The following is a 131,997-nucleotide window of genomic DNA, read 5'->3' as shown; positions in this document are numbered from 1 at the left end:
CTTGTTATGCAGCTGAAGTCTGTCACGCCTCCAACACCTGCTCACTGATGCTTATTTCATTATGGCGTCTCTCCCAGGAGTCGAAGCACTTGTTTTTATCCTGTACTGGATGCTTAGCCTGACTGCCATTCTATCCCTCCTCTGGCCAACTCACAGGCTATTGTGGTCGTCATGCATTGCCGACATTAACTCAACTACAATCTCAACACTGGGGTTTATTTCGTTAAATGTACATATCTTCTCTGTTTTGCATGGGGGCGGGCAGGGAGGATGTGAGGTCCTGGAGGCAAAGCTAATTAAGAATAATCTCACCAATACCAGCTCAAGAAAAGTGGGTTATCGGCTGCTACAGAAATAAGTCCTTGATCATGCATAAATGTAATCGACCCTGCGCCCTCCATGGTTTATTATTTATTTTACATTTATTAATAATACTAATGCACGGCCCCTTCTCATTTCTGCGTTATGGGTGCATGTGTGGTCTATGTATGTCATTTGATTTCCATAGCCTAATAGCCTGACTGAAGGTGTGTTAAGACTCACACAACGGTCTTATTACATCGCCTAGTTAAATGTTACACAATTTACATCAATTCTAGCATATTCAGTTCAAAATTGACCGTGGTTGAGATGTCTGAAGACAATATTTATATCTGTTCTTGACACATTTAAATGTTTGGAGATTCTTTGCGGTATAGGCATATAGCTCGCGCTCGCTCCCTTCTCTCAGGAGCTATTTTCATGCAGAAATATGTTGCCAAGGTAACAGAGACGAGAGAGGCTGAGCAGGCGCCGAAAGCCCTCTGAATTCCATCACTGCCGCTGGAGAAGAACAATTTATGCTGTAAGCAGAGCAGTTTTTCAACCATGTAAAACACTCATTATCCTAAGGTGTCGTTCAATGGATACATGTCGTGCCAATTTTAGGTTGACGTGTCATATGCGATGTGCACTCAAATAGGCTCCATAAGGAATAATGCGGTCTCTTTCTTTTTGTTTGACTGTCTGTCTTTCTTTCGCATGAAGTCGTTGAAAACGCCGATCACAAATCGACCTTTATTTGATTAATGCGTCATTTTATTATCCCTATCACGTCCGTCCCTCCCTCGCTCCGCTCCGCGGTCACTAAAGGTGCCACGTGCGCTCTCATCAAAAGAGCAGCTATTGCATCTACATTTCAAATCATCAAGCGAAACGCTGCATAGCGATGTGATGGGCTTCAGAACATAGCAAGTTCATGGTCACGACGGCTAGATCAAAAGATCTTTAAAGCCTTGTTTATGAAGATACCTGACATTCTCAATTTCCACAGTGCCACTGCCTCTAGCAACCAAACCAAATGACAATTGATCAAACCATTAATGTGAGACTATTCTATCTACAACGCATGTATTTGTTATGCCCAATTAGTGTTCTTTTCAAGTTCAATGTGACACCATGGTTTGATATCTAAGCTTATTAAAAACACTTATAGAATGACTATAAGCAATATATATACCTATAGGTATAGGCCTACTACGCAAAATGTGTCGATTGAACAGTAGGCTATTCAACTCATAATCTTGGGTTGGATTAACTCAGGCAGAGAGTCTAGCCTGCACTAATCTGTTTACTGATGATTCAGCTGTGTGAGGGTGAGCAGTTTGTGGCTGAAAACTAGCCCCCAGAGCCATATATGTTGAGCAGTCAGGACAGTGGAGGTCTCTTAGATGTATGGTCATGGTCCACAACCTCCCAGTAGCTTCATATCCCTGTTACCAGCAGCCTGCAGTGATAACAAGATTAACACTAGAAAGGTGCGCTCAGTAAAACGAAATCTCCACCAGACAGCAGCCACCCACTTCTTATATCTCGCTCTCTCTCTCTCTCTCTCTCTCTCTCTCTCTCTCTCTCTCTCTCTCACACACAGTGCAAACACGTCTACAATATTTAACAAATGCAGACTATTACACACTGTTACACTATTACACCATTTCACTATTACACTATCACAGCAAATTACACTGTTGCACTATTACAGACTATTACATGGTAAGGCAAATATATTTGTCAAGTTTGGCGGAAATCGGACCAGGAGATACACTAATTTGAGTATTGGATATTTTGGCCTGATGGTGGCACTAGAGGAAAGGTCATGAGGTCACCAACATCAATATAATTCTTCCTCTTGAGGTCATGAATGTGCACCACAAATTTGAAAAGATTCAGATGAAAGCTGTTAGAGATACACTAATGTGAAAATGTAACATTTTGGCCTGATAATGGAGCCAGAGGAAAGGTGACCAGAATCAACAGAGTTCATCCTACAGCGGTCGTGAATGTGCACAACAAATATTAGACCAATTGGCTGTGTGATCTGTGAGATACAGCTGCTGATGGATAAGACACAGATGCAACCGATTGCATAATCTCCTGAGCTTCCGTCTGGTGGAGATAATGAAGTATTTTAAGTCACTGTGGATGGGCTTCTTAGGAATTAAGGCTCAACCATCCCCCCTTTGCCAGGGACTGATAGATAACTTTGAGTTGACAGACAGCCTATTGGCTTGCAGCACGCCCCCCACTCAAAGAGATCTCCAACACTGACAATCAATGAGAGATCCATGACTGGGGATGCTCAGTGCAGAAACAGAGCGAATCACCTCTGTAAGCGATAGCAGCTATCAGGCAAATGGGCAGAAAATGGCTCCTAATGGTGCCTGGCATGTCTGGTGTAAACTGCAGCCAGCCTCTCCATCGTCCATCACCCTGGAGCATATGTAACAGAGAGAGCGAAGACGACGGGAGAGGAAGAGGAGGGAGCATCTGTTCAACCAGCGTGGGAACCCCTAGGGGGGAGCGGAGAAACGGTCGGAGTTCACATCAAACCCAGTCTGGTGACTGTGGTGTGAAGTGTGGACCGTGTCACTCAGTTAGCCGGCGTGTCAAGCGGCGTGAGTCACTCATCAGCACCCCCCCCGCTGTCTGACCTTCGCTCAGCCAACTCCCAACTTCTAATGGCGGAGCTCAAACAACGCTCACTCATCTCCGTCCCGCTGCGTTTATCAAAATCGGTCTGTTTGGTAATTGGAGTATCGTTGACTCCGAAAGCAGGGATCATGAAAAATGAATGAGTCTCTTCCTTCGAAGCCCTGAGCTCACAAAGTGTCGGAAGAGCTGAAGTCAGAAGAGAGAGAGAGAGAGAGAGAGAGAGAGAGAGAGAGAGAGAGAGAGAGAGAGAGAGAGAGAGAGAGATAGAGAGAGAGAGGGAAATAACTCAGCGCTATGTGTGATTAACTTCACAACAACCCCCTCGGTAACATGAGTCATGAACTTGCCCCAAAGCCTGACAGTTAACAGTTGGCTTTGAGTAAACAGAGAAGTCTTTAGTTTTGATATGACCATTTCAATTACCCAACCCCTTGCCCAGACTGCTGTTTCTTCCCAGAAACAGTAATCACATTCACTATTAATGAGCAACATTCATCCTGGACCCATTTACTCTTCTCAATAATGCATACTCTCTGGAATTGCCCTGTGCATATTTTACACTGCACCATCTCCTCTTCCCCAGTGTACCCCCCCCCCCCCCTCCTGAGAGGGATATCAGTGGTGATATGCTCACGTTCGCTGTCTGTCTCCGGGCGCTTTCTGTTACTCTCAAGAAGAGGAAGAAGAAGAACACTGCACTGAGGAACAAGGCCTCGTCTATTATCTCACTTGGTCACATGCTGCTGCCTGCTGTGACGAGATAATGGCATGCTGAATGAGAGTTGAGGGTGAAAGGTGCTGCCATACTTGTTGAAGCGCCTCCGTCTCTCTGACTGGCATCCTAATAGCCCCTTCAGTGTGTTGAGACAAACTCTGTGACCCCCTCGGAATGAAGCAATTGACCACAAATTAGACACGTGCGCTTCTCCTTGTGTCACAGTTATCAGGGAAATGAGACAGCTGAGGCGTCAGCACCCGCGTTGGCTAAAGTGTTCCACAAATGAACTTGTCCTTAAAACCGACCCAAATGCACACAAAGGGCTGAAAACTCAATTACCACTGACAGTGGAAAATTAATTTAACAGGCAGAAATTGATTGGCCACTCAGGCTGCTATTGGGCACAGAACGACTATCCAAATTAGCCCTGACAATCACCCTTTCCCAATCGTGTTTGAATTTCACGTCACTCAGGTCACAGCCCCCTGCGTGTGGCGATTGGCCAGCCAAGCCAGCAACACGTGATTGACAGGTGATTCCTCCAGTGGACCAGCGGGTAGTTATCAGAGGGTTAAGACTTGAGGGCAGGATGTTCAGGAGTGTGGTGAGAGTGATGCAGTTCAGTGAAGAGATAAAGAGTGTGAAGTGGTCCAGGGAGCAGTGGAAGGAGAGACAGATGAGGGGAGCAGGGCGAAGGTCGCGGGGGGGGGGGAGGGGTGGAATAGGGAGGGAGGGGCATTGGAGGGCAGGATCACGCCGTGTGAGGGGGAGCTTGCTGTGCTGCCTTGGCTAACCGGCAGACTTCTAGCTGAGAACCATTCCACCCCTCACCCCATCACGACCCCCTTCTCGGCCCTTTGTAGAGGTGCACCGAATACCGAACAGCCACAAGGCTGCATGGCCATCTCCTTCACTTCCCTTTTCCCTCTTTCACTGTATCCTATCAATCCCTACTCTCTCTCACCGTCTCCTTCTCCCTGCCCTCTTTCTCTCCGCCCACCTCTCACTCCCTCTCAGTGCCCCCCCACCTCTCCCATCCTCCTTGCCATATTTGTTTCAAAACCGTCCATCTACTCTCTTTCCGTCCTCATCTCTCTCTCTCTCTCGCCCCGCTCCCTCTCCCCCAGAAACGCATCTATTATTAACACACACCTCTGCACCCACCAGAGACGGAACCAAGGTCCAGGCCAGGCTCCTCTGCATTTTAATCACCCGTAATGAGCCAGAAATAATGAATAAAAATTGTTCGACCCGGCCTGTTTGGGTGACAGTAATTAATTTATGTCAGACATATGTGCAGCACATCTTAACAAGACCTGCCCGTTTAATCCTATATTTTCGAGGGTTTTCGAGCCAGCGAGCAGAATTCCTCAAGGCCCATCTCTGGGTGAGACACACCGGTCCACATGTAGAAAAATCAATCAGGCAGCGGCATCCAACCAGCCGCGCACAGGCCCTGCTCACATTCCACAAGATAATACATATCAGATGATTTTATGACTGCACCCTGCTATCCGAGATATCACCGTGATTGCAGATTAGTGCTGTGTGGGTCCCCGCTGCGGAGGCTGGTATGTTTAACCTCTCCTGCGGCAGGCTTCTGCTGCGCCTGGCGTCCTTGGTGGGTGCGCAGTCTGAGGGCAGAGGCAGCGCTGTCAGACGTGCGTAGATGTGCAGGCGGGGAGAGTCCCCAGTGACTACCATGGCCTCTTTTCATCATCTGCTCCCCCCACCCCTTTGAACAAACACAGGAGCTGAGGGTAGGGATCTGTCAGAGGTCTGCAGCTCACAGAGTGGGGGGGATTATGCTGCTTTAAGATTACTGAAAGCCAAACAATCATTACTACTGCCACTGCTGGCAGAGCTCGTTGAACTAAGGGATACAGCGATTGTTTTGTTCACCGTGATGCGATTTCACCTCGAGATAGACATGGCCCAGATATGGGCTACTGTGCACAGATGAGTATGCGCTCCAGTACTAATGCTACAGGCTGGGACTCGGGGAAACCGACGGGGAAGCTGGCAAACGCAGCAGGCAGAGCGAAGGCTGCACTGAACTGATCTAATGTGAGGGGAGCCCGTATCATCACTGCATCACTTCAAACAACATCAATGCGTCCTTTTTATCACTGGTTTATTTATACTGGTAAACATCGAACAGAAACAACAGCAAAATCAAGAGCTGACTTCCTCCCATACTGACGAGGTTATCGTGCCTCTTATATCGACAGAGTTAATTTACAATGGTCGTCGTCGTCGGAGTGACATGTTAATGCTGTAACAGTAAAAAAAAGAAAGAAAAAAAAATTAAAATGAACAACATCCTCTTTCCTCCGGAGTCTGTCCACCTGGATTGTTGTCCCGCCGCCTGCACCTGCCGCGCTGTTGGTATTGGCTCAATTGTCACTCATATCAGTCATGACAGGAATCCTATTGGTGTGAGTCCTTATGTAATCATGTGATAAAAATCAAATGAAGAAATCGATTCGAACCGTAGGGCAGTATTAGGCTGAGTCGACTTTGTGCCATAAACACCGCATTGTGCTGTGGTAGAGAAAGATGCGTGTCATCCCCTTAGACATTTTGGTACATTCGGTTCCAACACCTCTGGGGTGTGTGGCACATTCGCAATTCTTCCAAACCACCACCAAGATTATTAATGTCACCATTTTGTCCGCGGAAATCAGAGACAAGCATTATGTCCGCCGTTTACACTTGAAGTAATAGGCAACGATAGAACAAGTATGATATCCCCCAACCGTCTGTTTCCCCTCTCTGTCACTGTTCAGCTCTGTCCCCAGACAAGTTTACTGCATGCCATGTGAACACTTTACGGGTGTCTCGAGCAGGGGACAACCAGGTATACTGTCCCGGGCCCAGGGCCAGGGTGGGCCCAGGAGGGCCCTCTGATGGGTCATACTCATAGAATCTTATGATTCGAGATGGTGACGGGGGCTCAGTGGAATAATTTTGTCCCAGGCACAGGCATTACACACGGCGGCCCGGGTCTCGAGTTATATGTTACATAACTTAAAGGCACAACGAGTACCATTTGTTTTTGAAGTAAATACAACATTCAAAGTTGGCTGTGGCATGCCTGGCTCGCTGAAATTCAGATCGAACTGTGAAACTAGACGTTGCAGATCAAATAGGAATTAAGATCCAGCAATATCCTATTTCTTGCCTAAAAGGTTGTCAGAAGCATATTTTAGTGAACCGTTTAGGTGGAAAAAGAGAACGTTTACGAGCGAGCCGCCGTGTTTTTGCCTGTTTGAAAAACTGAGACAAGTCAACCACCCATATGGCCCACCCAAACGCATTAACTACACATCCACTGCCCAAAGGTTGACACCTAGAAACGTCCTGAACACAGCAAAACAAAGAATCCAGGCAGAGGGAAGGCTCTCTGCAGATAAAGACACCGCCACACTTCTAGTGGGTCATAAGTGATGATTGAGAGGGTTTCTTTTTGTATGAGTCTATACATCGTTTTTTTTTTTAGGAAATTGCTACTCATTGTGCCTTTAACATCTTTGTACATGAAGTTGCTTTATACAATGTTGTGCCTTCCATCAAAAGTTCGATCCAAAGTCGCTATAAAGTAGACTTTGATAGGTTATAAGGTAGAAAACAAATGTGAAACATTTGCCCGTAAAACCCTGTATGCCTGCCTTGTCCCTAGATAAATGAGAGAAACTTACAGGCCCTTCAATAGAGAGCACAAAAACCCCAAACAAGGCATCAAATCACTGTCTGCTCCACAATGGGCCACAAATCCAATCCCAGAAAACAGGAGAGCCTATAGGTGATAAACTCCAAATCATAAAGTGCTCTCCAGAAGCCACTCAGACTTGGAGAGCTTGTCCCTGGCTCGGCGAATGTTTGTTGTGCTCTCGAGCTGGGGCAACTCTCCACTCACAGACAGGCTTCGCTTGGAGCGTAAACTGCCCCCGGGCTTGGGGTAGGCCACGTAGCAGTGCTCCTCGTACGAGTCCACATTGAGGGAGTGCCTGCGGTTAACCCTCACACCCCCTGCAGGCACAGTCATGTATTGCCTTGCGGCAAGGTGGGGTCGTGGGGTTCTGGGAGCGGGGGTCCATTTGGCACCGGGTACAGCCGAGGCGGCGGCCATTTTAACTTCAGAGGAGTTATTCCGGTTCATGTTCTCGAGCTCCACATCTGCCTTGGCTTCGGATCTGCGGGCCTCGGAGGACTTGGGCGCGGTAGAGGGACGGTCGGGCCGCATGGTGCCGGGCGAGGCCGGGTGCCAGCTGTGACTGACGGCAGAGGTAGAAACAGTGCAGTCTGGGATGGAGGGTTTAGTGGCGGCCACCACAACAGATGAGCGCTGCTTGACTGCCTCTGGGGGGGGCAGGGCCACTCTCAGGCAGTCCTTGTCACTCTTCTCGGGCCGCAGGACCTGCTTTGACAGGGACTTAGGGAGCCCACATCCCTGCAGCTGGCCGTCGCTGCTCAGTGATCGAATATCCCCCATCTCCAGCGCCTGTGGAGAGAGACGGAGGGCAAGACAAGACAACGGTGCGGGGAGAGAAAGCGTGCAATAAAGAGAGAGAGAGAGAGAGAGAGAGAGAGAGAGAGAGAGAGAGAGAGAGAGAGAGAGAGAGAGAGAGAGAGAGAGAGAGAGAGAGAGAGAGAGAGAGAGAGAGAGAGAGAGACAGAGACAAGGGACGGAGACACAGAGAGAGTCGGTGAGAGAAAATGATAAAGATGTGCCGATAAGCTTTTGTTAGACAGCCCAGTCAATGGCAACACCCATAACAAAAGAATAACACAGAGAGAAACCCGTGGCTATAACCTTATCTGTGTCTCCTTGGTGACAGACGCGGTAACGCACGATGAGGAAGATGATGAAGGCAAGCACCGAGGCCACGATGACCCCTCCTATGATCACTACAATAGTGCCGCCGAGGAACTGCGACTGCATGAAGTGGCAGCGTAGGTACTGGGCCTCCGTGGTGAAATGGGCACAGCCCACCACCCTGGTGGCCGTCAGCGAGGTCACCTGGTCGTCGTAGATGGCCAGTACACACAGGTCATACTGCGTACCGGCCGCCAGGTTGTTGACCAGGATGCTCTTGCTGGTCGGAGGAATCATCCTGCGGAAAAACAAAACAAAACCCACATGGCGATGCAGTGAAAACTCATATGGATGGGAAAGGGTTAAGTGACGGGAGACAAATCCGATTATCCAGCTTATTGTTTTGTGGAGATGAAATGACATGACAATCATCCGTCTCTCGGGAGGCTGTTTAAGATCTGTCAGAGGCGGAGTCTTTTGTGGCATTTGATTTATTTCCTCCCAACATCATCGGCAATAAAAGGTTTGGCTTCCAGTACTCTGGGAGGCAGGAGGCACATGCGTGGTTTACACCACCAGGATTAAGGTCCCTGATTTCAGTCCATGTTGAATGGCACATGTATTGTTGACTTGGAAGTCGCTTGGGATGAAAGTGTTGTGCTCGCTGATCCCATCATGGAGATAAGCACTAAATATGTTGTGAGCGATGAAAGAATAATACTGTGTACGCCAGCGTCTCAGACGGTGAGGGAGCCAACCCTCGTCGACTCGCCTTTCATCCTCCCATTAGTCTGCAGCTTAGCGCTGACATTTCGTTTCGATTTAGTTGATTAGGCATTATCAAGGTTTTGCACACTGTAAATGATACACTCTCAAAAAGGGGAATTATGAGTCACTGAATAAGGAGATTGTAACAGCACATTAGTCTATCTTCGCGATAAGGCACACAGACGCCATGGATAATCATGTTGACAGTCATGTGCAGATTTACCTTTATTTATTTTCCAGAGGCGCTTAAATGTAGAAAGTAGAATGAAGGTCACGAGAAGTTAAAAACAAGAGAAACTTGCACATGATGATCATTCATATTTCAGCTTCATCGCATGTTTAAAGTTTAAAGGCAGACGGTCAGATTTGCTGAGGAGCAACACCAAAGCCTCCCAAGGAACCGTGCTGTCACCTTTCTTGTTCCCCCTCCACACCTCCACACCTCTGACCTCCGCTTCAACTCAGGTATGTGCCACCAACAGAAGGTCTCTGATGACTCCTCCGTTGTCAGTTACATCACAGATGACAACGAGGAGAAGTACAGAGCACTCGCGGAGAGCTTCGTAGGGTGGTGCGACAACAGTCACAGCTCGACATTGGCAAAACCAAGGAGCCGGTGGTAGACACCTACAAGTTCCTGGGAGTACACTCAAACAATAAACAACACAGAGGCCTACAGAAAGGGTTAAAGCAGGTTGTTTTTCCTGAGGAGTCCTTCAACGTTTTACCAGCCTGTAGTAGCCAGTGTCCTCTTCTTCCAGATATGCTGGGGGGGGGGGGGGGGGGGGGGTCACAAACAAACTGCTGGTGAGGAAGGCTAGCTCAGTAGCTGGGGGTTGAACTGGACAGGAGAGGAAAATGAGAAGGAAGCTGGGCACTATCCTGGTGAATGTTGTGGCAATTTCCGTAGTAAAAGAACTACTCACAAACGAGAGTGTCTTTCCAAGGTTTTATTGTACACTTGCAAGCGAGAAAACAGTCAACCCAAACTTCACAGTCTTGGATTGAGTGAAGCGCACATCCTTTATTCTCAGCTCCCTTTTATACCATTTGTGGTCCCATATTTCAAAGACAAGGCAACAGAAACGGCTCCACACATATATGGTTATGAGAACATCAGATCAAGACAAGACAGGGTCGAACTGATAACAAGACTCTTGCTTCCTGTTTTACTGTAAGAGTATCTAGACAAAGATAAGTACAAGGCTCTGGCTATAGGAGCGCCTGTATTTAGGTCAGAGTAGGGCCAAGGGCTCACTGGTGTGTGCCGTGTTCTTAAGGGCTTTATTTGGGAGAAATCATGGTGATTGCATTCACATCGATTCCACAGACATCCTCGGAATTAAATAATTATGATAATAATAGATACGACAATCTTTGTCTCATTAAAAATTACATTTTACATTTACAGTCATGTCTCAACGAGGCATTGTGATGTCCGAAAATAAATAAATAAATAAAATAAAAGCACTACACCAAGCAAATGACAGTGAATAAATAAATAAATAAATGTATTAATAACACATGGACACATCTACATTCCATCACCACCGCGGTCATCTCCTGGCTGTTTTAGCGAACCTCTCCAGGCTGTTGGCGACCCTCTTTTGGCTGTCCAGCATCGCCTGGACCGCGTTGCCATGGGCACTGGATGCACGCGTGGCAGCGCTTGTGGATGGGGGGGCATCATCCTTCCTATGCTTCCTAACATGCTTCCCATGCTTCCTATAACTCTTCCTATACCTCCTAACATCCTTCCTATGCTTCCTATTACCGTCTAGCTTTAGCAGCATGCTAATTTTGATAACTATAATTGGAGAGCGTTCAGTGTGTCGGTCAGTGTGTTTGTCTGTGTGTTTGTGTATCCAGCGTACTGCGTAGTGGAGATTTGCGCTCTACTGAGCACACCTTCCTAGTTCATTCATATATATATATATATCATATTTGTTTATGTACATTTATATTTATTGATAAGACTGAGATCTGTTTAATCAGTTTATTTATACCATATAAGTACAGCATAGACTTAGGTTAGCTATACATACTTGTACCTGGGGTAGACTTATATAACGTTAGTCTGTATCCCAGGGGGGCTGTACATGCATTGTGACATTATTGATAGAGTATACATATGTTTCACCTGTTCACTCACCCAGAGATTAGATTCAAGACCCTTACATGTAGTGCAGATCAGATTGTCATTGCTGTTGCTGCGATGGCACCTGCATCTCCCCGTGGGGACGAATAAAGGATGCATCTGATCCTATGTTAAAGAGGAGCTGTAATTCCTGCCCACGTTCGAGCACTTCCGTTCAATCTAGTTGCATCGCCAGATCAATGTTTTCCCGGTCTGAGATCACTCTGCGTGGTCACGTGCTGCTAACCTGGTCTCAGATCAGTGCGGCATGAGTCACTCTGCGTGGTCACGTGCTGCTAACCTGGTCTGAGATCAGTGCGGCATGAGTCACTCTGCGTGGTCACGTGCTGCTAACCTGGTCTCAGATCAGTGCGGCATGAGTCACTCTGCGTGGTCATGTGCTGCTAACCTGCTCTGAGATCAGTGCGGCATGAGTCACTCTGCGTGGTCACGTGCTGCTAACCTGGTCTGAGATCAGTGCGGCATGAGTCACTCTGCATGGTCATGTGCTGCTAACCTGGTCTCAGATCAGTGCGGCATGAGTCACTCTGCGTGGTCATGTGCTGCTAACCTGGTCTCAGATCAGTGCGGCATGTGGTTCTGTGCCGCTCACCTGTACACCAATGAATCATCGTAGGTGCCGTTGTATTGGATCTGGAACATGCGGATCCCGGGAATACTCCGCTGGAAGTTGAACTTGACCAGGGCGGAGGTGGAAGTGGCTTCGGCGATCACCACTCTCTTTTCCTGGCCCGTCTTGGTGTTCCCCAGTGGCCCCGCTGCTGCCCCCTCTGGCCCCGCCCCTGGCCCCGTCTTGGTCACCGTGGCGATATCAGACGAGCCGGGGTCTGGCTCCTGCTCCACCGCGGTGCTGTTGGTGATGTGGGGGAGTTTGGCGATGAGCAGCTCCATCGTCTGCTGTGCCTCGCCGGCCGGGTTGGAGGCCACGCACGTGAAGGAGCCTGGGAACATGGACCAAGTTTCAAGTTTCTTTATTATTTGTCACAATAAAATACAGATATTTTACGATGAAATGCTTGGTTCTGTATGAGCCCCTGAGTGTGCTTCATACAGTAAAAAAGTAAGTAAGAGTAAGTAAAAAAGTAAGTAAAGAGGAATATTCAATATACATATATACAATATACAATACAGAGTAAAAGGAGTAACAGTGAGTGTAGATGACATAGTGTCATTGAGCATCCTGATGGCCTGAGGATAGAAGCTCCTTCTGAGTCTCTCTGTACTGGCCATGAGACTCCGGTAGCGTTTGCCTGACCGCAGCAGTTCAAACCAAGACCCTTATCATCCTCATTGATATCCAGGATGCATAACAATATTGTTAACAAAAAAAAGATTTTTCTTTTTATAAAGTCTTTATAATCGCACTGGCCTATAGTACACACACAGTCCAACCATTATCAACTGATGTAGGCAAACAGTTCAATCCTATAGGCCCCCATTAAATACAAAGAGTAAACAACTAATTTCACTCAGTCAACAGCACACAAGCGGCAGGTTGTTGGTTGTAAACACACCAGAGTCCTTGACGGTGCTGATGAGGATGTCCAGCGTGCCGTCGGCGTGCACCGCTGCGCGGGACGAGTTGGACATGAGGCGTCCATCCGGGGCGATCCAGTGGACGACGGGGTCGGGGTCGCCCACGGCCTTACAGCGCAGAGTCACGCTCTGGCCCTCCAACGCGCGCAGCTCCTGAGAGGGAGAGGAGGAGAGAGAGAGGACGGTGAATAATAGGGCTCCCTGCTCGATGAGGATCTCCGTGACGGGAGCAGAGCGGCGTGTGGTAAAGGTGGCCAACGTGCTCCTTGTTACAGCGGATTAATGAATGCATCCTACTTGTTCAGCTCCAGTTTTATGGGGAAAACGAGGGAGCAGGGGAAAACAACAGCAGTAGTAGCTGTTACTATCCTCCTCGTCGAGTTGAAACAAATCACCAGCTGCACTGGAAAGGATTGCATCCAATTAAATATATTAATTTGCAAGGAAGGAGACTTGCTGAATGCATACAGTCAAACCGGCTGAGTTAGGATGATTAAAGGCGTGCTTGATGATCGATACTTTGTAAATTGTTGTATTATAAAGCTTGAATATGTGTTGTGGGAACATAATCGGCGGATTTGTCATCGTCATGCCGGTTAATCAATACTATGGTATTCTTCGCTTTGTAAGAGTATATATGTGGGTCTTAGTGGAAACGAGTAGTTTCCGCCACTATCTGAGAGAAGTGAAGTGAATGTAAATTAGCCGATATAGATGTTATTATTTGGCGAGGATTTGGGATTAGATGATTTTATTTGAATGCCTCGAGGTGGGGGGGGGGGGGGGGGGGATCACTGAAGAGACATCATTAATCCACAAGTGAGACAGTTGTACTGACAAAAATACCAAATGAGCTCAAAATAAGAAAAGCAAGTCTGCATTTTCAATCAGCTTTTAAAATAAATCTAATAGGATATGTTATGCATGGAGTATGATAACAGATGTTATTACATTGCATCAACATATTTTACCCGAAGCGCTGTGTGGAGTGAATCCGTTTTTAGCATGGGTGGCACCAGTGGCAATTCAACCCATAACCCTGATGGTGTCAATACTTTGCTCTACCTACTGAGCCATAAAGGGCCACATAATATTGTGTCCACGTATCAAAACGTATGCAGATTTCTGCCCCAATGCTTCTAATGGAAGCTAGCTTTACATTTTTCACAGTGCGTGTTCAGCACCTTGTTCGTCTCACCTGGGAGTGTCTGGTGATTAGAGGAGGATCACAGAGGAACTCTTCCTCTGACACCGTCCAAAAGTAGCGCCCGGCCAGCTGTGGAGGCGTGGCGCACGTCTCCAGGTCGTCCTCCCTCCTCAGCCTCCGCAGCCAGAGCAGCTCACAGTTACACCTCAGCGGGTTCCCGCCAAAGCTCAGGGCGAACGACATGGGCCCCATGCTCCCCGACGTGGCCAGGACCCCCGCCCGCTGGAACACGGGGTCGGGGGGCAGCTTCTGGAGCTTGTTGGAGGTGACGTCCAGCCTCTTGAGCTTCTGCAGGCCGGAGAACGTGCCCTCGGGGATGTAGCTGAGCATGTTGTGGTCCAGGTTGAGGGTGTGGAGGCTTGCCATCCTCTGAATGGCCACCCAGGGGGCGCTCTCCAGGTTGTTGTAGGACAGGTCCAGCTCCTCCAGGGCCGTCAGGTCGTCGAACGCCCCCATGTGGATGTGCATGAGCTGGTTGTTGTTGAGGATGAGGTGGTGCAGCTTGGACATGCCGCTGAAGGTGTCGTTGGTGATGCGCGTCAGCCGGTTGCTGTCCAGGTGCAGCGCCCGCAGGTTCTCCAGGTCCTTGAAGGCGTGCGGTGAGATGGAACCGATGGTGTTCCGCGACAGGGTCAGGTCTACCAGCTTGGTCATGTTAGCGAAGTCTTTGCGCTTGACGCCGGTGACAAAGTTGTCACCCAGACGCATCTCTACCGTGTGCCTGTCAATGTTCGGGGGCACAAAGAGCAGGCCCTTCTTGTCACACAGGGTCGCCAGGTTGGGGTTGAGCATCTGGCAGACACACCGTTTGGGGCAGACCTGGACTTTGTGGGCCTCCACAGCCAACATGACTATCAGATAAACTAGCACAGACTCCATTGGTATTTCCAGTCGGGGTAAAACACCTGAATAGGACCAGAGGAGGGAAGAGGGAGGGAGAGGGAGAGAGAGAGAGAGAGAGAGAGAGAGAGTTTCAAGTTTCAAGTTTCTTTAATAGTTGTCATACAGAAGTACAGAATACTTTTGTACAAAATGCTTCTTACTGTTGCGCTCCAGAGACTGTGCATGACAAGATAAGTATGAAATAAAAACATAGTAAAAATTAGAAGAAAAAAAAAGAGGTCACAGTGTTCAGTTTAGACATATGTACAATGTTCGTAGACGTAGTTACCATACAATATACAATACTGTGCAGTGTACTAATATACAATACTATATAGTGCAAGGCATAAATGGACGAGGTGCAGTTTAGGTACAATTCACAGTAGGTGTACGAGTTGTAGTGCAAATCCTTTATCAATAAATATAAAGTGTAAGTGTGTTTGTGTGATCTAAAGTGTGGAGAGTGGGTGCTGCAGTGTGTTGTTTGTTTGAGTGAGTGTGTGTGTGCGTGTGGGTGTGTGTGCTGTGTGCATTTGATGGTTGTTGCATAGTGATTATTGTTCGTTTAGCGATTATTGTTCGTTTAGCAGCCTGATGGCCTGGGGATAGAAGCTCCTTCTGAGTCTTTCTGTGCTCGCCATAAGACTCCGGTATCGCTTGCCTGACGGCAGCAGTTCAAAGAGGCAGTTGTTCGGGTGGCTCGAGTCCTTAATAATTCTCTTAGCCTTCCCCTTGCACCGCTTGTTGTAAATGTTCTGGAGGGTGGGAAGCCCCCCTCTAATTGTGCGTTCGGCTGAACGTGTCACTCTTTGTAGTCTGCTACGGTCTTGTGCAGTGCTATTCCCAAACCAGGAGGTGATGTTGCCGGTCAGGATGCTCTCTATTGTACATGAGTAGAAGTTCCTAAGGATCTTCTGACTGACTTGGAACTTCCTTAGGCGCCTGAGGAAGTAGAGGCGTTGTCGTGCCTTCTTCACAACACTGTCAATGTGTGTGGTCCATGTCAAGTCCTCGGATATGTGGGCTCCGAGGTACTTGAAACTGTTCACTCTCTCAACTGGTGCCCCGTCGATGCTGAGGGGGCTGTAGTCCTTGACCCCCGACCTCCTGAAGTCCACAATCATCTCCTTTGTTTTGCTGACGTTCAGGGAGAGGCAGTTCTCCTGACACCACTGTGACAGGTTCTCTACCTCTTCCAGGTAGGCCCTTTCGTCGTTGGCAGAGATCAGGCCCACCACTACTGTGTCATCAGCAAATTTGATGATGGTGTTGTTGTTCCGCTGTGCTACGCAGTCATGTGTGTACAGGGAGTAGAGGAGGGGGCTCAGAACACAGCCCTGGGGGGCCCCTATGTTGAGCGTGATGGATGAGGAGGTGCAGTTGCCGGCTCTTACCACCTGGGGTCTGCCCGTCAGGAAGTCCAGGACCCACTGGCACAGGTCATAGTTCAAGCCCAGGTCCCTGAGCTTGGCTATGAGTTTGGAGGGGACTATGGTATTGAATGCTGAGCTGTAGTCGATGAACAGCATTCTCACATAGTTCCCCTTCCTCTTGTCCAGATGTGATGCTGCTGTGTGCAGCACATGGGCTATGGCGTCCTCCGTGGACCTGTTGGGGCGATATGCAAATTGCAGAGGGTCCAGGTTGATGGGGAGGGAGGAACAGATGTAGCCCTAGAGAGGCTTATTACAGTGCAAAAAGGTATATAATTGTGTACAGAGTAGACTATGTACAAACCTCTACCCAACTTGGAAGGGAGAGTTCCCTTCACACGTTAACGCTACTGGAAGATTCAGCGGAGTCAGGTTTTGTGATTGATGCGGTACACTGCCTCATTGACAACCTGAAGCAAAGGGAACCGGAACCCATCCTCTCAGCTGGGAGCTAAACCAGTCGATGCTTGAACAACCTAGGAAGGCTATTCAATTATTCGTAAAAAAAATAAAAAAATAAAACAACTATCCGACTGCAGATTTAGAAATAGGAAGACCTGGAGCAATGCAGTGTTTTTGGCAACAGTTGTACTTTTTAGCCCATGCTCCTCAACTGATCTCTTTCTTTTTTTTAATATATGATAATGCCAATCCTTTTATCTTTGTGTACAGAGGGATGAAAGTCTAGTTAGGCGGTCCAATCCCTAATCAGAATTAGGCTGGTTGTCTCCAAGGGATGAGTGGGCCCTCTGCCTCAGCGAGGATGTGCCGTGCCTCGCTATTGATTTCCTCTCAGCGCTTACTGCAGATACTCTTACTTATGACACAACCGAGATGGGGGGATAAGGAGGGATCCAACTGATGAATCCAGAGATCTTGTCAGGGATATAGCGTGCCATAAAACTAAGCAAGTGGAGATCCCTGCTGCGGGTGCCCTAATGGAACACTCCGGTGTTCGACATTGGTCCCCGGTAATATCGGGGGGGGGGGGGGATGGGATCCGCTTCGTTCGGGTGAACATGTCATAATGATCCCTCGGGGTGTCCTGTTCCTGTACACACAGGAAGTGAGACCGATCCAATCAAACACGGAAAACAAGACACCCAATCGCGCGACGAGTAATCCAAAATACAAATACGACGTCTAAGCTTTGAATACAGCACAGCAGCACACGGCGCGTTTTATGATGATAGGTTTCTGTGGTCGTGCTGGTAATGCCTCCGCTGTTTGGGTCCGGGAGAGAGCATGCATATTAGAGAGGTTGCCTCAGCAAAGAGGCAGCCAAGCGAGTAAACTCTCAAGAGCCCCCGCTGCACGGGAGCTTTGACACGGAACTCGTGGGGATAATAACCTTGACTGTCGGAGTATGAAGAATGTGTCAGGGAACGAGGAATACCTGAGACAGAGCGCGAACGACAGGCTGCCATGTGGGAGCACGCTTTTTAATGTTAAAAGGGAGTGTCATGAGGAGGCTCTGTGACATCCGCCAACAACACTTTCAGGTTTGACAAGCTGTATAACACGCACAGCAGCCCGGCAGGGAGGGAGGTCGCGTCACCACGGCCCCTAATAACAAGCAGCAGAGGTGTTATATCTCTTGAAGGAGCACACCGGGCCTGACATATTCATGAATACTACTGATCAAGCGATGCATCAATGTCTTCCCTGACCCATTTCTTTCTACAAGGGACATCTCTATCCCTTACAGAGTTACAGCAGGGGTGCTCCTGTTTCCACGCCAGCGTTGGTTCTTTCTTGTAGTGTGGAGGACCTTAGCCAAGTCAAATGTGAATCTGGTGAGAAATGGGACTGCGGTGTAATAGTTACAGTAAATGCAGTTTATGATACTCCTTAAGCACGGCAGAATGGCTCCAACACTGAGCATATTGAAAAGCCGGGTGGGCTTGGTGTGCGAGCATTTGATGTGTGCACATGCATGGAAGACTGAATAAGTGCTTGAGTGAGTGTCTCTCTGTGTGTGTGTGTGTGTGTGCATGTGTGTGTGTGTGTGTGTGTGTGTGTGTGTGTGTGCGTGCGTGCGTGCGTGCGTGCGTGCGTGTGTGTGTGTGTGTGTGTGTGTGTGTGCATGCAGTGTGCCTGTCAAGGAAAAAATGGTGGAATAAGAGTGAATGTGTGTGTTTGTGTGTTTGTGTGTGTGTGTGCAGTGTGTGTGTGTGCAGTGTGCCTGTCAAGGAAAAGAATTGTGGAATAAGAGTGAATGTGTGTGTGTGTGTGTGTGTGTGTGTGTGTGTGTGTTTGTGTGTGTCAGCCACCTTCTGCTTTTCACCGAACGGCACGGCCTCTGGAGGTGCAATGAGGGGCGGAGAGGACTTGCTACTTCCCGGCTCGAATGGCACTCTAGACGTGATATTGATTCACTCTGTGGAGATGGGCCTTTTTTTCCGCCAGTGAAAACTCAGCCAAACGTGAAGATAATGGTTGCAACGGTAATCCCTGAGAAATTCGTTTTTGCAAGTACAAAAGGGCAGCCCTGCGCCGAGACATGGCAGGAAATGTCTGTCGCTGTCTCCCTAATTTGCATTTAATTATGGGGTGTTCCACTGTGATTTGTATGCCAGGTCACACTCGTCAACTACATGAGCAAATAAGTAGATAATCAATCAATGAATTAATCAATCATACACTTCCTTTTTTAATGTCAGCCCCCCTGTCCCCCCCCCCCCCCCCATCCCCCCAACCTGGGAAAACGATTATCATCTTGTTCATCATGTAGAGTCAACATACGAGGGGCGAGGGCCACGCCAAATATAGCAAAATTGATAATCCACTGATACATCAATGATAATCTACCTCTCTTAGTCAATCAATTGTGCCTTTACTACCTCGAAGCAGGTCTTTTCTACCTCGGAGCACTGACTGACAGCACTCGCCCACACACACACGCCAGTGGGTGGAATGGGGCCTAATAGAGGCAGCTCGCTAGACAACAACCCCCAGCTATATAGAGTGAGACATTCATGCGCAGCAGCAGCATACTGTGTAGCGGGAGGATATCTATGCTCTCCCTGGGGCAGCATTCGCCAAGAAAGGCCTTGTGCAGCATGCCAATCGGCCGGTGAGGTCATGGGGGATATGTTTTCAGATGGTCCAGCTTATGTCGGGGCTCGTGCGAGAGAAAGCCTCTGCAAGCCGTGGATCGGGCAGGGAATTAAGGAGTGCTGCCCTGTGTGGGGAGGTAACGAGACGGGGCCCTCCTCGGTACGTCTGCGGCATAATGGCACATAGCATTGTCTCATCTGGGTTACTCGTATTTTGAAAAGCAGCTGGATATCTAATACTCCCCCGAAGAAAAAAGAAATGTATCTGGGGATGTAGCTGATGGAAAACATGATATTACAACGACAGATAAAGCGGTGGAATGGGTATTCAGACTGCCCACTTTACGGGACTAAATGGAGCTGGTGCATCTGCTAGCTACACGGATCAAATTGTGATTGAGCTGGTACCAAATCTATTTAGTCGAATAATCATCTCCGCAGCCAGGTGGTATGCCTGGGGAGATTATGCGTTTGGTCACGTGCGCATGTGTCTCTTGTGTGTATCTGTCTGTCTGGCGCAAACTACAGGGCCGATTTGGATCAAACGTCACACATACTGTACAGTAGGGGCTCACTGAGTCCTCCAATATTTTTCACATCGGGCAACAACAATTATTCTATTTCCATTCAAATATTACATTAACTATAAAGGTACACCTTTTGCACACCAAGAGGGTGATACATCACAGCTCTCTGTCACCTGTGGACAACATGCTATAATGAACCTATTGATATACCTATGCATTCAAAAAAGAATTCCTCAGCGAAAGAAATCACTATTGTGCTGTCACTATTGCCTATTAGGCCACCATCATCATCTTATCAACCAGGAAAGGCTCACGTGAAACCAAGTATGAAAGGGATCTATGCAGGAAAACGATTGTTTATTCAGTGAATCTCTTAGTTACAACAACATTATGTAAGCTAAGCAGGGTTGTGATTATATGTGAAGTATTTCCAATGTTCACTATTTGTACCAGACGGCTGCTCTGGACAGAAATCATCCCCTGCAGGGCTCCAGGAACATTGGTCTGGACAATGTTTTACCCGTGATCTCGAAAAATCGAATCATAGAAAGTTGTCTTACATGCACTAGTATAGTTAAGGCCTGATTGAGACCTTTCTATGTCTCATTGTGGCCTCAGTATTTCTGATAGCAAGCAGGCATTTTTAAAGGCAGTCATTTGCCAAATTATTTACGATGCAAACCAAAGTAGGCCAATCCCATAACCTATGGAACCAGAAATATTACAAAGACATATAGTGCCGTCTGGCGGAGATTTGTGCTCCACTGAGCGCACCTTTCTAGTTGTTCTTGTAGTTTGCACTCAAACGTCCTGACCAAACACGGACGCTTCTACAATCGTCCAACATTTACACATCTGTGTTTGTGATTGTGGTTATGTATTGTGACACCAGTTCCCAGTAGCCTGCCAAATTCTCAGCCAGTGAATCTGATAGCGTTTGGTTGACAGCCTCGATACCATGGCAACACAGGGGGGGGAAATCACTTTGGTGGTGAAAATTAACCTGTGGTTGATTTTCAGACAAGGATTCTCAAACAATGACTAACCTGCTGACTACCATAATAGCACTCTCTCTCGCGTGGTGACACCAAGCAGCGTGTCGCCAGCAGGCCTTCTCTATGTGGGAATACTGGGTAACTCCAGAGGTTTGGTTTAGAAGCCTGGATGTGCGCAGAGGCAATCCCTTTTCAATACACAACCACAGGACCCCCGCCACGCCGACGAGAAAAGGGGGTGGGATTTTTTTTTTGTATTCTACTCTAAATCAAGATGAGTGCATTAGAGGTTCGGAGTTACTTAACATCCTTGACGTCCCTCTAGTATAGCACAAAAAGAGGAAGAAAAGAACAGCAGCCAGATGGGGGATCTGTGATGGGGTTTAATTTATCTTCTGATTCCGTTGGATCCATGTGTGTGTGTGTTTAAGTGTGTGTACTTGCGTGCACATGCATAGTGTGTGTGTGTGTGTGTGTGTGTGTGTGTGTGTGTGTGTGTGTGTGTGTGTGTGTGTGTGTGCGCGTGCATGCACGCACACATTTGTTTCATGAATATGCAGCATGTTCATTGATGTGTGAGTTACTCGTTTGAATTAACAAAAATAAAGAAAAGCTTCTCTTGCAGTGGGTCTTGCATTAATTGGGTCAGTGAGTTGTATATAGGGTGTCAAAGCCTTTGTCTAAAAGGAATCATACATCACCTCTTTTATAGCATGGAGACGTCAGCATATAGGCCACATCATATAGTGTATTAAACATAGCAGTAAGAGCAAATAGAGGCAGTAAAATGAGGCGTGGGCCTGATTTCAGTGGTGTAGCAGTTACAACATTGCCCGCAGGCACTCATGAATAATAAGATAATGATAACCAACCAACAGCCGACATAAAAAACTAATCATTATACTTGATCGTTTATAAATCACCGGGGCAATATATTCACATGTCTACCTCGGTCTGTAACCTGCAGGACCATATATATGTTTACCTTCTCCAATAATTAATTTGCCTACTTAAGCCAATTTATACTTTTGCTTTCACGTTTCAAGAAGTGAATGACTGACATCTAATTTCCATTTCAATGGTGATTTAACCAGGGCACACCTCATTACCAGCCTATCGCTGATCCGTCTTTGCATGGGCATGATAAAGCTGATAGAAGAACATATGGCACATTTGAAATCAGTCCCAGCGTGGACAAGATAAATTGCCATAGACATGATTCGCGGTTTCACCTGTAGAAAAAGAAGAAAAAAACAGCAGGGAGGATTCTAAAAATAAATCTGACCGCATTCCTTGGCAATTGAAAAGATGTTTTTGACCTTGCGTGCAGGTCCAGCCCAGTGTACGCATAATAACCCGACTGTCTTAAATCTTTAGGGAGATTATTCACCTTTTTAGATGGGTCCTGTCCTGTGAGAACTACTGCGACCCTATCGTGTAGAAGGCTATTGCTTCTTGAAAGGCAGTCCCCCCAGACGAGTTCAGTGGATACATAGCCTACAGCTATAATTTTCCACCTTTGTATAGCAGCTTATGAAATATTGAATTTACCTCGCAGATGGGAGCATCGACCCAGTTCGATGAAGGGTGATATAAAGCCTGGTTTTCCTCCCGGCAGGCTACGAACGTCCAAGCATGTCCTGTCGATGATAGAGCCTTTCCATATAGGACTCCGATGATGGTCCCTTCGGATAATTCAGGTGTCCCGGGAAAAAACGCGCGCTGTTTCCTACAACAACAGCTTATTTGTAAAACGGCCTTCGAACCCACCGATGCCCTTCAAGGAATCCATAACAGTGACAGAGAAGGAAACATCCCAAAGCCGTCCAACCCGTATATGTGTCTCTTCACGATGTAACGGTTCTCACTCGCTGTTGCCGCTATCTGGAGAACGCGCAGACTGAGGGGGTCCCGCTAGATCGCTTGGAGGCTGCAGCTGCACAGGGCCGCCTCTGCTGCGCATTCGCCCGCATGCAGCTTTTAGAAGAGAAAACGCCTTTTGTGGCGACAGGCAGCTCCTGTATCTCTACAGCACTGAGCGACTGCTGTTGTGCTGGATTCGGATCGCGTCACGGCAGCCAGATGTTGGTATCGCTTTCACCTGATCATGCGAGTGCGACCGGGGCTCAAACGAGAGTTCATCCAGATCGACCGAGCGGCGGCTGCCACATCCGCACCTCTGCCCCCGGTCAGGGTGTCACACGTCGTGGACCACACTGTCAACCTCTCGCTGCCTGCCACCGACCCAGCTCCATTTCTCGGGTGACCAGAGGTGCTGCTGTGCTCAGAATGGTAATCGGCGCGCCTCGAGCACAGAGAGCATTTTGTGCATCCAGACAGAGGCAATGCCTCCCAGTCTATCTCTCACGCGCAGGAGTCATCATTTATTAATCTAGATTGAACTCAACTGCATGACAATGCAATAGCTATATTATAAGCACAACGACGTTCCAAGGAGGTTTGTCTATATCGGCCAACACTTAGAAATGTAAAATAAATAACCATTTACTGTCAACATCAGAGAATAAGTTAAGTAATACCCAGCAGCACTTAAATGAAATATTAGCCTATATGTGGGCCTACTGTGGAGGATTTTATGAATAAATTAGGATTTTATACATACTGAATAAAACCCTTATAATGTGACAAGAATGCAGTCTAAGAGTTACACTAGCCTATACCCCTTGTAATGCAATTACATCCCCCCTGTAGACTTGGGTGTCACCAGATGGCAATTTGTGCAAACATTACATACACTGCTGGCAAGAAAGTGTCCAAGTTGGCTTAACATAGGACTTGGCATAAAGTGGCTCTGGCTGGCACGTATGTTTGTCTGATGTACGAGGCCACATGGCCGTTGGTGCTGTTCACCATTTGGCAGAGCCTTTCTTGTGTATGTGTCAGAGGCATGGGCTTGGGAGAGGATACTCGCAGACTTAGAACAATGGCACCTCTCCTGGCCGTCTCAGCACTTCATAATATAGGTGTTCGTTTTCATCCTGAGAATTACCCTGAAGATCTCCACTCGGGATCAATATCTCTATTCAGCCAGTATGCACACTTCAAATCGATATCAACTGCCCTGCATGAGGGCTTTGAGCAGCCAGTCATCCAGAGTCGTAATGAAAAGAGAACTCACAGGGTTCTCATCTGTAAAATGTTTTCATTAGAATAAGCAAATATTGACTTCGCCATGTGCCTGCAACGTCGGAGTAAGATGCAGATAGGTGTCTCTGTGGGTATTGTTACAGATGACTGGTGTGTGGGCGTGTTTTCCACATATGCAGCGGTACAAGCCAACATAATGTGTATGCCATGTGATGTAGCCTGCACTTTCATCCAAAGTGCCTTACAATATCACGAGTGTGTGTACGTTATAGCATGCATGGCCCCAGTGGGAATTCAACTCCTGACGCTGACAGGTTTGAACTTGCAACCCATTGAGCATTAAACCGAATCACAGCCTCTGCGTGGGGGGAAGCCATTTTATTATATAATATGACAACTGTTAATTTTATCATTCAGCGACCACGACCTGACAGTCAGAGTAGTAATGATTTGATTTGACAGTGACATGTGTTCTCTCTCCTCGTCGTGAGTGGCAGCACAGGGTGGGCTTTCAGCGGCTCTCGTGGATAAACTGTCTATAGGTGAGATTGTCTGCCCATTCGCCGGTCCTCTGCGGTGTCCCGTGGAGGGTCGGCCACGCCGTGGCACCGCAGGGGCTCTGAAACCCCCAGGAGCACTCGAACATGTGCAGAGATGACCTGCAGAGGGCACACAGCAGGGGGGGGGGGGGGGGGTCCGAGTATGTGATCACAAGAGTAGTATGTCTACAAGATATGATTGATCTATCTGGTCTTTACTGACTATAATGTTTAGATCCATGTCCATGAAGCTGAGTGAATAATATGTGGGCTTGAAAGGACAGTCGACATATTTGAACGACCACATCAAACAAGAGGTGGACGCGGGAAAATACTGCGGCATTGGTCATGCTGGACCTACAAAAGGCCTTTGACACTGTCAATCACTCCATTCTGATTGACAAGCTAAAAGCAATTGGTTTTGATAGTCTATCAGTGAGCTGGATGCAATCCTACCTGGAGGGGAGAGAACAGATGGTGGAGGTAAACGCCTATCCCCCCCCCCCTCACAGTGAGCTGTGGTGTTCCACAAGGAAGCATACTAGGGCCGCTACTGTTCCTAATTTATGCAAATGACATGTCGTCAGCTTGTGACTGCAACTTGTTCTTGTTCGCGGACGACTCAGCCCTGCTGGTCTCTGACAAGAACAAGTTACAGGTTGAAAAAACCCTCAGCTCAGAACTCGGCAGAATCTGCACCTGGCTCGCTGATAACAAACTATCATTACACCTGGGTAAAACAGAGTCCATTCTCTTCGGATCAAATAACAAACTCAGCAAGACCGACGGCTTCTCAGTTACAGTGGGTGACAATATTGTCACAAGGAAAGATGAAATTACATACCTAGGTTCCATCCTAGAGGCAGATCTTTCCTGTGACAAAATGGCATCCAATGTAATCAAAAAAGTCAACCAACGAACTAGATTCTTGTACCGGATCTCCTCTCTGGTAAACAAGAATACCCTGAAGACTCTGGCAGGAGCACTCATTCAAGGGTACTACGACTATGCTTGCACCTCATGGTACCAAAGCACCTCAAAGGCGCTAAAAACAAGATTACAAACATCACAAAACAAACTGGTCAGACTACCACTTTACCTTACTCCTAGAACCCACCTCACCCCTGCCCACTTTGACTACCTAGGATGGCTTAGAGTAGACGACAGAGTACAGCAACTTGCAATGGGCCTGGTCTACAAGATACACTACACGACTAAGGTACCCATGTACATGTCAAAATGCTTCCCAAAGCTCAGTGAATACCACGACCACAACACCAGAGGGAGCTCCACAAATCATGTTAAACCCAGATTCGGCTCAAACAAGGGACTAAACACGTTTCGCAATTATGCCACATCAATGTGGAACGCCCTACCCAAAGCTGTAAAGGAATGTGAATCACTACCCACTTTCAAAACCACTCTCAAAGAGCACCTACGGGCAGTGGTGCAGTCGTAATATGGGAACTGCCCAAACGCCACGTGCACGCGCATACATGTTCCCTCGGTTGCGCACAGAACAGATGATTATTATGCATAACAATGTTTTAAATGTAATTGTAGTTACAATTTCTTTAATTGAATTAACTTAAACTAGAAAAGTAAATACAAACTAAATTAACAATGTAACTTAGAGTTAGTTTACAGAAGGACAGTTTCCTTCAGACTGAAGCACAACTTGTCTCATCCTTCCAGTCGGGACCACAGATCAAGCAACCCCCCACCAATTGGTACAGGGCTTGTATTTTGGTTTGGCTCTTCTCGTTGTTATGCTATCGGTAAGTATCCTATTATTATGCAAAGTCTAGGTGATAAGTGCCGGCCGGGTACTTGCAGCACGGCGCGACGAGTCCAGTGACAATTGTGAAAGCATTTTTGTGTGCGCGCGTTCACATCATTGCGCGCACTTTTGCCTCAGTGACCTACTACAACGGCGTGTAACCGCGTGTGTGCACGACTGCATCGCTGCCTACGGGAGACTGCAATTCAAAACTGGCCCCTGTAAATGTCCTAACTAACCCAACCCCCTCCAATGTACAGTAAATGTCCTAACCCAATAATACACAAGACCCTCTTCTTGGAACCAATTATGGTTTTGTCGATATTCCAATGTACAGTTTTGCTTGTACAGTTTCCCCCACCCCGCCTACCCAACCCCCCCCCCCCACCCCACCCACCCAACCACCTCCAATGTACAGTTCCCCCCCACCTACCCAACCCCCACCCCACCTACCCAACCTCCTCCAATGTACAGTTTCTACGTCAAATGTATATACTCTCTTTTTTAGACTCTCTCTTTTTGTATCACAGTACTGTATTTGCAAATCTGGTATGTCATAAATGTATAGATGTAGCAGTACTGTCTATCTGTATGTCGTGTATGTCATATTATATGTTATGATGAATTGAAAATGGGGGTAAACAAGATGAAAGTCTTTCTCTGGTCTGCATCCCCTTAACAATTGTGTGTATTGAGCTGTACTGTATTGTATTGTACCCATTCTGCAATCTGTTAATAAAGTTTTCAATCAATCAATCAGACAATTACAGTACAAGTGGTTCACACGCCGTGGCAGCGGGGGCAGTCTCTCGTTCCGGGGTTCCTCGGCAAAATGAAAATGAGTAGTTCAATTTTTATTTAATTTCATCAGCTTTCATTCCCTGGATCTCAGCCCAAATGAGAGAATGTGTAAGATTGACTATTCCGATAAATTTCACCCTCCCCATGTTATCTCCCCGAGCATACAGGCTATCTAATTCTGTATTACATTAGCCTATATTATTTAACGAAAATCTCTGATGGTGTTCCTAGGATACAAATCTTATGAAACAGGAGTCTGTGGCCTGAGTGGGCCGTGCCCTTGGGGTAAAGGTCCAGGGAGTACTGGTCTACATCATTAGCAATGAGTAACATTCAACCCCACACACCTCTTACACCTGGCCCGCGGGCCCCCTATGTGTGCCATGATTATGCATCACCTAACCTGATCGTATACCTGCTATTTCAGGACCATTATGAACATTGAATTTTACTATTTTTTCCCCGGACCATTGGAAATATTTATTTTGAGTTTAGGCCTAATTAGTCTCTCACCAAAACAACATGACCTTCTGGGTTTACTGTGACCTTTGAACACTGGCCTTTCTTGTATAGTGGAGGTGCGGTATGAGAAACAGCATTAAGATCATGCAACACTAAAGCTCTTCATTAAAATATAGCTAACACAAATTACAATAAAAAATTACGCATAATTATTTTCTTAACACCACACTGCAAGGCGGAAAACAAATGATTGCAACTGAGCTATTATCAAGGGAACAAAGTCAAAAGGTATATTGCTACTGTTATGTATACTAAGAGTGAAAAGGAGCACTCCTTGGAGTGTTTTGTGGTAGATCTTCTACGCCGTAAACTGATTTGAAATACAATGTCATGTTTTTCTACACCAAGGAGAGAGCAAGGGCTTTGAGGCAGTTTTTAGTTTTACAATATGTAATTTAGCTTACATCGGTGTGTGAATGGGTGAATGTGAGGAACAAAATTGTAAAGCTCTTTGGATAAAAGCGCTATATAAATGCACCATTTACCATAAGGGATAGAAGGGTTTGGATGGCTATAGTGTTATTTTGGTTCTAGGCCGGTACCTGTATCGTGACAACAAGGTAATTTCCTCACAAGTACATTAAAGTCTTATCTTAGTAGATTGCTGGTCCTGGGCTGTTTATACACTTCATATGAAGCATTAACACTTTCTGCGCCAATAACGTATATACTCATTATTGCCCGCCATCTCTTGAGCGCCCATAACGAGTATACTCGTTATTTGGTCCGTTTTTATTTTTTTCGACTTTAATATCCTATACCTTGGTGTTATCATTGGAACTCATTCTGAGACCCCGAGAGTGCAATGCCGGCCGAATCCTGCTAGGTGGCAGTATCGCCTACCCTTTGAAACCTTATTTCACACTGTGTGTTACATTATATATGGTCCGGGCGGATAATTTGGACTCAGGCAAGTGAAACCCTTCATCCGAGCACCTTGGAACGTGTTCAGCACACTTCATGCATATTTTGTGCCATTTCATGTCAGGGACCCGATGGACATCAATACTGGAAAATCGCCATCAGACAATTGGAATATTCTTTTTGGGATACCTCCTAGTAAAGGTAAGGTAAAGGACTATATGACATCAAGCCTACTTTGATCCAACAATGATTCCACATCGATCGCAACGATCAACATATGTAGTATTCAAAACGTATGCCGTTGCTGACGATCAGAGCATCAATAAACTACCCCCCCCCCCCCCTTTGATGCATTCATGATGAAACATAATACCTATTATATACCTTTGATTTGGAAATAGTAACGTGTCCAGGCGAGCAACGTGAACGCCTTTAGTAAAATTCACATAGCGCTCCATGACGAAGCTTCCAGGAATGAGCCCGGATCACTCTGAAACTATACAATATTCACCACGGGATAACACGTGAATGTATGTATACGTACATTTACAATTTTTTACATGCTGGACGAGAGATAGTATTGTCTCCATCGCTATAATATAGAATATAGATATAGCTCTGCAAACATCGTGACGCACAGTGATAATGCCTATATCTTTTAGCGTGGCCCATTGACTACAGGATGAGGATAATAGCTGGCGCTGAATGAGTTAAAGGAACACGCCAACATTATGTGAAATGCGCTTACTGTCTTCTCCAGAATCAGACAAAAATATGTGGTTGCAAGCTAGCCTAGCTTAGCACAAATTAATGGAAGCGAATACGGACCACTAGCATAGCTTAAAATTCTGGGAAAGGTGTTTTTGGCCAACAGCTAGGCTAGCTTGTCAGTATCTGCTTCCATTAATTTGTGCTAAACAAGGCTCGCTTGCAGCTAGATAGCTTTCTACTGAACACAAGGAGAGGAAATTGGTATCTATGTTCTTGCCTGAGAGAAGACGGTAAGTGCATTTCCCATAACGGTGGTGTCAGGTGTGTTCCTTTAACAGCCGGAGACCCTCATGGTATACAGGCCTAGTTCAAGGCTAGTACCCTATAGCAGGGTGCAGGATAGTGATTGAAAGCCATACAGAGTCAGACAGATTTAGCTTCTTACCTTCATGTCCTCAAAGTTTGTGATTCCTAATCTTGGCAAATAGGTGCAATTTACATAAATTAGCTTTCGACCAGTAATTAAGTTCTCGGTGAAACATGCCTAAATGGATATTGAGAGAAAGTTATGGTCACATAATTTGCAACAGAACATGACATGTTAGCAATTAAACGTATGTTCTTCAGGGGTTTGAATAGCCACCGTAACAGTTAAATGTACATGTAACTAGACCTACTTTATACTGTGGATATCCAATGGATTCGATCCATTTCGCAACATCCTCACAACTCCAGTCAATGAACTCCATTTTGCCTGTGTATCTGTTTCCATAGAAACGGCCACCTGTTGTCATGGTAGATACAATGCAGGAACATGCTGTAATTTTCACCTAAAAGTTGTTTATGAACGTAACCCTTACCTTAATCTCAGTAGAGACATTACTCGCACCGGTTTAACCTAAATAGAAGTGGAGGGGGGAAAGCCATAGTCGTTTTTAAAGAATCGATTTTCGTTTCTAAGGCATGGGGAAATGTTAATTGTTTTCCCCAGTGCATAACGTGTTAAGTTCTTTATTGTTTGATACAAATATAAAAAAAATTATAACGCTAGTTGTTATTTTATATAATCTGTTGTAGGTGTTGTATTGTGTTACTTTGCATAGAAAGAGGTGGGACTTATTGTAAATTCAACGGTGGTTGGGTATACTCAGGGTATACTGTCACCGACCAGCCAATTAGCTTCATACAATTTGGGGCGGTTTTCATTTGTTGTTAGTCGATTGGTTCTTGAATTCATTTTTGTCCCGCCCACTTTGGGAGGATATAAATCCATTGAGTGCCGCTTGCACTGATCAACAAAACATCTGCACTTTTGCCTTCCGCCACGAGACTGCACGTTATCACACTGTGCACGATTATAGATCGAGTAAAAGCTAAGCGCTTGCGCTGTCCTTCGTTTGCCATTTCTCGACTACAAGCCTAGTCTGTGTACTGTCGCTGCTCGCTAAAGTTCTGCTGGGTTCAGGTGGCTTTTAGGTCGGTGTGAGGAACAGATAGCACAGTCGTCTCAGTCATGGCAGGAATTCTTGTGAGATCTCTCTTGAACAATAAGGTAAAGGTAATTGTTGTGCTTATTTAGCAGAAACGCGGGTTTGCTTGACACTCATGATGCTCAGGCTAGCTGGCTAACATTAGCAAAGGATAAAGTCGTTGCGTTGCACTGTGACACGAGATGGTGACACATTATTGCTTTACTACACTGTGTCTACCTGACAAGTGACAACACAACACTGGTGTTTTGATTATTCCTGCCACGTGATACAGTGCTCCTGCTCTTAAAAATGGAAGTTCCAAACACTTGTGTAGGATATGAACTTAGCTCTCGTCAGTATATTTTGAAAAGCAAAGGAAACTCATGAATAATCAATGCATGCAGCACCTGTGTTGTCTTGACAAACAGTTGGTCTACAACAACACTGTATATGAAGAAGAGCGATGATCAAATGGATTTTCAAGAGAAAATCATCTATCGGGAGATGATATCTAAACAACAGATTGCATCTAATGTTACTTTACAAGGCGCCTTCAATCTGTTGACCTAAGATTTCTCTTAGGATTGATCCCCGACTGTATGGCCAGGGCAGGGGCATAATACAGCAGGGTCTACCGAACCTGTCTGTCCGGTTATTTGCAGAGAGGAGTATGGAAAGGTTATCTGTAGCCGGTGCTAGCAAGGTTATTTCTATATTTATCTACTTGGCTATAAACCGTGGTAGCTGAATAGACGTGGCTTCATTAGCATCACAATAACTGGATTGATGAGTTTGAGTTCATGATTGGAGTTTCTAATTAAAGATTGTCTTTTGCAGGCCCCTCTTCACTTGGGCCGCATGTGTTACTCGTCATCAGTGGTAAGATCGCCATCAATCATGACTGGCTGTTATTCAACATTGTTATAACATTGCATAAAGTTGTGAAATTATAGAGAAAATGTCATTCTGTTCTTTTGTAACCCTGCAGCCCACCACCAAACTGTTCATTGATGGCAAGTTTGTAGAGTCCAAATCATCTGAATGGCTTGATATTCACAACCCTGTAAGTATAATGTGTTATGATAACTTATGAACCAAACTTAATCCCCACAGCACCCACAGTAATATATGATATGTGACTTGGAATACTTGGAATCGCGATCAGATAATTGGAATATTCTTTTTGGGGTACATCCTAGTACTGAACGATAGATATCTATCTAGGTCGTCCTCGGACTGGCCCTCCATCGGTGCTTCCAGTCATCCCGATCCTCCATGCATCTGGCTAGCTCGCCGGTGCTTTCTGTTCCCGCATCTCTCCTGAGTACGTCCACGTAGGTTAACACTTTGAGAGCCAGCCATGTTTTCCTATTTACCCCCTTGAATGCCGCCACCCACTTCAATGATAGAGCTCTCATATTTGCGAACGCATAAACTACATCTTAAAATGTGTCTAATGTGGCTGTCGCTTATCAATGACTTGCTTGCAGTCAACATTGTCGAAACGGATTGTTTTTTAATCGGTTCATTTCCGTTTTATACCATTTTGAAAAACGCTTGTTTCTTGAAACTTCCAGAAGATTCTGTGATAAACGCCCTTTACTGTATACACAAAACGCGTTGTAATTTTTCGGCCTATTTATGAATCGTTTTCAAATAAACGCTAGATTATCGATAGTATATGTGTACTTATGCACGCTATAGAAGCGGGCTGAAAAATCGAATCTCTTATTTCCTGATCACACACACACACATACACACATATGGCACACGCTGATATATAGGTGAAAATAGCTTTGATTATCCCAAGACTGGTAAAATAGATTCCTTACCTCAGATCAGATGTTCTCCAAAAAGATTATTCCAATTCCTGATCGCCATTCCAAATATCGATCGTGTTTATTGATCCAACGCTGGGTGCTCGAACACATTATTCCACTCTGTTCTGCGGGACCACAGAGACTGCAATCGGCTCCGGTTACTTGCCTGAGAAGTAAAATGTGGATTCTGGACTGTTTTTTTCCCATGTGGTTCATTCAAACCATTCCAAAGGGGTGCAGTACCATCCGGGAGACGATAGGGGGTGGTATTTTCCCAATGGAGCTCAGAGAGAGTTTGCAGCACTAACGTGAGGCTAGATTGATGAAATATGAATGAAAATAGCTAATAAAAAAAAATAACGATTAAAAACGAGATCTCGTCGGCTGGCACTCAACGGTTGGCATGAACTAACGAGATATCTCGTCCGTGGCACTCAAAGTGTTAATGTGGGACGTCCTCGTGATCGATGCCCGTGTGTTGGCTCCAACAGCACAAGTTTGCTGGCTGGCAGCTCATGGTGTCTCTGGCAGTGACCTGCCAGCCTCATTTTCCTGACTGCCACTTTCTCACTCACCCTTAGCACCCCCCCATACAAGTTTGCATTAGTGACATGCTCATCCCTGTTGATGCACCACACACATCATTCTGGTGTAGCACCCATCCAGGGACTTCTGCAGGGTGGGCCTCAGGGTCCAGCATTCACTGCCATGCAAAAGGACAGACTCAACTGTTGCATGAAAGAAGTTGAGCTTTATTTGACTGGGGAGGTTGGATTTCCACACACTGGTCATGCCGTTCAGAGCCCTCCATGCAAGCACCTTCCTCACTTTAAGGTCTTGCTCGGACGAGTTGACCCACGAGCCCAGGTATTTGAAATCACAGACTTCCTTTAGAGCAGTGCCTCCTGTTGTCGTTAGAGGTGGATGATCCGGGAGGATGTTATACATTATGACCAGGGGAGGAAACTAACTTTTTGGCTTACCAGCCAACTGGCGAGTGTCTGATTTTTTTTACCAGCCAAACAGATTTTTTACCAGACAAAAAAAATCGCTAATTGTGATAATTACTTCTTTGTACGTCTTCGTCTAAATTGATTTTCAATCATAGTAAATTAATCACACTGTCTCTACTCTTCAAAAATATTACATCATTAAATCACATATTAACATGAAAGAGGGAACTATTCTGGACTGGGTTGGGCTGAACTGGGCAGTGAAAGATGTTGGGCTGGTCTAGGTTATACTGAATGATGAATTGAAAATGGGGGACCCTGATGTAAACAAGACGAAAGTCTTTCTCAGGTCTGCATCCCCTTAACAATTGCATGTATTGAGCCGTACTGTACTGTACCCATTCTGCAATCTGTTAAATAAAGTTTTCATTCATTCATTCATCACAGCTCAACTACTAGGAATGTGTGTCTGACTCTTAAGTGCAGGAAATATTCATCAGAAATGGGGGACATGATGGAGGGAATGGAAAGAGCAGGTTTGACAGGAGCAGGGTTGAAGGGCATATTGGAGTGTGGAGGAAGTGGACAAGGCATTAAGCAAACAGGACTGAAATGGGGGACCCTGATGTAAACAAGACGAACGTCCTTCTCTGGTCTGCATCCCCTTAACAATTGTGTGTATTGAGCCGTACTGTACTGTACCCATTCTGCAATCTGTTAAATAAAGTTTTCATTCATTCATCACAGCTCAACTACTAGGAATGTGTGTCTGACTCTTAAGTGCAGGAAATATTCATCAGAAATGGGGGACATGGTGGAGGGAATGGAAAGAGCAGGTTTGACAGGAGCAGGGTTGAAGGGCATATTGGAGTGTGGAGGAAGTGGACAAGGCATTAAGCAAACAGGACTGAAATGGGGGACCCTGATGTAAACAAGACGAAAGTCCTTCTCTGGTCTGCATCCCCTTAACAATTGTGTGTATTGAGCTGTACTGTATTGTACCCATTCTGCAACCAAGCATTTCACTGTAATGTAATAGCTAAATAAAACAACTTGAACTTGACTTGTTACATTTGCACTCTGGTTGTATGCCAAATGTATTCTGGTTGTACTGTACTTGTGCTGTAACTGTAAGATGACAATACATTGGAACCGAATCGACAACGCTAGGGGTTCAGCAGGTGTATTCTGAATGCCAAGTATGACAACATCACCGTTGTGAAGGGCATATGGGCGAGTGGTGATATGGGGGGAAACCCGGTAATAATAAAATGTCACTCGGCTGCATTTAAGCAAAGCCGCTCAGTATAGTCGTCCACTATGTTTAATGCGCGTTATGGTAGCTTGTTACATGCTAGGTAGCTAGCCGGCTAATGCTGGTTGACTTGTCATTCTCATCCGACTCGAAGGAGACGCGTCGCGTGCTGTTGTTCGCCCCCATGTCAGACCGCACTGATATCCGAAAGCGACGACTCTACATGCAATTATTTTCATCCACTGATGTGTTTTTGTAAGTTTGTCTACGTTGTCAAGCCGGCTGCCGGTGCCAGGAGTTTGTAGGTCTGCGCGCAGTGGTCTGTCCACTTCCCCTAGATGGGCGGCATCTTCTAGAAAATGAGTGTTCATTGGAGGAGCTTAGAGCGCATCTGTACAACGATGATGTTCATTGGTTATGGTCTGATTATTATGTGGCGCAAATGGGAGGAATCAAGGGGGGAGTCAGAGTTCGGTTTGTGCCAGTGAGCGAATCAGCAGATTGCAGAATGATTTTTTTGTTTTGTTTTGTAATTACTAGTACTCGCCAGACTGGCGAGTGCTCTTCATGAATTACTCGCCAAACGTAAAAAATACTCGCAATTGGCGAGTAAAGTGGCCTAATTTCCTCCCCTGATTATGACCTCGGTTTTCTTGGCATTTAGCCTAAGGCCAACCTTGGCGCACTCCGTCTCCACTCTGCACAGGAGTTCCTGTGCCTGCTCCACCTGGTCAGAGAGCAGGCTGATGTTGTCTGCTTAGTCTAGGTCTGTTAGGACTATGGCGGGGTGTCGTCTCGATCTCATTGGGGTTATTGTGAGACCAAGTTCCTGCTCCCGTCCATTGATGGCCTTCCTGAGCGCATAGATAGATAGATGGATAGATAGATAGTTGATGTCAAATGGGCCATAGTATTGTATCCATAGCTATAATATAGAATACAGTTATAGCTCTACAAACAAGGTGACGCACTCCTATCTTTTAAAGCGTGGCATTGCTATGACATGCCCCGTCTAATAGCTGGCAGTCAATGAGTTAATAAAGTTTTCAATCAATGTCAACTTGCATACAGTAACATGTGTAACGAAACACACAGACCCACCCCACACACATTGAATGATATTATGTTCAACATGCACGCACTTCTTTTTCCAGTATAAACACTCAACATCTGTTTATAGAGGGTAGTAAGTACAGGCTAGTCTGGCAGATAACCTACCCACAGGCTGGCAGTGATCCCACAGTAAATTGCTCTGATATGAGATGGGCATATTTTAGCTGCTTATCTCTGCACATTTTTAGATAATTAAAAACAACCTATTAATTTAAATTTCAAATCGACACACTGTGACTATTGAGCCATATGTCTGAAGTCTTTGTTAGTCTATTCTCATGCTTTTAATCCTGTCGTCCCTTTTGTGACGGCAATGCAATAGCCCAATGAATAATTAGCCAAAAATGTATTTAATTGCCTACTTTATGAGGGGAAACGAATTAGATAAACTATTTTTTTTTTAAACTAAATTGAGTGCATTAGCCATTTTGAAGTTGTAGGAGGGATGTGAGCATTTTATTTTATGTCCGACCTTGTTACCACAGGTTCTGATTTGATTGGTCATCTCGTTCATCCGGTCCCGTCTCTTTGACCATCTGTGGAGCTCTGGTGTTGAATGTGCAGCTACACTTACAGGCCCCCTTTCTGTCTCCATTCCTCTGTCCTCACGCGCATAATGTCTTTCCATTGGCTGAAGTGTCTCAGCCACCGCATCGCTGAGCAGTGGTCGATCTGTCCTCTGCGGCGTCCTCATCGTCTTCAGCATCTGTGGTCTGAGGGACGGTATTGATGTCGAGGCTGTCTCACTCTGAATCTGAGTCAAATTGTGGGCCAACTTCAACCGGTGCCTTCAAAAAGTGTTTTCTGATCACTAAAGCCCATCAGGGGCTGCTGCCCCTCTCATTATATTAGTGTTCAACAGTCTTACTTATTTCTTGTTCATGTGAATCCATCAATCGCATTGATTAGGCTAACTCATTTCTAAGCCAGTATGTAGAGGACGAGGATTGTATTCATTTCTCAGATCAGCTGTGAGGGAAACCCTCACAGAATTAGGTGCGTGTGTTCTTGTTCCTGTGGTTAACATTATTGGGCAAAGATGTACATGCACATTTTCAGCCTACTGTAATGACCCTGCTTTCATTCATTATTTTGGGGGCATGTTTCCGGCACACCTGTAGTAAAGGGTAGGGGCGGAGAAGGGGAGAAACGGCCCAGTGCAGTGTTCCTCCGTCCGCTTGTCATCATGCCTTTACAAGCTTCAACGTTTTATTTATCATCTGAATTTGCAGACAAGAGTTTAAAAGACTGAAAGCCAAGGCTTTATTTATTTGAAATCAGAAGAAAACCCATCCCTGCCTTGTTACTATAAGCCTTCCATTCATCATTTCAGAGAGACATGGAGTGTCCAGAGTGCGGTGGATAATTGTTCGCTGCTAGCTTGTCATCATGCCTTTACTAGCTTAAACATTTTTATTTATCGCCAAGACTTTGTTTATTTAAAATCGAAACAAAACCCCAAAACGACCAATAATCAAGTGTTGGACATAAATCCATGTTTGTCTAGAAACAAGCCGCCGAGACATCCAACTGATTTTGACAGAGCAGCCACATGTGCGCTGTGTGTGTTCTCATAGAGAAGTCGAACACAAACAAGTAAGTTAGGTTGGTGGGGGGGGGGGGGGGGCGCGACAGTGGCTCAGAGCAGTCGTCTGGTAATCCAGAGGTTCCCGGTTTGATTCCTGGGCATTCGCAATGTCCTTGAGAAAACTAACTCCTAATTGCACTCAATTAGCAGGTTGGCACCTTGCATGCTCTCCTCTGCCATCGGTGTGTGAGTGAATGGGTAGTAATGTGAGGGACATATTGTAAAGCGTGTTGGATAGAAGCGCTATATAAATGCACCATTTACTATTTATTTATTTGGAAGACAGTGGAACATTTGAGTGGAAACCTGAACCCATTCCATACATCCAGTCAAATTGAACCATGATAAGTTCTCCATAAGTCTGGCTCTGCTGTCTGTCTGTGCTGCAGCTCGTGGTGCTGTTGCCCTCTAGCAGGACGCCATCAATATGCAGATATAGAATGGGGGGGGGAAACAGCCATTCATTCACATTCCAATATAATCTCATAACTGCAAATCATTCCGACATGAATATGGATTGACTGATGTACAACAGTAATAACCAATTCCCTCCCCTGCCCCTTTAGCTAAATGTAATGCAGTCTGACTGGTATTCGTCTGTCTCCTGTCCCCCAGGCTACTAATGAGGTGGTGGGACGGGTGCCCAAAGCCACCCAAGAGGAAATGCTGGCAGCGGTGGACTCGTGCTCCAGGGCCTTCCACTCCTGGTCCGAGACCTCCATCCTCACCAGACAGCAGGTCTTCCTCCGCTACCAGCAGCTCATCAAGGATAACATTGTAAGGAAATGCCCTGGTTCCATATGGGGCCTCTGTTGGGAGAATAGTCAATTGTTCAGGAAATGGTCGGTGGAGTCTCACCGTTGTTGCGGGTGGACTACAAAGTGGGGGTATAATAATAATATAATTATTATGTCTGTGTGAGATGAAACTTAAACTTAGTTTTTCCTTTTTGATATTTCAGAAAGAGTTGGCTCAGCTGATCACTTTGGAGCAGGGCAAGACTCTGGCGGACGCAGAGGGGGACGTCTACAGGGGACTGCGTGAGTAAAATACCACCCTGGGTCTCTTCCTGTCCATGCCAATGGTGTTTTGCAAAAACGCTCATGAATTGACCAGGTGGCAGGGATCTCTCCATGGTCCTGATTGCAGAGAAAATGCTAAAGAAAATGTATACGTGTGGACAGGGGCATTGGTCATGATGTTAATGTTTTGATGTCCACACATTAGTATTACAAAGCTCAGTCTTCAGTTACCTAAACGTGTCTTCATGTGGACGGAAGGTCAAAACGCAGAGAAAATACTAAGTTTTCTAAAACATCCATATACATGTGCACAAGGCCTCAGGTATCAACCCCCTTTCAAACGGGTCCCTCACTATGGCCTTCTCATCTCTTTGACAAGTTTCCCATTCATCAGTCTTTTTATACTGTGCAGCCAGCTGCTAGCTCATACACCACATACTGTACTTCTTTGGGTTCTGGGTGCTTTATCTAGGGCGTACAGTACTGCAGGGTTGATCACAATACAGTCATAATCTGATTTTTATGAATGGATGTTCTGATTTTTTTTGACAGATTAACATTACGCATTACAGTGCATAGGCACGACCTGCAACCTTACTATCATACAACCAGGGGCTCTGTGTTGATTTTAGCAATAAACTTCACAATGAAGTTCGACAGCCCTTTTTGACCTGACGATGACCATTTGAATGAAGGGTTGCAACTAATGAGGAACTTTGAAGAGTGTACATATATTTAAGTGAGATAAAAAAGAAATTATAATAAATTGGCAAGATGTCAATTTGGAAAGAATTTGTGACAAATGAATTATCACAATAATACCGCAAACTGCAATTACACAGCAGCCTGTTATCGCAATAATAAAAATAATAAAAGAATCTTGCAAGATCGAGCATTTCATTGCCCGGTTGATGAAAGATCTATGTAGATTTGACTCGATCCCCTCACACACCCGTTCTCCTCCTCCCCGGCACACAGAGGTGGTGGAACACGCGTGTAGCATCACCTCCCTGATGCTGGGAGAGACCCTGCCTAACATCACCAAGGACATGGACACCTTCACCTACCGCCTGCCCATCGGCGTGTGCGCCGGCATCGCCCCCTTCAACTTCCCCGCCATGATCCCCCTGTGGATGTTCCCCATCGGCATGGTGTGCGGCAACACCTACCTCATGAAGCCCTCCGAGCGGGTGCCGGGCTGCACCATGCTCCTGGCCAAGCTGCTGCAGGACGCCGGGGCGCCGGACGGAACGCTCAATCTCATCCATGGCCAGCATGCAGGTGTGTGTGTGTGTGTGTGTGCGTGCGTGAAAAAAGGATGCATAGGGAGTAGGGGTGTAAATACTTGACCCCACAACGATTCGATTATGATTCTTCAGGCAACGATTCAATGCATCATGAAATCTCTTCATTTGACCACGATTCAATTCGATAAATTTTTTATCAGTTAATTCCCCCCAAAAATTTTGAATACACTATTGTGGCTGGGGGAACTGATTCTCTCAGCATGAATGGACTCTATAGGTCAATAATAGGGGTGTAAATATTTGACCCCACTTCGATTTGATTACGATTCTTCAGGCAACGATTCAATATTCATTTGACCATGATTCGATGCGATTCGACCTTAGGGTCGATGCATTGTTACACGCCTAATAGGGAGAGAAGCTTGTGTTTGTTTGTATGTTCTTTTGGTTAAAAACACCGTATATTTGAAAGTGTGTACGTGATGTAAGCAAAGGGTAAGGTTCAAGCATCTCGTATATAAACACCAATTACGTGATCGTACTGTAGGCAATATGCAAAGAATATTATGTGGTGCCTGCCCTGTACTGGCATATGTAGGCAATTGTGTGAATTGCTATAAGCAACAGAGATCCATTAGAGTGAGGTGTTTTATTATGCATCGCCTCCAGGGTGCTGTGTGTGTGGAGATGATATGATGATATGGAAGTATAATATCCGTTTTAGCATTTTTCTCTCTCCTCCAGCTGTGAACTTCATCTGTGACCATCCTGCTGTCAAGGCTATTAGCTTTGTGGGCTCTAACCAGGCTGGAGAGTACATCTACGAGAGGGGGTCCAAAAACGGCAAGCGGGTGCAGTCCAACATGGTACCGTAGATTCTGAAGATCTATTCGTTTTTTTGAAACGTGGGACTCGGATGCCGTCTCCAACTAGTCAATGGCTCAGGTTTGGTCTTAGTCGACCAAGACTTGTTAGTCAATTAGTAATTTTCTATGCTTTTAAAATATTATTTCCTGGAAATTATAGGAACATCGCTCGTAAGCACTGAATGTAAAGGGATCCCTCTGCATGATTGCATGTGGGAAAGACTATGTTACAGATATGTCGATTTAAATCAACTAATGACTATTAACGTTAGTCGACTTAAGAATTTCTTAAGTCGAGGACAGCGCTAGTTATTATCTGTCTCTAGAACAGGGGTTCTCAAACTTTTTATACCACGACCCCATTTTATTTAGGATTTCTTTTGGGGACCCCACACTTAATGTATTGTGTAATTTCAATGTGGAATTAAGGAATATCAAAATAAAAGCACACGTTGTTGGACTTGATCATGCATATTTATTAGAAAATTGTATTACAGCACTATGCTATCAATACAGATTTATAAAACTTTTTTTTGCGCGACCCCACTGTCACCTACCCGCGACCCCACTTTGGGTCGCCACCCCGTAGTTTGAGAACCGCTGCTCTAGAAGATATAACCCAGAGTAATATTTTCTTAATCACACTCGTATCCTGCCCCGTTTGGTAGTTATGTTATGGTAGTACGAGAAATGTAATCTTAGTGCTTGCATTATCGGGACTCAACCAGTACATGGGTGTATTCCCTGGGGTTTGCTAGCTATGTGATTAGTTTAGCGTTGTGCATCCGTTTGATGTCCTCAGACATGGCACAAAGGAACCCTACTGAGCCGTGTCCTACATTTCTTTGTCTCAGGGTGCCAAGAATCATGGTGTGGTGATGCCCGATGCCAACAAGGAAAACACACTCAACCAGCTAGTGGGCGCTGCCTTCGGAGCGGCCGGCCAGCGCTGTATGGCTCTCTCAACTGCCATTCTCGTCGGCGAGGCTCGCGATTGGCTCCCAGAGCTGGTGGAGCGATCGAAAGCACTGCGAGTCAATGCAGGTGACTTCCCACAGTGACTCTGTGTAAACACAATAAGCCCCCCCCGCTTCTATTACATTACATTTTCCATTACCCTTTTTATTATGACCCGCCTCCCCGTGTGAGAAATGTGTAAACCCTTGACACCTCCTTGCCTGACAGGTGACCAGCCCGGAGCAGATGTGTGTCCTCTGATTTCCCCCGAGGCCAAAGCAAGAGTGGAGTCTTTGATCCAGAGCGGGGTGGACGAGGGCGCCAAGCTGCTGCTGGACGGGAGGAACGTCAAGGTCAAAGGTTACGAGAATGGGAACTTCGTCGGACCGACCATTTTGGGCAACGTCACGGTGAGGAAATTTTAGGATTAGGCTTGTGGTCGTCCGATGGCCACTGTGTATTTACCTTGCAGATGAACCCCCCCCCCACACACACACACACACTCATGCTTCCATGAGTATAGAATCTCCCTGTGCCGATGGTTTAAACTTTAAAGGACCATGCCAGTGTGAAGTTTGACTTCTTCTCGCCATTACCAGAGATTTTAACAAACGTTTAAGAGATTAAGCAAGCCAATCTTTGTATTCCAATCGATAACATAATCCTAAATATTTTATTGTACGCTGATGATATTGTGCTGATATGAAGCAGATTTACAAAACATGTTGAATATTATGAGTTCTTGGTGCAGGAAATGGAGACTTGCGACTAACAGTGAAAAAACACAGATTGTGCACTTCAGGAAAAAACATGAACAGCAGAGTAACCATACGTTTCAATTTCGACCAACGCCCCTGATTTCTTAGATAAAACCAAGATATTTATGAGTACACAAGCTTCATAGAAGGAAGGAAAATACTGTCTGAGTCAGCAGGAAGGGCGCTAGGGGGTGTGTTGAGTAAAATGAAAGTGTGCACTGACCTTGGGTTTTCAACATTTACACAACTATTTGATTCAATGGTTGGTTCCGTTTTATTTTATGCTGCTGGAGTATGGGGTTTTGATGATGCACCTGAATGTAATGCTATCCAGAACCGTGCCATGAGATACTTGGGAGTCCATGGAAGTGGGTAGATTCCAAGGTAAACCTGAGGAGGGGCGGTTGTGTGTTCTATGTGATCTGGGAGTGGTGGAGGATGAATATCATTTAGTTTTTTATTGCCCCTTGTACACTGATTTGAGGAGGGCTTTATTTGAGAAAATTCTATTTGTAAATCCGGATTTATTTTGGCAGTCAGAGTTGTATTTTGAGTTGTTTTTTTGTGGAGGAGATTTTCAGTTTTGCAGGATTTTTGGAGAAAGCATGGCACTTGAGACAAAACACACTATATCCTATATAATTTTATATGAATTCCTCTTGTTTCTTTGTTTACAGCTTGTTATATTATTTCTTTTTTTGTGGCCATCTTGGTCTATATAACTTGTCAAGTATACTATTATATACTTATTGTTTGTCTTGTAAGCCCATATGGGCTGGGCATACATCTGTATGTAAGACACGAAAATAAAAAAACATCATCAATCATAGATGTGTATGATGTCATTGATGCACTTTTTAGCACAGAGGGGGGAGAAAAGTGTGACAAAGTGTTTTTTTTTTTAGGCCTGAAAGGCGACTTGTGTATTTTCTACAATATCTTTTCTTGTTCAGAACTGATAACACTGTATAATAAATCTTATTTAGGTTTTTAAATATTCGGTGGGCCCACAATTCATTTCCTATGGAGCAGCTCCAGTTTACATCTTGATAACAAGAACAAGTCTTGGTTCTCTGGTATTTTGAGAGAGAGTAGGCTAGTTTGTGTTCACAGGTCTGGATTGGACTGCTTTATTTTTAATAGAGTCTGCTGCTCTTATTTTGCAAAGACGTGAAAAGAGGCCGGTCATAAATTAGTACACCAGGCTTGGTGTGTAATGCATCTCTAATCTAATTTGCATGAGGAAATGAGTTTGTAAACCCATGTGCTAGAGCTGTGGTTCTCAACCCTGTTGATGTATGACTCTTTAAGAACAGAGGGAAGGCCTTTTCCTGACCCTCGCATGGACAGAAGGGTGCATTTTGACATGAAAGAAGGGTCGTTGGTTTCCTTTTTTCAGGCCATTTCACTTCACTAATAATTGAAGGCTTTAGGATATTCATTATTCCTCAAGAAAAAAAGGTTGAGCCCCAGGTCGAGAGCCATTGTGCTGGGGGACCAACGCCTTTTGTTAGCAGGAAGGTTATGGATTTTTAAGCCCCCGTTTTGTTGATAACTTGTTAAAAAGATTCATGTTTCAGTTTTTCTCTCCTTGGCTATGCCTTAACTTAAAGGACATCAACTCGTGTCGAGCTAACATTTGTTAAAATAAAAATCTGTCTTTAAAGATTTGAGCCAAGTTCTGCTCCAATAGACCCATCTCAAACCCTGCCCATTTTCTTGATCCTCCAATCACAACTGTTGCTTACCTCGGACAAACTGGTCCGAGGTAAGCGACAGTTGTGATTGGAGGATCAAGAAAAGAGGGCAGGGTTTGAGATGGGTCTATTCTCCTTCAGACAGCACAGTTCCTTAAGAGTATCCTGGATGATGAGTTCATTTGTTGGGCATAATTTCACAAGTCCAATTTTACAAATCCTTTTTAAAATGTGGTAAACCCCACATTGGATTTTTTTTGTTAACTAAAAAAAAAAAAACCTTTCAGCCCATAGCCGCACTAATATTTATTTCTAAAAAGTGGGACCAGCGGTACGTCACTAAACTGGGTGACAGGGAAACGACAAACAATCTGTCTGCAGTAAGAAATGTTATCTCAGCATTATTAGAAAATGGTGATTTAACACCAGACAATCGGCAATCAACCAGCATAAAGCTGAAAACATGGCCGAGGCTAAACATATGGCATGCTGGTTCTGGTTGCAGCGTTACGCCTGATGCATGTTAAAATGTTCAACACTGCTGTGATAAATTGTATGTAACTAGATGCTCTCTGGTATGAAATTGTGTGTATGCATGTCTCCCTCTCCATCAATGTCATCAATTTGTACTTATACATTGTTATATAATCCATCAATGATTGGATCTGCAAACCAATCTTAGTCGGGTGCAACCAAGTTTGTCTGAGTTGATGTATGAAAAAGTTGCCTTTATAATCAGATTATTTTTACTGCTCAAGTGGTCTGTGGAGTTGTTCTATTTCATGTTCAGGAATGGACATTTTTCTAGCTCTGTAGCCTTACCGTAATCTGTCTGGTCAAGTGCAAAAATAGTCTTCACAAGCCAGAATTGAAATGAGGTATAGTCTTCAATCCCTATTTGTATTCATCTCGCTTTGTCTATTGTTCTCCAGACGAATATGACTTGCTACAAGGAGGAGATCTTTGGGCCCGTGCTGGTGGTCCTGGAAGCCGACAACCTGGATGAAGCCATCCATATAATCAACACTAACCCCTACGGCAATGGCACCGCCATCTTCACCACCAACGGCGCCACCGCCCGCAAATACACCCACGAGGTGGACGTTGGCCAGGTGAGGCGTGCCAGCCTGATTTGGACGAGGGGGTGGGTGGGCCCTCTGGGATACTGTGGAGCTTAATTAGAAGGACCCTTTGGGCCCTTTTCAGACATGGGCATAGCGGCGTAAACGCAGCTAATGACATTAATTATGGGTCTGCTTGATTTTAGGTGTGCCAGTGAGCCTCCGTTGACAATAGTCCATAGTACTGTAAATACTAAATCAAGTGGGACCCATTGCCAAAAGGAAGCTCTCGACCCTGCTGTGACGTGTGTGTGAAAATGTGTTCCCTCCAGTGTGGTCTTTCCTTTAGCAAGAGATTCAATGTATGTTTTTATATATATATATATATATATATATATATATATTTTTTTTAAGGGGTGCATATACAGTAGATGCATTTCCTCAAATAATAACTTCCTAATTTCATCAAAACTTCACAAGAAATGATTACATGAAATCATATTGCTACATTCCCGTAAGTACCCCATCCATCACCCCTGATCCCCAATTCCATGCCATCTTGAATACCCCCCAGGCTTACATAAATAACTAAAGAGAAAAGAAAATTGAGGGTCGGTAGAACTATACCCAACAGCAGACCACCCAAACACCAATCACTAATCTTCCACTAAGAAATATCTTGTATATTTATTCCCACACTTCAGCCTCCCTAAGTGTACTCTATCTATCCCTAAACATCTCTACACTGTCATTACCTTGTACCAATAGCCCCTCCATTATGCTGTGATGCCATACCTGCCTTTTGAATATCTCCATCTGCCATTCATGAATAAATTGTACTTTAAAAATGAACCTTTTTCCCCAAAAGAATAATACTATTTACAAAAGTAAGGTTATATATTCCTTTAAATCACCCAACCGTACAGTCTGTATATCAATATAACAACTGATATTGCAATTCGATAACCAGTTTTGTACACCATTCCAAAAACAGATAAGGACGGTACCAAAAAAGGTGTGATGAATCTTGTTTCTTCCACACAGAATCTACATTCATCTGTCCGTTAATGCCCCAGAGCTTTAACTTCCTCCTTGTTGCCAGAGCTTTAACTTCCTCCTTGTTGCCAAAGTTCTGTACAGTATTTTCAGCTGGAGAGATGAAATGTTAAGTGTTAATTCTTAGTAGTAATCGATGTGGTTCTGACTGTGTGTACAGATTGGGGTGAACGTGCCTATTCCTGTCCCCCTGCCCATGTTCTCCTTCACCGGCTCCAGAGGCTCTTTCAGAGGAGATACCAACTTCTACGGCAAGCAGGTAACAAGAGAGCACGGCCCATCGTCTCTAGGCCAACACTGGATACGGTGTAGAAACACAAGTCCTTGTGCAGCACTTCAATCCATCCTAATGAGCTCCGACAAGGCAGCCATCCAGGCATAGGGCCTGCAGCTACAAAAGATTAAAATGTTTTTGTCTTGTCTAAATTGGAACAAAAAGAGATGTGATTTTCTTTACTGTGTTACAAAACCATTAAAATGGCAGCAGATCTGTGCCAGAGATGTCTTTTCTTTGTGAATCCAGCCATAGTAATACCGTGTTCTCTCTCTCTAGGGTATCCAGTTCTATACCCAGATCAAGACAGTGACATCACAGTGGAAGGCTGAGGATGCCACTGTGACGAGCCCAGCTGTTACCATGCCAACCATGGGACGCTAACCTAACAGGAATGCGAAACATAATTTGTGTTACTGTACATCCAGCGCAACCATCAATGACTACTAATGACGACTAATATGCCATAACAGTCATAAAGGAGGTAGCGAGGGAGCTCTGATGAAGGTTTCAAGTTATTTGCCGTTAGTAATATGTCAGTACTGTGGCTGGGTCTTACATGAGCGGTACTATTGGACATACAAGCTCTCCATTCAAACACTTAAGCGCCTCCTACCCTTGTTAATAAAAGGGGGAAGATGGACCAGAAATCATGAATTAAGCTTCCATGGGCTTTGTGGTGTTGAGTGCTTTTCAATAGTTTGGCCCTCTCTTCTGCACTCCTTGTTAAGACCATGGTTGAATGTGAATAGTTTAATCCCTTACCTTTGACCACTCTGCTTTCACCTTCATCAGATCACCTCACCAATGCAAATGTTACATACTGACCGGGACTGTGTTATTGTTACTGTGAGTGAGTGAGTGAGTCTTTGTGATACCTTCCGTTCCTGACTATGCATAGAGAAGTTGTATTGTTTTGACATCATGAAGTGTTGAAAATAAAATAAAAATTTACATTTTACTTTCTTTGAATAATTAATTATTTGGGAAGAAAATATTTGGGAAGAAAATGTGTAGGCTATTTGTAAGCCATGGCAACATGTTATGTCTTTAATCAGAATTATATTAGGCCTATATAATTTTTTGGGTGTTGACAACTGATTAAGCAATTTTGGATAATTTACGTTTTAAATGCAGCAGACTGTTTTAAGGCTATTATGCCTACGGGAATAGAGGATGAATGAGAACTTTATTTAACAGATTGCAGAATGGGTACAATACAGTACGGCTCAATACACACACTTGTTAAGGGGATGCAGACCTGAGAAAGATGTTTGTCTTGTTTACATCAGGGTCCCCCATTTTCAAGACATTTATGACATACATGACATTTATGGCATAGGGACATATAGGTATTTAGTACTGATACATTTGTGACATAAACGGTATTCAAATATACAGTACTGTTACCCCTAGATCCTGACAGAGTATATACATATGATGGGGAGGGGACTGTACATTTGGAGGGGGTGGGTGGGAGAGAAATATACATACGGCGGGGAGGAGACTGTCTATTAGGAGGTGGTGGGGGGTTTGGGCATTTACGGTGGCCAGTTTCGAATTGCAGCCTCCCGTAGGTGCTCTTTAAGAGCGGTTTTGAATGTGGGTAGGGATTCGCATTCCTTTACAGCTTTTGGTAGGGCGTTCCACATTGAGTCCCTTGTTTGAGCCGAATCTGGGTTTAACATGATTTGTTGAGCTTCCTCTGGTGTAGTGGTTGTGGTATTCACTGACCTTTGGGAAGTATTTTGACATGTACATGGGTACCTTAGTCGTATAGTGTATCTTGTAGACCAGGCCCATTGCAAGTTGCTGTACTCTGTCGTCTACTCTAAGCCATCCTAGGTTGTCAAAGTGGGCAGGGGTGAGGTGGGTTCTGGGGGTAAGGTCAAGTAGTAGTCTGACCAGTTTGTTTTGTGATGTTTGTAATCTTGTTTTTAGCGCCTTTGAGGTGCTTTGGTACCATGAGGTGCACGCATAGTCGTAGTATCCTTGAATGAGTGCTCCTGCCAGAGTCTTCAGGGTATTCTTGTTTACCAGAGAGGAGATCCGGTACAAGAATCTAGTTCGTTGGTTGACTTTTTTTATTACATTGGATTCAAATTGGATGCCATTTTGTCACAGGAAAGATTTGCCTCTAGGATGGAACCCAGGTAGGTAATTTCGTCTTTCCTGTAACTGTAACTGAGAAGCCGTCGGTCTTGCTGAGTTTGTTATTTGAACCGAAGAGAATGGACTCTGTTTTGCCCATGTGTAATGATAGTTTGTTATCAGCGAGCCATAATGCAGATTTTGCCTAGTTCTGAGCTGAGGGTTTTTTCAACCTGCAACTTGTTCTTGTCAGAGACCAGCAGGGCTGAGTCGTCCGCAAACAGGAACAAGTTGCAGTCACAGGCTGACGACATGTCATTTGCATAAATTAGGAACAGTAGCGGTCCTAGTATGCTTCCTTGTGGAACACCACAGCTCACTGTGAGGGGGGGGGGGTAGAGTACCGTTTACCTCTACCATCTGTTCTCTCCCCTCCAGGTAGGATTGCATCCAGCTCACTGATAAACTATCAAAACCAATTGCTTTTAGCTTGTCAATCAGAATGGAGTGATTGACAGTGTCGAAGACCTTTTGTAGGTCCAGCCTGACCATGCCGCAGTATTTGCCCGCGTCCACCTCTTGTTTGATGTGGTCGTTCAAATAGAGGTGGCATGTGTCAGTGGAGTGGGACGTTCTGAAGCCAGATTGGAATTCGTAGATTCGATTTTTTTCCGCCAGGTACTTTTCGACCTGTTCATAGACTATTTTCTCCATGACTTTCGAGATGGAGGTAATAATAGAAACAGGGCGGTAGTTGCCTGGGTCTAATTTGCTGCCCTTTTTGTGCAGAGGGGTCACTCTCGCAATTTTGAAGTCCTTGGGGACGTGTGACGTGTCCCTGTTTTATAGAGAGGTTTATTATGTGTGTGATGACTGGGGTGATGGCTGCTGAGTCTCTGAGGAATTTGGAGGGGATGTTGTCATGGCCAGTGGCCTTGTTAGGTTGGAGGGCGCTCAATTTTTTGAGTACCTCATCGGTTGTTACCATTTCAAGTTTGAAGTCGTCTTTGTGGACCCCTAGGTTTTTGTAGTATGCTACTATGTGTTCTACGGGGCTTCTACCCCATAATGCCCTGAGTGGGAGGGTAGTTTGTTTACCAGTGTTGTGGCTATGTTTGTGAAGAAGATGTTTAAGTAATTGGCTACATCCAGCTTGTCTGTGATGAGCGTGTTGTCCGTCTTTATGTTTATGTTTGATAATCTGGTTTTAAGTTTTTTACTGCAGCCTAGTTGATTATTGAGTAATTTCCAAAGTTCACGTGGTTTGTTTTTGTTTTCCTCAGTTTTGTCATTGATGAAATTTCTTTTTGCGATTTTGATCATGGATGTCAATCAAGGGATGAAGCACATGAGCGATGTTCCAAAAGTATTTCGGATGTAGATATTTAATAGTCTGTAATTTTGCTGAGGGATTCCTTGTTTTAACTGAGTGATCATTGTGCTACAGTTATGGTCAAATCCAATCTTCTAAATGTGCTTCTGCGGGCAGGAAATTAATTACTGTAGGTTTCCCTTGACTGCATTATACATGCTGAAAATCTGTCTTGTGGGCTTGTTTAGTTTTGCTCAGCATGTTTATTATCGTGGCATTAACCGCGGCGCCCTGTGTTTCCACTCAAGTGCGCGGAGGTGGCAGAACACCTCCCACGACCACGTGGGTTGACGTTAATAATAACACGATGACGTCACGTAACCCAGCTGTTGAAAGCGATCCAACATTTTTTTGTCGGACGCGATGGTAAGCATGACCTTCGCTTATCATGAGGCATATATTGCATTTTTATATAACTCTAACTTGTTCCTTTTTATTTGTGATTAAAGTTGAGGTTATACTAACTAACTATAGCTACGTGGGTAACGTTACTTAGTTACAGCATAACTCTGCTGCTGTCAAAGTGAAAATGGTGAGCGACTTTACTGACCTACCTAGCGTGGCTGTTACGGAACCCACGCCATTTCGTGACAATTAAGTATTCGTGCCGACGGGTGCTCATCCCTAGCTTTAAACCTGGGAGCAAGTCTTGAGACTTATCTGGAAAAAGTTGTCTGCAATCTGTTAAAGTTTTCATTCATTCATTCATTCATTCAAAACTACAACAACGGCAATCACACAAACAACAGAGAACGTGGCAAAACGCAAATATTCTTTGTTACAAGTTCAATATGAGGTGACCGTCACCGACCGATGATGATGATGATGACCTGAGAGGTCATGATTTATATATCTCTGAAACTGTTTCAGTTTGCAGTAAGGATGCGAGGCATGTTGTTTCTCTACCCCGATACAGACTAGACTGGTTTCCAGGCTAGACCCAATAGCTGGAAACATGCATCAGATAATGATGGGTTATTATAACATGTAAATGAAAGAAGACATTAGCTGAAATATATATGTTCTTTACACAGATATCCGTATTAGTCTCATTCCTTTTGTTCACGTGTATTTAGCAACAATCTTTAACTGTAAAGCTTAAGTCAGAAATATGCAGTTGGCCAAATATCAGCTGTAAAAATTAAATCGGACCACATCCCTAGTTTGCAGAGTGGTTACAACAACAGTGGATGTGTTTTTCTGGCTGGTTAAAGTGATTAACAGGGTGTGTGGTCAAAGGCCATGATGATGATGGGACATAAAGTAATCTTCTTCCCCCTTGCTCCTCTGTTGCTTGTTGCTCTCAGCGTGGGCGTGTCCAGCCAGTGGCACAACATTGTTAAAGTCTGCCCTGAGCTGACTCAGCGACTGGCTGTCAAAGCTGTCAGTTCAGCTCAGCCACTGAACTCTATAGTGATAATAGTTGGAGAGTAACCTCTTCGTCTGTGACTCGTCAGAAGAACTCTTGTGTGATTTTGCTGCTGATTCTCCAGAGTGAAGATGAGGCCCGTGTCGTGTGCTCTGCTCCTGCCTGTGGTCCTGCTCATGGCTGTGGCCGCCGGGTTGAGCCATGCTGCCCTGGTCCAGCCCTCTCTGCTGGACCTGACCACCAGCATAGGCAGCGTCCTTCCCAGCCTGAGCCGCCCGGCCAATTGCAGCCGCATCTTCTACGGCGTGATGTTTGACGCGGGGAGCACGGGGACGCGCATCCACATCTACACCTTCATCCAGAGCGCTTCAGGTGGAGGTGAACCTGAATGGCGCTACTATCTTGCCCTCAGAATTGTTTATTTTGGTGAAGATAGTTGGAATGACCAGTTTAAATAAAATAATGTATTTACAATGCAAACAGCGGAGTTACACTGCAGGGCTCACAGTAATGTTGATTGGCAGGTGGGGTATATGAGATATTGGATTTTCCTCTCCCTGTCTACATATCCATCTCTATATGTCTGTGCGTCTGTCTCGTTATCCCTCTGTTCTGTACAACTGGGGAATAATAATAAGCCAATACTAAATGTTTATTTTTCTTGTCATTTTCAAATCCTGCGTCATCATACGTCAATCCACTGGGATAGTCTTGAATGGGGAGATACTTTCTGTAGGGTATATATGCCAAGCCGATCTAGCTGTCTTAATGTTTTTTAATAGCTGCTGATTTGATGCAAGTGTGGATGTTGTATCTTTCAGAGGAGCTGCCTGTTCTAGACAATGAGATGTTCCATTCCATCAAGCCTGGTCTGTCGGCGTACGCTGACTCACCTGAAATGGTGAGTGTCATCAATGTCAGTTCTAATCATTTACATTGTGCCAAAGGACAAGCTTCGCTGTATCTGTTTTCTGTCTACAATTAAATCTACCCCCCCCCCCAAAAAAACACGTTGCTTGGGGAATTGAGGCGCTGATGAATTGAAATGGCAGGTGAGAGAAAACTGTATAGATTGTGCTGCTGAATGAGGGAAGAATTCGATTCGAAACCCCTCCAGTGTCTTATAAATCTCTTAATCCTGGTATGGAAACCTTGGGGCCAAGAATAAGAACAAATTGGCAAGGATTGTTAACATGGTCAGTAAAGTTTTTTTTTCTTTTTTTTTTGAACAAATGTTTTTTATTTTCCCTTTTCTTTTTACATGAAACAAGACAAACAATACAGTAACAGTAATAATCGACAATAAATCACAGGACAATAACAGAAATAATAATAACAATAATGACAGTCCAGTAATGAAATCAGAATGAAAGTAGACTAAAAGACATAAAAATAATAAATACAATACCAATACCCCCCCCCCCCCCTACAGGACCCCCACGTGGGCTATACATCCACTACTTCATTCAACATCAGAAAACTCCAAATGTATATGCGTTCCTTTATCTTATCCACCACAGCTACCCAGACTGCTATGCTGGCTTCATTAACACCTAAAATTCATGCAGTAGATATCTCTAGATAAATCACATCGAGATAGGTGAGAATCCATACCTTCGGGCACATTTTATCTGGTTGAATCCAGCGTGGCGCTATCAACTTTTTGCTAGCTGTAAGACCCGCCAAAATGAGTCTCTTTACATGTACAGAGGTTGATAACTGAGAAACATCATTCAACAACAGTACAGAAGGCAGTGTCGGTATGGTCAGAGATAAAATCTCTGATAATTGAGTGGTTACTTTTTCCCAAAAAGTCTCAACAGGAGGGCATTCCCAATACATATGCATATATTATAGCATCGTTTGAACACAAGGAGCATCGAGAGTCAGGTCTGAGACCCATTAGGTACAATCTAGGGGTCAGGTAAGTCCTATGAACAAAGTTAAGATTCATCTGTTGGTGATCTGGGTTGCGTGATGATAGCCGAACATTTTCCCAGACTGCATCCCAATCAAAATCTACTTCCAGCTCTGGGATATCCTTCCTCCAAACCGAGTCTAGGGGAAGGACCTTATATGAGGACGTAAGTAAGTGGCGATAAAAGTCAGAGACGAAGCCTCTCGACGTCTCCTTGTCATAAAATAATTTGGGAAACCTGTGGTGCTCAAGTGGAACATCCCATGGGACGCTGTGAGCCTTCAGAGCTGCTCTTATTTGTAAATAGAAGAAAAAAGAGGAACTGGGGAGGTCAAATTTGTTGGATATATCTTGAAAACTGCGGAGACCATAGTCATCGAAGATATCCCCCAATGTGTGTATGCCTTTCTTTTCCCTACCAGGGTATCTGATAGGTTGTTGTTCAATAAGGAGTAAATTGTTATTAAATAGGGGAGAATGCCTGTGCCATTTATGGTGGTTAGTACACGTTTTCTGTGTGTCACGCCACATCCGGATCACATGTGTAATAAGGGGGCCAAATCTTAAGTTGCATTGCTTAATTGATATGTTGGTGTACACTATATCCTGCAGTCTATGTGGGGCCACTATCTCCTCTAATGGTCTCCAGGATACCGCTGCTTGAGAATCAAACCAGGTGATCAGTGGTCTTAAAGAGAACGCTTTAAAATAATATTTGAAGTCTGGAAAGGCTAAACCCTGTCGGTTTTATTTCTCTGTGCAGTGGATCTTTTTAATCGTGGGCGTTTGTTGTTAGTAAAGTTTATGGTCAGTAAAGTTATAGGGAAACCACAAAGACAAATGTCTGAGTTGTATGTACTCCGGAATAGGGACAAGGCTCAGCGAATATTGTCGGATCCTTTGCATCCCCTTCATGGTGAGTTTGACATGCTTCCATTCCATCTGGAAGGCGCTATAGAGTTCCTCTAGCCCCAAAAAAACATATTTAAGAATTCATCCCATATGCCATTGCCCTGATGAATTCTTAGATTTTTTTATTTTAACCATGGTACTGGTTAGGTACCTGAAGCTCTGCCCCTGTTTTTGTTGTTGTTGTCTCTCTTTTTGCCTATGTACAGTATTGGGCTGTTTTTTTTATTTTGTGTGCCTGTGTGGTGTTTGTATTGTGTTGTCTTGTGGATTACAACCATGGTGAAGCCAAAGACACATTTCCATGAAAGTGGACAAATAAAAATATCTATCTATCTAACTAACGTCTTTAGCAGGAAGTGTTTTCCCTCTCTGCCAGCTGTTTCCATGTTGTAGTGATGCGTCTCCGTGTCTGCAGGGAGGTCACTCGGTGAGGATGCTGTTGAAGGTGGCCAAGAGGGCTATCCCGCGTCTGGAGTGGAAGCGGACGCCCGTCATCCTCAGGGCCACCGCTGGACTCAGGCTGCTGCCCCAGGAGAAGGCCCAGGGTCTACTGGAAAAGGTGAGGGACGATATGAGGGCGACAAGAGATTGGGCACTCAAGAGCGAGGGACGCTAAGATACTGTGCATAGCGGGGGTGACCTTGTGCAGTGGGGAGAGGTTGGTACAGAGATGCAAAACCTGCCTGCTTTACCGTTGTGCTGTTATTCCTGCAGGCTGATACATGATGGGACTTATCCGTTCATGTGGATATAAATAATGCAACCATGTACACAACACCGCTTTGCTTTGTTCATTCTTTTCACTAACATAAAGCAGGGCATCTTTTGTAAAGCAGAGCCAGGAATTCAACTGGACACTTTAGAATAAAAGAGAGGTCTGGTTGTTTACCTGCCTAAAGGCTAGTAAATGGACTGCATTTATATAACAGCTTTTATTCAAAGCGCTTTGCAACTTGTGCCTCTCATTCATACATCATTCATACATTCACTCAAACATTCACACACAGTGGCACTGGCGGCTGGTGAAAGTTATTCTAGGTGGGGCGGTGCCATATTCAATCAGTTTCAGTAACTACAGAACAGTATATATTGAGGCTGAGACTCACTTGTTTTGCTGCCGGTAGAACATCACGTACGAATTGGAAGAGCTGTCATGTGTCGCGCTAAACCCTTCGAGAAGCTTTGTGGTCCGGGATTGAACTTTCCATAAATGTGTCCATAAATCCATTTGTTAGATCCAACACTGTCTGAATGTATCTTGTGATGGGGGGGGGGGGGGGGGGGGGTACTACCAACATTTGGCAGTGATTGTACCTGTTGTAAAGATAAATGATGATGTGGCCAGGGGATTTTCAAAGGCTAACATGTCTCTCTCTAGATACACTGTCTTTGTCACAAAGATCAGTGGGAGCAAACGAGACAAAAGTGACAAGTTGGCAGCGTCCTTGTTGCTTAGAAACGTAAGGTGCAGTTGTCGGGGGGGAAGTATGGCAGTGAATGGTAGCGAAGGGACCGCTTTCTATTCCCGGTAGGGACCAGAAGAGGGGCCCTCATTGGTATGATCGGTATGGCGGCGTTTGTTATCAGAGTGCTGGAGTGAGCTTAGCGTGGAAGGGGCTCTTCAGGATGGTACGAGGCAGTAATGGATGGCCCAGGGCACCCTGGGAGATATATGATACTTTATTAATCCCCCCTGGGGGAATTAATTAATCCCTTCTTGTGGAGGGCACCTTTGGATGAGCTACCGTTAACAGCAGATAACAGCAATGCCATTTCTCTCTCTTTCTCTTCTTTTTTCCCTCTCTCTTTCCCTCCCTCCCTTCATCCCTCCATCTCTCTCTCTCTCTCTGTCTCTCCGCCCTCCCGCAGGTTCAAGGCGTGTTTGATGAATCTCCTTTTCTCGTCCCAGACGACAGCGTCAGCATAATGAACGGTACAAATGAAGGTAACGTCTGCCCAACCTTGGCCCCCACCTAGTGCCGTGCCAGTCCAGTCCATTCATCATTCATCTCTCCCTCTGCTTACTTTGTAAGGTGGCATCAGTCAGTCTTATCCCCCCCCCCCCCCTTGTCTTTAGCTTGCTGTGCAATTTCCTGATGAAGTGTTTGTTTACCCAAGTCATTTGACTAAATTACAGTAGATTATCATGATGTGCCGATGACGATGCTCTGGGAAAATGGAATTGTTTTCGGCCTGTAAAGTTGTTGTGACCTCAAGCAGGTGTAATTATGTGGTGAGAGGGGATTTAATGGCCTTAAGCTACATGTTGTTGCCACGGTGTAATTGATTTGTCAGCGTTTCAAACGGCTTTCATAGCTTTCATAGCTTTCACAGCTTTCACACATGTATCTTTTTAAAGAACATTTGTACTTGCTCAACTGTCTGTGGTCTAATTGTTGTGTTTTTTAAATAGAAATATGTGGTTATGAATTCTAAAATGAGTGTTTTGCCGTGTGTTTGTTTGCTTGCTCCTGCAGGAATCCTGGCCTGGGTAACTCTAAACTTTCTGACAGGTGAGTTTTGAATCCCGGAGTCTACACTCCCTCCTGCATTATTATGCCTGCCATTATGAAGCATATGGGCTCAGCCGTGTGCATAACGCGGTGTCTGCCGATGTTGCCAGTGACATCTTTTGTAGACCTTTTGCTCGCGAGCAGATAGAGATTTCAGTTTATCCGCCTAGTGACACGGTGGAACAGAAAAGAATCCGTCGCTCAGAGGGATCGCTGTGATCTCTATCAGCTTCCACGGTGAGATTTCACACCTCTGGTTACAGTGCCAAAGAGGGCTTTGGGAGATAGCATCGCGAGGGTAACTGATTCCATCTCCTCCGCTACAGAGTGGAGCGCGCTGGATAAAAGTGGGCACCGTGTTAAATGTTTTCAGATCACCTGCACGCCCAGACTAAGAAGACGGTGGGGATCCTGGACCTGGGCGGAGGGTCGACGCAGATCACGTTCCTGCCCATATTTAAGGTTACTCCTTTGTACCTTAAAACGATTCTCTCCAGTTTGCATTTTTTCAAGGCTTAGTGACGTGTAATTTGCGATCCACTTCGTATCTGTCCGTAGAAAACCACAGAGAGTTCCCCAGGCCCCGACTACATGGCAAGATTTGATATGTTCAACTCGACATATGAGTTGTACGCCCACAGGTAAAATAGCTGATGCACAGAAATAGTCCGCCGTCATGTGATTTACTAATCCCACTTTATCCATGGGGTTATAGTTCATTTTTGCACCATCTTAGGTTAATTGCTAATGACAGAAATGCTAAATTAGGAATTGAATTATATTTCAGATTGTATAGAATTTATGCCTGACTTAATTCCCTATTCAGTGGAACTTTGATGTGACCCACATACATACTCTTCCATCCACAATATTATAATTGGCCTCTAGAATAGACCAGTTGCATTACACTTTGGGCTCGGGAGCGAAACCACCATTGCAGTGAATTGACCTAGTTTCCGTTGCTATTTTCAGTAGGAACGGCTAAGGAGTTTCAACTGGAAGGTTTTTTCATCATGAAACGCTAATCTTTGTTTGTTTAGTCATTAGGCCGTGGATAATAATTGTGGTGCTTTTTTGTTTTTTGGCCTACTTCTTAGTTTGGGGGTACGTGCTATGGGACTCTTTTCTTGTTTTTGTTTCATAATGGTACTACCGCTTGACTCCCTCTAGCTACCTGGGGAATGGATTGATGGCAGGCCGGCTGGCAACGCTGGGCGCTCTGGGAGCAGAAGGTACGTGAATGGAGGACAGGCCATCGCCATTAGCTATGTCTCTCTGCTGAGACCTAGTCTGGTTCAATATGGGAGACTATGTAAATCCTGCACACCACTCATTTACATTTACTCATTTAGTTGTTCTTGGATAAATGTTCTGTACAATTGGGGCGCCCTCGTGACTTTTGGCTTGGCTGGGACCTGTGGTGGTAGAGGGAGGAGGGGTGGGCTGGGACATGGTGGCTGCAGCCTCAGCCTGAAGATCTATAAAAAGTTGTCATCTTTCAAATATATTTGTAGCTAAACAATTAGCCAAGCAATTATATTTTATTTATTAGCCTGTTCGTAATAATTCGTTATTAGCCTAGCTAACTCTGTATCTTGGCTTACCTGCAGTGGACGTGGATGGAGATGGAACACCGCATTTCTGCAGATTAACACTTTAATCGCCGAAGACGCTGTGCAGCGTCTTTCCCCGCCATGCTTATTCTGCCGAAGACGCTAGACAGCGTCTTTGATATCAATATTTCAAAAATCTGTGATCGAAATCATATTTCTCCCCCGGAGACATTATATGTACTGGTGAGCCCCTCTCAACTCTCCAACTGTTCAAGAGCGCCATCTGGTGGCCGATCGGCCGCTCGCCCAAACAGGAAGTGATGCGGATGAAGTGGTGCTCACCCATATTTCGTCCGGGCACTCGCTATCATTAGCAGGACTCCATCTTGACACAATGGATGTCGATCGGTTGCAAATAACTCGATAAACAACATGATTTGGACGTATATACTATTATACAACCTGGAAATGGATCGGGTATTTCTACATCCCATAATAGGAATATTTCAGTTCCACGCTCATCGTCCAACGGCGCGAGGAAGATACGGTAAGATCCAGCGTTATTTGTCAACGTGTTCTTTACTAACTGCTCTAATGATCATATCACCCACACTAGATGAATGATATAACGTTGCCCACGGAATTATAAAAGACCCCCCGCCCATCCGGTCAACATCAAATGATAAGTAGTAACTCCTAGAAGCACATCCAGTTTAAATTTTTTATCTCGCACAGATTCCTATCAAACTGTATTTGATCATCAATATAATGCATTTTGGGCTATAAATCAAGTTCTGGAGAAAGCTGCAGAAAACGATAAAAACATACTTATACCTTAGACCGTATTTTAGTATGAATATGTGAATGAAAAAGTATAACGTTGCTACACCCTGAACAATAGATATAGGACGTTGAATGGGCCATAGTAATGTCAATTTAGCAATACAATTTAAAAAGTTATAGCCCTGCAAAGAAGGGGAACTTCTCCATGTTAAATAGGGCTGGCGAGGGATGGTAAATTATGAATTTAACCCCGGCGATCAAAGTGTTAATGTTATGTTTTGACAACCGATGTTTTGACAAATTGCTTGTATTGCCACCCTTACTGGCAAATGTTTTATTGCACTTGTGGCAACGTGCGTTGTGTCGGCATCGACTTTCGTAAAGTGTACCCAGACTTTCGAGCGTTTCGTTCTCTCCGCCATGATGAGCGCAGAGCTCGGTCTGTGTGTGCTGCGCTTCAGCACGGACACTCAGTACCCGTATGTGCATTTGTGTGAGTGTGAGCGACTCAAATCGCGATTGTGTGTAACTAACAGCTCCGCTTCTCGTGCAGACAGAGCGAGACAGAAAGAGGAGAGATAGTTTTTTTGTATTTTTTTATAATTTTTTAAACAAACACATAAACAAACATGACAACACACGATAAGATATACAAGCATTAGTTGACAGTGCACATCCAATGAAATCACATTTGAGTTAATTGTCATATATAGGATATACCCTTAATACCTGTTATCTAAAAACCTACACACATATGCTCCAGCTCGTACCCCCCCCTCCCGGACCCCCCATTGGATAATCCATCCATTTTCCCTAACCAGACATTACCATTATATGCTAGCTTTTATTTTCTCCACCACTTCTAACCACAATGTCATTTTGGATTCATTGAGACCCAAAATTCTTGCTGTAGATATTTCTTGATAGATCACATCGAGATATGTAATAATCCAGACCTTTCGGCACATTTTTTCCGGTTGGAACCATCGTGATGCTATCAGCTTTTTAGCCACTGTGATACCCGATAAAACCAATCTCTTTAGCTGTGGATGTACTGCACACTCAAAAACATCATTCAGCAGTAATACAGAGGGGTGTACAGGTATATTCCAAGTTAAGAGATTTGATAATTGCTGGGTCACCTCTTTCCAGAATATCTTAACTGGTGGGCAGTCCCAGTACATGTGCATAAATGTCCCCTCGTCCCCATTTGTACATAAAGAGCATTTGGAGTCTTGTATAAGACCCATTTTTTTCAGTCTTATAGGAGTCAAGTATGTCCTGTGAATATAGTTAAGATTGATTTGTTGATGGTCCGGGTAGAGGAGAGATAGTTTGCAACATTTAAATTCCTCGAAAAAAAACTCTATCGATAGCAGGACCGATAACGTCGGAGCTTATCAATATTCAGTTTTTTTCTAATTTAGTACCGGTTCCCGTTTAGAACCGGGTTTCGGGGGGCATCCCTACTGACCATGAAAAGCAATAAATGCTAAAACATTTATCTTATATATATATATATATAATAAAAAATTCTGTACAACAGGAAGGGTAGACCTCTGGCAACAAGTAACATTGTTCGTTAAAGTGTCGAACTTGTGTGCTACAGTCTTGAGTGCATAGTAGTAAAGACACCACTCTTGTGTGTGGGACTTTCTTCCAAGTGGCACATTTTCCTTACAACACACCTGCGCAGAGCTTTGGATGTGCAAATACCTCCAGTGTTGTAAGTCAATAATGTGTGAGTCACTCTTTAGAATTCTCTCTCTCTCTCTCCTCACCGTGTGCACTCAGAACACATGGGTAATGAGAGAAAGAGGAGGTCTTTTGAGGAAAAGCGTTTCACATCTTTCATTCCTTATTGACAATTCCAACGAGACGCTGGGGAAAGAATGGGAAAGAGAAGTGGAATTTGTTGTGTCTCAGTTTCTAACAAAGGCCCCTTGAGTCAAAGACTTAAGGCCAGGTGTGTGGACTGTGGAGCCGGTGGAAATATTAAACAAGGCAGGCCTGTTGTTGTTTTCTATCCCCAGGATTGGAGTGGAGGGTCTTCAGAAGCTCTTGTCTGCCAAAGAAGTTCAGAGAGGACTGGAGCTTCGGAGGGCTCACCTATCAAGTGAGCGGGATCCCAGATGGTGAGACTGGATGTGCTGTGAATACAGGCGTGCAAGCTGTTCGGTACAAGCAAAGCTTTTTTATTTATTTTTTTACACTCAAAACCCATTGTTCTTCATGAATCGATGTGTACAGAATAGATGCTTGAATTATGTTAAAGGTTTAGGATACTGCTCATACATTTTTATTTAATCTTACTCCAGGGATTCCTGCAGGGGAAAAACATTGATTGATAACACAAGGCAGACTTGGAACATATCTCACCCAACCTTGGTGCAAAAGCAACAGATTATCACAGACTAGTGACTACATCACACCATGAACAAACACCAGCCATATTGCAGGCAAAGAAAGTCATTAAAATGCTTCGATTGGATGGTGGTTTAAAAGCAGGATGCGTGCCGTTCCATCACCTATTTCTGTGTACGACGGTCATTTCCTGCCTCATCTCCGCTGTTCTCTCACCAGGCCACGCGGGGTACAAGCCCTGTTATCAGGAGGTGCTTAAGGTTGTGAAGGGGGTTATTCATCAGCCCTCTGAGCTCAGAGATACCAGTGTTTTCTACGCATTCTCCTATTACTTTGACAGAGCTGTGGACGCGGACCTTATCGGTGAGTGAGTGCACACGCACACATTGTTTCTTCCTCCACACACACATACATAGTTTCTTCCTCCACACACACACACATATTCTGTTTCTTCCTCCACACACACACACACACACCTTGCATAATTGGCCCAGACCCAGCAGGATTACTTACATTCTCATTCTAGACTAGGGAGATGGGGGGAATGAGTCACCGGCCTGACTCGGGGCTTTGATGAGCTATAGGTGTGGAGTTATTATACAAATCACCATCCTCTTGTCAGTCTGAGCAGAAAAGGCCACCGGCTCCATTATTAGCGTGATGGTAATGTCTGTGCGTGTAGAACTATTCTCATTATAAGGAACAGTACGCCGCCTCAGACGAGAGGTAAATGACCCCAATCGCCCCGTTTTTCAGACAAGAGCCGAGGAGGCAGGCTGGAGGTCAGAGACTTCAAGAAGCGTGCTAAAGAGGGTGAGTGGAGGCCTCCAGGTCCGGAGGCGCATGGCAACACATCATTACCAGGATAGGCCCGCGAGCCGCCTGTGCTTGAGACGCACGCGGGAGGCATCTCAATAGTCTGTGGAGTGTGTCCTCCTCTCCTTCAGTTGCCCTATCTGCAAACTGCTGCCGCCACTCACGCCGCAGCATACAGATGGAGTGATTATATAACCTTAACGGTGACGCACGCGTCTTCCCCCTGTCCCTTTGTCCTCTATCAGTGTGCAACAGCATGGCCAAGTCCCGGGCCGCTCGTCCGTTCCTGTGCCTGGACATGACCTACATCACCTGTCTGCTCAAGGACGGCTTCGGCTTCAAGGAGAACACAGTGCTGCAGGTGAGACGGTCTTGTGTAACAACAGTTCTCAGGTCAGGCACCGGAGTGTAATTATACACACGCAGGCGATTGGCCTGTTTTTGACCAGGTGAAATCTGAAAATTGTCGAACTGGCAGAACCAGAAGAAATTATATACACGCGTGCAAAAACCACAGAAGGAAAACATACACACGTCATTCCGTTATTACTTTTTTATTTTAATAAATACAAAAAGGCATTTGCGTGATTTGGTGTTTGTTTGTTTTTTTGTCTCCCCACCCAGCTGACCAAAAAAGTTAACAATGTGGAGGCAAGCTGGGCCTTGGGCGCCATTTTCAAACATTTCCACAACCTGAAGATCCACTGAGGAGGAAGTGCTGCTGCTTTAGTTGGTGCTCTAAAACAAACGGTGCTGTGTAAGGCTCACTACCTTATCCAACTGGCCCATATATCTGTCATTTATTTCTAAAAGGGTACAGCTAACCTCATGAGTGGGTCTTAATGTCTTTTTATATATATATTGAGCTGTACATGCTGTCGTCTTACAGCTGAAGCACTCTGGGTTGGCATCAGGTTGAAAGGTGTTATGGTTAATAACGTGGGGCATGTAAGCATTTTGTTTCCTATGACTTTGACTATACAGATAGTTATTTATGCAGAGCTGGTCATCAGAGAGCCTTTTTCACATTCTTCCTCTGGAGAGGGAGAGCTTCTCTGTACTTCCCTGAAATCTGAGTTGCATGTGTGATGTCACTAATAGAATGAACCTCTCTAATGTGTGGCAACTTGACACCGTTTAGGTTCAGCATACACAAGCTGACAAGTGTTGAGATAACCTGTTGACTTGAATTCTTTGTTAATAGCTTGTTGACAATTTGCATATTCATATTAGGCCGTTCTCAATGAGGCTAAAGGTGTAGAGATGTTGCTAAGCCATGTTCAGTCATTTATTGAACAATTTGGTGGAAAAACCATATTTATACAAATTGTTATTCAAAGTAGAAATGTCTTTAAGGGTTTAGAATGCATCTGGAGGGGATCTTTAATGTGGCTTTGGCCAGGATTTGATACAGCATCATGTTTCTAGAAATGGTGTGTTTTTTCTTCATAGATTGACCGTGCAAAACTACTATGGTCAATTCTTCTGCATGCAGAGGTGCAGAACGTTGCTGTTTTTCTGCTGTACATCTTCAGATAGTGTAGAAGGGGGTACATCATGTCAAGTACATTTTGCTTCATAATTTTGTAATTATACAAATGTCTGCATTGAAATCTCTGGGAAAATTAACAGCACTTTATATTGGGAAAATCACTGGATTTGACATCTTAACCTCTCTTAAAAACACAGTTCAGTAAGGTTTTACAGTACCACCAATACATTACCATGTATTTAATAGTTTCATAAAACATACTATTTTTAAACCCGTCTCAGTATTTCTTTGGGAGTACTCGATTTTACAAATTCGAGGAAAAAAGTTGCTTGTACAAACTTCTGCATCTCACACTTGTGCCTAAATAAAACCATCATTGATCCTTATTTACACAGCAGCCATTTTGCTCTTATGTCATGCTCAGGATGGGGTTCGCTTCCCCATCCCACCCAAGGTGGGAACAGGGTGGAAAGGAATCCCATCCTGAGAGCAAAACCGCTGCCACGTGAATATGGTCAACTGGTTGCTAATTACACATTATCTACAAGGCTGAAAGGATGAATGTATTTACAGAACAGATCTTCACTTAGGACACCCTTTGTGTGATGGACTAAGAAAGTGGTCCACTAAATGGGCAACAGGGAGACAGGAATGGGCCATTTCCATGGTAGCGGGGCTAAAGGAGCACCACCACATCCTCCGCATAGGTATGATGTCCACCAGTTGTCATGGTCACCAGTTCATGTGGTTGAGAAAGAACCACCACCGAGTCTGCAGAACCTGGGAGGAGACACAATCATTATAGGACCGGCACAGTCGGTCATTCATTCATTCTCGCTTTTGGCTACTCTGTCCCAGACCAATTCAATCTATGCTGAGAATGCGTCGCATCTACGACACGCGCAATTCTCACAACAAGAGTCACCCGAATTCTGTTTAGTGAGGACAACTCTGCAATAGTCTGTTCAGAAAGGTTCCAAGTCTTGTACAGTATTCCATCATTACCGATGCTCCTACCTTGGGCTCTCAGCATAGCATGGTGAAGATTCATGGGTTCTACCGTGGTTGTCATGGTGACCATGTTGTCGCCGGTCTCCCCGTCCGCCTCCAGCAGACTGCTGTGGGTCAGGGCTTCTCCTGTCGACCAAACAAACACAGCGGCTGCATTATGTAGCAGCACAACACTGCAGATACACAGAGAGCCGGAACACCGTGTCAGTTACAGGACACCACTTCTGCCTGGGCCTCTTGCCTTCTGCTAATTGCTCCTCAAAAAGGTCAAGACATCACCACGAAACTCCTCAGCATGAGAAAAATGCAGACGAGAGACAAGGCCACAAGGCCACTTAATGCATGACCTTTGTAGAGGCAGCTTGTTTATGCCCAACTGTGTGTTGGGGTTGTGTCCAAATGATGGGTTATTAGATTTATTCCACCCGAGCGCTTCATAACCGACTTTCGTATACGGAGGTTAATTATGCTTTTTCACACTTGAAAAGGTTATGATCGTGTTTGGTTCAAATGTAAGCCATACCCTCCATCCGCTATCTGCCTGTTAGGGAGCGGCCTGCCTGCCTCCTAATGCATAGCAAACTAATGCAATTTGACGAAGACCAAATAATCGATTAGTTGGCCATAGCCACTACAGAATGATAGTTTAAATAGATTTAACTAATCAACCACAAAAATCTAGAGTTGTGCACAACAACCCGTGTGTGTGTGTATGTCTCACCTGGCTCACCGCCGAGACCTTCCTCTCCATGTCTCTTCCTCATGTGGACGTTTCTGCTGCCAGACTGAGAGAAGGTCTTCCCACAGATCCCACACTGATGGGGCTTCTCACCTGCAACAGACGACACACGTGAGACGCGAGAGGCATCTCAATGCGCTAAGTGCATTTTTTATTTTAATTTTTTTGGAATGAGGACAATGAACACTCGACCGCATACAAAACAGTGTGGAATAAGCAAAAATATCCAACGTCAAACTAACTAGTGTATGAAATGCTTCAGAGTGCAATTTCATCCTTTTGCTGATAAGCCGTAAACTGGCTGGTACCGGCGAACTCCTCAAGTTGTCTAGTTTTCAATGATACCTCAGTATTTGTTCTAACGTTACAATTGAGTCCACTATGACCTCACAAAGCTGGCGATGTCGGCTGCATCGCTGCTTCCTTGTTATCCTCAGAGAGGAAGTTATTTTCCACACAACAACAAAGAAGCAGCGATATGGCTGACATTGCTGGCTTTGTGAGGTCACAACAGGCTCAATCGTAAAGTTAGAACACAGCGGTATCATTGGCAACCGGACAACTTGAGGAATTTGTGGGTACCATTTTATGCTGGTTCATGGGCAAGATTAGGAAATTGTGCTTAGACTTAATACATGGTATTTATTGTGTCCGCTGAAGGTGTGCGTGTGAATCTGCCCAATTTCCTGTAAACAATGGGGCCAACCAGACTGTGCTTTGGCTCAGAGTTACAGAGGCACAAGGATGAGCATGTGGGAATATGTTTCATATCTGGCAACATGAAGTATTTTTGGGGAATCGATTTCCAGCATTCTCCATTGATTTTCATGCAGTCTTTGTGTAGTTGTGGTACACCTTTTTACTGCCAGAGGGTCATTTTTATTTTTGTATCCTTTATTTAACCAGTGTAATCACATTGACATTTCCACCTCTTTTTCAAGTAGAAGAAGCCAGCATACAGAATAGTAAAAAGCACACAAATACTAAGAAAGAGAACATTTTATTATTTCAATGAGGAACTCTAGCTTCAAATCCTTTCGTAACAGGTTCCAGGAGAATGGAGCAGCATAGCTGAACGCATGTTTCCCAAATTTGTTTCCGACAGCGGGAACATGGTATGAGATATAATTTTGTGATCTCATGTCCACCTCTTGGTTGAATGAGTAAAGTGCTTATGTAAGTTGGTTGCTGCCTCAGGATGGCTTTGTATACAGACAAAATACCAATGTATATCTTCTTATGGCCAGGGATGACTGACCTGACACTTCATACAGTACACAGTGATGTGTGAGGGATGATCGACATTGTAAAGCAGCATGATATATTCTGTCTAAAAGGATTTCAGCACAGAAGATCAGACGACATTAAACGTACGTGCCATACGTACACAATTTGAAATGAAATTATCAAGATGTGCTTTAAGTAGGCAGGGACTACGGATGAAAACTAGCTCATTGGCTAACTCTGGCTAACTCTGGCACATTTACTGTACATTGATGTGGAAACTGAAAGTGTTGATTGATGTGCATTGTCCCTGGGTAATAAATAAATAAAAACGTAAACTTTCATCTTTCATTTGAGGGTATTTACATCCAACTCAGGTGAACAGGTGAACACTAGGAATTACAACAGTTTCTACATGTGCACCCCCCTTTTTAAAGGGTTCAAAAGTAATTGGACAAACTAACAATTCATAAATAAAATGGTAACTTTTAATACTTTGCAGTCAATGACTGAATATCTGAATTCAGCACTCAACAGGATTCAGGTCAAGTGATCGACTTGTCCATTGCATAACATTCCACTTCTTTGCCTTAAAAAACTCTTTGGTTGCTTTCACAGTATGCTTTAGGTCATTGTCCATCTTCACTGTGAAGCACCGTCCAATGAGTTCTGAAGCATTTGGCTGAATATGAGCAGATCATATTGCCCCAAAACACTTCAGAATTCATCCTGCTGCTTTTGTCAGTAGTCACATCATCAATAAATACAAGGGAACCAGTTCCACTGGCAGCCATACATGGCCACGCCATAACAGTACCACCACCATGCATCACTGATGAGGTGGTATGCTTTGGACCATGAGCAGTTCCTTTCCTTCTCCATACTCTTCTCTTGGCTCACCAATGGTTTACATCTTGTGGTGAACCCTCTGTATTCACTCTAGTGAAGTCTTCTTTTGATTGTTGACTTGACACAGATATGCCTACCTCAGATACGCCTACCTCAGATAGGCTTACCTCAGATACGCCTACCTCAGATACGTCTACCTCAGATATGCCTACCTCCTGGAGAGTGTTCTTGATCTGGCCAACTGTTGTGAAGGGGTTTTTCTTCACCAGGGAAATAACTCTTCTGTCATCCACCACAGCTCACCAGTGGGTTCTTTCTTTTTAATAATGTATCCAACAGTTGATTTGGCCACACCTAATGTTTTTGCCATCTCTCTGATGGGTTTGTTTTGGTTTTTCAACCTAATGAGGGCTTGCTTCGCTGATAGTGACAGCTCTTTGGACCTCAAAGAGAGTTGCAAGCAATGAATCATTTGAATACCTTTGAATGAAAGCCGGAAGTCTGCACATAGAGCAGATCTTGATTGTTTCATTTCAAATCCATTGTGGTGTAGAGCCAAAATGATAAGAATTGTGTTTATATTAAATCCATAAATATTCATGGGACTGACCGTATGTTCTCCAATGAGCACCCATTTCTAGTTTGATGTTTTGTATGCGGCTGAGTGTACATGGTGCCCATTTCAAACTATTGAAAATCCTTAGTCCATTTACATGATGTAAGATTCAAATATCCCAGATGTTCAACGTGGTTAATAGCGCTATAAAGCATAGTGAGCATCGTCTCCACATGGCCTAGCTAGTAGCTACCCATTACAACTGAACACAATCACTCACACACACACACAGTGACATTTAACTCTTTCAGTGCCACGCCTGGTTTTCCATTTGACCGCTTGAATGCCACCATCCGCGCCAATGTTAACGTTAATATCGCCTAATCTATGTTTTAAATTATGGCTATGTGTCTAATCTGCCCATCGCATTATCAAAGACTATTTTCCAGACAGTGCTGTGAAGACAGATTGTTTTTTTATCGCATCGTTGCCGTTTCAGAGCAGTTAGAAAAGCCCCCGTTTTGATATAAAAAACGGCTCATTCTGGAGCATTCTATGAAAATCGTCTTTTAGTGGAATATTCCACAACGTTGATATTCGTCGGCCTTTTTATGAATCGTTTTCAAATAAACGCTAGATGATCAATATTATACGTGCACGCACGCACATTACGGCCGCGCGCGGATAATCGCCTCGTTGATTTCCTCTCGGAGTTTTACATTGAAACCGAAAGAAGACATTTCACAAAACAGCTTATAACTTCATCAAACTTACTCTGATTATCCTACCACTGATAACATAGAGTCCTTACCTGACATCAGATGGTATCCAACTGGTATATTCCAATTCCTGATCACCATTCGAAAAAATCGATACGTGTATGGATCCAACGCGACACAGTGGATCTCCATGATCCGCGGGGATCTGAGGCTCCAGAATGAACTCTAGTAACCCCGGCTGGATCAGTGAACTGGAAAATGTGGAGTACCGGATTTTTTTCCCCATTCATTTTCATTGAGTCCATTCCAAAATCACTTATGTCATCTGGGAGACGACAGGGGGCGCTTTTTTCCACAGTGATCACCGGCGCAGCTCGGCAATACTCGGGTAGGCTCGGGTGATGCAATAATTTTTCAGATCGCAAAAAAAAAAGAAAAAAATCCGAGAAATCTCGTGAGTGGCTAGCAACCACCTATAAAAAACACGAGAAATCTCGTGAGTGGCACTGAAAGAGTTAACGCTCCTCTAAACATAGCTGTAGAAACATCACACATTCATTAACCCCCAGAGACCCGGCATTATGGTTTTTCAGAGGTTGTTAAGACACCATGTTATGCCAACTTGTTGGAAAGGGGGCTAAATAATGCTCCAAAGTTAGACTAAATGTTGGGGAGGGAAGGACGTCAATGGCATTGGCCATTTTCAACGGGGTCCCTTGACTTCTCACCTCAAGATATCTGAATTTACGTCCACTTTGTCCACTTTATGATTATCACATGCAGTTTTGGGCAAAAACCATGCAGTTTCTTGTATGCAGTACAAATGTGTTCTTTATAGGGCTGACCTCGACTAAGGATTTGTATAGTCAACATTGACTGGCCGAAATTTGCCGATAGTCGACTACCTGCATTTTTTTTTTTTTTTATCATTCCATTTGCGCTGTGGGGGGTGCTTAATGTCTGAAGGAGTCGACCGAAGGCTTCTTGTCCTCTGCGAAAGCATGCAATTGGTCCACTGATGGATACATCTTGATATGTGTCTAGTCTAGTGTGTTCATTAGATGGGTGAAATCCACACTAGCCACTTCTAGGCCTCTTTGCTTTTGGAAAGATTGATTACAAAACAAACAAACATTTTAATTTTATTTTTTGCATTCGACTAAGAGGTTGGCAGTCGACTATTCGACTAATCGGGGTCAGTCCTAATTCTTTCTATTCTAGAAATGGTGCGTTTGACTATTCCTGCATACTGGGGTCCCTGAACAGTCTTGGAATTGCATAAATTGATACTCTTGTGTATCCAATGAGCCCATTGTATTCATCCGTGACGTTAGTCGCCATAGTAGCCATTTCAATTGTAGTGAGACCATTTTCTAGGGCATTCAGATGATGTATGGCTTTCCTAGGTATATTGACAATAAGGAGGCCTTCCGAGCCATTTCCAGGATAATAAGTGCTCACTATCCAATTGTCAAAAAATGCAATTCTTACAGAAATCTCCAAATGTCAGAAAGGTTTTTGATTCCAAATCACAGCATGACATTTTCATTTGATGGTGTTCCTCAAGGTCTTGTTGTCTTAATGTGATATTTTGCAAAGATCTTTGCCATACAATTTTTAAAGAATTTGCACCAAATCTATGTAACAAACGGTATCAACCCAAAAACTGCTGCAACAACCTATGAGACATAATTGAGCCTAGGAATAGTCATCATATACTTCCATCATAATGCTCTAAGCCATTATACACCCTAAACCTTCAAGATTTGAATAGGAATCTAATAAAAACACAATTTACACAGATTTATGACTAGAAAAACTTGACGCAGTGCTGAGCTGCAGCTCAAATTCATCCCGCTGGTCTTACCAGAGTGTATGAGCATGTGTTTTGTATGGGTACACTTACCAGTGTACAAGTCAAGTCAAGTCAAGAGTTTTAATTGTCACGGCATACAAGTATACAATGAAATGCGGGGGGTCTTGCCCGCAGCGATTGTACATAATACAATAATAATATAAATATAATAAGAATCCAATAGAACGACATTGTGCAATAATACAAGTAATCAAAGTAGGGCATATGGTATATGTACATGAGTTTTTACAGAGCATGGTAGGACATGCTAGGTCCTGTGGTAGTGCAATACACTGTTAGCTACGGATGAGGCACTGGGTCTTTATGTACACTGCTATACAATGCTATATTATACAATCTCAAGTTATACTATACTATTCTTAAAGTGACCTTTCCTTCTGTAAAGTGACCATAAGTGTGAGCTTATACAGCATGAGTGTGTGTGTGCTCATGTTAAAGTGGCGGTTAGTGTGTGAGCGTGTACAGTGCGTGTTGTGTGTTTTGCATGTGTTTTGTAAGGGTACACTTATCAGAGTGTACAAGCATGTGTTTTGTAAGGGTACACTTACCAGAGTGTACAAGCATGTGTTTTCGTAAACTTGAATACTCTGCAAAGGATCGCCCACAGCCATCTGCTTCACACAGAAAAGGCTTTTCGCCTGCAAGCAAGCACATGCATACATATGATATTTCATTCCACAATGCTAAATATTTGTATAGAAGACTCTTCGACTCTTTCAACAGAGATTCTTGTGATCACCCGACTACAGCGGAAACAAACATTAAGTGCATGAAGTGCTAGACTGAATAGCTCAGGGACGTCAAGAGTCTGACTAGGGCTGTGTGTCACCCCCACCCCCTCTAATAAAACATTACAAACCATGCAGGGGAGAGTGGTGTGAGGGCATGATGCGTGAACTCCGAGTTACATGTAATGGGATATGAATGTGATTGGTGGAGGAGAGGATACACGAGGCTGCCTATTATGGGGAATGACACCGATTTTTAAAAGAACCAGTGCAAAGATGTTAATTCAGTCAGAAGGCTTATTGTGGAATGTTAATGTCATTAATTTCAGCTTCAGATGCATTATTTTATTTGTTATAACGTTTTAGTGCACCCCCTCTGCGTACAGCCAGGGGGCGTGGCCTTCTGTTCCTTGAAAGGAGATGTCAAGTTAGCATCATAAATCATAATGCGTGAAGCTTTCAAATGTTAACAAATTCACCATTGTGATCGGTTGCTATGAGAGATTAACATTGGCTAACCTGTGCCAACAGGTGATAAATAAATTGCCTCCGTTGCTGTGGATGTTTTTGAACCACTAAAATGGTTCATTACTTGGTTGTGGACTACCTAGCTGATATCTTTTACAACTACTGACAACTGACAGACGGAATGATAGGTGAATCAGTGTAGATGATACAATCTTTTACAGGACGCATATTGACTATCTGAAATGGTTAGATTATGATGACAACCAGAAAGGTATTTTTATTCTTAGGCTTATTTTATTCTTCATTCGTGACTTGCTTTGTCTCCCTAAATGTTTACTGTTTACTGTGAGCGATTTGTAGTGCCAAATTTCCCACGGGATGAATAAAGTATTTCTATTCTATTCTAAGATAGTTTAAGGAGATTTAGTCATATTTACACAGTACTGACGGCATTTGGGTAAATTTATGTTGACATTGTCTTCTGTTAGACAGTGCACGATTTCCATTGTACTGGTTCATTAAGAATTCACATATTATGTTCTCCCTGTCAGTATTTGTGAACACGCACCACTTTCTACTAAAGCTAGAAAATCAGGGAGAACTCTCAGGTTGGTGATGTCACTGGGATGTAAAATCTGAAGCTGCTCCACAGACAATGAATAGGGCTCTGATTTACAGAGTCCATCAATCTGGTAGGAGCCTCGTCTCATTGAAAGTATTACTGGGTGTGTGCACGGTGGAGACATTTGAATATCTGAAGCCCTCTTCCTCAAACTACATTCTAGAGCCGTCCTCGACTAAAGAGATTCTTAGTCGACGAATAGACATACGATTTTGTCGCCTAAGATTTTAGTTGATCAAAATCGACAAATCCGTTTCCCAAATGAAATCATTCAGAAGGACCTCTTTAAATATCATGATGTGCTTATCATTCAGAAGGACCTCTTTAAATATCATGATGTGCTTATTTTGTGGGACCCACTCGAAAACGAGATACTGTATCTCAAGTGGTTTTCCCAATAAAGAATTTCAATATATATATTATCATTCAGAAGGACCTCTTTAAGTATCATGTTTACCAGAGATGTGCTTATCATTTCTCAGTAAGAAAAAACAATTCACCATGAGAAGAAAAAGCATAAAAATCAACTAACAACTAAAAGTCTTGAGTCGACTGAGATCAAACCGGACGATAAATCAACAAAGAGGGGACATCCCTGGTCACATTCAAACATCAGATGTGTGGACGCCTCAGGACTCCCACCTGTGTGCACACGCCGGTGGTTTTTTAGGTTTCCTGCTGTGGTGAACTTCTTGCCGCAGCTCTTCTCTTTGCAGATGAAGGGTTTCTCTCCGTTATGAGTCCTCATGTGAACCTGCAGTCTCTGCAGCACATAGAAGCTCTTCCCACAACCCTCGGTGCCACATCTGAATGTGCGATCGTTCCTGGAGGGGGGGCAAGACGGTCAGGTTGAAGTGTCGACATATCTCAAACTCCGTCCTCTTTTATTGATCCAATCACAAGTGTTGATTTCCTCAGGACAAAAACAAAAGTTTGAACTGTAGGGGAATTTTGGGATTAAAGAGTAATTCCACCCATTTTAAGAATTCACATGCGTTATTCCCCCTGTCCCAGGACAGTTTGGTCCAGATCTGTGAACATGCACCATTGATTGGTGCACAAAAAAGGGAATTCCCTGCTGTGCCACACTGGATAGGATCAACAAACAGTAACTATGTCTGTTCAGAATAGGAATATAATTATACATAATGATATACTCATTACACATTTACATTGAAAGTAAAACTCATTCATGTAATCTTATTGAAATTCAAAGCTACAGTATCTGTACTTTAAAAAATGAAATGTGATCTACTAATGGTAGAAATCAAAGAGAAAACCCTGAATGTGTGACGTGACTGGCACTAAGATCTGAGGCTACTCCACAGTCAGTGAATGGGACACTGACTTTATGGAGTGATAAAATGTTATGTTTTCACACCCAAGTGAGGTTTATATTCTAGTACTGCGAAACGGGTCTGAACCATAATTTAAACCACACTTCGGTGTACGAGCTCATACAAACATTTTATGGACCAAGAGTCAGTGTCCCGCTCATCAATTATGGAGCAGCCACAGATTCTCGATCCAGGTGACCTTGCAAATTTGAAGGTTCTCCCTTTGAATTCTAGATGCGAATATAGACTGACCCTGGGTCTAGGGGCACAGGAATAATATATGTGAATTCTTCAAATGGGTGGCGTTCCCCCTTAGAATTATAGTAATGTATCATACTAGTGCAGTGCCCGTTCAGAGTGTGTGGCCATTCGGAACGGGACCATTGCTTGGCTCCCAGTATTGTTGCTTGCAGCGCTGTCGGGGGGGCTCAGAGCGTGTGGCCATTCGGAACGCGTGCCCGCTCAGAGCGTGTGGCCATTCGGAACGCGTGCCCGCTCAGAGCGTGTGGCCATTCGGAACGCGTGCCCGCTCAGAGCGTGTGGCCATTCGGAACGCGTGCCCGCTCAGAGCGTGTGGCCATTCGGAACGCGTGCCCGCTCAGAGCGTGTGGCCATTCGGAACGCGTGCCCGCTCAGAGCGTGTGGCCATTCGGAACGCGTGCCCGCTCAGAGCGTGTGGCCATTCAGAACACGTGTCCATTCGGCCATTCGGAACACGTGCCCATTCAGAGCGTGTGGCCATTCAGCCATTCGGAACGCGTGCCCGCTCAGAGCGTGTGGCCATTCGGAGCGGGCGGATTGCTTGGCCCCCAGAAGTGCTGCTGGCAGCGTTCTCGAGAAGCGATCATGTGATCGACTTCACACTCCCTTGGTTCTTCAGCAATACATGTGTCAATGCACTTCCTTGGGTCCTCAGCAACAGTGTGAAGTTGGTACTGTAGGCAAAACACACACACAGATCTTTCTTCCCTGTTCCCATCCATCCCCCTGGGCAAAACAACCCGTTTCCTTAAGTTACAGACCAAAAATGGAAAGTGTGTGGTTATAGCGCCACCATCTGGCCAAATGGCACCCAAGTTGACACTGCACTCCCATGGGTTCTCAGCAATACACCCACCAAGTGTTAAGTGGATCCTGTGATAGTGACCCTGGTCCATAATCATATTTTATCATACCAGCGCTTGTATTCATGTGCTTTAATGTTCTTATTTCTTTTATTATTTTAACTTTAATTAGTCTTAAATGCTTAGTATTTAAGCCCATATGAGGTTTCTTCATTTCCCCCCCCTATTGCTAGGTTACAGGGAGTCGTTCCTTATCTTCATTGGGGAAAGTCTGGGGGTGATGTAAAATTGTGGATTCTATGGTGGTTTTTATTGTGATGTTACTTGTTGATCTGTGAAGCCCACCGAGGCAACTTGTTGTGATTTTGGGCTATACAAATACATTTGACTAGACTTGGATCGGATGACCGGTTCTTGAGAGGCGTAAAGTTTGTTGTTACAATACCACCATCTGGCCAAATGGCACCAAATTCGACACAGCACTCTCCTTGTGCTCAGCTGACAGCAATACACCCACCAAGCGTGAAGTCGGTCAGATGAATGGTTCTCGAGATATCTGACGGAGAGATACGGAAGAACACAGACAGACAGAGATTCCTTCCTTCCTAGTTAGATTAGATGTCATCTAAAGGTTTTTTTTTTTCTTTTTTTTTTTTACTCGGACTCATTGATATTTAATTGTTGGGTTCGCTTGACATTAATCTGAGGCAATAGAGTATGTGTTTAGGGTAAATTAGTACAAGAAAACAATTCTTAGTTATCAAACCAGGTTTAGGTCTTCATGCTCCTGCTAGAGCTTTCTTTCTCTTAAGTTTGTGCAGAAGAGAAACAACAGAAAAGAGATTAGAAGAAAACACTGCTTTGGTTGTTCACGCCTATCTTAAAAGGTCAGTAGCAGGAACACGAAGCTTCAAAGCTGGATTGATAACAAACCCCTATTTTTCTTAATCAGCATTGTTTTGAATCAAGCAGAGCATGTGGTGGTGATTCACCACAGCTCAATCATCATAATGAAACAAGGCAGGACAGAAAAAACAGACGCGAAATTACAAAAGTCTGGTGATGCTGCATCTAAAAGGATATAAAGGGAAGAATCTGTCTGCATCGTTCATGCATCCGTCAAGAATCGTTCATCCAATCACCTTCAGATTCGGGCAGGTGTTTTGCTGAGGACCCAGGGGAGTGCAGTGTTGGATTTGTTGCCATTTGGCCAGATGGTGAGATGTACAGGTGTATTACTCGGGTGGTGGGTGTATTGCTGGGGAGTGCAGTGTCGAGTGCCAAGTCGATTGGATGAGTGGTTCTCGAGAGTGCAGCATACTGCAGGTCTCCACAACGCTGTAACGCTCCACAACAAATCGGCCAGCCCTGAACGGGCCCAAAAACTTTTTGAGTATGTGTAACATATTTTGCCATATCTGAGATTAATCCATGAGGACAAATACCTGTGTACTTGGAGTGCATTTGGACAAGGCATCATACTAGAGGACTATACCTCAATTATATGCGTTATTGCTTGGGTTCCTACTATAATCTAGTTAGTCTAACTAACTAACGTCATGTACCTACTACAGTCTAGTTACTTTAGGTACCTACTGTAACAATCTAGTTAGACTAAATAACTAACGTCATGTACCTACTACAGTCTAGTTAGTCTAACTAACGTCAGGTACCTACAATATTCTAGTTAGTTTAACTAACTAACTAACTTCAGGTATCTACAACAATCTAGTTAGTCTAAATAACTAACTAACTAACTAACTAACTAACTAACTAACTAACTAACTAACGTCATGTACCTACTACAGTCTAGTTAGTATAACTAACTAACATCAGGTACCTGCAACAATCTAGTAAGTCTAACTAACGAACTTCAGTTACCTACAACAATCTATAAGTCTAACTAACGAATTTCAGTTACCTACAACAATCTATAAGTCTAACGAACGAACTAACTAACTTCAGGTACCTACAACAATCTAGTTAGTCTAAAAATTAACTAACTAACTAACTTCAGGTAAATACAACAGTCTAGTTAATCAGTCTAACTATGTAACAAACTAACTGACTGACTATGTATGTACAATACGTACAACAATCAAGTTAGTCTAACTAACTATGTACCTACTACAGTCTAGTTAGTCTAACTAACTAAATAACTAACTAACTAAATAACTAACTGGCTATATGTAGCTATAACAGTCTAGTTAGACTGACTAACTGACTCCAGGTACCTCCAGCAGTCTGTACCAAGTGTGTTGCCTGGCTGCGTGTGGTCGGCCTCTCACCGGTGTGTTTTCAGGTGGTACTTGAGGTGCGCTGGCCAGGTGAAGGTCCTGCAGCAGCCGTCGAAGGAACAGCGGAGGATCTGCTTGGAGAGCGCGCGGCCGGTCAGAGACGGCGACTCTCGCTTCTCGCCTTCTGACGGGAACCCGTGCGTGTGGTCACCTACGCAACCGGAGGGAGAAATAAGTAATCCGGTAGTTTCATATGCCACGTCTCTAGGGCATGGCTGAAGAACAGCTAATCAGGAATGGAACGATTTAGACCCGCTGAAGGAACCAAGGCGACGGTGAATCGAAATGCAATCACTCCCATTTAACCCGACAATGCACTCCCCCGCTAAGAATGCTATTTTAAGTTCTGATCCTGCCACAGTCCGGTCTGCATAAGAAAATCCCTGTGATTGACATTTGACACCCACTGCTAAATTAACCTCCGGTATAAGGGAAGGATTAACAGCGGGAGAGCAACGTCTTTTGGCTAGGACTCATTGGAAATGCTTTGTTGGTTGGCTGCATTATTTTTTACTTGGAAGAGTATCTCAATATGCCGCTATTGTATATTAACTGTATACAATAAAAAATATTAAGTGAAAATGTATGCATTTACTTTGAGTGATGTACTGTATATCAAGACTGCGACAACAGCCATTTATCATGTTTTAACATGTAATAATAACATACACACTAATAAGTGCAGCAGCAGTACATTTTAAGGTGCTCATAAACTCTAAGACAACAAAAATATGAAGAGGATTCTTTGCGAGTTTGGACGAGACTTTCAAAGCCATCGACATGTTGCCATGAAGTAAGTGGAGTCCGGTTGCGTGCCGTCAGCAGACTGCATTAGCCAAAAGGCTTGCGGTCACTCCAAACCTCATAAATACTGCGCCAATAAAATCTTTGCTACTTCTGCAGTATGCATGCACAGGATCACCTCAGTTCAAGCCACAAATGTCATTATATTTAGCAAGCGACAACGGTGCCACTGGTGTTAATTCAGCTCAGTCAGTTGAGATCTAATGTTGGTTGTCCAGGTAACGCTGTGCCTGTTTCCAAATGTTATAAATATTGCACCTATAAAAACACAAAACTGCTTCGCTAGTTCAGTCCAGCTGTAACCAAGAAATCCTCTGAAAAGATTGCTCTTTCATACATATATTTTGTCAGAAGTCTACGAGAATGTACTACGCTAGCTTCTGCTGTTACAAACCGACCAACACATGTATGGACAGTGCAGGATTCTTCTAGAGGTGAACTACAGCATAAAGAACCTCTGCCACGCCACTGTGCCAGGACCATTATATTATACTAGTGGCTTCACACTAGCTTAGAACCTGACATATCATATGATACTAGTGGCTTCACACTAGCTTAGAACCTGACATATCATATGATACTAGTGGCTTCACACTAGCTTAGAACCTGACATATCATATGATACTAGTGGCTTCACACTAGCTTAAAACCTGACATATCATATGATACTAGTGGCTTCACACTAGCTTAGAACCTGACATATCATATGATACTAGTGGCTTCACACTAGCTTAGAACCTGACATATATGATACTAGTGGCTTCACAGAGCCTGACCATCATATGATACTAGTGGCTTCACACTAGCTTAGAACCTGACATATATGATACTAGTGGCTTCACAGAGCCTGACCATCATATGATACTAGTGGCTTCACACTAGCTTAGAACCTGACATATATGATACTAGTGGCTTCACAGAGCCTGACCATCATAATACTAGTGGCTTCACACTAGCCTAGAAACTGACCATCATGATACTAGTGTACTAAATAAAACTCTTGACTTGACTAGTGGCTTCACACTAGCTGGCCGCATGTTACCTTGAAACGAGGACAACCGGCTTCCTACTGGTATGGATGAGGACAAAGTGACATTACCTATAGTGATACTTCCTGTCCTGGCGTCCTGGCTGGCCTTGGCGTCCCTGGCAAGCTGTGCCCGCGTGGCGGCGATCAGGCTGTCGTGCGCCAGCTCCTGTACCCGCAGGTACCAGGGAGTGCTGCCATCCATCCCATAGTCCCCCGACGAGACGCCCTCGTCGTCGTCCTCAGCTCCATCTGCAGAGAAGATCAGGGGCTCCGAGGAGGCTGCAAGGCCTAGGAGGGGAGGATGGGGAAAAAGAGAACAGCAGGAAGTAACGATCAGTGTCAAATTATACAATATACATAATGGAGAGTGAGTCACATTCATTTTAGAAAGGATCTCTTAGCATCCTTTAAGACCATCGGGAAGTGGAAAATTCCTTTATTTTTTATAGTTGTTAACTGATCATATAGTCCTCCAAGGAGATGATGAAGGTCAAAACATGTCACAAAAACCACTTCCCAGGAATCATTGAAAAGAGCCAAAGCTAGAGAATTTTTTTTCTCTCCCCCGTCCTTGTAAATGGTGTGTGATGAATACTCACCCTGTTGACTGCCATCTATATTAGCAAAGCATGAGGAACTATTCAAGGTAACGTCTATATAAAGTTATGTTTGTTGTCTCTACTGCACATTGGTATGCTAGAGATATAAACACACACACAGACACACACACTCTTAACGATGCATGCAGGACCACTATACCCACATTGCTACACACCTAACCCCTACCCCGCCTAACACCTTCTCCAGGTGGAAGAAAGTGACTTCATTATGATGTGAGAGACAGTTTACAGTCGCTCTGTGGTATGCGTTTGTCAGTGACTGACTCCATTATGAGCGAGCAGCACAAGCCTGTGACTGAAATAGATGCATTCGTTCGAGAAATTCAATAATCTTAACAGTTATGCCTACATTATATGCCTTATGCGCACTACCAAGCAGCCTTTATTAAAAACCTGCGACTGAGTCAAGTACGCGGGAGTGAGGCGTGGGCAGAAGTGGCATTTTTCTAAATAAAATACCCAGAAGACGAATGAAAATAAAATACATTTAATTTTAAACAACTTTATTCTTTCTTTGAGGCCCGGTACCAAATTATCCATGGCCAAGTACCAGTCCGTGATCCGATGGTTGGGGACCTCTGCTATAGAGCCCTCTCTCTATACTGGTGCCACTGGACACTAAACAACAGGTGAATGTGAGTTTCTTTTTTATTGTATTCCCTGTATTATTGGTGGCACAGTGATGTAGTGGTTAACACTGTCGGCTCACAGCTAGAAGGTCCTGGATTTGATTCCCGCTTGGGGACCAGGTTGCTGTGTTGCCAGTTACCCAGGTGGAGTATCTCCCGGGCCTTTCTGTGTGGAGATAAACCCAATGGAAAAACATGCACAACAGATCGCTAATGCCGTCACGTCCCTGACGAAGACAGACAGGAGCACTTGGATTGGTCCCCGGGCGCGGCGCACACTGCAGCCCTCGTCTGCTCCCGGCTGCCCTTGGGGGGAAGGACGACGGGATGGGAAGTGCAGAGAACATTTAGTCAGCAACTCAGTGCATGTGTGTGTGTGTGTTCCTGTGGGTCACCCATCGCATGTGTGTGTGTGTTAATCTGATGACAAAATAAAGACTTCTACTTATTGTATTATTGGATGTAAAAAGATGCCGGCCGCTAGGCTCGCCCCGGTACAAGCTCTGTTTATGTCTCTGTCTCTCTTGTCTGTGCCATTTGTACGTAAAACGTTGCGTTTGAACTTTGAACACATACACTCGGGAAGAACTACTTTCCATCCGAGAAGGATTACGTGGATCATCAGATCCTCATCCCGATATCCCAGAGGAATTGTTGACTGCCTGGTCACCTGGGTATCCCATGCAAACAGGTACCCTGAAACAGCGGCAGGCGAGCTGGAGTTCTCCAGATTCAGGAGACGGCCCTACCTGCTATCCTTCTAGCAAATGTCCAATCCCTCCCGAACAAAATGGAAGTGGTTGACTTGTGACCTTCCCTCCCTGGACTCCATCTTCACCTCCCGCACAACCACCCATGCGAGAAAAATTGCAAAGGACCGCTCACACCCAGCACACCCCGTTTCAGCCCCTGCCCCTCAGGTAGGCGCTTCAAGTCCATCCTCGGAAAAACCACACGCTTCAAGGACAGCTTCTTCCCAACCGCCATTCGGACCCTGAACTCCCTTGGCCCCCCTCTCCCCCCCCCCCCACCCACACACTAACCAAGCTCCTGACCTGATGGACTACACTCTTCTGTGTGTTATGTTGTGCTGCGTCATGTCGTGCTGTGCTGTATTTATTGTGTCATGTTGTGCTGTATTATGTATCTATTGCTGGGAAGGGGGGGGGGGGGTAAATGTATCCATGTTCCAGTTTTATGTACTGTATATCCAGAGCTTCAATACACTCTGTAACAATCACAAATACCACCAACCTGGTTGTGTGGCAATAAAGGTATCTAATAATGCAGGACCTGTTCAGAGGTCTTTAATTGGCATGCAATTATCCTCAACGTATCTTGCATCTGTATCTTGTAAAAAGGTATGTATACCTTGGTAACCAATTGGTTTACATGACTATCTTATTTGGAGCGTGTGTGTGTTTTGATGGCCACCTCAGTCCTATTACATGCCTGACCGATCTCTCATTGAATTGCCCTTCTGAGGTTTCTTCCCTTTTTTCCTATTAATGGTTTTCGTGGGAGTTTTTCCTGATCGTCGCCGAGGGTGAAGGTCAGGGGGTGGTGTTCCTCTGTGGGCTTGTGTGGTGCGTTGAGCACACAAATAAACTTGACGTGACTTGACTTAACTAAAAGACATTGTTAGTCAACTATTTTGTTTAAATGTCCTGTGTTTTGCTATTCCTTTCACTATTTGGGCAATTTTACACAATTCCTGTGAGTCTATGGAAGTACTCTAAAGCAGCATTTTTCCACTTCAAGATTTCAAGCTGTTTTGGGCTGGGCTCCGCCCATAAGCGCTTTGAGTGACAGTCACCCACACAGCGTGATACATACGTCAACCCATCTGCTTAGTTCAGTGGGGGAGGATCTCGTGACATATGAAGTGGACGGATAAGCCTAAATGAGAATTAGAGACACAGACCCCATTGATACAACCCCACATTGCTAGAAAACAATGCTAAACACTGGAAAAGGCCATTTATAAGACATGGGACCTTTAAATTGTGTTTCCTACACTATTGTCCCTCTGCGAATGAATGCAATGATGGAGAAAGACCTCTTCAAAGCGTGTGCTTATTAACACTTTGAGTGCCAGCCACGACAATTGTCGTCTTATCAGACCTCCCATTGAGTGCAGACGACGTGAAATGTCGTTTGTTTGCCGTATTTTTTTTTATTGGCGATTTGAATTCATAATTATTTCATCAATCGAGCCTCGGGTTAGTGCTGCAGAGTCTCTCTGAGCTCAATTGGGAAGATACCGCCCCCCATCGTCTCTCCCTGTGTAACTGCACCCCATCAGTTCTGACTGATGCAGGGGGAGTGGTCAGTTTCCTAATTTAATTTTTCCCTCAAGGCATCTGAAGGATCGATTGTGCTCGCCGGCCCGGAAAACCTGTGGATTATGTATTTACAGTATCAACACTGTAATCAATAAGCGTGATCGATATTTGGAATGGCGATCAGGAATTGGAATAATATTTTTGGATAACATCTGATCTCAGGTAAGGAATCTATTTTACCAGTCTTAGGATAATCAGACCTGTTTTCACGGAGATATAAGCGTTTGCCCTATGTGTGTATGTGGCTCTGTGGCTGTGATCGCTGATGAGGAAATGAGAATCGATTTTTCAGCCCACCTCTATAGCCTGCATAAGTACACATATACTATCGATAATCTAGCGTTTATTTGAAAACGATTCATAAATAGGCAGAAAAAACGTTTTTGTGTATTCTAGAATATTCCAGTAAATGCCTTTTATCACGGAATCTTTATATTTTCCGCGAGCGCCCTCTAGGTGGTGCGTGACATGAAAAGGCTAATGGTGGTATTTTTTTTTTTACAATAAAATTTCATAAAAATCTTAGTCAAACCTTTAGTATTATGGATATTAAACATGCTGGCAGAGTACATGCATCCATGTTGTCGTGAACATTTTAATTAAATAAAGAAATTCCCTATCCATAGTCGCCGTGGGAAGAGATAAAATAAAAAATCAAATCTGTGCACGGAGACCAGCAACAATTTTTTCTAACAGAAACCCATTGGGGGGTGCGTCAGCTAGGTCGGGAGGTGACAGGGGGTGCACGGCCAAAAAAGTTTGGGAACCGCTGGATTAGAGCATTCAGGCATACTCGCACAGAGAAAGAAAGTAAATTAAAAGCCTTTATTAACAATTAGGGCATATCAAAGTAAAAGGCGCTGACTGGTTTCAACCACACGTGGTCTTCCTCAGGGCGTGGCTGGAAAGAGTGTCAAAAGGAGTGCATTGTGGTAATTGTATATATATAGTTACCATACCAATCCATACATTTTCCACAATTTCCCACACTTCCACAAGTTAACACTGCAATACAGTACAAGACAAAAAAAAGTTCAGAAAAATGGTCTCCAGTCCATCATTATCATCTTCGTTTTACGTCCCTATTTTCCCACTACAGTGAGGTTGGACAGGGCGATGACTCCACGCCACTGGGCACGGTTTTGTGCCATGTCTTCATGTATCTCCAGATCCCTCATATCATTTCCCACACATCCCCTCCATGTCTGTTTCAGTCTCCCTCTCTGCCTCCGCCCATCCACAATCATCTCCTCCACCCCTCTCAACATCCCCCCCTCCTCCGATCTTCTCATGTCCAAACCACCTGAGAAGTCCATATCTCACCTTGAAATAAATTTTGCTGACCCCAAAGATCTTTCGCTGACCCCACAGATCTCATCCACCTCGGCACTGGTCCTCCCATCCAACTCCCGCCACATACCTCAACATCTTCCGATCACAGCTCCTTAACACTTTGAGTGCCAACGACGAGATTTCTCGTTAGTTCATGCCAACCGTTGAGTGCCAGAGAGACGAGAGATCTCGTTTTTGATCGTTATTTCTTTTATCGATTTCCATAATTTTTCATCAATCTAGCCTCACGTTACCAGTGGGGATCTTGTCTGAACTCGAACAGGGAAAATACCGCCCCCTATCGTCTCTCCGGATGGTACTGCACCCCTTTGGATTGGATTGAATGAAACGCATGGAGTAAAAAAAGTCCTGCTTCCACATTTTACTTGTCAGACAAGTAACCGGAGACGATCCAAGTAATCGCCCACCACCAGAACAGCGGAAAATTTGTGTTTCCAGTAGGGGTGCACCGATGTATCGGTCGGGTATCGGTATCGGCCGATAAGTGCCTTGTTGACTGCAATCGGCCTATCGGCCGATAAGCTCGGATGTGCCGATGGCAGTAGCCGATAAATATCCATCAATTTGTGTAGCGTCAAGACAACTCGCAACCTGCACAACACCGTCCCCAGTCCCCCCCACACACACAAGCTACTGCATCAAAGTTACTACTTATGATTAACAAGGCATTCGTTTTGTGGCATTAACGTTATATAGTTAGTGTTACACGTTCAATAACATCAGCATATTATTTACCCGAACGTAGCAAGCGTTCATACTAGCTCAGTTCCTTCCATTGCTCACAGAGCCCTGAGTTTTACCCATTCTGCAATCTGTTAATAACGTTTTCAATCAGACACATGTATAGAAAGGCTTTGTTTTATTATAACATTAGTTGCAGTAAAATCATTATGCCTCATTTAAGTCATCCTGCGGAGCTAAAAGCTAAACGTCGGCCGCGCCGTGTTGTTGTTCTAGAAAACCTCTCGTCAAAATCAATGGCGGACAAAAGCAGAAGTAAAAAATGTATACGCGCTTGCCGATTGGTGGTAACAGCAGAGGCGGGTGCAAGCGGTGTGTGACGTAATTGGCAGAATCGACTGTCAATCAAAATTTCATTGGTTGAGACAATAGTATCTAGCTGCAGCCCAGCAGGTAGACCATGCTGGGAGAACTAGTATCTAGCTGCAGCCCTGCAGAACATACTGGGAGAGAGATAGTGCTATTTCTTGATGTTTCCTTGATGTTTCCTTTTTTTAAGTAAGTAAAGAGGCCTATGTTCATATCGGTGAGCACAATTTGTAAGACAAATATACAGTAGTTTCATAAAAAAAAAAGATTACAAAAAAAAAAAAAGATTAAAAAAATATTTAAAAAAAATGTTGCCACAAATATCGGTATCGGTAGATTGTGTTAGTTGAACAATCGGTATCGGTATCGGTGGCAAATTTTCATATCGGTGCATCCCTAGTTTCCAGTACCCAGCGTTGGATCAATAAACGCGATCGATATTTGGAATGGCGATCAGGAATTGGAATAATCTTTTTGGAGAACATCTGATCTGAGGTAAGGAATCTATTTTACCAGTCTTGGGATAATCAAAGCTATTTTCACCTATATATCAGCGTGTGCCATATGTGTGTATGTGTGTGTCTGTGTGTGTGTGCGATCAGGAAATAAGATCATCGATTTTTCAGCCTGCTTCTATAGCGTGCATAAGTACACATATACTATCGATAATCTAGCGTTTATTTGAAAACGATTCATAAATAGGCAGAAGAATGACAACGTGTTTTGTGTATTCCAGTGTATTCCAGTAAAGGGTGATTATCACAGAATCTTCTGAAATTCTGAAACTTTCAAGAAACAAGCGTTTTTCAAAATGGTATAAAATGGAAATGAACCGATTAAAAAACAATCCGTTTCAACAATGTTGACTGCAAACAAGTCATTGATAAGCGACGGCCATATTAGACACATAATTTAAGATATAGTTTATGCGTTCGCAAATATGAGAGCTCTATCATTGAAGTGGGTGGTGGCACGCAACGGGATTCCGGGGCACCGGACCCGTGGCACTCAAAGGGTTAACACCACCATCACCCTTTTTGTCATTGCCCACGTTTCTGAACCATACAGGAGAACTGATCTCACACATGCTTCATATATCCCTCCTCTGATCTTTACATCTATTGTTCGATTCAACAGTAGCCTACTAATTTCCCGCCACTTCCTTCACGCCGCCTCCACTCTCGCCCTCACTGCCCTTTCCACTCCCGCCTCACAGTCCATCATATCTCCCAGATAGCGAAACTGCTTCACCTTCTCCAGCACCTCCCCTCCCATCACTAGACCACCATCTCCAACCACTTCCTCCTCTTCCCTCTTCCCTCAAATTTCCCAAACCTGAACATCTTTGGTGACACCATTTGTCACTCTCTACAAAGCACAGAGTTTACCCCCGCTCTTCTTCCACAGACTCCACATGGGTATCTTCCCGACTGAATCCGCTCTCCTTCACTCCCTCTTATCTTCCGTCTTGTCGATATTTATCTTCATTCCATCTCTCCACTCAACAAACATTCTCCTCACTTCCTCCAGCACTAGATCATCAGCATAAAGCAGCTCCCACTGTCCTTCTCCTCGTAAATCCCTTGTAACTGTTGCTTCCTCCATTATAGTAATGAAGAGCAGTTGGCCAAGAACCGAACCCTGGTGCACACCCACTCCAATGCCAAAGTCTTCTGATGTTCCAGCTACTGGAACTCTCGTAGTGGCTCTCACATACAGGGACATTACAGCTCTCACAAGTCTCTCTGGTATCTTCTGCCTCCTAAGCGCCCATTATATAGCACTCCTTGGTATTTTGTCAAATGCCTTTTCCAGATCTACAAAAACGTGATATAATTAATTTGTCTTCTCTCTATACTTTTCCTGCATCTGCTTCAATACAAAAATTGCATTGTAAATCTCGTCATTTAAACCTGGATACACCAAAGCATCAAACTTAACACTTTCAGCGCCACGCTTAATCCCCATCTCTGCCACTAGAAGGCCATCTTAAAATAGTCATTTCCGCTGTGTTTCACAATGTTTGCAGAGCTGTGTGTGTGTGTGTTCTGTATTATAGCTGTGGAGACAATGGTGTGGCTCATTTGACAGACACTACTTGTAGTCCAACATGGAAAAAAGAGTTTTGTTTCTACACAGTTTATTACACGCTAAACATTGCGCATTTCCAAGATAATCCAGTCATTTTTCATAGATCGCGAGATAAAACGCGTTATGTGCAATAAGCCCCAGGCCATCAGGCTGCTCAACGAACAATGAACACTACACAACAACCATCAAACGCACATAGCACACACATCCACACGCACACACTCACTTTAAACAAACACACTGTAGCACCCACTCCCCACACTTTATATTTTTTTTTTTTTTGATCAAATATTTTTATTTTCTTATCTTTTTTCCAACATGAAACAAAACATATCACAATACAACAACAACAATACATAAAAAGACTTACTCAACACCACATGACAAGACAACTACTGATACAACTGTACAGTGATCATCCTAACATGGACACTCGCTCGTTCTCTTCCCCCCCCCCCCTCCTCCCGCTCACCCCAGGACCTCAACATGAGTCACACTCATAATACATCACAATACATCACTCAGCAAAAAAAAAAAAAAAAAAAAAAAAAAAAATCAAAACAAACATTTCCAAACTTATATGCGTTCCCTCAACTTTGCCACTGTAGCCAACCAAATTACGATATCAGATTCCCTAACCCCTATAACACGTGCCGTGGATATCTCCAAATAGATCACGTCAAGGTAGGTGAGAAACCATACCTTTGGACAGAGTCTATCTGGATGAAACCAACGTGAGGCAATTTTTTGCGGCTGTGAGGCCGGCCAAAATTAGTTTTTTCACCTGTATAGAGGTCGGTAATTTAGAGAGATCATTCAGTAATAGTACAGAAGGAGATACAGGTATGGTTAGAGAGAAAATGTCTGCGAGCTGATATGTAACATTTTCCCAAAAAATCACAACAGGAGGGCATTCCCAGTACATATGCATAAATGTACCTGTGGCGCCACTTGGACACAAGGTACACAGAGAGTCAGGTCTGAGACCCATTGAATTCAATCGTCTAGGGGTTAAATAAGTCCTGTGAATAAAATTCAGATGAATCTGTTGGTGATCTGGGTTGTGTGAGGATAACCGAACATTTTCCCAGACTGCATCCCAATCAAAATCTACATCCAACTCCGGAACATCCTTTCTCCAAATCGTATCCAGGGGGAGCTCTTTATACGAGGTCATGAGTAAATGGCGATAAAAGTCAGAGACAAAGCCTCTCGATGTCTCCTTGTCATAAAAGAACTTGTGAAAGCGGTGATGCACTAGTGGAGCATCCCATGGCACGCCATGAGCCTTCAGAGCTGCTCTTATTTGTAAATAAAAGAAAAAGGAGGTTCCGGGGAGATCATATCCGTTGGATATATCCTGGAAAGATCGGAGGCCAGAGTTATCAAAGATATCCCCCAATGTGTGGATACCTTTCTTTTCCCATCTAGGGTACCTAATAGGTTGTTGTTCAATAAGGAGAAGATTGTTATTAAATAGAGGGGAATGCGTGTGCCATTGATGGCGGTTTGTACCCACTTTCTGAGTGTCACGCCAAGTTTGGATCACATGTGTGATTAAAGGGCCAAATCTTAATTTACATTGTTTAATTGATATGTTGGTATACACAATATCCTGAAGTCTATATGGGGACACCAACTTCTCCTCCAATGGTCGCCAAGATACAGCTGCTTGAGCATCAAACCAAGTGATCAAAGGTCTCAGAGAGAAAGCCTGAAAATAATATTTAAAGTCTGGAAATGCTAAGCCCCCATCGAGTTTACTCCTTTGGGCAGTTGATCTCTTCAAGCGCGGGCGTTTATTGTTCCAAACGAATTTATACGAGGCAGAGTGCAATTTCTGCCAGTAACCAACAGGAGGAGGTAACGGGAGCATGGAGCTGATAAAGTTAATTCTGGGTAAAATATTCATTTTAATTATTGACGCACAGGCCTGTAATGAATTTTTTAATTTGGACCATCTGTTAAAGTCATTCGTAATCCTGTCACCCAAGCTGGAGTAATTATACCTTACCGTCTGGCCTATAGTGGGGAATATTTCAATCCCGAGACATTTAAAGTGCTCCACCATAAGCATGTTTGCCGGTAAGATGGTAGCCTTCGCAGGCTCATTAAGTGGAAGAAAAGCAGATTTTGGCCAGTTGATCTTAAAGCCGGACAGGCTGCCGAATTCATCTATCACGCCGAGCAGATGAGGTAGAGAGATGGAGGGATTTTGCATAAACAGGAGTACATCATCTGCGTATAAGCTAATATGATGATGTGTGCCCTGAATTGAAATAGGAGACATAATTTGGGATTGTCTTATGTATTGAGCTAGGGGTTCGAGGGATAAAGCGAAGAGTCCGGGACTAAGAGGACAACCCTGTCTAGAAGAACGCGAGACAGAGAAGAGTGGCGAACAGAACTTTCCCGTTAAGATCATGGCCGAAGGCTCAGTGTATAATACTTTGATCATATGAATGAAACCCTCACCCAACCCCATCCTTCTGAGAACTGCCCATAAGTAAGACCACTCCAATCTGTCAAATGCCTTCATTGCGTCCAAGGATATGACCGCTGTAGGGGCTGCAATATCCTTGCTGGCATTAATCACGTGCAGTAACCGTCTGATGTTGTCAGTAACCAGGCGGCCTCTTATGAAGCCGGTCTGATCAGGATGAACTAGAGATGTCATGTGCTTTTGAAGTCTGGTGGCTAGAACCTTGGCATATAGCTTAAGATCGGCTCCGAGGAGACTTAGGGGCCTGTAGCTGCCACATTCGGTGGGGTCCTTATCCTTCTTGAGTAAAACAGATATAAGCGCCATATTGACATCTCTAGAAAAATTGCCCTCTTTGATTGAGTGTAAGATCATTGAGAATAATAAGGGGCCGAGTACATCCCAGAATGCAAGATAGAGTTCCGGTGGAATGCCGTCCCATCCGGGAGCCTTGCCCCGTTGCATATCCGCAATCGCCTCTCTAAGTTCAACCAGCGTGATAGGTGCAGCTAACAACCTAGCACTATCTTCTGAGATCTGTGGTAGATTGATTTGATCAAGAAAATCCTCCAGCTTGGTATGATCAAAGACCACCTCTGACTTGTACAGATTGGAATAAAAACAGCGAAATGTATCATTAATCTTTTTTGGGTTGGTGGTTACCTCCCCCTGTTGGTTCTTAATGGAAGGGATATCCGCAAATTGCTCACTGGCACGTATCTTCATAGCTAATAGGTGACTAGGCCTGGAGGCGTGAAAGTAGTAGTGCTGTCTTGTTCTGTGCATCTGAAATTCAGATTGTTGTCTTAAAATAGAGTTAATCTCTTTTTTCACTACCTTAATTTGAAGCTCCAGTCGATTAGAGTAGTTGTGCTGCAAGGAAGAGATCAACATGGCTTGAAGCTTTTCCAGTTCCTCTAGCTTGGAGAGACGTCCCTTGCGGAGATTAGATGCAAAGAGAGTAGTGTTACTTCTGATAAATCCCTTAACCGAATTCCATAGGATTCTGGGGTCCTGTACAGAGCCAACATTAAACTGTAGGAATTCAGTGAGCTTCTCTTTAAATTGCAAGTTAAACTCTCCGTTTTTCAGAAGTGTTGAGTTAAAACGCCATCTAGGGGCACGGGATGTTATTTTACTGAGTGAACCTTTGAGGAGGATACCTTTGTGGTCTGAGAGTGCTATGGGCACTAAGTCAACATCAAAGCTATCAAAGAGATGTGGGGAAGAAAAAACATAATCAATTCTGGAAGAGGTCTTATGTCTCGACGAGAAGAAGGAGTAATCCCTCGCAGATGGGTTGAGCGAACGCCACATATCAATTACCCCTGTGTCCTTAGACCAGGCCTGTAGGGCTGTGGTAGCTTGCTTCTGATCAGAGTTTTCCGTGTGATTGGATCTATCGATCAATGGATCCCAAACTGCATTAAAATCAGCTCCTACTATTAAAGAGTAATCAGGTAGTTTCAACATAGCTGAAGTTAGTGCAGCATAAAAGTTAGCGTCATACAAATTAGGGGCGTATGCAGAAATCAGCGCAATTTTCCGGTTAGAGCATTCTATTTTAGCAATAGTGATTCGACCATTTGCATCAGACCACACATTAGGGCTGGGCGATATGGCCTAAATATGATATCACGATATTTTCTGACCTTTCGGCGATACACGATACACATCACGATGTTTTTCTTTTTTACCCCAAACAATTCATTATGAGGCTTACCAAGACAGTATTTGATTTTGCAAGCTAACATTAAAGACAAAATAAAATACCCATGCATTTAGCATTTTTATATTATATATTAGATTTAGATTATTAGATTATATATTGCATATATTTAGCAATGAGATATTATATGATTTAGATATGAAATATGGTGAATTGAAAATGGGGGACCCTGATGTAAACAAGACTAAAGTCTTTCTCTGGTCTGCATCCCCTTAACAATTGTATGTATTGAGCTGTACTGTACCCATTCTGCAATATGTTAATAAAGTTTTAAATCAATCAATCAATCAATCAATCAATAGCATTTTAATGAAACTACTGTATACATGTATGTCTCTAAATGTTTTGATGAATTGAAAATGGAGGACCCTTATGTAAAAAAGTCGAAAGTCTTTTTCTGGTCTTCATCCTCCTGTACTGTATTGTACCCATTCTGCAACCCTTTAACAAAGTCTTCACTCATTCATTCTGACGGAAACATATAATTTTGATTGACAGTCGAGTCTGCCAATTACGTCACAGCGCTTGCACCCGCCCTGCTGTTCTTAGCACCAATCGGCAAGCTCCTAGTTTTTTACTTCCTGAATGTCCTGTGGCTGAACAACGTCAACAAAGCTACTAACGTTAGCTCCCCGCGGCCGTCGAGTAGGAGACCAGTGCTCAACAGGATGACTAAATGAGGCATAATGATTTTACTACAACGAATGTTATAATAAAAGCCTTTCCATACATCTGTCTGATTGAAAACTTTATTAACAGACCGCGGAATGGGCATATCTCAGCACGGGCTGAGATATGAACGAGTAACGTGTGGACAGATTGACGCGACACAATCCTCTTGGGCAAAACATCACGATATCCACGATACGTTGAAAAAGTGTATCGTTAATGAACTGTACCCGATATTTATATAATATCGTCATATCGCCCAGCCCTACCACACATCTAACAGTTTAATATTCAAATTTTTCTTCGCCACTATGGCTACCCCTCGGGTCTTGGTGCCAAAAGAAGAAGAACTTATGTTATGATAAAATTTATTTGCCAATTTTGCATTATCCGCCAATAAAAGATGAGTTTCACTCAGCAAAGCCAGATCCACTTGCTTCCTCTTTAGCCACGTTAGTACACTTGTGCGTTTATGTGGTATATTGAGACCCCCTGTATTCCAGATCAGGATATTCAAATTAGCCATAGTCTAAAAGGGATGCAGTCTGGTTGAATGTAATTCGTTTGGAGTAGAAAACTATAATAGATACATATTCACTTGTTAAGGTTCCATTGAGTACCGAGCGTGAGCGTGAAAACAAAAATAAAACAGAGCGAGTCGACTGAAGAAAAACAAAAAACACAATCCCCCATTCCCTCCCCCCTCCCCCCCACTACTATAACTTCTCCTATCCGGAGATTAAGCTGCATCCCACCTGGTCGTCTGCAAACTAAAACGCAAACAGCCAGGTAAAAAGCAGACTTCCTTCTCAGTGGCTACACGCCACGCTCCCACAACAGTAAAAAAAAAAAAAAAAGTATAATTGAATGCCTCTAAAAGGTAGAGAGGAGGAAAAAAAAATAAAAAAAATAATAATAATAATAATCATAATAATAATAATAATAATAATAATAATAATAATAATAATAATAATAATAATAATAATAATAATAATAATAATAATTATTATTATCATTATTGTTAAACCGTAGTGGTTTAATTAAGTTTAAACAAGTCGACACACACACCCACAACTGCATGATAACAAATGGGCAGCACATCCTGCAAACTGGGGAGGGCGCAACATTGACTATTAGTCTATTGTTTCTTAAAGTTCGCTCTTAAAACTCAGAGCAGAGGGTACCTGCCAATGTACAGTTTCCTCCCCCTCAAATGTATGTATTCTCCTGTATGTCATAAATGTATGGCTGCCGCAGCACTATATATCTGCATGTAACAAACGTTTATGAATTAAGATTTGAAAATGAAAATGAAGCTAAATAAATTAAATGCATTCCTACATGCTGCACATACATACGCTGTAAATGGGCTTTTGGGTGAAGTAATAATAAGTGCATGCTTACACCTGCAGCCCAAGCATATACGCAAAAAAATATATACAGAAAGAAAAAAGAAAAAATACTTTAGATGAAAGAATAAATGCTGTATTCATGTTGCACTTACAAATGCAGTGGGGCTTTAAGCTAAATAAATTAAATGCATTCCTATACATGCTGCAAAGTTGTAAATGGGCTTATGGATGAAATAATAATAAGTGCATGCTTAAACTGTGCATTCACACACACACACACACACACACTGCACGAATGCATGTGCACTCACACACATTCATGCAGCCATGTGCATGCATTTGCAAGCCTAACACCACCCTAATTAAAAAACGTGCATACTTGGAGCCAATAACATGATGGCCACATGTAGCCTATAAAGTACATGTCCACAGTATATGCTCGAATAGGCTTTAGATTAAATAATAGGAAGTAGATATGCATGTGTGCTCACACACACACATAGGCTTTAGGTGAAATAATAAGTATGCATGAATGCACACACCCACAAAAGAATGCAAACGCAAGATCCAAGAAAGAGAAAGATGAGTATCTTTCTATGTGTTTTAGTCATATGTTCGGCAGATTGACGTGCAGAATTTAAACCCTACTAGTTAATTTAATGAGTTTTGGTCTGTGAGACAAAGTCAAAAACAACAGTCTGGGCTCGTGACAGTGTTTTTAAATACCTAAGCCAAATATCTTTGCTAAACCAATATTAGACAGTGTGCGCGGCCCAGTCAGGCCTGGTCATCGGGCCTCAGATTACGGCGTCAGGCTATGTGCATGAAATGAGCCTTGAAACTAAAAAGATTAGTGTGACAAACTGCAGTTTTTTCAATACTCGTTTTGATAGACTATTATTATACTTGAATCTCAGAATTTGCATACTTTATTTAATTGTCACGCGAAAACGCATAATAACAAGCTGCAATAGTAATGCAAATAGTTAAAAAAAAAAAGAGAGAACAAGTGATAATGATAATAATAATAATAATAATAATAATAATAATAATAATAATAATAATAATAACAATAATAAACAAAGCCCGCTAATTAACCTATATTAGGACAATGTTGACAAATAGAACGAAACCATTAAGCTGCACTGCATGTGCATATTGATCAAACGGCAAACGCAACCAAGTTGGCTGTTGACAGTTATTTAGTGATAGTTTCTCCTCCAATATTAGTAGTAGGCATAGCCTATAGTATAGGTGAAAAAAAAATTAAACAGAGAAGAAACAGTTCAAGTGTTCATAGAACAGTCACTTAGCTGATCCGTCGTTTGTCCGCTGCAAGACTGGCCTTAGTCTTCAACAGTTGCTGGGACGCTTTTATTCGCTTTTGGAAGGAGATTGTTCTCTTTGAGAAATACATCAGCGTCCTCCTTTGAGTGACACATTGTTTGTTTCCCTTTGAAGTCGATCTGTAACGACGAGGGCCAACGCATTCTGTAGACAATGTTATTGTCTTGTAGGGCGATTTTGGCCTCAAGAAACATCTCTTTCCTCTTTTTTTGAATAGACGCTGGAATGTCTTGGAATATTTGGATTTTCGCGTTTTCAAATGTGAGGGAACGCTTCTCTCTGGCCAGCTGTTGGATCTTGTTTTTCTCCTGGAGACGAAGAAAGCGAACCCAAACATTGCGAGGTGGACGGCCTGCGGCTGGACGCGTGTTTGGGGCCCGGTGCGCTGCTTGTAGTTCGATGCGCCTCGGGAGCGGAGCGTCGGAGCCGAACAGATTCGAGAAGAAAGTCTCAAAAAAGGCGATTGGATCAGGACCTTCTCTCCCCTCGGGAAGACCGTGGATTTTGAGGTTAAACATTCTACTGCGGTTTTCCAGGTCAGTGTTTTTCTCCGTCAGATATAGGACTTCTTTTTCGAGTTTCTGAAGTCGGCTGTCAGCTTGTTGGGTGTGGTCCTCGACGTCACTGACCCGCTGTTCAATTGTCTCGACTCTTGTTGTCAAACCTGTCAGCTTACCATCCATGGCTGTCAAGGCAGATTGAATTTTATCCACTTGGTAGGCAATTCTGTTTGAGACATCAGTCCCGTCTTTGATTGCCTTCATTAAATCACCTAGATTTAATGCCGCTGAGTCTGTCATGACTATATCTGCAAGCGTGTCGGGAGGGCCTTGGCTTCGTAGACCTTTACTCATTTAATAAATGACATTTATATTAAATCCGACAATAAACGAAATGTCCAAGCAGGCAGGGCGGTTTCAGTCTAACAGTGACATTAGTCAACTATTTAGAAAAGCATTTAGGTTAGTATAATAAGATTGGCATCGGGAGCACAGGGAGCGTGCGTCTACCCTCTAGCACAGCATTCTGGGTAATGCCTCGACACACTTTATATTTATTGATAAAGGATTGCACTACAACTCGTACACCTTACTGTAAATTGTACCTAAATTGTACCTCATCCCATTTCTGCTTTGCACTATATAGTATTGTATATTAGTACACTGCATAGTATTGTATATTATATGGTAACTCAGTTACGTCTATTCTGCATCGAACATTGTACATATTTCTATACTGAACACTGTGACCTCATTTTCTACTTCTAATTTACATGCTATACTATGTTATTTGATACTATCTTGTCTAGCACAGTCTCTGGAGCGTAACAGTAAGAAGCATTTTGTATGAAAGTATTCTGTACTTCTGTATGACAACTATTAAAGAAACTTGAAACTCTTTCCGGTTGATTCCCTGAAACCCCAAATCAAAAAGGTATACAACATGTACATATGTACCTTCACAAAATCATTTCGTTTTAACTCAAAACTGTGATTGTGTTTGCGAGCATGTTTTGCGTCCGGTAAAACACAGAACTGTGATCGTTAGAAAAACACGTTTCAGGTTTGGTAAAATAGACATAGAATATACCTTACCTTAGCCAGAAGGTATTCCAAAAAGAATAATTCCAAGTGATCGCATCGCGATTACCAGTGTATATGTCTATACACGTTTCGATGGTAAAATACGCTTAGGCAATGGAATTTCGAGGCGATCAATGTGAATCTCTGTTCAAGCAGGAGGAGGAGCCTTTACCAAAATATTTTTTAAAGGAAGATGTGTATCCACACCTAGGGCTGTCTTAAATACTTCGAAGCTTCGTTCGATGGGCAGAGGATTCAAATATGAAAATAAATTTTGAATATATTAAAGGGGACATGCATTATAAATAGTTTTTTCTGTGTTTAGCATGGTTTTATAGTAATACGGGTTAGTATCAATGGGTCTGTGTCTCTAATTACCATATTGACTCATCAGTCTAGTCTCGAGTTCACGAGATCCTCCCTCACTCAACTAAGCTGTTCTGATTTGACGGTTTTGCTGACGTTAATATAGCACTGATTTGCATAACTAACTCTTAACTCTATGGTTTGACAGCGACAGCAGAGCGAGTGGAATAATCTTCACTTCCTCAAACAGAGTGAGGCAGACAACGAGCAAGAGAGAGAGAGAGAGAGAGAGAGAGAGAGAGAGAGAGAGAGAGAGGAGCTTCTGTCGGGGAAACAAACCGCACGCGAGGAAGCAGCAGTAGCACATACTCATTTACACACAACCTGGGCTGGACCTCGCGGGGAAGCAGCAGTACCACATACTCATTTACACACAACCTGGACCTCACAGGGAAGCAGCAGTAGCACACTCATTTTACAAGTGCTTATGGGCGGAGCCAGGCCAACACAGCCTGAAATCCAAAGTGAGAAAAATTTGGCTTTTGAGTACTTGATTAGAAATATAAAACAATTAATTTTTTTTAATACAAGCTTACAGATGTGTTCAATAGACTCACACGAATTGTGTAAAGTTGCCCAAATAGTGCTAGGAATAGCAGCGCATGTCCCCTAAAAAGATTTATTTTTTTTGTTGTGCAAAATCAACTCTGCCTCTTTGTTAATTACAACAAGCAATGCTGTTTGTTATTTAAGATGAGGTCGGACTCGGCACTGACAGATTTGTGTTGATTGTGCTGCTTTCATAAAGCCTCAGATGTAAACAAGACAAAAGTCTTTCTCTGGTCTGCATCCCCTTAACAATTGTGTGTATTGAGCCGTACTGTATTGTACCCATTCTGCAATCTGTTAAATAAAGTTCTCATTCATTCACTCAAATGACGGCTTACAATATTTCATGAAAGCAAAGTGTTTCGTTTGTCTAAGATTTAAAAAGGTTTAAACTTTACAGCACTGACAAAGTTGAACAAAGTGCTGTACAAGTCCCACAACATTAAAAAAAAATATATCTTTAATTATTATTTTTTTGGAATATTTATTTATATATATATATTTTTTTTTTATCTCGAAGCTTCGAATTAAAATCGAATCTTGGCCCCGAAGCTTCGAATTCGAAGGTCAGCCATATCCACGCCAATGCAATTCCAGTTGAGACACAGACGATACTGCCACCTGGTGATATTCGATCGGCATTGTAATTCCAATGTATACAAACGAGCCAGGGACAGCTAGAATGATCCGGATGATGATTTAGAACGGGGATCAGAGGAAAAATATCAAAGGATCTAAAAACGAGTTTACTCGTTATTGGTGCTCAACGGTTGTCGGCCAATAACGAGTATACTCGTGATTGGCGCTGGATGCGTTAAAGATCCAGTACAGTTCCCTACATACTTTTTGATTGGTGTGGTAACAACAAATCCCATTAAATCACTACAATGCATTCCGTTTGACACTCACTTTCCAGCCACGCCCTGAGGAAGACCTTGTGGGGTGCAGACAAAGTAGTTTGTGGTTCCCTTACTTTTGGCGAGGTTCAGCAAGACAAAGGAGGTGCTGTCTGACTGCTGGAGGTCGTGGAGGACTGGCGGGGGGCTGGGGGAGCACCTGGGGTGGGAATGTGTCTGGACCACCAGCGGGCTTCGCTCGGCAGCGCCCCCAAACTCGGACAGGGATGGTGGTCTCTCTGGCTCATGACTGAGGCCATCTGTGGACCAAAAACAAGAGTTGATGGTGGTAGAATGTAATGGGAGCTTTGTACTGCACTCAAACACTACACAGTTCTCCTAAACAGATTTCAATACACTGCTACATTAGACCCCACCATGTAAGGTTATCCTTGTGCCTGCATTGCCAGAATCAATATCACTTTATTTTGCAAAGTACAATTACTGGTACCAGGAATTGGTGGTGGGGGATTGGTGGCAGAGGTAGAATGACCACAGACAAAAACATACCGTTATCCGTTAATACTATTAACATTACTAAATGTCACAGCATGTCACTGGGGGCCTCCATCTAGTGTTGGATACTGCAAAAAAACAACTACAGGTGCATCAACCATCTTGAGTCAAAGTGATGCATTTATATAGATGGGCTATGGCTAGACTCAATAGCTCTTCTCCCAGAGGACGGCCAAGTGGGACTTGCAATCAACAAGGCTACCTCCCAGGGGGGTACCAGGATTACTTACCGTATGTCTCCCTCTGGTTGCCTAGGTAACCATACAGGCACACACACAGACACAGTTTCCCATCAGAAGTGTATGAAATTCAGATAACTTGCAATATTCTAAAACCTCGCTAATCAAAAGCTATGGAAAATAGTGATTTTTAAAAACCAGTGACACTTTTTCCATGATGGCTAAGATACTGGGATACTTTAATACGAGCGTAGGCCCTCTGAAAACAGTTGGTTGAACAATTTGGCCATTTAAATGCCATTCAATTACATGCATAGATGTGGAAATGTGAACTGCACACAATTCAAATAACGTTCACATTGCTGTTGAGTTCAGTTTGTTCTGTCCACGGTTCTGTTCACTAGAGTGTTGACCTTTATGGGGTTCTATTGGTAAATGGCTGCTTTTTTATATAGCGCTTTTATCCAAAGCGCTTTACAATTTGTTACTCACATTTACCCATTCACGGCGGAGGCAACCATGCAAGGTGCCAACCTGCTCATCGGGAGCAATTAGGGGTTAAGTGTCTTGCTCAAGGACACATCGACACGCTGTCCGGGAGGAGCGGGAATTGAACCGAGAACCTCCGGATTGCCAGACGACTGCTCTACCTCCTGAGCCACTGTCGCCCCATATTCATTTGTATCACAGAACAAAACGCAAATATGCTCACACTGTTGTTTAGAAGTTGGCCATGTTGAAGTTGGAAATGCTGTTTGGGGGCCAGTTGTAGTGTGTAATTCTATAGTAAGTATTTATAGGCATGTTAGACTTTTTTGGCAATGGGAGTGGGTTTCTTCATAGAGCGCTCATCCTTATCATTAGGGCACAAGTATCTTGTGTTTTATTATAAACGACGAGCATTCAGTGAGACAAATAATTACATAATGAGCTCTCTGTCTACGTCTTTTTGCCCTAGTTGGTGGAAGTGGCGAGTGACAGCTGACCTGACGGCTCTAGTGGGCTGCACAGGGAGCTCTCGGTGGGGGCTAGCAGAGGCAAACAGGAGTGCTTGGACTCCGAGTCCAACAGACCCTGCACCAATGGGATGGCCGCGTTCTGCACAAACTGCACCAGCAGCTGGAAGTGGAGAAAAGGTAGAGAAGAATGTGAGCACAGCAGGGGTGTGAGGAGGAGCCAGATATATCTAAGTTAGCAGTGGACTGTATACCCATAATCTGTCAGCTGTGAGTTAAGCAGCTTGGTAGTGAGAGCGCCTAATTTACCTCAGGTTTGGAGTCCAGCTCATCAGAAAGCATGGATTACACGTTGAGAAATCTGTAGGAAGAGGAAACTATAAACACCATCAGATGGAAGGATCCTTTCATAGACCAACATCATGTCATGGTCTACACAAGTCATTGGTTCGCGTTTCTGACACCCACTCGCCCAAAGATCACCTGCTAATTGTGAGATACTCAGCTGATCATATGTTTCCGGAGGACGTCATGTCTAACTCAACACCATCACTTTTAGTCTACGGGGGAGGAAATATGGTAAAGTTAACGTTAGAGAAGCAAATACCTTGACATTCACTGCTAGCTAACATAAGCTATTCAGCAGCACCTGAAACCAGTTTGGTAGCACATTTAACCAAGCTTTACAATGTAAACGTTTTCAACCATTATTCATAGTCAAAATACTTTACTGTTATGGTGCAATGCATGCGTTATCGTTTGCTAACTTGGATAGCTACAAAACTACCCGGCGTGTTGTGCTAGTTTGTTATTGATGCTAACCAGATAGCAAGCTAGCTACCAATCTCAAAGCCCAACACTTCTAACCAGTGACAATATTATGCATAATGTGTGCAATTATCATTACACTAAGCCATACATGCAGTTATAATCAAGGTTAAATTCAAACAACTTACCTTGTTATTGTCTGACTTGAGGTTACAAGAGGGACATGTATCAAAACACTAGCAAGATTGTTGTACGGAGAGTCTGATGGAACAATTTTGCTTCACTTCCGCGTTTTCTTTCGGCCCAAAATGACACATACTTTACTGTCATCTAGTGGTAGACGCGTGTAAGATTTATAATCATATTTCCATGTAACATGATTCATTTCGCTCATTTTCTCTGTATGGTCTGGGGTAATCATAAAAGATTACAAGAAATATTTTAATCTTTTATTTCTATGTACAAATCTCGCCCTTTTGGTGCCTTTCTATTTTGCTCCTATATAACCTGTTTCGTATGTGTAAAATATGCTTTAAATGTACTTAAATGTACTTATCACACCTACCACACAAAAAAAGTTATTCGGAATGATATGATGCAAGCAACTTTTATTAGAAAATGTACAAAATGGGCCACAGAACACAAACATCAACCCTTGATCTTCATTTGATGGCTGCATAGCTGGAGTGTTATGCATGCAAAGTAATTTCTTACAGGTTTGCCATCTTATATTTCAAGAACCTCATATTTGAAAGAATGAAGACAATCGTGAAAACAATGAAAGAGAAGCAATTTCTCCATCACTACTGCTGATTTTCTATTGAAACAGTGATAGAATATCACAATCTTCACAATTCAATGTCTTTGAGATGAGTGAAGGCTGGACACAATGATTGAAAACAGCTGCAAACATTTTGAAAGGTGACTCTCACCGAATCTAGTGTCAAAGTATGCTATAATATCAATAGTCCAATAGGTAAACACACATACAAATTCACCTATTTCACTGAAATAGCAAGTAGCTAACATGTTCTGCACCGAATGTTCCACCTTCTTATTTTGAATATGACAGTATTGCTAATTAATGCAACATAGTGGTCATGTTACTTTACAACTACATTAAAAGTACAAGAGACGGTGAGAAACATGGATTCTCTGAGTGTCAGAGCCAGATGGCCTAGTATTGCTCACTCACTCATTGTGCTTTTCAAAATGATCAATATTAACAACGACGGATGTCAATAAATAGCAACTTGGATTTATATTAAGAGGAACCCAAGGAAGAACAGCGGTCCCTACAGTAACAGGAATCCAACGTAATTAGGTTTCAGTAAATAGACGTGTCCCCTGCCTCTATTAAATAGCTGTACCGTGGTACGATGGCAGCCGAAGCTCTCGACTGTAAAGCCTAGTTATTGTTTGTAGCTGTAAAAACAGAGGCACAAACTCATTGGCATTGCTCTTTTGTAGGACAACATAAAATGCAAAAGCACCGCATGTTGACTTGTATCCAACATGATGTCCCCATGTGCAAGCTGTAAACGGAAAATGTATTTGTTCACAAAACACACGCCGTCTCAATAAGGCCATCACTGAGCACACATAGTATATATAAACATATTACTTGGTCTATTACAACACACATTACACATATCATAGCCTTATGAATAGTCCCATCAACAATAATCTTGTGCATCTTCGCACAACATTGTCTTGCTAACACACACACACAAGTTATGCCGTTTTATACCTTTGACTCTTGGTAAACAATGATTTATTCATATTTTAAGCTGATTCTGAACAGTAAACAATGATTTATTCATATTTTAAGCTGATTCTGAACAGTAAACAATGATTTATTCATGTTCAAAACTGATTCTGAACAGTAAACAATGATGTATTTGTATTCAAAATGCATATGACTGGAGATTAAAATAACAGAATATAAAACATCCCTTCAGTTTTAAATGAACCGCGTAGCTGCCATAAAGTACCTCTTGGTATAAATTGCTTGGAGCAACTTTCTGAATATTTCAGTGCAAAAGCGAAATTCTCAAATAAACATTAGGTCTGGATATTAAATGCCATGATCATTCTACACAAAGACAGACAAAAATGACATGTCTTGGCCCAAATTCCATCACTGTTTACAACTTTGGACTTTAACACTATGGGTGCCGGCCAGAAATCCGGCAAATGACTGTGGATTGCCAGCGCTATTTGTCTATGGAGAAATTCCCCTTCTTTGCAGGGCTATAACTTTTTAAATTCTATTGCTACATTGCCATTATTAGGGCCCATTCAAAGTCCTATATGTATTGTTCATTGTGTAGCAACGTTAAACTTTTTCATTCACATATTATTCATAGTAAAGTATGGTCTAATCATGTATAAGTATGTTTTCATCTCTTTCTGCAGCTTTCTCCAGAACGTGATATATAGCCCCAAATGCATTATATTGATGATGAAATACAGTTTGATGGCAATCGGGGCGATATAAAAAATTTCAATTGGACGTACTTCTAGAATGATCTACGTATGATCTGATGATGACCGGATGGGCGGGGGATCGTTTATAATTCCGTGGGCAGCGTTATATCATTCATCTAGTGTGGGTGATATGTTCATCATAACAGTTTATATGGAATACGATCAAAAATAACGCTGAATCTTACCGTATCCTCCTCGCGCCGTTGGGCGATGAGCGTGGAACAGTCATTTACCTATTATGGTATGTAGAAATATCGGGTCCATTTCCAGCTTGTATAATAGTATATATGTCCAAATCATGTTGTTTATCGAGTTATTGGCAATCGATCGCTATGTATTGTGTCGAGATCGAGTCCCGGTAGCCAAACAGTGTGCTCGGAAGTAATACGGCCGACCAGCACAACCTCCATAGCACTTCCTGTTTGGCGATTGCGCCGATCGGCCACCAGATGGCGCTCCTGAACCGCCAAAGAGCTCAGTGGGTCCTCCTGGTGGATCTCAGGCCAGCGGAGGGGAAATATGAATCCGATCGCAGATTTTTGAAATATTGCTATAAGGACGCTGTAAAGCGTCCTCCGGCAACTTGAGCATGGCCGGGAATGACGCTTTTAAGCGTTTTCCGGCAGTCAAAGTGTTAATTAAAAATTAAGAACAGAAAAAAAATATATACTTTGTCAAAAAGAAAGTTGTGATTATCAAACAAATCTTGTTCAAATTACTGTCCGATTTGAGCAATGAGGCGCTATTTCACCACTAGTGTATACAGGGAAATGTCTTGACTGATCCTTGTTTCTACATATCAATTAACTTTTATCTTTCAAAACATACCTATCTCAAGCCCTGCCCTCTTTTCTTGATCCTCCAATCACAAAGTTGTGATTAGAGGATCAAGAAAAGAGGACGGGGCTTAAGATAGGTCAATTATTAGGAACTTAATAGGAAGTCAAGTCAATGACAAGACCCTTAAAATGTGTCTGAAATAACCCTCGTTGTTTGGCTACACTCACAGCCGACATCAACATAATGGGAATGCTAAAGAGATGTAAAAAAAATAAAAATAATAATACAAACCAAAGTTTAAAAATACAGTAGACACCGTAGGCACATATTCTTTCACTCCACGATACAGATAAGTCAGATAAGCCCTGAACGCAGTCAGTGTCAGATTAACCATATTGGCGTTGGACTTCTGATAACAGCACTAAGTGTTCTTTTGATTATACTATATGTACTTTGAAGGTTTAGTTTCACTGGTTTATAAGTTGTGATTTTTAAATGCATTTTTCAGGAATCTGGGTTAGGTGTTAAAGTCTGTGTTTGTCAGTCAACACCTCCATATTAATGGGCCAAAACGAAAGAGCTACCGTGAACGATACAAAATATTTACACATCAAAATTGTCAGTACAAAGCCCCAAAATATGAAATTCTGCTGTCAGAAAAACCCAGAGTACCAGCTGAAATCCAATCTCAGATGCAAATACCTACATTGTGCCATGCATTGTCAGGGTCACGAAGCACCCATCCTCACAGATTTTAACCTACTACTAAATGTATTCATCTAAAGTAGGTTAAAAAATGCTTCACTTTCCGAGACACCCAGGCCTTTAGCAGTGAAATAAATGTACAGTCACTGCCACAGAGGAGAAAACTTCTGACAATCAGGGGAAGAGGTTCAATGGAAGAGATTTAGCCAGGTCTGAGAACAACAGGGAAGCAGGGCTGTGTGACTCTGGCCTCATTTGGGCTAAGGCAAACTGCAGCCAGAATTTAGGTCACGGCACACTATCAGGTCTGTGTGTGAAAGAGGCTGAGGGATGGAGCCCACATTATTGACGGTCCAGCTGTCTCTGTGCAACTCCAACCCCCCACCCTGCCCCGAGCTTTACCCATCCCGGTCTAAAGGGTTACAGTCTGCCCTTTAGTCTGGGTCTAATGTGACTTTAAGCTGTTCTGGGTACACCCCTCCTTCTCCTTCTCCCTCTCCTCGTCCTCCTCCTGGAGGCTGGCCTGAAGCTTGACCCAGATGCTGGTGTCGCCATTGTGCAGGGCCCGGAGGAAGAGGCTGGTCTGCTCCTTCAGCCGATCTAGGTCGCCCTGGGCGCGCCGGTTCTGCCGCAGCAGCTCCTTGGTTCTGAGCGTGATGTCCAACAGGCCCGACTTACTCAGGATGTTGTAAGTGTTGCAGAACCGCTTCCTCTTGCTCTCCGGGCCACTGCCGCCATCGTGGTCGTCGTCGTCGTCTCCGCTGTTCTCTTCGGCGGCAAAGGGCGGCGGCAGAGGGGAGAGCACCGTGGAGTTATCAGCATGGTCCGCAGGGGTCAGAGAAGGGGAGGGGATGTGGTCCGAGCTGCAGTCACTGGCAGGGCTGCTGCTGGCGCTGGAGTCTGTGACAGAGCTGGGGGAAGCAGGAGGACTCGTGGTGGTGGAACCAGAGCTACTGGAGCCACCGGACACAAGTTTCTGCTGCTGAAGCTGCCGCTTCTTGTCTCTGCGACTGCGCTTGCAGCCGCTGCCCCTCTCCGACCCAGAGGAAGAGCACGAGGAAGAAAAAGAGGAAGACGAAGAAAAAGAGGAAGAGGTGCTCCCTCTCCCAGGGTGGGGGGCGATTTTGGGGTAGGACTTTAGGATGGGGAGGTACTTCTTGGGGCGTCTGTGTCTGGAGGTGCCGTCCTTGGAGGTGGAGGATGATGCTCTGCGAGAGACCACAGGCTGGAGGAAGACCACCTGGGGCTGCTGGACCACCGGCTGAACCACCTCCACTGTGGAACTGAACCCCCAGGGCTTCAGAGCAGGGGGATTATCACCAGGCTGTAGGGTACAACACAGTCGCCATATAGAGATTCAATAAGGGCACTCAATTTCAGCCTTGAAGTATGTCATTAAATAAGAATTTGTTCTTAATTGACCTTCCTGATTAAATAAAGGTTAAATAATGTAAAATTATAATTTAATTCCTCTGTAAATTCATCTGTCCAAAAGTTAGGACAGATGGACACAGTCTGTATGAATGAACATGCACTACTGTAGGTAGAAACAACACTTAAGAGTTTGCCCTGCCTCTAATCTATGATGTGAATGAATGAATGAATGAATGAATGAATGAAAACTTTATTAACAGATTGCAGAATGGGTACAGTGCAGTACAGCTCAATACATACAATTGTTAAGGGGATGCAGACCAGAGAAAGACTTTCGTCTTGTTTACACCAGGGTCCCCCATTTCCAATTCATCGTAACATATATGACATACATGACATACAGATAGACAGTACTGCTACATCTATACATTTATGACATACCAGATTTGCAATTACAGTACTGTATTTGTGATACAAAAAGAGTCCAGAAAGAAAAGAGTATATACATTAGGCGTAGAAACTGTACATTGGATTGGGTAGGTGGGGGTGGGACTGTACATTGGAGGTGGTTGGGGGGGGGGGGGGTGGGTGGGGGTTGGGTAGGAGTGGGGGGGGGGGGGGGGGGGTTGGGTAGGAGGGGTGGGTGGGGACTGTACATTGGAGGTGGTTGGGTGGGTGGGGGGGGGGGGGGGGTGGGTAGGAGGGGTGGGTGGGGGACACTGTACAACTGTACAAACAACACTGTACATTGGATTATTGACAAGACCATACTTGGTAATTTACTGTACATTGGCGGGGGTTGTGTTCGGACATTTACAGGGGCCAGTTTCGAGTTGCAGTCTCCCTTAGGTGTTTTTTGAGAGTGTTTTTGAAAGTGGGTAGTGATTCACATTCCTTTACAGCTTTGGGTAGGGCGTTCCACATTGATGTGGCATAATTGCGAAACGTGTTTAGTCCCTTGTTTGAGCCGAATCTGGGTTTAACATGATTTGTGGAGCTCCCTCTGGTGTTGTGATCGTGGTATTCACTGACCTTTGGGAAGTATTTAGTCATGTACATGGGTACCTTGGTCGTGTAGTGTATCTTGTAGACCAGGCCCATTGCAAGTTGCTGTACTCTGTCGTCTACTCTAAGCCATCCTAGGTTGTCAAAGTGGGCAGGGGTGAGGTGGGTTCTAGGAGTAAGGTCAAGCAGTAGTCTGACCAGTTTGTTTTGAGATGTTTGTAATTTTGTTTTTAGCGCCTTTGAGGTGCTTTGGTACCATGAGGTGCAAGCATAGTCGTAGTACCCTTGAATGAGTGCTCCTGCTAGAGTCTTCAGGGTATTCTTGTTTACCAGTGAGGAGATCCGGTACAAGAAACGAGTTTGTTGGTTGACTTTTTTTATTACATTGGATGCCATTTTGTCACAGGAAAGATGTGTACTCTATGTATTCATAAAGAATGAATCACAAAATAAATACACTGGTTTCCTATGGTTGTATAGCACACAATTAAATACACCAATGCTCAACTTGCACCTTTTGAATGAATGAATCTTTATTTTGAACATTATAAAAAAAAAAAAAAATTATACATATCACCAGGGCCCGAAACTAGAGCCCGCCACCCGCCATTGGCGACCAGATTTTAGGTTTGGTGTGTGCCACTGAGAGGTCTGTCCGCCATTTGGCGGGTCACAAAATAGTCATGTAAAATAATTAAAACTGCAGTGTGTTTTCGTCTTATGACAGGCCTAATTTGTGGCTTGTTTACCGATGTCACATCCACTACTCTTCTGTCCTGAATGCCCGTGGCGCCTGCTTGCACTGTAGGGAGCTAACTAAGCTAATAAGCATTAGCTGCTAATCCTGGAAACGCTCAAAGCACCGTCATGGAGTCCACAAAACCAGTTCCATTAGTGAGGAAAGGGGTTATATTAACGAGGCTTGACAACAGGGGTTCAAAAATAACTTTACATTTATTGACTATTGGTTTATTTATATCGCTTCATGCATCCACCAGGCTCTGTGTGTTCTGTTGACATCTTAGTCTGTGTGTGACATCATCAACTACGCGAGTAGTACGAGGAGTAGGAAGAAGCATAAGCTTATCATGCCCTACCCCTATCCACCACTTCCAAGTGGGAACCTTAATTAATACTTAAATTATATAATGTAGAATAACCATATTGCCAATAATTCTTCATTCTTAACATTAAAAACATAAAATAAATAAATAATATCAGTATCCATAATGTAGTACAAAAGAAAAAGTGCTAAAGATCATTTTCATGGTCTTTACATAGCCGGCTTACCTTGAGAAGCACGTTGTTCATGATGATCATGGGGGAGAGGCTGGGGTAGGAGCCACCCAACACGGCCAACTGTGAGGGCCGGGCCCTGGAGCCAGGACACAGAGATCCGTGCTGCACAACGGAGCGGGACAAGTCCTCAGCATCCATGGTGTCCATGGTGCCAGTGTGCTCCGAACCTGCATCTATAGAGCAGAGTGACGGGGGAGAAAGTGGCGTTGTAGTATCTGCTATAGCTTAAACATCAGACATGATCGTTTCTGGGATAATGAGCACTACTAACCTGAGAACCCCGAATCCCTCTCCGAATCTGTTCCGGAGCCCTTGGTCCTCTTGATATGCAGTTTGCCCATCATGGTCTTGGAGTGACCATCTGCCTTCCTCTTGGTGCTCATCTCGTTTTCCTATCTGGTAGGTTATGTCCTTGTCCCTCAAACCCACACCACACCTACACCAGCATTTCAGAGAAGCTTGGTAAGCTTGGTAACCTAGGAATCAAAATAAAACGAGCTGATTAGCTCCGTTTTCATATAGCACAGCAGGGTGTTATGGTATGAGCTGGAATTAGTTTTCAACTCTTTTTGGACTCTTTTCGTATCACAAACAGTACTGTATTTGCAAATCTGGTATGTCATAAATGTATAGATGTAGCAGTACTGTCTATCTGTATGTCATGTATGTCATATATGTTATGATGAATTGAAAATGGGGGACCCTGATGTAAACAAGACGAAAGTCTTTCTCTGGTCTGCATCCCCTTAACAATTGTATGTATTGAGCTGTACTGTACTGTAAATTTGATTAACAGATTGCAGAATGGGTACAGTATAGTACTGTACCCATTCTGCAATCTGTTAATAACATTTTCAATCAATCAATCAAACATCAACCTGACCACTGTTATTTAGAGGGCACACGTTAACTTCGGGTCATGTGAAAAGGAGCGGAATAACATGCTGTAAAACTCTGCGATGACATGGCGAGATGCGATGCGACTGAACCGTGAAAGTACTAAGACTCTGGCAAAGCTGAGAAATATAAGTTAACGTGTTAGCTGACATTATGCCAAATTAGTCCGTATTGCTACTTTCACAATCGCCTGCCAACATTATTAACACTTGTGACTTAGCAAAGAATCATAGTTCAACCCGCACATCAAAAAATGGTAAACATCGTAAACACAGAACAATGGAAACGCATACCTTGGGGCCTTTGCAGAACCTAAAGAAAGCAGCTACAGTGTTGCTACTGAAGCCGCTCTGGAGTCAGTGAGTGACGCTTCCACGGTCCGTCTCCTCCGGTCTGTTCCTACTGAAGCCGCTCTGGAGTCAGTGAGTGACGCTTCCACGGTCCGTCTCCTCCGGTCTGTCTGTCTCCCCGTGCTGCTCTGGAGTCAGTGAGTGACGCTTCTTCCACGGTCCGTCTCCTCCGGTCTGTCTCCCCGTGCTGCTGGCACGCGCCACGGCACACAGTTCCACGGTACGTTAAACACGAGACCGTCCGCCGCTCCGCCCCCTGTGTCGGTACCGTGACTACCGTCACACGCAGACGGTATCTATCCACCGTGCTTCGGTTTTCACAGTGAATGCTCCGTATAAACAAGGACTCACTCGCGCGGTATTATTAATGTTCTCAAACGTCATCACCGCAGGCGAGGGGGGTACACGGGAACAACGGGGACAAAGTATTCTTTGTACCCCACCCTGCCATATTTGGTAGTGAGGGGGCGTGGTCACGCGTAGAGTTGTAGGCACGTCACATTCCTTCCACGCCCACTTCCAGGTTTTCCTAGTTCGCCATTGGTGGACGAGTTGGCACAAAGCCAGAAAACGTGACTGACCCGACGACCAAACGTATGCGGTTGTGTTGAGGACATCGTGTTCACCCACAGACGTACAGTACAGGCATTCCACATGTACAGTCAGTCTGTCGGGGGATCCAGTGACGCGGTGGAGACCATAGAGTTCTCATGGTAAACATACCATCTGAACAAAACGTACTCACGTGCGTATGAGATGTTGCTGGCAATTTAGAGCAAGTAGGCCTACTATGCTATCTCTCTCTTTTCTTTCACACAAACACACACAGGAACAACCCACATAGAGACAAAACTACCTAATTTTGTGTTGCATTTTAATGTTGCACTTACTACAGCTCCCTAGACTTCAACCTTCAAAGTTCTCAAATGACAGGGAGTCAAATGTTTTTATTGTTTCATTGTTTTGTGTCCCTGGTGGAGAGACACATTTCCATCTCGTGGATAATAAAGTTGCATTGTATATTATAATAGGCTATGTAACAGACGCCTGTGTGCTTTTTTTGTAACAATGAACTAACCAGTATGTCCTCAAATGACCCTGAATTATTATGTCCAATACAAATATAACTGCCACAATATAAGTTGAAGAAATCCCCCCACACTGCCCTTGCACTTGCGTTTATTGACATTTTGGCCAGAACTCTTCCCCAGAGGTCTGGCTGGGGCCAAAACATCAATACATGCAAGTGGGGTTGTAGAACAGTGTAGTGTGCTGAATTTTCCTCAGCTTGTATTGTCTCCTTCCGACATGCCTGCACAAGCGTTTTGAATGTGCTAATGACTGTGTTGATAGCCAATACAAACCAAAGTGACTGAAGCCCCTTGTATTTAATGTACATTTTTTATTATGAAGACTTGTGGTGGGCTTACATGCAGCTGTCCCATTATTAGGCAAAGTAGGGGGGGGGAAACACAATGTAGATGTTCAACAGATGTTGGAGTGTCCATAAATAAACCAATTCCGTTACAGACACATCACCTTTTCAGTTTCCATCCACTTTTGTGTGTCTTCAGGGGGGGGGGGTGGGTGTGGCCTCATCACAGTTGGCCAATGTAACCGTGTGAGTCGTTCTAACGGACCGTGAGGTCACAGCAGAGGCATCTGGTCTCTCCCTCAAGCCTCCCAATAGCCACAGTTGAGGAACAATATACTGTACTTCAGGTTGGGTGAAGTCATAATCCCTTTTCCCTTTTGGCAGCTGATAATCTCTGAGCACACTGTCCATTTCCCCTTAGTGTGCCCAGTGATGGGAGCGATCTTGTGTGAAGCTTGCATCCTGTGTGGTTAATTTTAAAACTACAATAACAGGAGCCCGGGGTCTTCTAATGGTGGTATTTATTTGTATCACCAGCGGTTAGAACCTAAGGGGTGTGGTGGTGGTGGAGAGGAGATATTGGAGATATTAGTATCCGGGGCTCTAATCGCTGCAGCCCGGTGGAGAGTTTGATATCTGGATACGGGGAGTCAATGTGTGTTGCTGACCATCCCAAAGCGTGTGTTGTTCCTCCATAGCCGCTTGGTAAGCAGGCTTTATTGGTGAAAGATCAGATCCTCCTAGCCATGTGGGTGCTGGCACCTGAGTAAGACAATTAGACAGAGATTAAAGAAGGGCTGTAGTGCTTGAGTCTGGTCTATTGCTTTCCAGTCTGGTCTTGACATTTTGAAATGTAATTTAACTTACTTTAAATTACTGCATTTCTATGGTGTTTTCTAGTACTAGGACACTAAATATTTAAAGGAACACGCCAACATTATGGGAAATGCGCTTACCATCTTCTCCAGAGTCAGACAAGAAGATAGATACCAATTTCCTCTCTGTGCGTTCAGTAGAAAGCTATCCGGCTGCAAGCTAGCCTAGCTTAGCACAAAATAATTAATAGAAGTGGATAACCAGCTAGCCTAGCTTTCATTCATTTGTACTAAGCCAGACTAGCTTGCAGCCGGATAGCTTTCAACTGAACGCACACAGAGAGGAAATTGGTATCTATCTCCTTGTATGACTCTGCAGAAGACAGTAAGCACATTTCCCATAATGTTGGGAAACATTCCTCTGACAGCAGAATGACTGCATGTAATCAAACCACTAATCCTGATATTGTTAGTGTCATGCTGTTCCAACTGTCTCTGAGGCTGCGGTTACATTAGGGCCATTTCATTTAGTTTCATTTAGCTTTTCAGAACACTGCATATTGGCAGGCAAGTTAGAGTTAAGTTAGACGTCGTTTTGTCTCGTCTACTATATACATGTAGTACAATGCCAAAGCAGTAGGTGGCGATGTAGTTCAAACATGAAGGCCATTTTCAACCAATCAGAAAGGTTGAACGAGTCACTCCACATCCTGCTCAAAATCTCAGAAAGCCACCATCTTTATACCTCGCATGAGCCATTTAGCAACATAGCATTTATTTTTCAGCAAGAAATAAAGTGCAATAAACAAAAACGGATACATTCACTGTGTGTTCTGCCTCATTTGTTGATGATTTGTTGATGAAACAAAACTAACATCAACACAATTGACCACCAAGAGCGGAGTTTAGTCTCACAAAAATATCACCGATTTTGTTAGCTTACGTCCTAACGTGATTGGGATATGCCATTATAACAGTATAGCATTGTGGCTAGCAGCGTAGTAACGTTAATGCTAGCAGAATGAATGGATGTAAACGTTATTTAACAGATTGCAGAATGGGTACAATACAATACGGCTCAATACAAACAATTGTTAAGGGAATGCAGACTGTTGTAGTTTGGAGTACTGGGTTCCTTATAACAATAACTTGACAACACATGATCTTAGTTTAACGGCAGCTACAGGCAATCTGAGGAGGACGCAGCTGATATCCTGTATAGGTCCAGCCAGGGGAGAATTTGGCATCTGTGTTTACTACTGCGCATGGGCGTTGGGCAAGAAACGGCTCCGTATCCGGCTCGCGCAAATTACAGGGCACCATTTTCGGCGAGTTTCCAAAAACGAAAACACCCTTTCAGCGTTGCCACTAGGAAAACGTGTTCTCCTGCCAAAACGGCGTTTCTTTTTAACTTGGACATGCAAACGTAATCATTCGAAAATACAACGTTGCTGTTTTACCCCAGTGTAACCATGGCCTCAATAAAGAAAACCCTCTGAGGGAGTGGACGCCCCAATCTTCTTTAAACCAGAACAGCTCTGCTGAGGATCACTGTCATAGCAATTTTGAAATAGTTGCTAATAATTGATAAGCCCACCAATTTAGTATGTGTCTCAAATGAGACTTGACATACTCTGCCCTGGGTTTTGATGCAGGCTTGAGTAGGCCCCTGTCTTGGATTCAAGTGAAGCGGTCTTGACCCGGCCACTGGATTAAAAACAGCTGTGTCCTGATGACTCAGTGAGCTAAGGTGTGTATACCTTTAGGGTCATGGGTTTGAATCGAACTCAGAATCGTTGCATGTGTGACTCCCCCCCCCCCCCCCTCCAATATTCCTACCACTTGCCAGTTAATAAAACTGAAATGCCTAAAAAAATCGTAAAACAAACAACATAAAAATACTTCTTCTTAACCAACATTCCACTCATCTACATGTATGTCTCATCTGTCAATTCCTCTTAGTGTGTGTGTGTCTGTCTGTCTGTCTGTCTGTCTGTCTGTCTGTCTGTCTGTGTGTGTGTGTGTGTGTGTGTGTGTGTCTGTGTGTGTGTGTGTGTGTGTGTGTGTGTGTGTGTGTGTGTGTGTGTGTGTGTGTGTGTGCGTGTGCGTGTGCGCGTGCGTGCATGTACATAGAGTGATCTGTGTATATGTGTGAGTGGCACAATCCTCAGCATCACAAGGGGATCATCTGTTTCTTTCTTACACCAGTCTTTGCCTAATGCTCTTCTGTTTAGTCCTCCGGGTCTCCACTGTCAGTCTGATGAACAACCACACATTACATTAGACTACATCAAGACAACAATGGGGTGGAACTGCACCAGACAGGCTTCAGGCAAACCTCTCCTCTTTGACTGGGCTGACTTCTCTGTTTATGTTGCAGGCAAGGAGGGCTTTCTATTTGTTGGCATATATTGTTAAATGCACTCACGGTTGTTGTGTATTGTATGTAATAGTGAGACAATTTTGTGTTTGAAATGCTGCCATAAGTGAGGACATTCTCTCTGTTAACAGACAGTACCACTGCTTTTTATTTTTAACAAGTTAATCCAATCAAAAAGTAGAATAATATAGAACCCAATGAGGTGTTAATGTGTTCCAAGTGCAGCGCAATCTATCCCTACACATGTCTAACCCTAACCCTAATCTATCCCTATAGTGTCTAACCCTAACCCCAATCTATCCCTATAGCGTCTAACCCTAACCCTAATCTATCCCTATAGTGTCTAACCCTAACCCCAATCTATCCCTATAGCGTCTAACCCCAATCTATCACTATAGTGTCTAACCCTAACCCTAATCTATTCCTATATTATCCAACCCTAACACTAATGTATCCCTATAGTGTCTAACCCTAACCCCAATCTATCCCTATAGCGTCTAACCCCAATCTATCACTATAGTGTCTAACCCTAACCCTAATCTATTCCTATATTATCCAACCCTAACACTAATGTATCCCTATATGATCTAACCCTAATCTATCCCTATATTATCTAACCCTAACACTATCCCTGTATTCAACTAGAATAATTTGCATAATGAATTATTGTAATGTGTAATGTAATGTATAAAAAGGTATGCACCTGTATACATATGACTGTATACAGTTGACCTAGTTGCCACTACTCAGAGAGGCAGTGCCAAGTGATATAAATATTCATCAATGTTCCGTTTTATGTTTCTATAATTTATCACGTTGTGTATGTAGACATGTACAGTGAAATAGTGTTTATTTAATTTTTTTTATTCCACCTCAAAACCTTTTTTTTAACACCTAGAGATGTTGAAGTGCAGTCCTTTATTGCAAATATCATTGGTCTGTATGAAGGCCACATGGTAGTTCATATCTGGCAGCCTCAGGTGGGGGCACCATCTATCAGTTTTGTATCAACATCAACAAACAATATACATTTTCACGGTTGACTGTACACTTTTTATATTGAGAAACGACATGTACACAAACTGGCCATAAGAAGCAGGCAGATTATGGGCCCACCAATGGAAAGAGCTGGATAGCTGACAAGATATTTTAATATCAAGCCTCATCCATGAATGATAGCTGGGTGACGTGTCACAGACAGTACTAAATGTACCCATAAAACATCATAAAACCTGCCTGCACCCATCAAGCCTGTCCAAAGAAACAGTGGGTTAAAATAAAACATTTATGATTTATGAAAACGTGTGTGTGTGTGTGTGTGTGTGTGTGTGTGTGTGTGTGTGTGTGTGTGTGTGTGTGTGTGTGTGTGTGTGTGTGTGTGTGTGTGTGTGTGTGTGTGTGTGTGTGTGTGTGTGTGTGTGTGTGTGTGTGTGTGTGTGTGTGTGTGTGTGTGTGTGTGTGTGTGTGTGTGTGTGTGTGTGAAAGAGAGAGAGAGAGAGAGACACACAGACAGAGACAGACAGACAGAGAGGGATACTGAGTCCAGACAGAGACAGGCAGACAGAGAGGGAGACTGAGTCTAAAGGCCTCTGCATGCTACAGAAACTGCGAAGCAACTGCAACACAACATCGACAATGCAACAGTGTTGCAGACACTCTGCCTTTATGCTTCTGCAACATCGACGCGCAGCCTATGATGCAACATTGTACCCCGGATGTGCGGCGCGCGCCAAGCCCCGCTGCACACTCTAGCAATTACATAACGGATTTCCCTTCTCAACCATACGTTAGTATAATAATAGCCCTGTTTATGTTTGTTTTCGCTTGTGTTCTTGTATATAGTGTAATATAGTTATATCTACTTTAGTTAAGTTAAGTTTGTTTGTTAGTTAACTTAGTTAGTTCATTATTTTAGATTCGTTTTATAGTTTAGGTAACTTTCATTTTACGTTGGCTAACGTTGGTTTTACTTTAATGGGATGGACGTTAATGTGCAGATGCAAATACATCTGTTACAGCAACAGGCTATTGACGAGGAGGAGGAAGAGCTGCTTATTTTAATTGCAAGGAGAGAGAGAGTGTGTCGAAGACTATTTTTTTTGTCTCGCGCCAGGAACACTAGAAGTGACAGGCAGCCCCGCCCCCATTCACTACCAACCAATCACTGCTACGCAATATCAACGCAACGGTTGTTCAGATTAGATTTTGGGGAGAGGTACGCAACATCCTCGCAACACAGTCTACAAGACCCTCTGCAACATGTTGCGTTGAAGTCGCGCTGATGTTGTGTTGCAGTTGCTTTGCAGTTTCTGTAGCATGCAGAGGCCTTAAGAGAGAGAGAGAGACACACACACACAGACAGACAGAGACAGACAGAGAGGGAGACTGAGTCTAAGAGAGAGACAGAGACACACACACAGACAGACAGACAGACAGAGACAGGCAGACAGACAGAGAGGGAGAAAGACTGAGTCTAAGAGAGAGAGAGACACACACACACAGACAGACAGAGACAGACAGACAAAGAGGGAGACTGAGTCTAAGAGAGAGACAGAGACACACACAGACAGACAGAGACAGGCAGACAGAGAGGGAGAAAGACTGAGTCTAAGGGGCCTTTCTCACTCACCAATTGGGATCGAATCAGCGCCCCCGGGGACGGGGGAGTGTTCTCACTCAGACGGACACACCCCTTTTGGGAGCAAATCGGCGCTGATTCGTTTTTCCCCCCGCTGAACCTGGGACGCTTGGAATAGGTGGTTTCGGATGCGGGCCAGTGGGAGCAGGGGGCGTGACACACACAACGTCGTTACTGTAATGCTTTTCATGCTTGCTTGAATTTTGGGCAGATAAAACCACACAGCAACAACTGGACAATACCCACAAAAACGATATTTATGGGCAATTTGAGAGTTCAGACCTCAACCAAACAAGCATGTGGAGCCTCACAGCTCAGTGGGATGAAAACATGTAGCCACGTTACAAAGCACAGCACTTCTGGCTCGCATTAGGCCTGGCAATTTTTGTTTGCCATGCTATGTCTATACATTGGTTTCTTGTTTGAATGCATTTATTTCTATTAGACCAGTGGTGCCCAACCAGTCGGCCGTGGTCGACCAGTAGATCAATGACATTCAATATAATCGATGCGAGCAATGTTACTAGTAAAAGGCTAAGATAACTAGCGTTAGCCGTTAGCTTAGCGTTATCGTTAACCCTGCAAAACGCTCAAAAGTGGACTCTACAACAGAGTTCCATTCGTGAGAAAAGAGGCAGAAAAGAGGCAGAACACACAGTTAGGGCTGCAACTAATGACTAATTTGGTAGTCGACTAATCTGCCGATTATTTTTTCGATTAGTCGACTAATCGAAAACCAATGTAAACAACAAAAAAAATGATTTTTTTTTTTTTTTTTAATTACCTATCTTTGTGAAAGTGGCTTCTCAGCTCTGGTCCAGCTGAAGACAGAGCAGAGGAACAGATTGGACATTGAGCATGACCTCAGAGTTGCTTGTCTACCATCACCCCAGACTTTGAGACTCTTGTCAGGACCAAACAACAACATCATAACATGATGATCCCATAGCAAATTAAAATAATGACTCATGAAACATTTGAATTTGGATCTTTAAGCCACTTTAAATGAAAATGTATTTGAAGAACAATACAGCAATCACTCATAACAAGATAAATAAATTAAATAATACAAATTAAAGTGGAAGTGTACTTTAAATAACTTTTGTTTGCTGTGTGTGAGAGGAGTCCGTGTGTGTGTGTGTATGTGTGTGTGTCTTACTCTGATCGCTGTGTGAGTGAGAGGAGTGTGTGTACTGTGTAATTTGTGTGTGTGTCTTACTCTGATCGCTGTGTGAGTGAGAGGTGTGTACTGTGTAATTTGTGTATGTGTGTGTGTCTTACTCTGATCGCTGTGTGTGAGTGAGAGGAGTGTGAATGTGTGTGTGTCTTACTCTGATCGCTGTGTGTGAGAGAGAGGAGTGTGAATGTGTGTGTGTCTTACTCTGATCGCTGTGTGTGAGTGAGAGGAGTGTGTATGTGTGTGTGTCTTACTCTGATCGCTGTGTGTGAGTGAGAGGAGTGTGTATGTGTGTGTCTTACTCTGATCGCTGTGTGTGAGTGAGAGGAGTGCGTGTGTAATGTATTGTGTGTCTAGTCTGATCATCATCTCCTGCAGGGGAACAATGTTTTCAATGTCCAAAATTTGCTATGGGATCATCATGTTATGATGTTGTCTGGAACCCTGAGAAGCCACTCTCACAAAGATAGGTAGTGCACAAAAAAAAAAAAAAAATTAAATATTTTTTTTTTAAATGACTAATCGACGCAACAATTTCTCGTCAACGATTTTTTTATAATCGACGTCGTTGATTATGTCGACTAATCGTTGCAGCCCTACACACAGTGAATGTATCCGTTTTGTTTATTGCACGTTCTTTGCTGAAAAATAAGTGCTACAGGCTATACTAGACTAGGCTAAGCTAACTAGCGTTAGCGTTAGTCCTGGGAAACGCTCAAAAGCGAACTCTACAACACCATCCATTCGTGATAAAATGGGGTGGGTTATATTGACAAGGCTTGACAACAGAGGTTCAAATATAACTTCATATTTATTGGTTATTTGTTCATTTTATATCAGCATCCAGTCTCCGCCGTCGTGTTAAGACACTTCCTGTTTACATTTTCGAACGTGACATCATCGCCTACGGCAAGCGTAAACGCTCAAAAGGCAAACCGTAAACAGAACCCGGAGCGAACCAAGACTGAAGTGTGTACACAAACTAGAGGGGGGAGAGGGAGGAGGGAAGTTCGCATCAGATCTCGGAACGGGCTAGAACGGAATGGAATGGAAACGAATAGGTGAGTGAGAAAGGCCCCTAAGAGAGAGAGAGAGACACACACACACACAGACAGACAGAGACAGACAGACAGAGAGGGAGACTGAGTCTAAGAGAGAGACAGAGACACACACACAGACAGACAGACAGAGACAGGCAGACAGACAGACAGACAGACAGACAGACAGACAGACAGAGAGGGAGACTGAGTCTAAGAGAGAGACAGAGACACACACACAGACAGACAGACAGACAGACAGAGACAGGCAGACAGACAGACAGACAGAGAGGGAGACTGAGTCTAAGAGAGAGACATAGACACACACACAGACAGAGACAGGCAGACAGAGAGGGAGAAAGACTGAGTCTAAGAGAGAGAGAGAGAGAGAGACACACACACAGACAGACAGAGACAGACAGACAGAGAGGGAGAAAGACTGAGTCTAAGAGCGATAGAGAGTCATTCATCATCCACCTCGTGGGAATAATCTATCTCTTACTTGCCACAATCCTTGGCTCTTCTCCTGTGTTGTCTCCTGCGGGGTTTACTGGGCTTGCTCTTGATCGACTGACTGCTGCTGGAGAGGAGAGTGAAAATGTGGTATAATAGAGGCCTTGCATGGAATGTTTGTGTACTTCTCTTTCTGCCTGCGGGCAGCAAGAAACAACGGTTTATCTGTACAAAACAATGGTTGCTATGTGTTGATTTATGAGAAATTATATATTAACAAAAACATAATAATTTGGTGTTTTATTACTGGATCTTGTAAATAATTCACAGTAAAACAGTAATATGCTTTTCCAGTGTTTTTATCCAGTCTACCACTGCACATAAATTAGGCATTTTCCTTTGAAAGTGGTTACCAATGGTTACAAGGGGCCGTCCTGGAAGAAAGAGAAGTACACAAACATTCCACGCTAGGCGTCTATTCACATTATGGAATAAGTGACAGGATTGTCAAGAATACGGGACAAAAAGAAAGATTTATTTCAACTAACCTTTCATTATTCAAGTGTGTCGTCCTGCGTCTAAAAGAAAATAATTATTTTGTTTGTCAGCTGGAGAGGGCTAGGTTCTTACATTGTATTTGGTTGATATTATGAATAATATCAGACTTTGTTGAGGTTGTTGTTCTGGCATCTGAAATGTGTTCTGTGTGGGTGTCCTGAAGGCATATATACCAGCATTCACATTATTATTATTTATTATTATTATTATTATTATTATTATTATTATTATTATTATTATTATTATTATTATTATTATTATTATTATTATTATTATTATTATTATTATTATTATTATTATTATTTATATACCTGCATTCACATTCCCGGTGCTCAACGAACGTGAGCTCCACATACTGCCCAGATCTCTCTGTCGGATTGATCCTCAGCAGCTGAAACACAAAGGAAAGGTTGAAAACCTCTGCAGAACCATATTTCATACAAACGTAAAAGCACTATGTTTGGCATTCTGATGAATGTTTAATATGATGTGTTTAATGTCAACATGTATCCTGGGGACTATAGCTGTCTTTGTTACAAAGAGCACATGTCTGTTGGATGTTCTGTTTACACGCCTGCAGTGGTGGAACAAGTACCCAAATCCTTTACCTGAGAAAAGGAGAAATACCTGGTATGACAAGTATGAAACGGCTTGATATAAAATGCACTCAAGTATCCAAATCAAAAGTACTTAATTTCTTGTCCTCGTATAAAGAAGCATTCCATCAGAATGCATTAACCTCTGTTAATTAAACTAAATGTGTTGGTGGTCCAGTTATAATTGTCCTTGTGGCTTCCTCATTAAGTTGGCTGGACCAAAGTGAAAAACTTTTTTCATTTTATATTAAATGATTGCATATTTTTTAACGTGAAATCCTTTAATTAAAAGTAACTACTACAGTCAAGTGTTGTAGAAAAATGTAATGAGTAAAAAAGTAGGGTATTTGCCTTGAACTTTAATGAGTAAAAGTATTAAGTGCCCTACAATGGGAATAAGCTACTCAAGAAGAGTACAGGTACCTCACAAATGTATTTATCCCTTTAACCCTTTTACCACCACACTACCAAAATGGTTAACTCTTTCACAACTACACTACAGAAGGTTAACCCTTTCACTACCACATTACAGAAGGTTAACCCTTTCACTACCACACTACAGAGCAGTCTGTAGTGTGTTAGTGAAAGGGTTAACCTTCTGTAGTGTGGTAGTGAAAGGGTTAAATTGTTTTGATAATCACATTAGTGTGATTCGAATTTTGACAACTGAACACTCTAATGATGATGTCACACGGAAACGTCTGGAAAAGAAACCCCCACCTCAAAGGGAGCTACTTGAGTGAAAAGCACTTGGTTTACTTTCCACACACCTGCATGGTGGCGTTGCTCGTGAGGGTGGGGCGGCACTCCAAGTTCTCGTCGCCACAGCAACCGGAACATCGCCAGAGTGGGACGCAGGCCGGGCTGAAGATGTGCTCCACCTCCCCGGGGTACTCGGCTTGCACCTCCACCAGGAGCTCCAGGGAGCGGCAGAGGCTCCGCCTCCACACCTCGTGGAAGGATATGACTGAAACGAGAGTTATCTAACCGGTCGGTTTGATGTTCACATCGATGGCTCAGGGGAGTAATTGCAGGGAGAGAGGCGGGCACATGCCTTGGTATCTAGTGCACCCGCAGAGTGGTACAGGTCACCACTGAGCAGCTCGACTGGAGCAGTTAAATGCTTTGCTCAAGGGCACTTAAGTGGTAGTTGTTTAGTTTGGAGGAAGAACAACAGAATAGTGACAATCTACATACTGTCTATTCATGAACAATTTAGGATGACTCTTACCTTTTGAGCGAACCTCAACTGGAGGGTGAGAATTCTGCAAAAACATGGATAATAATGGAGGGGGGGGGGGTAAGTTTCAGCAAATTAATGTAATATATTATGTAAACGTAAACATTACAAACAAGACAAAGAGGCTTGTTCTGTTAAAGGTCAGTTCTGATGAAGGTGAATACATGATTTGTTTTTTTTACAAGTACTCCAAGAGCAGTGTAATGTAAAGTCTAAAAATATGAATGATAATAAAATAATAATAATATTAAATTAAAGTAAAGCCTTCAAGCTACAATGTGCTTCACAAGTTCTAAGATGAACAGCATAATAACAAGTACACATTATACACAATCAAACAGCACAATAACAAGTACACACTATGCAAAACCTAAAACAGCACAATAACAAGTACACATTATACACAACCTAACAGCACAATATAAAGGACACACTATGCAAAACCTAAAACAGCACAATATCAAGTGCACAAGTAAAACAGCTTAAATATGCCTAAGGGTAAAGGTAGGTTTTCAGGAGCTTCAAATTAGCAACTGAACCAGACGATCTGATCATATTCATGGGGAGGAGGCCGTTCCGTTACTTTGACCCATTTCAGAGAAGAGAATAACGGAGAGCAAAGTGAATGGCCAAAGTGACCTCTGATATTGATAGCCCCATCGTAGATTGGCACAGTTACATAATATACATAAATATACAGCGCTTACAACAGAAGATGTTTCATTAAGCAGTTGAGGAGCTCCCTCTTGTGGTAAAACGAGAGACCATAGGTATGAACAATGATGTCGCCTGTAGCCTACTTGAGACAGAGAGGGGATCATTATATTACTGCTTTCTATGAAACAACATATGGTTTGGACTGCATTTATATAGCACTTTTATCCAAAGCGCTTTACAACTTATGCCTTACATTCACCCATTCACGGTGGAGGCAACCAGGCAAAGTGCCAACCTGCTCATCGGGTTAAGTGTTTTGCTCAAGGACACTCCAACACGCTTCTGGGAGGAGCCATAATCTAACCGAGAACCAGACGACTGCTCTAGCTCCTGAGCCACTGTCACCCGCATATAAATCTGTGCTGCAGACTGATAACAATAAGGTTGTCTGTCTGCCTTGTCTATATAAATCTGTGCAGACTGATAACAATTTTAAGGTCGTCTGTCTGCCTCGTCTATCTCTCTGTCTCTGAAAATATCATGGCCTCTGCCCTCAATAAGCAAAAAATAGTTCTAAGTACTGTATGCAAACTAACATTGCCTATTCCCTTGGGTTAACCCAAACAAAACAAGTTCACGTAAGGCCTCTGAGTCTAATGAGGAATAGCATCTCTGGGAGAAGTCTAAACATTTCTCCTTCTCTGGACGAGTTCAGTGTGCCACGGGGGTTACGTTTTTGTTCTCGCCAGTTGTTTTCTCAGGCTCTTGTCAGCTCAGCGGCTTTCTGAGGCACAGTTTAAGTAGTGGGTTGGATGAACTTGGCATCGTGAAGCATACGCTGTCCCGGTCACGGGTCGGAGCCTCATGTGAACCCAATATGAAAGTCCCTGAAAATATTCCTAATCACACTAAAATGACTGTGATATTTGTTTTGTTAAAATCAGAAACATCAGATTTTGGGACTCTACAGAAGCCACTGTGAAAGCCTTTACAATCAATCTACACAGAGCCGTGAATGATCAGCTCACAAGAGCAGCTTGATTGTGTCTTCCTGAGGAACGAGTCCGTGCTTTTTATCCTTGATCATACAGAAGACATCATTGGCATATAATTCATAATAATAATTCAAAAGCTTTTCATGTGTGTCACAGGAATTGTCCAAATCTTCCAACCGCACAACGTTCACCCAGCAAAAAAAAGATTGGATCCCCTTGTTGTGATTGGAGTGATTTACCGGCTGGTCTCATAAACTCTGATAGCTTCATAAAACCAAATATTCAACAGGGTCAATGGCCCAATATATTACGATGATTAAGGAGCTTACTCTACTCAGTGTTTGTGGTCAATGAGAGTCGCATGCCAAAACGGACTAAAATTTTAATTCTGTGCAAAGGAAAGGAAAAGTAATTGAATTTCCTGCTTAAATCATTACAGTAATCGCATGAGCACTTGAGTGTGGACCTAGAGGCATGCCTGCTGAACGTACGCTATAGGTCTTTGTATGTCCCTCTGGGAGACACTCGAACATATCAGCAATTCATGAACAAACGGGAACAAAAACACAACATTTGCCCAAACAGTGTGAGACAGTGCTCAGAGACAATGGGCAAAGAGACCCAGTTCTTTGGTCCGTGACCTTAAACTGAGCTCCGACAGTTTTTGAGTAGTCATCCGTGACCCCTGTGTTTCCTGGTGGAGAGAGTGTCCAGGCGCTCTGCACCGTGGGTTGGATTCAACATGAGTTTTGGCTGAGAGTCCGGGAACCAACAAGCCCAGCGGGGAGCCGGGACTGTCCCCCTGCTTGTCTAGGGGCCCTGTATTCCAGATCAAAAAGCAAAGACTCCTAACATTTATCATAGTGGGAGTTTTTCCCACCTCTCTCCATTACAATCTCTGTGGACGTGGCTCCATATACACCCGCTATACCCACAATAGTCATGTTTCTTTGTTTGATTTAACGAACCCCCCAAAACAACAAGAATCACAGAAACACGAGCCTTTGCCTGATTTATTCTTTTTCTCTTTAATCTCTACACCCCCCCCCCCGCGCCTCCTCCGTCAGTCCGTTTTTTATCTCTCAGCTCCTCTCTCCCATTACCGTTCATAAATGTCACAGTGACTCTGTGATACGGGCGCCGCTCAGACAATAATAAATATTTTTCCGTGGGGTTTTTGATGCCTGTACTCCACGCCGCGGCCCCATCTGGCGTGCTTTCAAAGCCTCTAATAAATCAGATCACCACATACTCTGCCGAGTCGGCGAGGGGGATATGAGATACTTCTCACGTCAGCTGGTTCTGCACCACATCTGGGACGCCTCTTTCTTTTTTTGCGTGTCCAAGGCAAGCTTGGCCCCAAAGGTGCAAGTTTGTCTTCTCATCGATGTATAGCCTTGTTTAAAGGGGAACACGACTGAAATGAAGAATGCCAATATGTTATTTCCAGGGCCTTCAGTCAATATTTTTGGACACAAGCTACTCTCAGAGAAGTAAGACTCAAACTTGTGATGTCATCAAGTATATAACGTCTTCTGTAGTCATGTTCACTTCTGAAACAGAAACTGTACCTGTATACTCAGAACATTCCCACTGGGTGCTCTCAGTGTCACCCATAACACCTCTCCGTGGAGTAGCTTCAGACTTGATGAACTGATGACATCACAACAAGTTTGAGTTTTAGCACTCTGGAGTCTTAAGACGATTGGAATAACATGCATCAATTCTTAAATTCGGTGTAGTTCCCCTTTAAGTGTTCCTTCTCCTCCACCCTAATTGGCACGTTTAAGCTTAAAGGGGAAGGGAGGGGTATCTAAGATGCATGCCTCTACGGACACCGTTCCTTTTGTCTGGGAGCTACTGTATCCATCTCAGAGAGTGAACATGCTGGTTTGGCTCCCTGCAGTGGCACAGTATGAAGTACTGTATATAGCCCCGCTTCCTCCTTGCAGATGGGAGCTCCTCATTACCACAGCATCACAAGTTCAACTCCCTCTGGCATAGAGAAGCGCAAAGAGTCAGGAAAACCGCATCAACTCTGCATCAACTCCGCATCAACCTAAACGCACTGGGGGAACATTTGGAAGCACTGCAGATGGCTGACTTTGCCAGCAATTATGACTGCATCGCCCCCTCCAGGGTGTTGTCGTTCGTTATAGGTCTTAGGCCTTGGGCGATGTAGCTAACCCTGCTTCATTAGGGTAGCAGGCTGACAAATATATGACTGAGTTAAATGTTAATGACATGCTTTATTATTGTCCCATTTCCCAACCTGCCACCCTGCTCCAGGCAATATGTTACCCATCTACACTACACAGTCTTGATGGTGTATAATGGCCTCACAGAAAGGAGTGCTGGTCTGTCATCATAATGACCAACGTAACATCTGACGTATGGAGATGTAAATTGCTAGTTTCCTGCAAGTGTTCAGTTAACAGTAACACGGAGATGTTTATGATTATATAATAACAGGGATACCACCCCCCTCTATCCTCTCAAACTGTCCACTGTAATTACCGTAATACACTTCTGCATCCCCGGAGGAGCTTCAATGTAATCTCACTATACGATGATGTGTCATCCATCCCTGCTGTGTGTAGTACAGCAGTCTGTATAGCTCTTATTATTGGCTTAGCGGGGGAGGGATCACCTGTACGAAGCTTACTGTACTCTGTATGTCTAATGTAAAACCCAGCAGTTATGGATCTCGAAAACATAAACATTCTAAATAGGCCCCTTTGTATTTCCTGTTGCAATGTTTGTTAATACGCTGACAGGACATACACAGGGGCCAGAGCTGTTCCCTATAGCAATGGAGAAGCAACAGAATACTTCTGAAGAAAGGTCTATAGTCCCTCCAAATCATCTCTATAACAGGAAATCATCTAGCAAGTCAATTTATCCTCAACATGTGATATCAATGCAACAAGCAATTTTGCTCTCAACACAGTGATGCTTGACTGCAGTTATGTAAACTTCTATATCTTTATCTGGATGCAGCTGAATCCCAGCTGGTGGAGCACTATACTGTAAATACAACAACATCCCTAGTGTCTAGTGGGTCTGCTTGAGTAAATATCTGTAGACATGTGAATAATTACAACGAGTAGCCACTCTAAACAGCACTTCAAACATCCCAGTTCACTAAATACACACAGAAGCTGCTGCAGGTGTATCTAGGCTATAGTGGCAGTTAGCCAATACTACAAGTGGCTGGAGAAGGCTGGGGTTTAACAGGCACCCTCCACTCTCTCACGGTCCAGGAATGAAGGGGGACAAAATGCTCTTTGAATGTGACTCTTATTACTTTTTCCACGTGAATTGGTAATAGGAGTCACATTCTCTGTCGGGGAGGAAAGTAGAAATTAGGCAGCTATAAGTGGGAGTTTATTGCTAAGTAGACAGATAGAATGCAACGTTAACACCTGATAATACAATGATACTTAGCAACATTATATGATATCACTGGAGTTATCAAGACCATGAGCTCGAACTGACACATTTAAATTCATAACTTCAAACAACAACAAAATGTCTACAGTGAATGCCATATTTTGGTCGATGGCGTATAATCCTCAATTACAAGGCTATTATTAGGATGTCGCCTATTGAGAAAAGTGTCATCAAAGCAGTGACAGACACATCAAGTTCAAACACGGAGCATGTGATGAATGTATATTTGAATTACCTGAACAGGTGTTAATTGCGTCAGAAGAACGGCTAAAAGTTGTGAAACCACGATGAAACTTTGCATAATGCCAGGTATAAATATGCTAGTCTTGACGGTGGCTCGTTAAAATGCCAGATACAGGTCAAAAGTGGCTGTAAGTAGCAGACGCGAGTGAGGCTGAGAGGATGCGCACATTGTCCCCCTGTGCGCTCCTGGCAAGAAAGAAGCGCTGTGCGGCACTTCTATTACCATCGCTGCTAACAGACCAGCCTGCCCTGTGCTATCAAGCAGCCATTGAGAGGCAAGCAAAACCGAGACAGCCTAGAAACTTAAAAAATAATGCAGGCCCATTGACCGATGTTTAGGGAGGCGCGCCCCCCCTCCCCCCCCCCCCCTCTCTCTCTGTCTCTCTCTCTCTCTCTCTCTCTCTCTCTCTCTCTCTCTCTCTCTCTCTCTCTCTCTCTCTCTCTCTCTCTCTCTCTCTCTCTCTCTCTCTTTCTCTCTCTCTCTCTCTCTCTCTCTCTCTCTCTCTCTCTCTCTCTCTCTCTCTCTCTCTCTCTCTCTCTCTCTCTCTCTCTCTCTCTGTGATTAATTAGGCTACGCCTATAAAAAAGAACATTCAGTTTTCACATAATGTTTCAATATAAATACACTTTTTGAGTGAGTATTGAATTGTAATGCAGAGATGTTTGACTAGTGTTATGTCTAATAGATGATATACTCATCATTGTCTAGTTGCAACACTTTTGAGTTAATTCATCCAAAAGTGTTAAAGGAGATGCTCTACTCAAGATACATAGGCTATTCCACAATGCTATCACAATACACAAAAACATTAACTCTTTGCCCGCCAAACCAGAGAAAAGTCGGGTTTCGTCACCAACCGTTGAGCGCCAAACCCGACTTTTCTCTGGTTTTGATAATTATTTTTTTTATCTACTTTTTCTCCCCATTTTCTCCCTTCCCCAATTTCGTATTGTCCAATTCTACCCTCCCCTGTCTCGAACGTTGGTAGGCCATGCCTCCCACAAGCCGGCTGCAATGTGGACGAAGCCTTGCATCACGTGTCCCCTCCGGTACTCGAGGAGGCAGCCGGACCTAAAACATGCTTTTGGTAACGATCGCAGTTTCGGGGTAAGACGACCCCCCCCCCCCCCCCCCCTTGGTGATTTTGTGAAGACACATATGTATGGTATATACCTTTGATATGGGAGTATTTGGGGTTTCAGGCGAGCAACCCGAACGATTTGGGCATAATGTATATAGCGCGTCATATCTCGCGATCTATGAAAAAAGACTGGATTATTTTGGAAAGGGGCGATGTAGCGTGTAATAGCGCACAAACTACAGTATGTAGAAATGAATGGTTAGTCAGTGATGGACTATGAACAATGCCTGTCAAATGAGCCATATTGTCTCCATAGCTATAATACAGAACACACGATGGGTCCGCAAACATCGCTAAAATTGTCAATAACGCTGGCGCCATTGAGTAAAGATGGGAAAAGAGCGTGGCAGTCAATGAGTTAAGCTGATGGATGTTCGTGTAAGCGCTTACACCAAATAGGGATGCTCGATATTGGCTTTTTTACCGATACCGATATACCGATATTGTCCAACTCTTAATTTCCGATACCAATATCAACCGATATCAACCGATACCTCTCTGGACTCCATCTACACCTCACGCACTCACGCACTCTCACCCCCTCTGGTAAAATAGTCAACGATCCCTCTCACCCAGCACACCACTTATTCCAGCACATGTCCTCAGGTCGCTACAGGTCCATTCTAACCAGACACACACGCTTCACAAACAGTTTTTTCCCCACAGCAGTCCGAACTCTGAACACCCTGGCCCGCCCCCCTTTGCACAGACGGGCAAGCATCTGTCACTGACTGACACTGTTACCGTGACTGTCCTGTATGTATTTATGTATATATGTATTTATTGTGTGGATTGGAGGTGGGAGGGGGGCGTTTGATGTTTGATGTCTGATGTTTCATGTTGATGTAACCAGTGCTTAACAATCTGTACCACAAACAATTACCACCAACCATCGTTGTGTGGCATTAAAGTATCTTGTATCTTGTACCGATATATGCAGGGTTTCCCCCCCCCAAAAAACGGAATAATTTCAGGTAATTAACATTACATATCTCTTGTCGTGTAATTAACACAACATTATGCATACTTTGACAATAAATAAAATAATAATTTGTTCTTACTTGCTTGCATGGGTAAATAAAGGTTAAATAAATGTAAAAAAGAAAAAAAATATTTCTTTTGAAAACCGATAGCGATATTTTCCGATATCACATTTTTATCCCAATATCGGCCGATAATATCGGTAGGCCGATAATATCGGACATCCCTACGAAATGAGGTTGTACAGACCGGCTAGTAATAGCGGAATATAAATCTCATTGTGTTGTGAACTCAACATGTTATGGCTTTAAAAAGTCTTAATTTAAAGGGGCACTTCACCAAAAAACAATGCTGATTTTTATTTTGCACACAATCTCAGACACATCCAAAAACTCTAAACTGTTTTGTACACATTCATTTAGTTTGACAGTTATTGAAAGTAAATTAGTTTGAATATGGCCACCAGCAATCCTTATGTTGTGTTAATTACAGCCCAATTAAATAATAAGGTGGCAGTCCCTATAAGACAAGGTATTTTTCATCTACATCATGTAATTAACACAACACAAGGATTCAATGTCCACGATGACATCACTGGTCACCATATTCAAACAAATTTCCTCTCAATAACTGTCGAACCAAATGAATGTGTGCAAAATCGTTTAGAGGTTTTGGATGCGTGTGAGATTGGCATTGATTGGCATTGTTTTTTTTTGGTGCTCACTTTAGCAAGATAAACTAAAACTGTGACATAGAGTTGTGACCCAAGGGTTAACAAATTAATATAATAAGATGAATATAGCTATAACTATACTTCACCCTTGGCTTTGAGGCTCTCTATTGTATTGTTTGGTGAAGTTACTTACTACACCCCCTTTTCCTCTACTACAGTGTGACTAGTGAAAGCTGTTCTCTGTCTGTCGTTCACCTGCCACCCGAGAGACTGTTTACACGGTCAGACTCATATGGCGACACCTTGAGGAAGATAAAGCCTTTCAAATAGAGCTAAACCCACTGCCCACAGTCAGCCCCTCTTTCTCTGTGAGTATAGTTTCTCTTTCTCTAGTCATGTGAAGGAGCTGTCATTTAAAGGGTTATCCATTGTTTATACACTCTAGAGTGTGGTCTGGACTGAGGACAGGCGCAAACATGAGCTTATCATCCCCACTGGTCCAAGAATGAGCAGAATGTCTGCGACGGATCCTCCTTCATTCCATCTAGTCGTTCTGCGGAGGAGGGATTGTCATTAGGAACTTTGGTCTCTGAGTGCAGAGTAAGAATAATTCATATTCAAGTCCTTTATTTAATTGTTTCCATTTTAGGTTACTTGATACTCTACACATACTCAAAGCATTTTCTCTTACTTTCTTTTAAGAAAAAATGATCACAGGAAATGTGTTCATCAGTTCATAACTATGATTAATGTCATGGATTAATCATGTCATGGAAGAATACTGTGTGTCGTTCGAATACCGCGGTACACGAACCATTCCCTCCCAGAGCAAGATAATAACCACGCTTTTATTTTGTAATGTCGTCCAGAGACAATACCGTGAGCTACGCCACTGAGAGTAAACTGGAGACTTGCTTGCAACATAGTGGCCCCTGCAAGGCTAACTGACCCCCTGAGACAGGGAACCGTATGACTATGAGTCTGTTTTGAAAAATGCTTTCTGGAAAGCCCATGTGTTTAGTTGTCAACTTAATCCAAATCAATGTGAATATGACATGCAACCCCAAAGTGCTCTGTATCTTTTAATGATGAATGTACTGTAGATAACGTTTCAACTTACCGTCTGTACATAGGTTTGAAAACACTGTTGTTGTTCTTAAAACAGACTTATATGGTATAAACAAATGATTGGTTCTGGTCTACAGATGTGTGTGCAGTGTGCACATTGTTCTGCAACTCTGGCTTTGCTTGCTTTTCTTTTCTTTATAAGGAAAAGCTCAAAACATAGGTGGCATTATAGCTATGTTTCACCCGTTGAATGGGCCCCACTCGCTAGCAGGGCCCCGGATTGATAAAGCAAACACACCCTGGATTGATAAAGCAAATGCGCTCACTGTGCCAATGTGGATAACTGATTCGTGCTGGAAACGCTTGAGAAGGCACATCACCAACACAGAAAGATGTTTACTGACCAAGTCTTTCACCTTGTAGAAGGAACCGTGCTCCTGACATAAACCAAGTACCTCTACATTAACATTTAATCATTTAGTTGACACTTTTATCCAAAGTGACTGACAAGTTCTGAATTTACATCAAGTAGTGTAAATCTCCAGGGTCTAGTTGAGCTGTGTCATGGTGAGTTTGGCACAGTGGCTACAGTAGCTTCCTGCCTTATGTGCAAATTAGCCTAAAACATTATATTTTCATTGGCTTCCTATTGTGATTCTGGGTGAGGTAGAATATAATTAAGCAATAGCTCACTGCATACCTTTACACAATAAAAACTGAATATGGTACAGATAATTATGTTGTATATCATTGGTCTAAAAAGCAAAGATCTCTATGTGCTCAGCTGAGATCAGGTAGAGGTATTTCTTTTTTTTTTATCCACTTTTTCTCCTTATTTTCTATTTTTCTCCCATCCCAATTTTGCCTCGCCAATTCTCCCTTCAATTCTCCCCTCCCCTGTCTCGAACGTTGCTAGACTATGCCTCCCACTGGTCGGCTGCAGTGAGGACCAAGCCTTGCATCACGTGTCCCCTTCGGTACACAAGGAGGCAGCTGTTGCATCTTTTCACCTGAACAGCGTGATCTCTCAGTGGCAAGGAGTAACGCTAACGCGTGGGAGGCTCACGCTGCCCCCGATACTTCCTGATTCTGC

General features: G+C 43.6%; 6 protein-coding genes across 7 annotated transcripts; 2 read left to right on the top strand and 4 right to left on the bottom strand.

The window, feature by feature from the left end:
* Positions 1 to 12,021: 12,021 nt before the first annotated feature.
* On the bottom strand, positions 12,022 to 22,729 carry lrfn5b (leucine rich repeat and fibronectin type III domain containing 5b; the record flags this gene model as incomplete). The annotated part of the gene is made up of 4 exons (XM_084313742.1): positions 22,624 to 22,729; positions 14,168 to 15,081; positions 12,948 to 13,122; positions 12,022 to 12,374 (listed from the first exon to the last, which is right to left on the bottom strand). Exons 2-4 carry the CDS (start codon positions 15,053 to 15,055, stop codon positions 12,022 to 12,024), a joined length of 1,416 nt encoding a protein of 471 aa, XP_084169868.1. The 5' UTR covers positions 15,056 to 15,081; positions 22,624 to 22,729.
* Positions 22,730 to 30,804: 8,075 nt separating this feature from the next.
* LOC311228913 (methylmalonate-semialdehyde/malonate-semialdehyde dehydrogenase [acylating], mitochondrial-like) lies at positions 30,805 to 47,497 on the top strand. The gene is made up of 12 exons (XM_084314872.1): positions 30,805 to 30,949; positions 31,707 to 31,748; positions 31,858 to 31,932; positions 38,214 to 38,375; positions 38,560 to 38,638; positions 39,599 to 39,901; positions 40,612 to 40,733; positions 41,588 to 41,777; positions 41,919 to 42,100; positions 45,078 to 45,257; positions 46,423 to 46,521; positions 46,816 to 47,497. Exons 1-12 carry the CDS (start codon positions 30,911 to 30,913, stop codon positions 46,918 to 46,920), a joined length of 1,578 nt encoding a protein of 525 aa, XP_084170998.1. The 5' UTR covers positions 30,805 to 30,910; the 3' UTR covers positions 46,921 to 47,497.
* A 2,830-nt stretch (positions 47,498 to 50,327) lies between these two features.
* On the top strand, positions 50,328 to 62,983 carry LOC311228029 (ectonucleoside triphosphate diphosphohydrolase 5-like). The gene is made up of 14 exons (XM_084313921.1): positions 50,328 to 50,365; positions 51,493 to 51,746; positions 52,190 to 52,269; positions 54,614 to 54,757; positions 56,068 to 56,143; positions 56,676 to 56,711; positions 57,085 to 57,173; positions 57,270 to 57,352; positions 57,882 to 57,943; positions 61,081 to 61,182; positions 61,631 to 61,774; positions 62,168 to 62,224; positions 62,473 to 62,588; positions 62,852 to 62,983. The coding sequence occupies exons 2-14, from the start codon at positions 51,500 to 51,502 to the stop codon at positions 62,933 to 62,935; spliced, it is 1,320 nt and encodes a 439-aa protein (XP_084170047.1). The 5' UTR covers positions 50,328 to 50,365; positions 51,493 to 51,499; the 3' UTR covers positions 62,936 to 62,983.
* Positions 62,766 to 100,819, bottom strand: znf410 (zinc finger protein 410). The gene is made up of 12 exons (XM_084313920.1): positions 100,712 to 100,819; positions 100,239 to 100,315; positions 100,065 to 100,116; positions 99,786 to 99,918; positions 98,182 to 98,364; positions 79,113 to 79,331; positions 77,201 to 77,360; positions 73,154 to 73,335; positions 71,242 to 71,331; positions 65,452 to 65,562; positions 64,737 to 64,856; positions 62,766 to 64,499 (listed from the first exon to the last, which is right to left on the bottom strand). Exons 3-12 carry the CDS (start codon positions 100,095 to 100,097, stop codon positions 64,396 to 64,398), a joined length of 1,335 nt encoding a protein of 444 aa, XP_084170046.1. The 5' UTR covers positions 100,098 to 100,116; positions 100,239 to 100,315; positions 100,712 to 100,819; the 3' UTR covers positions 62,766 to 64,395.
* Positions 100,820 to 101,129: 310 nt separating this feature from the next.
* On the bottom strand, positions 101,130 to 109,786 carry cipcb (CLOCK-interacting pacemaker b). The gene is made up of 4 exons (XM_084313886.1): positions 109,367 to 109,786; positions 108,448 to 108,652; positions 108,168 to 108,349; positions 101,130 to 105,822 (listed from the first exon to the last, which is right to left on the bottom strand). The coding sequence occupies exons 2-4, from the start codon at positions 108,557 to 108,559 to the stop codon at positions 104,944 to 104,946; spliced, it is 1,173 nt and encodes a 390-aa protein (XP_084170012.1). The 5' UTR covers positions 108,560 to 108,652; positions 109,367 to 109,786; the 3' UTR covers positions 101,130 to 104,943.
* Positions 109,787 to 110,852: 1,066 nt separating this feature from the next.
* Positions 110,853 to 127,227, bottom strand: LOC311227938 (placenta growth factor-like). 2 transcript variants are annotated; one of them, XM_084313809.1, is made up of 7 exons: positions 127,033 to 127,227; positions 121,684 to 121,717; positions 121,223 to 121,419; positions 120,168 to 120,247; positions 119,847 to 119,876; positions 119,348 to 119,425; positions 110,853 to 111,560 (listed from the first exon to the last, which is right to left on the bottom strand). In XM_084313809.1, exons 1-7 carry the CDS (start codon positions 127,096 to 127,098, stop codon positions 111,539 to 111,541), a joined length of 507 nt encoding a protein of 168 aa, XP_084169935.1. In that variant the 5' UTR covers positions 127,099 to 127,227; the 3' UTR covers positions 110,853 to 111,538. The 2 variants fall into 2 exon arrangements, with proteins under 2 accessions (XP_084169935.1, XP_084169936.1); XM_084313810.1 differs by having other exon boundaries at positions 119,348 to 119,422.
* Positions 127,228 to 131,997: the final 4,770 nt, after the last annotated feature.

This window comes from Notolepis coatsorum (genome assembly GCF_963971535.1).
Source record: "Notolepis coatsorum genome assembly, chromosome: 5".
Taxonomy (NCBI): Eukaryota; Metazoa; Chordata; class Actinopteri; order Aulopiformes; family Paralepididae; genus Notolepis; species Notolepis coatsorum.
Note: the sequence above shows the minus strand (reverse complement) of the source record. Positions and strands in the feature narration are given on the sequence as shown.

Excerpts from the sequence above, each read along its gene's own strand:
- LOC311228913 (XM_084314872.1), top strand. The coding sequence starts at position 30,911 with ATGGCAGGAATTCTTGTGAGATCTCTCTTGAACAATAAG. Across the intron at positions 41,778-41,918 it reads AGCACTGCGAGTCAATGCAG|GTGACCAGCCCGGAGCAGAT; the intron begins GTGACTTCCCAC and ends CTTGCCTGACAG. Across the intron at positions 42,101-45,077 it reads CCATTTTGGGCAACGTCACG|ACGAATATGACTTGCTACAA; the intron begins GTGAGGAAATTT and ends ATTGTTCTCCAG.
- LOC311228029 (XM_084313921.1), top strand. The coding sequence starts at position 51,500 with ATGAGGCCCGTGTCGTGTGCTCTGCTCCTGCCTGTGGTCCTGCTCATG. Across the intron at positions 57,174-57,269 it reads CGTTCCTGCCCATATTTAAG|AAAACCACAGAGAGTTCCCC; the intron begins GTTACTCCTTTG and ends ATCTGTCCGTAG. Across the intron at positions 61,775-62,167 it reads TGTGGACGCGGACCTTATCG|ACAAGAGCCGAGGAGGCAGG; the intron begins GTGAGTGAGTGC and ends CCCGTTTTTCAG.
- znf410 (XM_084313920.1), bottom strand. The coding sequence starts at position 100,097 with ATGCTTTCTGATGAGCTGGACTCCAAACCTGAG. Across the intron at positions 77,361-79,112 it reads GACAGGAAGTATCACTATAG|GTGACCACACGCACGGGTTC; the intron begins GTAATGTCACTT and ends CCGGTTGCGTAG. Across the intron at positions 71,332-73,153 it reads CCACCGGCGTGTGCACACAG|GCGAAAAGCCTTTTCTGTGT; the intron begins GTGGGAGTCCTG and ends GCTTGCTTGCAG.
- cipcb (XM_084313886.1), bottom strand. The coding sequence starts at position 108,559 with ATGAGCACCAAGAGGAAGGCAGATGGTCACTCCAAGACCATGATGGGC. Across the intron at positions 108,350-108,447 it reads GAGGGATTCGGGGTTCTCAG|ATGCAGGTTCGGAGCACACT; the intron begins GTTAGTAGTGCT and ends TCTGCTCTATAG. Across the intron at positions 105,823-108,167 it reads TGAACAACGTGCTTCTCAAG|CCTGGTGATAATCCCCCTGC; the intron begins GTAAGCCGGCTA and ends TGTACCCTACAG.
- LOC311227938 (XM_084313809.1), bottom strand. The coding sequence starts at position 127,098 with ATGCAAAGTTTCATCGTGGTTTCACAACTTTTAGCCGTTCTTCTGACG. Across the intron at positions 121,420-121,683 it reads AGTTGAGGTTCGCTCAAAAG|TCATATCCTTCCACGAGGTG; the intron begins GTAAGAGTCATC and ends CTCTCGTTTCAG. Across the intron at positions 119,877-120,167 it reads CACCGGGAATGTGAATGCAG|ACGCAGGACGACACACTTGA; the intron begins GTATATAAATAA and ends ATTTTCTTTTAG.